This window comes from Equus przewalskii, chromosome 6 (assembly GCF_037783145.1).
Source record: "Equus przewalskii isolate Varuska chromosome 6, EquPr2, whole genome shotgun sequence".
Classification (NCBI taxonomy): domain Eukaryota; kingdom Metazoa; phylum Chordata; class Mammalia; order Perissodactyla; family Equidae; genus Equus; species Equus przewalskii.
This window is the reverse complement of record NC_091836.1, coordinates 17585259-17693949: the sequence shown is the minus strand read 5'-3', so window position 1 is coordinate 17693949 and position 108691 is coordinate 17585259. Positions and strand designations below refer to the sequence as shown.

Genomic DNA, 108691 nt, shown 5'->3' with positions numbered 1-108691 from the left:
ATATTTGGCAAGTTTACTGTTCATATTAAGATTGCAACAACTTTGCTTATGCTTTTCAGGTCTTATGTTGTGGTTTTCTCTTCCTCCTAGGTGACTGATAATTATTACTTTTTAAAACAGAATGTCTTCCTTTCCAGAAACCTGAGGCTATAAATCCCTAATCATGAGACTTCAAAATACCAAAATATTTCTGTGCTACAGATTGAGAGATCAGTTACGTAACTGTATTATATCAGAGAGGAGATTTCTGCCTTGTTTTTAATAAATTTGCATACGGCATAATAAACATTAGGTATATAAATATTAAGTGTGTTAGTAGACACTCAATGTTTGTTTTTGTTTTGACTCTGCGATCGAAACGATCTCCACACATTTTTTTAAACAACTGAAGCAACAATGAATATAAGCTTCATTTTTTCCAAACAAGTTCTCCAGCCATATAAGATAAAACTCCTGTCCGTTTAAAAACAAACTAAAACAGCAGTCTTCTGCTTAAACAAAGCCAGCATTTGTAAGCTGGAAAAATTTAATACCATTTTTAGGTCACCACTAAAATCTGGTTACTGTACTGAAGGAGTGTTTGAACAAATAACTTGATACTATTAAACACATCTTCTCACCTACATCTGCCTCTCTCAATGTTGTGTAGACCACCTCACTCCTTTGATAAAAAGAAACCACGAGTACTATTTCTAGTTTTAATTGCATTTTTAAAACAAAACATAACAGCATTTTTCAGTGCACAAATATCTGAAGATCCTTCCTTGTGCAATTACATTTTTGTGAAAGAGGAAAAAAGAGAAAAAAAGAGAAGAAAAAGCAAAAAGAACCCCGCATTCACCCTTCGCAACTGTATTCCTTCTGGTGGATATAAATCAAATTTACTTTTAAAAGTTCATAATGGGCTCTTCATGAATGCAAGTTTCTCCACAAAACAGCATGCTGTTAAAGAGTGTGCAACATGAAGGGAATGCCATCATGCTAACTAATGTGATTGGCAAAATATAGTTGTTTTGTTAGGTAAGGCAGAGATTTCAATATTTATGTAATCAAAGTCCAAATAAACCTTCCTCCAGCACAAACTGTTACAACTTTCTGCCTAAGCACTCCAATATTTGGGTTCTTAATATTGTCCATGATATTCAAAATTATGCCATATATATGAAAGTGTTGATATCGGATTCATCTCTTCTGATGTATTTGTGCTCTATTAGCCATTCTATTTGCTCTTTTATCATTTTCTTTTGCGGCAAGAACATGTTTTTCAAAATTTCTACTAATTCAGTCTGCAGCTGAGCATTACTGATTTTCTTTCTCATCTTCATTATTTGTATGATAGCTTCCTAAAAGAAAAAATAAAAATGAAAGAGCATTAATGTATTAAATTATTTTAAGTAAAACAAAACACAAAATGACTTTTTATGTATTTCATTCTCTATCCAACATCTATTCAAATGATTAACAATCACTAGGAGGTTAAACTTGAGACCAGCATCTTTCACTTAACAAATAAAAATATCTTTTTTCACTCACTGTTAAAGAAAATCTGCTAAATTACAGAGATTTCGAAGAAAGAGAAAAAGCAAAATTACTGATAACCTCTCTGCTGAAAGAAAATTACACCTAACGTTTTGGTATATTTCCTTTCATTTATTTTTCCCACACTAAGCACATTTAAAAAATTTATCTTACCTGTGAAAAGGTATATAATTTGGTATTGTGTTAAAAATCAATTAAGATCCAAGGAACCCCTTACACATACTCTTTCCCTTGTATTCAGAGTTATTTCTTCTGCAGCAGTAGAGGCCAGTTGGTGACTGTTTTAAAAATCAATAATTACTATGCTCTCCGTAGTAATTAATAAATTGTATTTGTTATAAATACTATCTTCAGTTTATATTAACTCAATTAAATGTTTTAACTTTCTACAGAAGTATGCACTTTTCATCTAAGTCAATTTTATCAATATTTCCTTGATGATTTCCTTAATTACTATTAAGCTTGTATCAGAAATAATTAGAAAATTATTAAATATTGCTTTCTCTTTTGCCTTTTCCAGTACAAGTTCTCTCTTTAGCCAACAAAAGGCATCTATCTGCCGTGGTAGAGATCAGAATTCATTGTAAAAGAAATGTGAAAACAGAAAATGAGGTAACATTTGCTTTTAACATTCAAAATGGAGTTTTGCTGCAAAGCAATAGGCTTGGGAGTCAGGCACTATTCAGCAAGAGACAAGGACCTTCAACCTCCCCTGTACAGACATGAGGATTCCTTCACTATCACTAAGAGGTCAGGTGAATTCCTCCCAATCTCAGTATGTCCAGATGCCCGGCTCGTGATCATAGGGGATTTTGTCAAAGGTCCGGATAAAAAGAAGGAAGAGGGAAAGTCTGTTCCTTCAAGTACTTGAAGATTACAGGAACCAAGAAGAGAAGAGGAATAATTGTAAACGTTCCAATTTCTCCTCTTCTAGCTTTGATAGAGGTGAAGATGGTGGTTGTCTTAGAGAAGTTAAGAGGAAAGCAAACAGCACAGGGGCTCTGGCCCTGGTCCTCATTTAATACGCTTGGAGGTCACTTGCAGAGTGGCATGATATGACGGAAATAATTTGCACTCCTGAATCTCTCAGTTCCCACATGATGCAGATAGAGTTTAGAGCTCATAGACCTGCCACAGAGTCTTTAGCGGCAGGAGAGGATGATCCTGCAGCAGCAGCAGCAGCAGATAATGACAGTGTGCCATGTAGGCCAAGAGTCTACACAGAAGATGTGGCAGACTCAAGAGCTCACTCAGTAAGAGCAGAGGACACACAGTCAGAGCAAGGAAGAGGCCATGTGGTCCTACCAACTGGAAAAAGAATAAACCATAGTTCATCTGCTATGGACATCAGCAGTAGATAGCAACAGAAAGTCAAATTCCCACAGGTGACAGATAAAGCACTCCACAGCTGCCAAGAGCAAGAACCCAGGACACTGTCACAACTGTATAGATATGACGATCCCTTCACTGTTACTACGAGATCAGGTGAATTCCTCACCCTCAATACATCCAGATGCCATCTGTGAAAATAGTAAAGAATGGGACGGGTGGAGCAGGATCAGGGAGAAATAAGAAAGTCTGAGCATTACCTAAAGGAATGGTTCAGATTACTAGATTGGGCATAATTATGGATCAGTTTAAGACAAAACAAAAAAACTTCATTTTCTCTGCACATCTTATAGTACAACTACACCCGCCATCCCATTATACATCTCAACTCTAATCCATCTGAAATTTATCCTGGTGTAGCCATAAATGAGGAATATATCCTGATTCCTACCCTCAAATGTAAAATTTCCCCAAAACCTCTTATTGAATAATCCGTTCCCTTTTCACAGACTATGGAAATTATTTCCTTTATTGCAAAGTTCATTTATACTCATATAATTTAATTCTGAGTTATTTTTTCAATTAACTGCTTGTCACACTTTTTTTTTTTCTTTTTAGAAGGAAGCTTCTAGATCATCAGAGTTTCTCTCCCTTATTTTAGTATTATTATTTTTCCTTCTTCTCCCAAAAGCCCCCAAGTAAAATACATAGTTGTGTATTCTAGTTGTGGGTCCTTCTAGTTGTGGCATGTGGGATGCCACCTCAATGTGGCCTGATGAGCGGTGCCATGTCCGTGCCCAGGATCTGAACTGGTGAAACCCTGGGCCACCGAAGTGGAGCGTGCGAACCCAACCACTCAGCCACAGGGCTGGCCCCTGTTATACTGTTTGATTTTTGTAGATATTTTAATGAGTTTTAATATTTGGCAAGGAAAGTTCCATCAGCACCAATGCCTTACTCTTGATTTTTTTTTTTTTTTTTTAAAGATTTTATTTTTTTCCTTTTTCTCCCCAAAGCCCTCCGGTACATAGCTGTATATTCTTCGTTGTGGGTCCTTCTAGTTGTGGCATGTGGGACGCTGCCTCAGCGTGGTTCGATGAGCAGTGCCATGTCCGCGCCCAGGATTCGAACCAACGAAACACTGGGCCGCCTGCAGCGGAGCGCGCGAACTTAACCACTCGGCCACGGGGCCAGCCCCAACCTTACTCTTGATTTAAAAAAAAATATTTTTCAATCACTGTCATGTATTCTTTCTGATAAAACTGAGAATCAATCTGTAAAATTCCACAAATATTCCTAGTTGAATTTTTATATGAAATATTCAGTAAACATGGTAGTAATATGGGAAAAAATCAACTTAAGTTATTCAGCCTTTTCATTAAAGAATATGGTATTTCATGTGGCGCAAAAGAAGCCAGACACAAAGAGTACAGACACAGTCTGATTCCATTTATGTGAAGATCTAAAACTGGTAAAGACAAGCAATGGTGACAGGAACCAAGTGGGCTGGAGGGGGCCTGGCCGGATGGGAGACAAGGGGAAATTACTGGAGTGATAGAAGTGTTCTGTATCTTAACTGAAGTGATGGTCACACAGGTACATACATTTATCAAAACTCAATGAAAACTATACTTTGAAATGTGCATTCTATCATGTGTAAATTACACCTTAATAAAAAATTTTAGAAAGAAAAAACAGAGCATGAACTTCCTCTTTATCTACTGAAATCTCCTTGTGAATTTCTCAGTAAAGGGCCGCTCTCTTCTCATAGGTCCTATACACTACTTTTTACAAAAATGCATATGATTTCTATGGTTTCTTCTTTTATTTTCCTCAAAAGTGTTTAAATTTATTCATTTATTGCTAAAAAGAAAAGCAATTGATTTTTATTTATTCATCTTTTCTCTACTCCTTCAGCATATTATATGATCTATAAGTAATGAAAAATTTTAATCTTTTACTCTTGTTTTATATTTTATTGCATTGGCCAGTAGTTTCAAACAATATTAAATAAATATAGTAAAAGTGGGACAATTTTGTTTTAATAAAACTATTTCTAAAGTTAAAAGGGTCACACAAGTCATACATTAGTTTGCAATAGGTATTCTTTATCATGCTCAGAAGGTAGTATAATCCTAGCTTTAAAAAATTTTCCCTAATTTCACATTACAATGGAATTAGAAGTCTTAAAATAAATAAAATTTTTAATATTTCAATCCTAGAATTATAACTTGTTGCTGAGATACATTTATTCAAGTGTGGTCAAAGAGAGACATAACCCAAAATAAGGCTTTGCCCAACCAAGAGAATCTACCAGAGGCCACCCAAGCCATACAGACATATTTCTTTCAGCAGCTAAGAGAATGCCACCAACACAATTTTTAAATTCCTGTAAATGGAAATCAGCTCTTCCTTACAAAAAGTCTGAATACCTACATGCTTTAAAAAAAAAAAAAAATTTGAAGATTAAAAAAAAAATCCCAAGAAACCAAGTTTCTCATAATTTAGACATTCTGTCTTAATGGTACAAACCTGGGTTCTGAGTATTCTTAGTTGAACTATTCCTTCATTCTCCTCTTCTCTCATCCTTTCTGTAGTGAGCTGCAAGCGTCCAATCAAGTTGATTTTACCCCTTTTCTGAACTTTTGCATTTTTTCTATAAAAACATTGAATCAAATATTTTACAGTGAAAGGCCTTTTAAACATCATATATAGCAACAGTATCTGAGAGAAAAGATTTAGAAATATTCTAAAGGAATATCCAGAACTGTTGAAAGGAAAAGTAACAAATAACCAACATATAGCTTTATTTAAAATGAACCCTATGAATTCCCTCAAACACAATAGAGGCTGTTTTAATAAAACATGGGTGACTACACTCCCTGTAATAACAAAGTTAATATAATTTATATTGCTATGAAAGTGATAGATAACTGAAGATATACGGGTGATAATTTAGCATTATCTTTTTTTTTTTTAAGATTGGCCCCTGAGCTAACATCTGTTGCCAATCTTTTTTCTTTTTCTTCTTCCCAAAGCCTCCCCATACATAGTTGTATATTCTAGTTGTAGGTCTTTGTAGTTCTGCTATGTGGGATGTGGCCTCAGCGTGGCCTGCTAAGCAGTGCCATGTCCACGCCCAGGATGTGAACCCATGAAACCCTGGGCCTCTGAAGCAGAGAGCTCGAACTTAACCACTCGGCCACGGGGCAGCCCCTCAGCATTATCTTCTAATTGAATCTTAAGAAAAAAATGCTTTGTGTGGATAAAGCTAATTTAGAGTGCAAGAAGATGTTTAAAGATGAAAAGTAACACACTATGTCAGACACCAAAATGTATCCATGAAAAATACGTAAAGAAGTAAACATCTCCAGTTCAGTAATATGTTTAATAAACAACTAAATGGCATAAATCTAGACTGTTGACAGTATACAGACATGTTTTAAATATCATGAAAGGAAAAGAATTATTTTGCTAAAAATGAAGCACTAAAATTCAAAACGTATTTTTATTTTCGATCAATCAACATAAACCTTACATTAAACTGAACTCCTGGTTCACTGAGAAGAGGGTACCTTCTGTAAAGTCTTTGGGTGAGTTGACTTGAGGTTCATACAATAAAACTTGCCGTTTGAGCTTTGGGAAAGCTACTAAAGACTATGAAGTAAAAAGAGAAAACAATTAGCATCTATAAACAGTATGGAATACTAAGATCAATTCTCCAACATGACCAATATAGGCAAAAAAGAATTATAAGCACAAATTCAGAATTCAAACTATTATTTGGTACCTCCATGAATATAACAACGTAAATGCATAATGAGGAAAGAACGAGGAGAAGAGTTGGTTATGTGGAAGCAATAAATGCTCTCTTTTCAATAATACAAGAAACTAGAGGGACTGGTCATATGCGACCACAGCAAACACCACTTACCACTTATCAGCTGTTTCTCTCCAGGAAATAATTTATTTTGGAACTTTTAAGAGGTCTATGGAGTACGGATAAAACTGCGGTTATGAGATGAAGGCTAGTGAGTACATTTTATAAGCCTGAAAAGGATCAAAGTTTTCTAATCCTTAAGGTTTTGGGTCATCATAAAATCTCTGAACACATTCTCAGTATGAAATATTTGGTCACACTCTTCACAGGTAACACTTAAACACCAACTCGATCTTTCTCTCCTTTTTATATTGCCTTTCTCTGTCTTAGTAACTTGCTTATTTTCAATTTCTTTTTTTCCATAAATACCTCATTAGAGTATTTTTCTTGGTTAAAAGTCATTTGAGAATGTTATGAACTCATAAATTTATTATAAGCACATCAACACATATTTCTTGCTATGTGAGAGGATATAATTTTAAAAACAAAAAACACAAAACAAACCCATAAAGTCCTTCTAAGCTCAGCATCAGGGAGTTCAGTTGCAAGTTTTAAATTTTCAAAGCTTATTTTCTCTCTGGGTCTTTGGTTCCATGCAAACAACACAGCCAGCTGAAACGTTGTTACCTCCAGATCATATTGACCTACTTCGTTCTTAAACGTTATCTATAAAAGATAAAATAATTTTTAAGAAATAAGAATCTCTTCATAATGATCACCAACTATCTACTATATATCTCTTACATGAGGTTACATAAGAAAAAGACTGCTAGTTGTCTTCCAATATCCCTTCTTCCTTTCTTACACGGTAATAAAAATTTTAGCAGACCTTAATTAAGACTGCCCAAAATAAAGACTCATCTCCCAATTTTCCCTGGAGCAAAACGTGACCAGGTGATTGAGTTCTGGCCAATGAGATGTGAGTGGAAATGATGCGGGAAACTTCTGGAAATCGCCCTTACAGGAAAGTATACCCTCATCTTTCCCTTTCTGTTTGGCTGGAAGGCAGACATAGTGAGGATCATACTGGATTCTGCAGACAAGAGCAATACCTTAAGACTGGTATAACCAGAAGTCCGTGTCCCTAACAACTTCACAGAACAGATCAACTCTATCTGATCAAACTCTTACATGTGAGAGAAGCAAAGATCTATGTCATTTAAGCAACTCTTATTTGGAGTCCTGCTACTTTTAGCCAAACCAATATCTGAACTAACACACCATCTACTTACAATTCCATTTGACATGAGATGATGCCAATGTAATTTTCTACCACTATGATTTTTTTTGTAGAATTCTTCTACTTCAGGTATCAAATCCTCCAGTTCAGTAGGAAGTGAGACAAAGACTTTCTCAGAGCTCCTTGACCAGGCACCAGCATTCAAAATTTTTATATTAACGGAATCAGCTATAGGCAAGAACATCAGAAAACACAAAGTAAATAATCTTGACAATGGATAAAATTTAAATACACACCTACAGAGTAAGCTTTGGTGAAAAATAAACAAGACTAAAGATTTCGTTAAAAGTATCCTTTTGTTTCAAAATAAGGAAGAGCAAATCTAAATTCTGCTTTGCAGGATTGTCTTCAAGGAATGTGAACTTTGTAATGTCTTTGTATCTATTACTGCTAAGAAATATTTTTAACTTACTGGAAAACAAAGATATCTTTTCAAAAAAGTTTAAAAAAATATATGTAATTATAAAACAATACCTGGTAAAGCCAATTTATTATTTTTGTGCATTTCCTTAAAAGCTTGGTTCAAATCTTCAGATACTTTTATGTCCTGAAACATTCGAGCAAGCTTGTTTACATAATCTGCTGGCATACCAACTTCCTATGAAAACCAAAGACAGAAGAGGTAATAAATAATACATGATCTGATACACTATTAGGAAAATTTTAATGGAAAACTACATCTTAGATGCCTTAATACAAAATTCTTCCTCTTTATTTATTAGAATGTTATAATATAATACCTATTAAATTTGATTTTTAGAAACTAAATAGAATAGTACAGGCAATCCTGGCTTTCTTTGCACGATTCCCATGTGCATGAATTTCAGTTACCATAGTATAGTTAAATAATAGCAGGCCCAACAACACAGTTCAGCTTTCAGTTACCATTATATATTAAATGTGAGCAATGCATAAAGTACAAACTTCACTTCTAGCGCCTCAACCTACAAATCACTATAACAAATAACAGAGCACATCATATCAGTGACAAATCACACTATTTCTTTCAAAATCTATTAGTCATCTGTTTATTCAGTTCACCCACAGACAGTAAAGCATGTAATTTTGTTGCATCCTTGTCTTCCAGTGATAATCTACATTTCACAAAAATGGATAATCAAAAGAGGTAACTGGCCAACAAAGATGATAAAAGTATACCAAAGAAATGAAAATAAAATAATGCTGGAAATGAAAATAAAATAGAACATAAATGGAGTTATAGAAGAAAGAGCTGGCTGTGGTTGTAATGTTGATACTGCCAACGTTGAAGACTCTAAATATGCAGGCAAAGGAACTTGGAGAAGATAAATCATTAATATCAATGAGAAAAGTGGTAGTGACCAAAAAGGATAAGATGCCCCAGAGGAAGCGATGTCAGCAAAGACTTTCACAACATTGAAAGCCCAAAAGACAAAAGGATGGAAAATGACACAAACTTACAGGGAGTATGACAACTCTCCAAGGCATACAAAAAATGCTCACTCTGTATTGTAAGTTATACAAGAAGGGAAACGCTAGTCATACTATTCTTCATTTTAATAACAGTATTATTGAGATATAATTCATCTACCACAAAATTCACCCAAATGTACAACTAAGTGGATTTTAGTATATTTACAATCATCACCACTATCTAATTTTAGAACATTTTCATCACCCCAAAAAGCAACTCCATACTTATTAGCAGTCACTCCCCAATCGCCACCCACCACCCACCTACCCCACTCCTGGAAACTACTAATTTACTTTCTGTCTCTATGGATTTGCCTATTCTGGACATTTCATGTAAATGGAATCATACAATATGTGGTCTTTTGTCTCTGGCTTCTTTCTCTTTAGCATAGTGTTTTCAAAGTTCATCCATGTTGTAGCATGTATCAATACTTCACTTCTTTTTATTACCAAATAATATGCCATTGTATGAATAAACCACATTTTGTTTATCTAGTCATCAGCTGATTGACATTTTGGGTTGTTTCCACTTTTTGGTTATTATGAATAATGCTGCCATGAACAATGATGTACAAGTTTGTGTGTGACCATATGCTTTCATTTCTCTGAAGCAGAAGTACTTAGGAGTAGAACTGCTGGGTTGACTCTATGTTTAACTTTTTGGGGAACTGCCAAACAGTTTTCCAGAGCAGCTGCAGCATTTTATATTCTCACCAGCAAGGCATAAGGGTTCCAATTTCTCCTCTTCCTTGTCAACAATTGTTACTGTTTTTTTTTTTAAGTTAACCTTTTTATTTATTTATTTTATTTATTCATTTCCTTCTTCTCCCCAAAGCCCCGCAGTACATAGTCATATATTTTTTAGTTGTGGGTCCTTCTAGTTGTGGCATGTGGGACGCCGCCTCAGCATGGCTTGATGAGTGGTACTAGGTCCATGCCCAGGATCCAAACCGGCAAAACCCTGGGCCACCAAAGCAGAGCGTGCAAACTTAACCACTCAGCCATGGGGCCGGCCCCTGTCTGTTTTTTTTATTTTAGTTATCCTAGTAGGAGTAAAGTGGTATCTCATTGTGGTTTTGATTTGCATTTCCCTAATGACTAATGATGCTGAGCACCTTCACACACACATATTGGTCATTTGTATATCTTCTGTGAAGAAATGTCTATTCTAATCCTTTGCTTATTTTTAATTGAGTTGTCTTCCTACTGTTGAGTTGTAAGAGTTCTTTATATATTCTAGATACAATATTAGACAAATAAACTGCAAATATTTTCCTAACTATTCCTGAGTTTGTTGCCAAAAAACCCTCTGAAAGTTTCTTATGTTTTAAATTACAGTATATTAAATACATATTAATTTTGCTAATTTTTTCCTGTATATTTATAACAGACACTAAGAGTTTTTAACGTTTTCACCAAAATTTCTAAGTCACAAAACAACAGTTTTTCCCATTGATTGTTAATATGAAGATCCTTTTGCACAGTAATTTCTACTATCCCACACTACCATGCAAAGCAGGGCTATCAGTAAATCTGTAATTTGAAATATATATATAAATGAAATACATAAAGTACATATAAGTATATACATTATATAATTATATTATAATATACTATATATAATTTTATTATATATTAGTATATATTATAAATGATAACACCATATATATATAAATGAAAGACATTCATTTTAATATAACTCAAATTCCATTAAAGGGAACTGAAAGAAATAGACAAAATATTGTGATGTGGCAATTTAGTCATAATTAGCAATGATTATTCTAAAAGCTATCATCTTTTACCTATTGGTTCTTTTTGCTATATAGAAGTGCTTATTTACAAACATCTTTATGGTTAAACATAATAGTACTGAAAACACCTTAAAAATGAAATGATTTGTTCTGCAGCCTATTTAATAAGGTCAGTTCAAATGAGAGTGGAGATACAAAGAGTGAAATAGTAGAAGCAAGGCAAGAGCCAAGCAGTTCACTAAAAGTCTTTACTAAGAAAACATACTTTATTAGGTATTGCTATTTTATATAACTGATGCTATATTCTTATAAAATTTTCCTATTTCTTTGACATTAACAATATCACCAAAATGTATTACTTAAGCACACATATGAACCATGTGCTATATTAAGAAAACCAAACATTAAAAAAAATTTACTTACTCTTAGCCACTCTACCATATTCTCTTCAATTTCACTATCGGCAGAGATGTCTAATATAAGACGTCGTGTCAAATGAGCTTTGTGATATCTCATAAAAACGTCTTTGTTTTGTACATATTTAAGTACCAAGAGCTGTACAGAAAACAAAGTTACTTCAATTCATACATACTCTTAGCCATCTCTCTCATTTAGACATTTCTACATCCCCCAATTGTGAGAATTCAAAAATTTATATAAGCATATACAGACAGAAGCCTAGTAAACTGCCCATCTCTGAAAAATAACAGTCCTGATATATTACTTTAAAAGTTAGCAAATTTGAGACTGTAACCAAATAACCTTTTAGAGTTCCTAGAAACAATTATTTTTCAGGTTTCATATAAAATATGATAAAACTTCACATGAAAATCAATGCTTCTTCCCCAATTTTCTCTTCTACATATGTTCTTCCCTTTTTATGACAGTAATCTCTCTAGGCCTTTTTGTCTATACTTTCTCTATATTTTACTTATTTTTTTTCTCTTTGTATTCATGGGCTTATATTATACTAACAACCAGGAGACAAGTAAAAATGAACACAACTAACTCTTTCTTTATACTCATTTATCACTAGTTATCTATTTTAGGTTCTCACAAAAATAAATAAGTGAAAAACTCCCAGTCTCTCAACTATTGTTCCAAACACCATCAGCTCCATTTTCCCTTTTTCTGTTCTTTAATAGGAGCTAGAATTTAATTGCCTAAAAAGAAGAAAGGGGAAGAATTAAGTGCTGTTTCCCTTTCTGGTAGCTATAGAATAAAAATTATCAGGAAGAAAAATAACTGCCCTATAGAGATCTTACACTGTAAAATTTCATAATATTAGTTGCTTATAGATAAACATTAAAAAAACTGATGCTATCACAGAAAACTTTATAAGCAAAAACACAAAGTAAGGTGATTAAAAATTTTGAAATAAAAAAAAAAATTCTGTACCACTTCTTTAAGCTTTGCTTCAATCTCTTCAGAGGTTAGTTTTTTGCTTAATGGTGTTTTTCTTAGCAACATATCACAGTAATTGGCAAGCAGCTCAGGGCATTTTGATTCAGGCTGAGTTTTTAATCCCACCCTAAAAAACAAATTAAAAGCAGTTGATAAAAAAGGATTGGTATCTGCAAATATTTTTTATAAAGCCAATTTTTCACAAAAAACTTCTTACGTTGTAAAGATCCAGTGATCAGGGCTGGGACTAGAGTGAGCAAGAAGACACTTAGGGTGCATAATTTAAGGAGGCACTCACTCTTAGGTTCCCATAAATGCACTTGCAGGACCCTGAGAGTGAGACCTCCTTAAATTTTGTACCCTAGGTACCTCCCTGCTTCACTCTAGTGGTAGCCATGCCAATGATCTTTAAGAGATTTTATTCAGATATTTGCTAAAATACTTTTGAAAAACTATGTAAATCCTTGCATACTTGTAAGTTAACATTTAAAACTTTTCATTATTAAGTTAGGATAAAACTGTTACTTCACTCTTTGAAATGTATCCAATTTAACCTAAATTCCATAGTAACATATTTATCATTATCCATTTCAAAAAACTTTAAATAAACTTTTCTTAAACAAGGAAGAACTTGTATCTCTATTTCACTTTCCCGACAAAATTTTAAAACCAGTGTATTGTATTTTTATGCTTGAAAAAATCTTGCATTTATACTTTATCCTACTTATCTAAACTATATACGTAAATAAATTTAAATTCAACAACCTAAAATTTCTTGTGTATATGAAATTCAAGTGTTATTTTACTAGAATTGAGTTATCCAAATTATTGTAAGTACACAACTTACCAAAACCACAATTATACTGTGTGTAGATAAAACATATGCATATGCAAAATTTTACTGTATGTGTTAACTCTTAATGAGGTGGATGAAAAATTTTTCCCTTCCCAATTATGAATCCAGAAATCACAATCATTTTTATTTCTACTTTTTATTTTTATAAATGCATGTCTTTGCTGTGAAAAATCTCATTCACATAAGTACGTAGATAGGACTGGAAGAAGTTTTCCCTATGACGTTACTCAATTCATTGAGCACCTCCTCAATTATTTGCTAAAAAAATACTGATCTGACAAAAAAAAGTTATTCTAAATAAAACATCAAATTAGCCATCAATTGTGTTGAAACCAAAGAATTAGAAACCATCTGACTTGCAAAGGATCTAATACCTAGTTATTAGAAATTCATTTTCTGTACATCAATACCAATATTTCAAAACATTTCTTTCTTATGCAGCTTGGAGGCCTTTTATATTCCAAGACAACACATCATAGTAAGATCTAAGAGAGGTATGCTTTTACAAAATAGGGAAGAATAATTGTGGAAAGAAGTGGAAAGGAGAAAGTACGATGATGCTTCCACCAAAGGGCTCAATTTTAGAAAACAGTAGATGCAGATGAGGATTTAGAAACTGATTTTTTTAAAAGTATCCCCTCTGACATACACTAGGAAAGTCTTTCTGAATCTTCCAAGGTAGACATCTGCCAGTCTGAAGACCACTATTCCTTCCTTCTCCCTTCCTTCAATTCAACCTGTTGAGAAGACAGCAGTCGGTCTTTTTATTGCTGTTTGTTTGAAGGTAGTGTGTCATTTTCCCCGCCTCTGGCTGTTTTAGTGTTTTTTTTTCTTTCAGTTTTTGGCTGTTTAACTAGGAGTTACCTAGGAATGGTTTAACTTATATTTATCCTCCTTGGGATTCAAAGAGATGCCTGAATCTAAGAGTTGGTATCATTTATCAACGTTGGAAAATTTTGGTCAATAGGTCTTCAAATATTGCTAATGACTTCTCTTCTGTTTTCTATGATTCCAATTATATACCACTATAGATATTTTACCTTTTCTCAGGTAACAATTTCCACCTATTTGTCCATTAACATGGATTATTTATTCATTATTACTCATTGTCTATTTAAGATTATTACTGAGATACAATTCACACACCATATACCATTTAAAGTGTGCAATTCAGTATCTTTTAAGTATATTTACAAGGTTGTGCAACCATCATCATAATAAAAATTTAAAACATTTTCACTGCCCCAAAAAGAAACCCCCATACTCATCAGCAGTCCAATTCCATTCTCCAGCTATCCCTCCCTCCCAGCCCCAGGATACAACTAATCTACTTTCTATCTCTATGAATTTCCTTATTCTGGACAGCTCATACAAATGGAATCATACAATATGTGGTCTTTTGTGACTTATTTCTTTTACTTAGCATAAGGTTTTAAAGATTCATCTGTATCACAGCATGTATCAGTAGTTCATTCCTCTTCAAAAATATTTGCATCTTTTTATTCCTTTTTAAAAATATTTCTATCTTTGTGGTAAAGAAGATTTAGCATTTTAACCATTTTTAAGTATAGAATTCAGTGGCATTAAGCACATTCACAATATTCTACAAATATCACCACTCTCTATGTCCAGAACTCTTCCATTATCCCAAACAGAAAACCTACACCTACTAAACAATAACTTCCCGTTCTCCTTACCCCCAGGATCTGGTAAGGTCTATTCTACTTTTTCTATCAATGAATTTGCCTATTCTAGATATCTAAGTGGAATCATACAAAATTTGTCCTTTTGTGTCTGGCTTATTTCACTTAGCATAATATTCTTAAGGTTTCACTCATGTTGTAGCATGTATCAGAATTTTATTCCTTTTCATGGCTGAATAATACTCCATTGCATGGATATAGCATATTTTGCTTATTCATTCATCAGATAATGGACATTTGGGTTGTTTCCGTTTTTAGTCTATTAAGAATAATGCTGCTATGAACATTCATGTACAAATTTTTGAGTAGATTTATGTTTTTATTTCTTCTGGGTACATATACTCAGAAGTAGAACTGCTGGGTTATATGTTAACTTTATGTTTAACTTCTTGAGGAGTTATCAAACTGTTTCCAAAGTAGTTGCACACCAACTATATATGATTCTAATTTCTCCACATCCTCTCCAGTACTTGTTAACGTCTTTTTAGTTTTAGCCAACCTAGTGGGTGTGAGTGGTATATCACTGTGGTTAAGATATTAATCTTTTTTTTTTTTAAAGATTGACACCTGAGCTAACAACTGTTGCCAATCTTTTTTTTTCCTGCTTTTTCTCCCCAAATCCCCCCAGTACATAGTTGTATATTCCAGTTGTGGGTCCTTCTAGTTATGGGATGTGGTATGCCACCTCAGCGTGGCCTGATGAGTGATACCACGTCCACACCCAGGATCCGAACCAGCGAAACCCTGGGCCGCCAAAGTGGAGTGCACAAACTTAACCACTTGGTCATGGGGCCAACCCCTAAGCTATTAATCTTAATTATTCTAAAATCCTTATCTGCTAACTCCAATATTGGGATCATCTGAGAGTCCGCTTCTAAAATGATTTGTCTCTTAATTGATCATAAGTTTCTCTGCCTTCACAGGACTAGTAAGGCCAGACTGAATACTGGGCATTGCATATAAAAGAACAACAGAGGCACCAGATGATGTTATCTTCAATTGAGAGTGGGTTTACCCTGTGTTCTGCTATGGAAGAGACCGATCACTTTAAACCAATAGGGACTGAGTTGGTGCAAGGCTGGGTTGCAGTTTTGCTAAGGATCAGTCTACCTCTGATTAGCCATTGAATCTAAGGAACGTCCCTCCTGTGTTTTCAGTTGAGAGCCTAGTGGGTTTTGTCATTCCAGTCCTGTGTGACCACCAAAAGCTCTACTGTCCCCCAGCAGTATTGCTCAGCCTGAGCCAAACCTAGATTCTTAGCTGCTGCTTTTCAGGGAAACACAGCTATAAATCCTCAGCTAACCTCTGAAAGGTTCTCTCTCATTTCTATAAGTTCCAAATCTTTTGTCCTAGTTGCTTCTATAGCTCTTTGATAATATTAAAGTTACTATTTTCTAAATTTACCTGGTATTTCTGGTTGTTCTCAGTGGAAGCACTGGCCCACCACAAGCTACTCCATTCCACCTCAGAAGTGAGTCTCCCAAATAACCTGGATGCAACTAGTAGCTTTATTCTTCTAGAACATCACCTCCAATAGCCACAACACCCATGAATCAGCTAATAATACTCATTTTAGTCCATGGAAATTTTCTACTTTAATATGGAGCTAAAGGTAGGCCATGGTGACCTTAGAATGAGAAAATAAAGAGAAATCTAGCCATCCTCACTTCTGGGAATCTAGACTAGAGAAATACTTTCACAAATATAAAATGACAAATGTATGATATTATTCTCTGGAGCATTATTACTTATAGCAAAATATCAGAAACTACTTAGTGCAGCAATAAAGGATCAATTAAATAAACTATGTTCCATCTACCAGACAGAATGCCATGCTGCTACTAAGAATAAGGAGTTATAAAAACCCACAGCTAACATGCTCAATGGTTAAAGACTGAGAGTGTTCTCCTAAAATCAGGAACAAAACAAAGATGTCCATATCCGCCATGCTGCTCATGGTTGTACTTGTTCTAGTTAGAAAAATTAGACAAGACAAAAAAGGCATCCAAATTGGAGAGGAAAAACTAAAAGTATCTCTATTGGCAGACACCATGATCTCGTATTCACAAGGTATGAAAAAATCCACAGAAAAGCTTCTAGAGCTAATGAATGAATTTAGTAAAGCTGCAAGTACAAGATCAATACACAAGAATCAGTTGTGTTTTTATACACTAGCAATGAACCATTCAAAAGGAAATTAAGAAAACAATTCCATTTACAAGAGCATTTAAAATAAAAAAATATCTAGGAATAAATTAAACCAAGGACATGAAAGCTCAAGACATGAGAGAGTGAAAGAGCCATCCATGCAGGGTTGCAGCCTGGCATGGGCTGTCATAGTCTAGGCTGGGTAAGTTAAACATCCACTAGAGGGGGCCAGCCGCGTGGCCAAGTGGCTAAGTTTGGCAGCCCAGGGTTTCGCTGGTTCAGGTCCTGGGTGTGGACCTAGCACCACTCGTCAAGCCATGCTGAGGTAGTGTCTCACATGCCACAACTGGAAGGACCCACAACTAAAATAAACAACTATGTACTGGGGGGCTTTGGGGAGAAGAAGGAAAAATAAAATCTTTAAAAAAAAAACCCCATGAAAACCAAAAACATCCACTAGAAGGGCCTAGCATCATGTGTCAAAACCCAAACAGGTAAGGGGTGTGTTGACATGGAGGAGTGGTCAGGTATGGAATATGAGAAACTAAATACGTAAGGAGGCTGTCCATGCAAGGGAAAGGCACAAAGGGAGGCATGAAGGTTCCAGCAAGGAGGCATCCACGTAGAGGGTGGCCCAGCCTGGGGAGTCACAGCCTCAGGAGGGTAAGAAAAGCATCCATAAGGAAACAAGGCCAGACACTGTAGTTATAAATGTGCATGTGTATCTTTAAGATTGTCTACTGAGAGGGTCTAGGAGCAGTGACACTCCAACAGCAACGAACACACCAGCACTAGAGCTTGTCCACTAAATATCATCGTCCATTAAAAAGAACTAGGGCTTCATGAAAAAATGGCTGATTCTGAGGCTAGGGAAGGAAAAGTACAAAATGAACGTGGAAATCCTCATGTGGCAAAAAGAAAGGAAGAGTTTACTGTCAAAAGGACTCAGAAACCAGATTTCACTAGTGAAATCTAGGATAACTTGAAAAACAAAATAAAGAATGACAGTAAATTATAACCCACTGATTAAAATAGGAAACCATGAGTCCATACTGATATGATAAATCAATGTATAAATTGAAAATCTGATCAGCAATGGGATCTTACATAGTTTTAAAGTACCTATCACAAAATACTTAATTACAAAGAGAAAAAGAATAACTTTGCAGTGGAGAAGTCTGGCAGGCACCAACTTAATCAAGTGATCAAACTAAACAAGATTAGTAATGAGATAAATCAAAACCATGCACTCTCCGATAAGATGCAATGAGAGGAACAAAGTTTCTCTTCTGCCAAACATGCAAACCTGAATCTAATCATAAGGAAACATCAGATTAACTCAAACTTTGGGACATTCTACAAAATAACTGGCCTGTGATCTTCTAAAGTGTCAAGGTCATGAGAGTCAGAGACTGAGATGCTTCTAGACCAAAGAAAACCAAAGAAATATAACAACTAAATGCAACACATGATTCTGTACTTAATCTTTTGCTATAAAAAACATTATGAGGCCAGCCCAGTGGCACAGTGGTTAATTTTGCACTCTCTGCTTCGGAGGGCAGGGGTTTGCAGATCCAGATCCTGGGTGCGGACCTAATACTGCCCATCAAGCCACACTGTGGCAGCATCCCACATAAAATAGAAGAAGATTGGCACAGATGTTAGCTCAGAGACAATCTTGCTCAAGCAAAAGGACTGGCAACGGATGTTAGCTCAGGGCCAATCTTCTTCACAAAAACAAAAAATCATTATATGGTCAATCAATGAGATTTAAAGGAGTGTGAGGAGTAAATCGTAGAATGCATCAAAGTCAACTTCTTGATTTTGATAGTTATATTGTGATTATATTTGTAGAAAATAGTGTACTTAGAATGACGAACAACTTACTCTCAAATGGTTCTAGAAAAAAAAGTTTTAATGTACTTCCAAAGAGAAAAGCATAATGAGGAATAGTACTTACAACTTTATGTACACAAATCTGACAACTTAGAAGAAATGAACAAATTCCTTGAAAAACACAACTTACTAAAACTAAAACTGGATTAAATAAAAAATCTGAAGAGTCCTGTATCTATTAAAGAAATTGAACTTGTCATCAAAATTTGCCCATAAAGAAAACTCCAGGCCCAAATGGTTTTACTTACGAATTCTATCAAACATTTAAAGAAGAAGTAATATCAACTACCCTAATTCTTTGTGAACATACAAAGGGAGGGAATAACCCCCAATCCTTTTTATGAGGCCAGCATAATCCTGATCCCAGAAAAATGACAAGGACATCACAAAAATGAAAATTATACAAGACACAAAGACCAAAAAGAGGTAAATCATTCAAGAATAAAGACCAAAAAAAAGGTAACAAAACATTAGCAAATTGAATCCAGGAACATATAAAAAGAATAATAAATCATGAGCAAGTAGAGTTTACATCAGGAATTCAACCTTGGTTAAATGTTTAAAAAAAAAAACTCTCACAATGTATTTTTACCACATCAAAAGAATAAGGAAGAAAAACTTATAATCATTTCAACACAGAAAAAGCATTTAATAAAAGCCAACACTCCATTTACTATCAAAAGTTTTAGCAAATTAGGAATAAAAAGCAATCTAATTAAGGGCATCTATGAAAAATCCTCAGCTGTCTTTGTATTTAATGATGAACTATTAAAGGCTTTCCCCTTGAACTTGCCAAAAAAGGTAAGGACGCCCACTCTCACTATTTCTATTCAACACTGTACTTATGATCCTAGTCAGTGCTTCAAGGCAAGAAAAAAACGTAAGATCAGAAAGGAAGAAGTAAAACTGTCTCTGTTCACAGATTCCATGATTGCTTACATAGAAAATCTTAAGAAACCTACAAAACAACTACTAGAACTAATAACTGCAACAAGGTAACAGACCATAAGATCAATATACAAAAATCAACTATATTTCTATACATTAGCAAAACACCAGAATATTAAAAGCATTCGTGGAAAAAAGAACAAAATTATACTACCTGACTTCAAGACTTAACTACAGAACTATATTAATCATGACTAAGCAGTAATGACCTAAGGACACCCAAATAAATCAGTGGAACAGAACAGAGAACCCAGGAAAACATACACATTCTTAAGTCACTTTTTTTTTTGCTGAAGAAGATTTGCCCTGAGCTAACATCTGTGCCAATCCTCTCTTTTGTATGTGGGATGTCGCCACAGCATGGCTTGATGAGCCATGTAGGTCTGCACCTGGGATCCAAATCCCCAAACCCAGGCTGCTGGAGTGGAGCATGCTGAATTTAACCACTATGCCATGGGGCTGGCCCCATAAGTCATTTGATTTTTGACAAAAGGCACCAAAGCAACACAGTGGGGTATAGAAAGTATTTCCAACAGATGATGATGAAATCACTTGCTACACATATGAAAAAAAAAAAAAAATTTAACCCCTAGCTTACACTATACACAAATATTAATTTAAGATGGAACTTAGACCTAAATGTGAAAGCTAAAACTATAAAGCTTTTAGAAGAAAAAACGATTATTTTCATATCCTAGAGGTAGACAGATTTTCCAGATAAAACAGAGAGAGCAAAAACCACAAAAGAAAAGCATATATCTTATAAAGGATCTGAATACAGAATATATAAGAACTTGTATAGCTCACTAATAAGAAGGAATAACCCGATGGAAAAAAATTTAAGAACAGACAAAAAATTTGAACACTTTATAAAGGAAAATATAAGGATTCCAAAAAATGCATTAAAAAGTGCTCAACATCAAGTCATGAGGGAAATGGGAATTAAAACTATAATGAGATATCACTACATATATCCAGAATTACTAAAATTAAAATGACAACACTCAACATTGGTGAGAATGAGGATCAAGTACTCTCATACTTCACTGGTGGGAGCATAAAACACTACAACCACTTAGAAGAACAAACTACTATGATATGCAGAAACATAGATGAATCTCAAAAACTATGTTGAACTGAACGAAGCTTTACGCAAAAAAGCACATAGTGTATGATTCCATTTATATGAAGTCCTAGATCAGGCAAAACTAATCTATGTTGAAATAATCAGAACAATAGTTGCCTCTGGAAGGAAGTAGGGGTGGGACTGACTGAATGGGCATGAGGTAACTCTCAAGGATGATAAAGATATTGTACATCTTAATGGGTGTAAGCATTTGTCAAATCTCAAAAAAGTATATGCTTAAGATTTATTATATGCAGGTAAATTTTATCTCAGAATATGAACAAACATCAAATTCAATTATTGACTGCACGTTGAAGTATTTAGGGAGTAATGGTTACTGATGCCTGCAACTTCTTTCAAATGGATTTAAAAAGTTGACTGATGGATGTACAGGGAGATACATTGATAAAGTATTACAGTAACTTTAAGTTTGAAAATTTTCATTAAAAAATCCTAGGGGCAGAGGAAAATGAGGAAGATCTCTATCTATTATATGAAGAGCTCTCCAAGATGTAGTGGTACATGTTTCATAAATCTCACAATTTATAAAGAGAACACAATAAATACTCTTTTAAACTATGCCAGTTACTATAATACTGTATGACCCAGGTATCTTCCACTGTAATATCACCCAACTAACTTATATAGCTCAAAAAACTAAAATGAAATGATTAAAATAAGATAAAAAAACTTGAACAATTACTTTTCCTTATTAACAAATGCTATTTTCAAATATTTTAGCATTATGTATAAAATATTTTTAAAATAGCAATTCTCTGCTAGAAATTACATCAAAAGATTTTTCCAATTAACCCTTACTGCTACTTAGTATTACTCTGAAGAAACTATAACTAGCTCAGATTTATTAATATTTCATTAAATTTTGATTTTCATATTTTCTATAAAAATACTTAGCAGAAGTAAATTCATCTTACCAATGAGATCAATTTTTAAAAATACTAATGTAAAAATTTACATTAAAACTGATTTTCCTTTTTGTATCATTATGGTGAAGTGAGTCATATTCTATGATTTTATAGGTAATAAAATAACTTTAGTGACTATTGGAGAGGGAAAAACAATAAAGTAGAGATTCTAAAAGATTAAGAACAAAACATTTTTCCGACTTAAAAAACTAAGGTTAATATTTTTTGGCCAAAAAAGGAAATAATTAAAAATTGAGACAGAGTTTTTAATAATCAAAAGCAACAAAAATCATAAAAGTAAAAAACAACAACGAAAAACAAACCTAATTAGGATTAGGGAAATACGGCACCTTGCATACCCAATAACATATAATAAACACACTCTGAAAAAATTTAAGAATTTTAAACATACAATATTTAAAAAACTTACCCTTTCTGCTTCAAAGGTAATTCAAGTTTAAATATGGTAGCATCATTAACAACTGCTTTATACGCCTACAAATAATTTAAAATTAAATATAAACATCATTTTTAACATTTAAAATACAGTTAAATTGCTACAATTCCAAAAATACATAAAAATATAAATTAATTTTTATTTTTAATGTTGTATCTGTCCTGATACAATTTTCAAGTCAATGACTTCAGCATGCTCTTAGTCATGTTATGATTATCATTATTCTCATATAGGATCTTAATGCTTCCTGAGAACCATACCATTCTCTTGTCCACGAGTTCTCCTAGAAAACATTTTCATACCATCTTCTTTCTCTTGAAACCTCAAATATTTCCTCCCCCATGTACACTCTGAGCTGATAATGTGGCTTCCTACTCCATTGAGAAAACGGAAGTAATCAGAATTCCCTTCTATTCCTCCTGCATGATCACTATTTTCCCTCTCTTTGTTTCTGTAGCCTCAGCATACAAACATACTGTTATTGTTTAAATCCTTAAAATTCTGTGTTGGCTTTGTCCATCTTCAGCTACTGCCCCATTTCTCTCTCTCTCTCTTTAAGCTAAACTCCTGGAAGAACTATCTAATTCACTGTCTCCAATTTCTCTACTGCCCTTCTTACCAAAAACCATTCTCCCCAGGCTTTCACATCACTACTCCACCCATTCGTTCTTGTCAAAGCCACTCACAAGCTGATCCTGCCCTCCTCCTGCAAGTGCCTTTTCCACTCGTTTTCCAGCACACGCTCCTGGTCATTCCACTCACTCTCCTCCCTCCTTGTGAAAGATAGTTCCTCATCTTTCTGATAAATAAATTTAGCATGCCCCAGGCCAGCGCTTGGATCTCTTCTCTTTTCTATCCTCACTCATTAATTTGGTGGTCATACGCAGTGTCAGTGCTTTCAATATCATCTATATGCTGAAGCTCCCAAATTTATCTTTTCAGGCTTGTCCCCCACCTTAAACTCCAGACTTAACGTTGCCACATGGATGTTTAATAATCATTTCAAAGTTAACTTGTTCAGAACTGAGTTCCTAATCTCTCTGCAACCACTTCCCCAAAACCTGCTTCTCCCAGTCTTCCACATCTCAGCAAGCATATGCTTCTAACTGATCAGAATAAGAATCTGAGTGTTAGCCTGGACTGGTCTCTTTCTATCACATTCCACATCTGACTCATTAGCAAATCCTGTATAGTATATTTTCATTATATAATCAGAATCCAACCACTTTTGACTACCTCCACCACTATCATTCTGGACCAAGCTTCCATCATTACCTAATTGAAGTACTTAAACAGGTCTTAACTGATATTCTTATTTCTTCTCTTGCCCCCTTCAGTCTACTCTTTTTGCAGAGCCAGGTAATCTTATTAAAATGTAAGTCAGGTCTTGTCATTCTGTTCAATCTTTCAATGACTTTTCATTCTACTCAGAGTAAAAACCAAACTCCTAACCATGGCTCACAGAATCTTACGTGATCTGGCCTCCTGTTAGCTTTTTGACTTCAATTCCTACGATTCTCCCTCTCACTCAATCCCCTCTGGCAATGACCTCTTACTTCTCTGTTCCTGGAACATGATAGGTATATTCCTGCCTTCGAGTCTTTGCATCTGCTGTCCCCTCTGGCTGGAACACTCTTCCCTCAGATAGCCACATCAAGAATAAATCACCTTTAATCTTGATTCAAATGTCACCTCAGCGAAGCCTCTGCAGGCCACTCAATTTAATATTCCAAACCACCTAATTACCTCCATACTCCTTTAACCGTTTCCTACTCTAGCTACCTATCTACTTACTTATTTTAAAGCAGACAAATAGAGTGAGAAAAAAAGCCTACTGGAGAAAGTTGCTTGCCTTTTTAGAGCCACAGAAAAAAATCTAACTTGGGAAGTAATGAAAGGTAGTTGAAGAGGGGAAAAAACTGACGGTAATTTCTAGTTATAGGTTTATGACATTTAAAAAGACACAACTCTAAGGATAAGACTATGTTTCATTATCATTATCCCACACTAGTGAAGATGGGAAAAGAGGGTATGGGAAACAAGGATAAATGTGACATAACTCTCACAGGAGCCCTGTGAAAGGACAGAGGAATCACCTCTGCTTGTGGTAGGATGTGGGAAGAGGTAGGGTATCAAGGAAGTCCCAGGAGAAGTATACTATGAACTGGGTCTTAGAGGATAAACAGGAATGCAATAATCAGTAACATCCAAAAACAGGAAAACATTCTTGGAAAAATGAGGAAGAGAGCAACGTTCTAGCTAAATTCTAGGCCCATATCCAATGCTTACAAAAACATCTAACAAACCAAACACAATAAATACAGTTGTTCTCCACTAATGAAACATCAGAGTTGCTGGGTTTTCAGTTTGTAATTTAATAGCATAATGATGCAAGTTTCTAATTAAAAGCAAATTATGACAGTAGTGTTAATATACAGGAATATATACCTTATCTCTTGCAGTGAGAAATCGTGGATCATCTTGAAAAGCTTCTTTGACGAGTTTACTAAATCTATTAAATAGTGTAAGTAACTGCTCAACATATTTCTCAGAGTCCTAAAAATAAAATTTTTTATATTCAATTGAGTTTTTAAAAAGCAAAGAATGATACAAAAGAGAGAAAATAAAAACAATTTTAATAAAACACTACAGCTTTAAAATTTGGGAAATTTTCTGAAGAATTTTTTCTTAAAATTAAAAGGTGTTCCAATACTGCTGTTTTGTCATTAATTACTATTTTAAACACACAATCCTGAATTGAAAAATAACCTTGGGGCAAGCCCTGTGGTGTAGTGGTTAAGTATGAAGGGCTCTGCTTCAGCAGCCTGGGTTTGTGGGTTCAGATCCCGGGCGCAGACATACACCACTTGTCAAGCCATGCTTTGGTGGTGATCCACATACAAAACAGACAAAGACTGGTACAGATGTTAGCTCAGGGCTAATCTTCCTCAAGCAAAACAAAAAGAGGAAGACTGGCAACAGACATTAGCTCAGAGTGAATCTTCCTCACTAAAAGAAAGAAAATGAAGTAAAAACTAACCTTGATATACATCTATCATTGCCATTAAGGAAAACTTACAGTAGTAATAGTTTCAGCAGCTGCTACCATATCTGCCAGGCCAGCACTAATGATATGCTCCTCCAAGTCTTTCAACATTGGCTCTATCCCATTAGGAACTTTATCCATCAATGAAAACATTAAATGTAATTCTGAAAGGATAGAACACACTCATATAATCATTTCATCCATCAGAATAAATTTTCTCTTTGAATTGCATCATGGGTCTAGAATGCCTATGATTGTAAGAGTTTGGAGAAATATCAGTTGGAAATTGATAACCTTAATAGTATTCTACGGGTACAATCAGTTTAGGAGTTGTTATAGAAAGTAATATAACTTCCTGGTCCACCTTCTCAGTCTGACAAAAATTATTTTTTAAAATAAACTGTAATAAAAAGTGATCACACACTGCAAAACCTAACTCCTCCTAAAAGGTTAGTCATTTGATCTTCAATCCAATGGAATATCTTTTATTCTAAGAAACAAAAGTTCACATAGAAGATCAGTACATTTCATAAAGTAGATGCAATATTAAATACATAGTCACATCATTAAGAGGTAAAAAAACCATGTCATCAGATTGTTCAGAGTAATGATTATAAAATCTTCAGACTTCATAAATCTTAAATTGTATTAGAGATAAAATTAAACTGTATTCACAAAGATTTTTCAGTTTACAAAAGCACTTTCTCATGTTATACTATTTAATTGCCCTCCACAAAAATCTTCCCTCCAGACCTGGTTACTACTAAATAAATCATTTTGAAGGAAGTCCAACATGGATCAGAGATAACTCTACTTAGCTTGGCATACAGAAATTCAAATATTTCATTTGTGCCAATGAGCAGCTTGCTTTTTACTATAAAACTACTTCTAAAGAGTGTATAAAGTGAAGTGAAGTGAAACACATACTTTAAACGCAACTAAAGATTAAATAGGATCTTGCAATTATACACAACGAGATCTGGAGCATAAGACATTAAAATGTTAAAAGTGGTTATCTCTGGGTAGTAAGAATATGGGTAAATTTACTGCATTCTTTTTGGTTGTAATGTAGTTGCTACTTTCCAAAAATATACCATTATTACGCAAACATTTAAGTAACAAAAAAAAACAGACTTCAGAAATCTTAAATCGTAAAATATTTTTGGAGAGAAGGATGAAGATTACTAACATGGAGTGTTTTATTACTTTCTAAAAATATTCATCACAAAATTCCACACAAAAGTCAAATACCTACTTCTAGCCTATACCATGCTTACCATTTAAAATAGTCTTTAGAAGCAGAGTCCTACTTTTGAGAACAAATTGAAATTCACACACACACAATCATTGATACCTAGGGGGGAAAATACTTAAAATATAAATTAATAACCTTCTTTACAGTGCTTCTAACTGTGCTACATATTTTATTATTTTCTTTAAGCACAGTTTACTGTAACAAATATACCTATGCATAAAAAAATGATCTAACAGCAATTTATTAAAAGTGTCCCGCTTCAAAGATACCCTCTTAAAAGATTATGAGAACTTTCTGTGATGTTTTACCTACTTTCAGTTTCATTTCGCTTGATCATGCCTTGGCACTCTGCTAAGATAGTCTCTTTAAAGGATGTCACCAGGGCATTTACACAGCATTCCATGAGCTGAAATACATCAAAATTGGTAAGGATGTTATAAGCATAAAAAAGCACAAATTTATTCCACTCTACTTTGCTCTATAGCTCCATAAAACCATATTGTTCAACAACAGCAAAAAATTAAGTATACTGAGAGGAGATTTTACTTACCTTCACTACAGGATTCTTGAAGATACTATATACTAGTTGACCAAAGTATATTTCCCCCTAAGGAAAAGGCTCTATTATAGAACTTAGGTTCTCCTTAGAAATTTTTAAAACTTTCCCAAGGAGGGGAGGGAAAAAAAATGAAAAATACACAAAACAAAATGAAAAAATAAACTTTAATGAATTCTTCTTATCTGGAGAGAACTTGTGTTGGGATTAGATTCGACAGTTCTAAAACTATGAAGACATTCATTCAACAAACCATCATTGGATGCCTACTGTGTGCGGGCACCAAAGAAAGTGGTTAGGAGACAAAGAAGAATACGATATAACCGCTGCTTTGGAGGAGATCACTGTCTAACTGGGGAGGGACGCAAACATAAACTAATAAATACGACTCAATTAAGTGGCAAAAAACACACATACCCCTCCGCATACACCCAATAAACAAAAACAAGCAAGGGAATTTCTTTCTGGGGTAGTTAAAAAGATCTTATGCACAAGATGAAACCTAAACTGGATCCTGAAAAATAGGTATAAGTCCTAAAATAGACTGAGTATTCTAGGAAGAAGAATAAGCTGAATGTGGTAGGGAAGAGACAGATAGTGGGAAAGAAAGCTAGAAACATAGGCTGGAGCCAGATTATGAGTGAAAATCTGTGGTTTGGGATTTTATTCTATAGGTAGGGAAGGAAGAATTGAAGGTTTTAAACAGAATAAATGTAATGAGCTTCCACTGCCCCCAAGACAATTTTAAAAGATCAGTTTAATGGCAGCAAGGTAGGTGGTATTGAGTGGCAGTAGGGAGACTGGCAAATGAGGCTGTGGAAATAGTCCAAGTAAGATGGCCAGGGACTAGTGTTCTAGGTGGCCCTTAGGAAAATCCGCCCTATCCCACTACTGCTCCCTCATGTCATATAATTTTTTACTCTTCTTGCAGGTATCAATTAAAATGAATAGGTTGTGAGTACTAAAGCAAGGTACACTGATACATCTGATACATCTCTTCTGAAAAAACAGATCATCTATCTGTATTAAGGAAGGGAATTTTATGTGCCTTAAAAGTTCCTTGTTAAAAATTCCTCTTGGAATTAACATAATGTTGATAATTACTAAAGCTGAATTTAGGTAATGGAGATTCATATACTATTCTTTCTACTTTTTAAAATGTTTAAAAATTTCTGTAGTTAAAAGTTTTTTTCAGGTCCCTCTTTCAGAACTATGCTAATGACTTTAAAATCCACGTATGTCAACTTTTGTCCTAAGAAAAACAATACACATACAAAGTCATTGATAAATTTCTGCCCTGTCAAGGTGAGAAGCTCTGCCCCAACTATTGAGTAATCTCATCTACACCAGCTCTGGAATATGCACAACTGAACGCTCCCACCTTGAGCAGTGAAACCAGATTGAGAATAGGAAAATCTAACCATATTATCTATTAGAGAAGAAAGAGAAAGTACAATTGAAATAAGCTCCAAGCCCCAGCGGCTTCATCTCCATTTTCTATTTCATTGAAAATTTATACTTGAACATAATCCAGTTCAGTAGTAGTACAAATTTTGCAGATTCCAAAAATCTAGACCAGTGTGTTTCCAATTGTGTGTTGTGAAATCAGTTTTAATGGCTGTGACCAGCATTTTTTTTTAGTAACACAGAACAAAAAACATCAGTGTATCATAACTAATTATTTCATAAAACTTTTGTTTCACATATGTGCATATAAACAGTGCATACTAAGCTATGATATAAAATGTATTTCTTACTGTGGGTTACAATCAGGATTAAAAGGAGAGGCTAAATTGACAAGATAATTGAAGTAAACTGAGCAGAATTTGGTAACTGCTTAGATAAAAGGAGCTAGGGAAATTAAAGGTTGTTGAAGTAGTTTCTGGCTGGAGAGGTTAAACAAATTACTATAATAACAAGTATCTTTTAATGAGCACTTACTCTGTACCAAGCATTGTACTAAATGCTTTACATGGATTCTCTCATTTAACCCACATGTCAACGTTATGAAGCAAGTATTTAACATGAGGAAACAAGCTTAGCGAAGCTAAGTAATTTGCAAAGGTTGCAGATAGTTCATAAGATCTTGAGCTGTAATATGAAACCAGGTATGTGACTCTACAGCCTACAACTTTCATTACTACATTAACAGAGCAAGTACATACTTAATAATGGCTACATGCTCAGAACTGAGTAAAGTGTTGTAAGGAACAGAGAAGTATAAAACATGGTTTATACTCTCAATGATTTTATAATCTGGTTGGGGACATACAAATACGTATCTAAAAACGTGTGTATACTTCATATATAACAGAGGTATACGAAAAGAAGTTCAACCTCACTAATAAAGCAAAGAAGTGGAAATAAATGCATCATTAGTATACTACAAACTTTACAAGCACAGAAACTGTTCTGTCCATAGCTATCTATTCATGGTCTTGCACACAGTTGGTACTTGCTAAATAACACAACAAAGCAGTCTATAATTTGCTACTAAATCAAGTGGTAAAAACAGCAGGTACAGTGGGGATTCAAATAAGAGGAAATCGATGAAGGCTAGAGAATTTGGGGCAACTTCATTGCAAGACGGGCTACAAGGATTCCGAAGGACTTGAATAGGCAGAAAAAAGAAAAGTGGAATATAAAAGCATTGAGAAAAGAAGAAAAATAAAACATTACTTAAAAATGAGTCCAAGAAAAAAACGAATAGAATGAGGTATATGAATGAGGAAATATTACTTATTGGAATAGAACAACTCCTGCTGGACAGTATTAAGCTGGAAAAATAGCTTAGGGCCAAATTATGAAGGGTCTTGAAAATCAGAGGTGGGAAATAATGACACCATGATTTTTGAATAAAGTGAAATAATGAAAGGGATGTTTATGAAAGAGCAGCCTGAATTCATATGGCCTGTAGTAAGAGTAAAGATGCTCAACCTCATTAATAATTTTTAAATGCACATAAAAAATCTTTAAAAATCTATGGTACTGGGAGATTGGAAAAATTAATAGACTGACAAAACCCAGACCAGCAAACATAGACAGGCACATTATTGTTGAGAGTAAGAATTACTACAACATTTCTGAACATGAGTTTGGTATGATGTAGCGATTTATAAAAGTGCATAGCCTTTGCTTCAGCAATCTCATTTCCAGGAAATTCCATTTCAAAAGAAGGCCATACGTGAGAAGGATGTATGCATGAAGATGTTAAAAAGATAGAGGCATATAAGGATGTTGTTCCAGGAAGTACTCTTTATAGGAAATAAACTATAATAATAATGAATAATAAGGAAACACTCTTCATTAGAGGATTGGTTAGGTATATTATAGTACATATATACGATGAGATACATACAGGCATTAAAATAATGCTATAATTTGAGCTGGGCTGGTGGCCTACTGGTTAAATTTGTGTACTCTGCTTTGGCGGCCGGGGTTCATGGGTTCAGATCCTAGGTGCAGACCTACACCACTCATCAGCCATGCTGTGGCGGCAAACCCCACACAAAATAGAGGAAGACTGGCACAGATGTTAGCTCAGAACAAATCTTCCTCAGTGCAAAGAAAAAAAAAGTTATAATAGAGTGTTTACAGTAGAAATGCATGATGTCATAAATTTCCTTTAAAACTCTAGAGGAAGGAAAGAAAGAAAGGAGGGAAGAAATGGAGGGAGGGAAGGAGGAAGGAAGTGGAGAGGAAGAGAGGTAAGGGAAAAAAGAAAAGAAAAAAGGGATCAACCTAGCAAGTAGGACAAAATGATGACCATTGATGAATCTAGGGGCTACTTATGGCGGTGGGGTTCATTACACCATTTTCTTACTTTTATAATATTTGAAAACTTTTACAAGGAAGCTTTTTTTAAAAAAAAATAAAGAGAATAATTATGTTATACATCCCTGTGAAATAAAAAACCCCTTAGAAAACTATTTTATGTAGGCAAAAAGAAGACAGGGAGATTGCCTGACAGAATTCTCTCCTTATTTCAAATGAGTCTTAACAAGAGGGTCAGTTCCTTGGGGCCAGAGACCATTTTATTCCTCTTCTGTATTTCTTCCCCATCATTTGCTAAAGTACTACAGACAGAGTCAACCCTAAATATATACTTGTTATTTGAAAAATACATCTTGAATGGAAAGGATAGTGATAAACCATCTCTCTCACCTTGTATTCCCTTTCTGTCTCCTTTTGCTAGCTTCCGTGAAGAAAAAAACTTTTGCCATATGCCATCAACTCCTGTATTTTGCCTGAGATGAGCACAACTTCTAAATCCATAGCAATCTCTCCCCAGAGGTCTGCAAGGTGAAACACTTTAACTATCAACGTGCTTGATGTTTTACCTTCCTCTATAGCAAAACTCTTCAAAGATGATGCCTGCCATAAAACACAGCAGGCACTCAGCATTTGTTGAATGAATGAATGCATAGGTCTGTGAAGATGAAAGGTAGGATAGGCAGGCTAAGTGATGCAGTAGAGTCCTTTGTTAGTGGTATTCAATTTGCACAATTAATTATACTTCACAGAAATTTAGTAAAAAAGCAACAAGTTCTAATTTTTGCTACTTATATAATCTTGTATAAGTAATAATTTGCTTTGCGCCTCAGCTATAAAATAGGAATCGAACTAAAAATTACCCTATGTTTCTCCACTTTAAGATTCTACTTTATCATTATCAGGTCTTTAACCATATAAGAATATCTGTAATTCTAGATTACAGACATTAATAAATTATTCTAGAATTAATTTATTACATGTGTGGTAGGTTATTCTCAAAATTAATTTCATTGGCCTTTCTAGCTTGGTTAAGATTTCTTTTTTTTACCATTATAACTAGTGGTACTTGCTTCATTTCTAAACTAGTTACACAAGTAACTCTCTATACAGAGCAATGAAGAGTCAGTTAGACCGACTCACCTTGACTCTGGATACCACTCAATATACTAAAATATTGAAGGTTAACAAGTTCTTTAATGTTACTAATTTACGACTTGTGACCTAGTTGCTAACTCAGTTTTTTATCAATGTTTTGCATAGACAGTAAAACAGTTTGTCTTAGAATCTGTAAGCAACTTTTTCCAAACCAGAGCCCTAACAGTAAAAACTACCATGCCAGGCACAGTGCTTAAATATTTTCTATATAGTATCTCATTAAACTCTGACAACACAAGTAGGTAGTATTTCACTTTACTGTTAAGAAAACAAGGATTACAAAGGTTGAATAACTTGCCAAAGGGCACACAGTCGGTAAAATGACAACAATGGAATTCAGCTCCTCATTTGGTTCCAACATGTATGATATTAGTGCCCGGGTCATTGTAGAGATGAAGATTTGCCACCACCAATTCACTCTCTATTCCATTACTCTGTCGTATGAACAATCCATTTTATTCTACTGTCACTGAAGATAGGGACCAGATCTGTCATTATCCCCAACTAGCACAAGGCTTGACATATTTTAGGTGCGTAATAAATACTAACTGAATGCCCTTAGGAAATATCAACGTATGTAGGACAATCACCTAAAATACTAATAACCATAGAAAAATTTTAAGCTATCTTTGTTTAAATTTTTTTCTCACTCTTTTCTTACTGTTGTGTGTCACTTTTTACTGTCAATGCGTCTGCAGCAGCACAGCTGTGAAGCCCTCCTACCTGGTCTCACTAACATACTGCTGCTCATCTGCTGCAGGCCCATCCAGTGATAATCAAGCTTATTAGAATCATGTGTATAATTGGATCTGAGTGGGGCTAAGTTGCCCTCCTATAAGTAAAAGTAGAAGAGCAGACCTATCATGCATCTGAGGCAACAGTTAACTGCTCAGAACTCTTGGGCTAATTTGGTTTCCAGGTTGTCCACTGAACTGCAAGTAGCTAAAGTTGCTAAAAGGGTTGTCCTCTGGATAAGTATTACTATATTATGCATACCACAAATGCATATACATTGGCACTCAAGCAAGCTTGCACATGTGTGCAAAGACACACATACAAAGCATTTGATCCAAGTTTGGGCCCTCAACCCAAGATGGGCCAGTTGAAGCTAGGCTAATTAAAACCAGTGCGGCAAGACTCTTATCTTCTCTCAGATCATAAACTGGAAGGTGAGCCTGACAGCTCTCACGGTCCTCACTTCAACAAAAAAAAGTATAACAGCTATAGAAGATGATAAAGCAGACCAACAGAAAAATACACACCTAGAAAGTTCTGGCAAAGCTCCACGTTTCTGAATTGAGATTTCCTTCATTTTAGTCTCACCCTAGTGCTTGTCAGAGTGGGATTTTTTTTGCTGAGGAAGATTCGCCCTTAGCTAACATCTGTTGCCAAACAATTTCTTTTTGTATGTGAGCTGCTGCCACAGCATGGCCACTGACAAACGAGTGGTGTAGGTCCATGTCCAGGAACAGAACCCGGGTCGCCAAAGTAAAGCGTGCCAAACTTAACCACTAGGCCACCAGGGCTGGCCCTCCACAGCGGATTTTACAAGAACCAACACATCTGACTTCTTTGTTTGAGATGGGTTCTTGCTTCTTGCAACCAAGAGTGCTAATTACATATATGTATGTGCAATACATATATTGAAAATTATTTATCAAACTTGTCTCTTCTTTATATAGCCCCAAATTGCTTAGCAGTATCCACAGGAACTCAGGACCTACAATTAGACTTAATTAGAAGCCCAGCTTCCCCATTTCCTAGCTGTGTGAGGGCAACACTTGGTACATCCTAAATTTCAGTTTCATTTGTAAAACAGAAACAATAACAGCATCTACCTACTAGTTCCACCTCCAGAATATATCCTGAGTCCCTCCACTTACACATTCCTCTTCACTGCTATCAACATCTCTCACAGGGATTACCAGTCTATAATCCAAATACCACACTGCAAGCCGAATGCTTTCTTTTAACATGAAAACTAGATTACATCAGTTCTTTGCTTAAAACCCTTGAATGGCTTCCACTACACTAAGCTCCTGCTCTTCCCTCTCCCCTCACCTTGCATCACACTCCTCCCCTCACTCACTATGTTCTAGCCACACTATAACCTTTCTCTGTTCCTAAAACATGCTAAGCTCATTCCTGCTTCAAAACCTTTACACTCGCTCTTCCCTCTGCCTGGAATGCTTTTGGCCCAGATCTTCACAAGGCTAGCTCCCTATCATTTAGGTCTTGGCTCCAACATCACTCCCTCAAAGAGACCTTCCATGACTACAGTCCATAAAGTAAAAGCAAGAGCAGGAGCATTACCAGCACTAATCCACTCTTTATAGTATCACTCTATTTTATTTTAGAAAGAATCACTTTTCATTTATTTGTTTACTTGCCCTTATCTGTCTACCTCCAGAAGAATGCTAGCTCTGTAAGAGCAAGGACTTTGCTTTGGTCATGCTATATCCCCACTAACTGTCTCACCATAGGGACTAAATAAATATTTATTGAGTGAATGAGTGCTCAATAAATACAGGTCAAATGGTTAGTGAAAAAACTGGAGGATTATAATCTCTAGCTATAGGATCCCATCCCCTAACAAGCCAAGGGCATATTCACCAAAAAACAAATAAATCTTTAGATTATATAATTTTTACCCACATCCCGTGGACCATCATACAAGAAGGAAAGCAGTCCAGTGGGAAAAACAGTAGCTTGGAGCCAGGCAACTAAAGCATAACTAATCATTACATATATAATACTGAAGACAGTTATTTTTCATTAATTTTTTATTGAGGCAACATTGATTTATAACATTATATAAATTTTGGTGTACATCATATTTTGACTCTGTGTAGACTACATCATGTTTACCATTAAAAGTCTAGTTTCCATCCACCACTGTACATATGTGCTCTTTTACTCCTTTCACCCTCCCCACTCCTCCCTTGCCCTCTGGTAACCATCAATCTATTCTCTGTCTATGTGTTTGTTAGTTGTTGTGTTTTTTATCTTCCACATATGAGTGAAATCCTAACAGAATTGGTCTTTCTCCATCTAACCTATTTCACTTAGTTATAATACCCTCAAGGTCCATCCATCCATCTATATTGTTGCAAATGGTAAGAGTTCATCTTTTTTATGGCAGAGTAGTATTCCATTGTATATACACATATACACCACATCTTTTTCAGGGAGGGGGAGGGAGAAGATTGGCCCTGAGCTAACATCTATTGCCAATCCTCCTCTTTTTGCTTAAGGAAGATTGTCACTGAGCTGACATAAGTACCAACCTTCCTCCATTTTACGTGGGACACGGCCACAGCATGGCTTGAGAAGTGGTGCTAGGTCTGCGTCTGGGATCTGAACCTGTGAACTCCAGGTTGCCAAAGTGGAGCACACGAACTTAACCACTATGCAACCAGGTCGGCCCCTACACCACACCTTCTTTATCCATTCACCCTTAATGGGTACTTAAGTTGTTTCAAAGTCTTGGCTATTGTGAATCAAGCTGTAATGAACAGAGAGGTGCATATATCTTTTCAAATTAGTGTTTTTGTGTTCTCTGGATAAATATCCAGAAGCAGAATAGCTGAATCATATGGTATTTCTATTTCTAATTTTTTGAGGAATATCCACAGTGGCCATACCAGTTTACATTCCCACCAGCAATGTATGAGGGTTCTCTTTTCTCCAGATTCTCTCCAAGTCAGTCTTTTTAATAAGAGCCATTCTGACGGGCATCAGGTGATATCTCATTGTGGTTCTGATTTGTATTTCTCCAATAATCAGTGATGTTGAACATCTCTCCATGTGCCTGCTGGCCATCTAAATATCTTCTTTGGAAAAATGTCTGTTCAGATCCTTTGCCCATTTTTTAACAGGGCTGTTTTTCTGTTGCTGAGTTGTACGAGTTCTTTATATATTTTGCATAGTAATCCCTTATCAGATATGTGATTTTCAAATATCTTCTCCCAATTGTTAGGTTGTCTTTTCATGTTGTTGATGGTTTCCTTTGCTGTGCAGAAGCTTTTTAGTTTGACTAGTCTCATTTGTTTATTTTTTCTTTTGCTTCCCTTGCCTGAGGAGACATGATAGTCAAAAAGATACTGCTAAGACTGATGTCAAAGAATACACTGTCTACATTTTCTTCTAGGAGTTTCATGGTTTCAGGTCTTACATTCAAGTCTTTAATCCACTTTGAGTTAATTTTTGTATATGGTGTAAGATAATGGTCTACTTTTATTTTTTTGCATGTGGCTGTCTAGTTTTCCCAACACCATTTATTGAAGAGACTTTCCTTTCTCCATTGTACGCTCTTGGCTCCTTTGTTGAAAATTAGCTGTCCACAGATATGCTGGTTTATTTCTGGGCTCTCAATTCTGTTCCATGGATTTGTATGTCTGTTTTTCTGCCAGTACCATGCTGTTTTGATTACTATTGCTTTGTACTATATTTTGAAGTCAGGGATTGTGATGCCTCCAGTTTTGTTCTTTTTTCTCAGGAGTGCTTTGGCTATTTGGAATCTTTTGTTGTTTCATATAAATTTTAGGATTCTTTGTTCTATTTCCATGAAAAATGTCATTGGGACTTTGATAGGGATTGTGTTGAATCTGTAGATTGCTTTAGGAAGTATGAGCATTATAACTATGTGAATTCTTCCAATCCACGAGCATGGAATATATATGATATAAATTTCTGATGGTGAACAATTTCTTGAAATTTCTAACAATTAAAAAAAAATTATCTATCCTCAATTTACACAACAATATCATCCGTGGAAAATGAAGTGTATGATTAATATCATGCAAAAATATTTTGGTTTATAAGTAAAATAAAGTTCCAGATTCAGTTAAGTATAAACAAGATTTTCACTTAAATGAGTGGCCAGTGGGACCACTGAACATTACTTGTGGGATGTGGTTTAATTCTGGTTATTGTGGCACAGTCTGACCACTGTGAGACATGTAGCATTCCTGGACCCCATGCACTAAAAATCAATCACTGTGACAACCAAAAAAACACCCCCACAAATTTCTATAACACTCACTGAGGTAGATACCACCTTCATTGAAAACCTTTAGCTTAGAGATCTCAGTTCAAAATATATTAGCTTAATGCAAAAATATTTTCTGTAATTCAAATATCCTCCACATTGAGACTGAAACCTTTCTCCTACTTTCCCAGACCTACTTCCACAACTTTCTGACACACTGTCTAAACTTTAGAGAATACAGTCTATCGGCACCCCACCCTTTCTCTACCTTTTGCTTGTTGGCATTTTTATGTTGTGATATCTAAACCACTCACAGCATAACTAACTTTCCATTGATTTATCTCTGTGAGAATTTGCTGTACTAATGACAAGCAAATTCAAATTCAAATTGAATTAGGATAAATCTATAAAAGGATCCTAAAGATATTATCTTGGTTACATAATAAACAACATGTAAACATCTAAATTTCTAATAAATATATTTTCTTTACATATAAGAAATTATGAGAGGAAAATCTTGGGAGTAACTTCCATTGTCTATATAGGATATGTCAAAATCCCTTTGGGGTATTATAAATTTTTATCCATTAAAAATGGTAGTTTGTGTTCATTCCTAAAATGGAAGAATGGTTTAATGTTAGGGACTCAGTTAATGTGATTTACTGAAGTAGTTCAATGGAGGAAAACACCATGTGATCATCTCCAGTGATGCTTCCAAAGTAAAAAAAGCCATTCTTCATAATATTCTTTATTCTTTTTTACATTTTATTTTGACTTTAGCCTTACAGAAAAGTTGCAAAATAGCAGAGAGTGGATCCAGCCTGGTGGTGTAGTGGCTAAGTTCTCACGCTCTGTTTCAGCAGCCTGGAGTTCGCCGTTCGGATCCCAGGTGCAGACCCTTGCACCACTTATTAAGCCATGCTGTGGCAGCGTCTCACATATAAAATAGAGGAAGATGGACTCAGATGTTAGATCAGGGCCAATTTTCCTCAGCAAAAAGAGGAGGACTGGTGGCGGATGTTAGCTCAGGACTAATCTTAGAGGGGGAAAAAAAAAACCAGCAGAAAGGGTCCATACATCCATCACCTAATTTTCCCTCATGGTAACACTTTACCTAACTATAGGGGAGGTATCAAAAGCAGGAAAGTAGTATTGGTATGATATTATTAACTAACTACAGACTTTATTAGAAATTCACCAGTTTTCCACTAAAGTCTCTTTCCTATTCCAGGATCCTATCTACAAGCCCACATTGCATTTAGTTGTTAGTTCTCCCAGTGTCCTCCAATCTGTAACAGTTCCTTGGTCTGTGTGTGTGTGTGTGTGTGTGTGTGTGTCTGTTATGATCTTGACACTTTTAAAGAATAGTTATTTTTTAGACTGTCTCTCAATTTGAGATTGTCTAATCTTTTCTCAGTAGAAAAAATTGTGCATTCTTGACAAGAATACCACAGAAATGATGATGTATTCTTCTCAGTTAGTGCATCTTATCAAGGGGTACATAATATCAATATGTACTATTACTGGTGATGTTAACCTTGATCACTTGAATAAGATAGTGTCTTTTGGATTTCTCCATCATAAAGTTACTATTTTTCCCTTCCTAAATATCTTAGGGAAGATACTTTGAAACCACAAAAATATTTTATTTCATTTCAAACTTTTGGCCATTAATTTTAGTATCCACTAGTAGAGCTTGTCTACAAGAATTATTACTGTGATATTTGCCTAATAGTGATTATGTATTTCTCTTCATGTTTATAAAGTGGAATTCTTCTGTAAAAATGAATTTCATATGTTTGATAGCCATTATTAAGTATATATTTGTGTGAATTATCTGTATCTTTTTCCAACTTTTTCCTAACAGATTTTTTGTTACTCAATTGTTTTTGGTGAGGAAAATTGGCCCTGAACTAACATTTGTGCCAATCTTCCTCTATTATGTATGTGGGACACTGCCACAGCATGGCTTGATGAGCAGTGTGTAGTCCATGCTCGGGATCCGAACCTCCGAACTCCAGGTCGCTTAAGCAGAGAGTGCAAACTTAACGCCACTGGACTGGCCCTGTTCCTCAATTTTTAAAAGTTCTTTATATAGCAGGGGTAATTAGGCCTTTGTCTGTTACATATGTGGCAAATGTTTTTTCCCAGGTTGTCAGTTGTCTTTTGTCTTTGTTTATGGTGTTTTGAAATTTTAAAAAAATTTTTAATTTTTAGGGGCTGGCCCAGTGGCACAGCAGTTAAGTTAGCACGTTCCGCTTCTCAGCAGCCTGGGGTTTGCTGGTTTGGATCCCAGGTGCGGACATGGCACCACTTGGGAAAAGCCATGCTGTGGTAGGCATCCCACGTATAAAGTAGAGGAAGATGGGCATGGATGTTAGCTCAGGGCCAGTCTTCCTCAGAAAAAGAGGAGGATTGGCAGTAGTTAGCTCAGGGATAATCTTCTTCAAAAAAAATATTTTTTTAAGTTTTAAAGTTTAGGTTTATTTCTTTTATTAAGGTATAATTGGCATATAAGAATATATTAGTTTCAGGTGTACAACATAATGATTCAGTATTTGTATATATTATGAAATGATCACCATAATAAGTCTAGTTAACATCTGTCACCATACATAGTTATTAGTTTTCTTGTGATGAGAACTTTTAAGATTGCAAATTTTTAAATGTAGTCAAATTTATCAATCTTTTCTTTTATTGACTCTGAATTTTGAGTCATATTAAAAAAAGCCTTTCCCTACACCGAGGTTAAAAAGGAATTCTAGTACTTGAATAATTTCATTTTTAACATCTAGATCCCTGATCCATTTGGTGTTTATCCTTCAGAATGGTGTAAAATACAGATCTAACGATCTTCTTCCAAATGGCTACTGAGTTATTCAATCACCACTTTCAAAAAAATGTCCATCTTTACCTCCCAGTGATTGAAGGTCCAACCTTTGTCATATATACTTCTGGACTCTCTATTCCATTTCACTGGTCCACTATCTATTCATGGGTCAATACCATACTATTTTAATTATGGAGGCTTCATATAGTATGTTTTAATGGCTGGTAGGGCTAGTTCTCAGCTTTTCTTTTCCAGTGTTTTCCTAGATGTTTATTTTTAGATTCTTAGATGTTTATTTTTCCACATAAACTTTCATATCCACTTGTCTAACTTTATAAAATAGTTGTTGGTATTTTTATTGGAATTACGGTGGATATACAAATTAATTTAGAAAAGAACCAAGATCTATATACTTTTGAGTCATAGGGATGGACATCTTTCCATTTTTACAAGTCAACTTTTGTGTCTTTTGAGTGCTTAAAATTTTTCCTCCTATAGGTTTCACGTATTTCTTGTTAAATTTATTCCAAAGAATTTAATTTTCTTTGCTGTTACCATAAGTAAAGTTTTCCCTAACACTATATTCTCTGTTTATTATGTGTGTGTATGAAGGTTATTGATTTTTGTATGTTCATTTTATATCCTGCTACATTACTGAATTACTTTATTGTTTGAGTTAGTTTTATTATTGATTACCCTGAGTTATCAAGATATACTGTCATATCTTCTCCAAACTGAGACATCTCCAAACTTACTTCTTCTTACCCATTCCTATGCTTCTAATTGGTTTCACTAGCCTAATTATATAAGCTAATATCTCTAATACAATGTTAAATAGCAGGATAGTGGGCATCCTTGCATCGTTCATGATCTTAATGGAAATGCCTCTAACCTTTCTCATAAAATAAGATACTGGTTTTAGGACCAAGGTATATACATTCCTGGTAATATTCTTAATAAAAGAAGAAGTGATTACTTTCTTAACATAATAAAATGCATACATCATGCCAAAAACCAGCATGATACTTAACGGTGAAAATTTAGAAGCATTCCCATCAAAGACTGGAAGAAGACAAAGATTCCCAACATTATTTAACGTTTTCCTAAAATTAACCAATGATAGATTTAGTTCACTGAAGGAAATAGGAGGTATTAATATTAGAAAGGAAGAAGTAAGCATCATGATTTGCAAATATGTAAGCAAACGCTCGGAATACCCAAGAGAACAAAATAAAATTCTTATAAACAATGAAGTTCTGTAAGCGGCTAAATGTACCTCTGGCCTTTATTAGGCCTGGCCTGGCGAGTGGGTACTACGTAGGTGAGATATGCTCTATTATAAGAATACGGGTCCAAAAACTTGTTTTCCTGTGTATATTAAAAACTAATCAGGTTTAGAAGATTAAGTGTGACTCATACTAACTAAACTCAAGGAAGGTAACTGATGAAACCATAACAATACGTTAATTTTCAGAGAAAAACATAAATGCCAAAAATGTACATTCTTTCATCTTAAATTCTGACATGTATTATTGTGAAGCCTCATATGAACTGATATGTACTTGTCCTCTGTTACTAAGAATAGTCTAACAGGTAAATACAGACTAAAACTAGTATCAATAAACCATTAAGATATAGCATAGAATGTTCTGATAGCTGATAATTCCTCTAAGAGAATTTAGGGCAGTAAGTCAGTTCTGAATAGCTTTCAGTATGGAAAGTGACTTGTTTCTTACTAACTATTCAAATAATACTGTTCATATTTTATTCATATTAAATTAGAACAGAGGACTTGGCCATTTTTTGGTTTACTGTTCCTTGCATTACAACATATTTCATTTTAACATACTTATCTTTGGAAATAAAAATTGTAAATTAACAAATATATAATAAATATTATGTATATAGGATAATGGCCTTAGCTCAGTGAGGTATATAATACAGTAATGCATCTGCATTAAGCTTAAATTCTCAATGTTATAATTAATTCTACAGCTTTGGTGTTTGATGTCTCCTCTACACCAAATTTTGCTGTACAAACTATACAGTAGTCACTGACTAGTATTAATCTATGTTAAAAGTTAGGAGAGTGATAACCTTTGAAGAAAAAGATGGTAATAGTGCTTTGGAGGAGGCATGATGAAAAGTTTCTGAATTGCTGGTAATTCTTGTTCTGGTAATTTCGCAGGTATGTTCACTTTGTGATAATTCACTTACTATCTACTTGAGATTTTTGTGCACTTCTCTGTACATATGTTATACTTCAATTAAAACAGTTGATTTAAAAAAACAGAAAATCAAAACAAAACAAAAACAAATCATACGAACAGTCATCTTACAACTCTAATAAAGTACTATTTCTTTGGAAGCATACTATATATTGCACTTAGGGTCTTTGCTGGGAGAAAAAACAACTTTAAACTCTAGAATCATTCAGCTTGGTGAAATGCTCATGCTAATGGATAACCATGGGAAGAGCAAATTCACATCTTCTATTTCAATTTTTTCCCCAATGTGTGTGTATGTGTTTTAAAGTAGGGAAAGAGACTTTATTGTTCTACACAAGTCGTTATGTATATTTGTTTATTTCTACCTTTCTCATTCTCTTTTCCTTGCTCTTTCTTATTTTCTTAGTTGGACATCTATAGTTGAATTTCCATAAGTTTAATATGGATATGATACAACTAAGCTGTATAAACTACAGTAGAAAAATAGAACAACAATTCTATCTTACAAAACTGCAACATCCCCACCCAGATGACATGGACACATCAGCCAACTCAAAATATTCAAATCCCTCTGACTAAACTCATCTTTCTCCCTCACTACAAGATTTACTCTTACACCCGATCTCTTGGTAGCAGCACAATTCTACCAAGCCAAAACCTCAGAAACATAACTGACTCAATTCTCTCCAATATCTAGCCCCATCCATACGATACAATGTATCATCTCTAGGAAGTCTTTCTCTCCCTTTGTCTTTCCATTCCCATTGCTATAACCCTATTTGGTACTCCTAATACCTTCCTTCAATTATCGTGACAATCTTCTACTTTCCGTTCCCAGCTCTTCCCCAATCCAATTAATCTTTCATACTGTCACTAGATTAATCTTCCTGAGGAATGACTTTGAGCGTGGCATATTTACTTAAAAAAATTTCAATGCCTTTCCCTGCTTTCTGATTGAAGCCCAAGCCTGGGCTCCTGTAAATTTCTGTAGAGAACTTTATAAACAATCACTAAATCAGCCCTCTTTTCTGGCCATTATCAAAGTTATTTTAACTTAAAAAAAAATTATTTTATTGAGGTCATATTGGCTTATATCATTGTGTAAATTTCTGTGTAGACTGCATCCTCTTCACCACCAATAATATTTTAACTTTTGAAAGAGGAACAATTTTGCACATTATGAAAAGTAAAACAAAAAGACAAGGGGAAGAGATCAAACTCAGCCTGATTTCTGAAAAAGAATAAACATGACTATCATTCAAGACGGAAGAAGCCAAAGAAAAGTCAGAAGAAAAAAAAAAATCCCATCCATAGTTGAAAATTTTTTGGTTGTAGGCAAACTAGAACACTACTTCTTTGAATATAACTCTAACTCTAGTTCCTAGGCTCCAAAGACTGAAAGGAACTGGAGGAAACATTGCTATGATTGAGTAATTTCTAAGACTCTATCCAAGCTTGATTCTTACCTTCCTTACAAAAGCACACTAAGGTCATTCTCCAGGTAAAAGAAAACACCCAGGAAAGATACTGTAGCATGGCTATTACCTCTGGTCAGTTTTTTTTTTTTAATGAGGAACTCAATAATACAGAATAAAGCAACAATATAAAAGACTGATGTTTTCTTATCAAATAATCAATATTTTATCTCATGACAAGATGAAGTTTGAAAACATCCTCCCATAACAAGAAGAAATATCCCCTAGTAGCAATGATTCAGTACCCACTAATTCAGTGTTTGCAGCCATTTTATAGAACATAATTACTGTGAATAATGAGAATCAACTGTATCTCTACAGATTATATTTTACTTGCTACATGAAAGTCACTAAAAAGGTTACCTTTAGATATGCATTAAATATAATAAAAGGAGACTGCTTAAAAATTAAGTACATTAAATATAGTAAAATCTAGAAGAGGGATGGCAAATAGGTTTTCATCTTGCACATCAGCTCTGAAAAATAATGAGTTCTGAATAAGGTGCCTTCTGAAGCTGTGCTATGGCTCACTGGGAAGAAGTACTATAATCAACTAGTAATGCTGGTCAGAGACATGAGAAAGTATAAATAATGTTACTTGCATCATGTATTTGCCATCCCTGGGCTACTCTACTTCAAATAATCTCACAGAAAATACAATTACAAAATTACTTACTGCTTCAACAGAGTTACATTCTCGTCTTGTTTCTAAATAACGTAGTGCCCGTTTTTCTTCTTCTTTTAATTTAGCATCTGCCTGTCCAGAAGCAAAATAGCAATCATTTTAAGAATATCAAGAGAATAGCTCAAAGTATCACATATACTAAGTTCTGACTTACATATTTCATATAATTCTGTACACCATTTTGTTGTAAATACGAGGGTGCCTGTGTTCTATAAAATCTCTCTGTTGAATCCAAGTATGCCTTCTCAAAATTGTCCCTATAAATTTGAAGCTTATCCTCAGGATTAGAACAAAGGTTAACTGAAAAACAGAAAATAAAATTTTACTCTAATTATGATTCAAACCAGTATTTTGAGTACAATAAACGAAATAACAACTATTGAGGAGTCATCATGTGCAAGGGACTATGACAATGTTCAAAAGACCATAAAAAACCATTGAAAACAAAATTCTTCTCCATAAGAAACTTATGGAGAAGATAAACATAAAGATAACAGCACAAAGCAGTAAAGTGACAAACAGTGCAGATAACATGGACTATTTTACTTTTGAATAGGAAAGAGACTGACTTCTAACTGGACGATCAAGAAACCATTCACAGAAGAGATAGGATCTGAATTGAGTCTTACCGAATAAACTAGTATTTATATAGATTAGTAAAGTAAGTAAACACTCAGAAGTAGAAAAGCACAAGGTCAAGTCAAGGTATAATGACTACGTTGTCTAAGTGGACTGTAAGGTTAATAGAAGATAAGATAGAATGGTTAGTTAGGAATGGTTGTGGAGAGCCTCAAATTTTGGGTTAAGTAACTTGAATTTCTAACCTCTAAATGGGTAAGAAAAACACCAATAAAATAGTACTTAAAAATTAACCTTGTGAACAGCACGCAGGTTAAATGATAGCAATAAGACCCTTAGAAGACGACTGTCTGAAAAGTCCAGAAGTAGAGTTTAAAGAAGTCTGTAAAACTGGTGGCAGTTGAAAGAAAAAGTGATGAATTTCAGGGACATGACTAACGAAAATCTAGACTTAATAACCTAAAGAAATATGAGGGCAATGAAGAAAGCAAGTGAAAGATAACTAAAGGTTTAGTAATATAAAAAATTCTTATTGACAACTGTTTTATGCCAGGCATTCTATGTTCAGTAAAGATACAGGGTCAATAACACAGTTAATTACACTGAAGTACTATGCCAGGGAGGCACAGGTACCATGAAGCACCGTGAGAGGACTTAATCTAGTCCGGAAATTAGGAAAAGCCTCTATAAGAAAATAGAGGATGACGATGAGTTAGAAGATAAAGAGGGGGGCCAGCCCTGTAACCGAGTGGTTAAGTTTGCGTGCTCCGCTTCAGCAGCCCAGGGTTTCGCTAGTTCGGATCCTGGATGAGGACATGGCACCACCCATCGAGCCATGCTGAGGCAGCATCCCACATGCCACAAGTGGAAGGACCCACAACTAAAAATATACAACTATGTACTGGGGGGCTTTGGGGAGAAAAAGGAAAAATAAATCTTAAAAAAAAATTAATTAAAAAACAAAAGAAGATAAAGAGGAAGGAGGAAGAGTATTCTAGTCAGAGGAATCAACATATCCGACTGAAAGAACAGATGAGAATATTGTTGTCAGAAACTGAAAAGTTCAGAAAGGAATGTACACATGGAATTCATTTACATCCTAAAAATATAAGTACAAAACCAGTAACCTTTTATAAGCTATAGATTCAAATCTACATTTCTCTAAGTTAGGTCACTAAAAACATTCATCAGCCAAGAAATGAGTGAGATGGAGAAAATAAATATTAACTACATGAATATAAATGTATGTTTCTTTAAAGCAGAATTAATACCTGTTGTGTACTCTTAAAAGCATCTGACACTAACAGTAGATGTGACTGTAAGCTAATAAACATAACTTTGATAGTATTACTCTATAATTGTCTTAGAATTTCCATGAAAAGGAAATTATGATCATAAAAGTTCAGAACATACCATATGATTCTCTTACTCCAATGACCAGCTGAGAATCAAAAGCTTCTCCTAATCTTTCAGCATGTACCAGCTTCATTGCACTATCTTGGAGTCTGTTTTTTATATTTGAAAAGATTGACTCATTCCATGTATCAAGCATGAGCTAGGAAAAAAAGAACAAAATATGCAATCATTTCAATTATTAACATACTAAGAACCACATACACACACACAAAATTTTACGTACAAACTCACAGATACACACACACAAATCAAATTCTTTGACCTACATTCACTTGAACACTTCAGGGAAGCAGTATATTTAAATTTGGTAAATAACACATGGTAAATAATGGTAAAGAACACATTGCAGAATTAAACATAATTGTAATTGAATTTCAGCTCTGATACTTATTTATCTGCTTTCCCATCTGTAAAATAGTGAAAATAATAGTACAAATTTCAAGTGGTTGTTGTAAAAATTAAATATGGTAATACATGGAAAATGTTACTTCCTCTACAGTTCCAAGGTTGAACTTTAGAAATACTGATATTTGTTTGGAATGCTCATATGCATGTTTGTACAAACACACAATAAATGCAAAAAGGGCCAACTGAAAATCTGTTTGATACTGGACCTTAAAAAAAGGAATACACAAATCCACCTTACAGACGTTCCATTTAAATGATGGAAATAGTATACACATATTCATGAGTACATATTATCACTCCAAGTAACTTTGTCAGGTATAGAAAATATGTTAATAACAACAGACGCAGCATCAATAATAATAACAAGAATAACAGTTATATAACATTCACTATGTACTAGCACTGCTCTAAGTACTTTCCACATAGAACTCATTTAATCTTCACAACCTAGATATAGGTACTATTATCTCCCTTTTAGATATGTGGAACCTAGGGTACAAAGAGGAAAGCTAACTTTCCCATATTTACACAACTCATAAGTGGCAATACTCAACTCGTATCCAACACCTGTGGTCCCAGAATTGATGCCCTTCATCACTAGTGATGCTAATTCCCATAATTAATAGGGAATGGTAAGACTTAAAAGAGTAACAGAAAAAAATGAGAGGACAAGATTATGGAACTGCAAATTAAAAGGCATCTAGAAGTGTTTTTCTTTTTTGGGGGAGGCGCAATTTCTCATATTGCAGTTATTTCTACCACTGAAGAACCACTGGATATCTAAATTTACAGTACCCCTGTCAGCATTAGTACAAATTTTAAGGCTGAGAAAGAGCAATAAAGCCCAGGCCACTACCTGAATGCCTGAATTTGTTCCTATAACCATTGCAGCAAGAGTTGTTTAAAGGTCAAATGGCATATTTTACTTTTCAAATCTGGGGTTCCATTTGATTCTCACAAGTAGGAATATACATGATAAATGAGGACAAAGGAGTTAGGTCATTATTGACTGAAGAGCTAAAAGGGAAACACAGGACTCTTCAATTTCAGAGCTGAGTTCTTTCCAGTAAATCCTGAGTTGTTACTGGGTACAGAGCTTTTAACTAGAAACTATGTAAAATATGAAGATAAACACAGTACAGATTGAGTTTATAAAGAGAATCAAGTAAAAAGGTTATAAAGATGACAGCAGTGTAGCCACAATTAAACACAAAGATACCAGAAGGTAACCTAATAAAAGGAGAGATTTTTCAAACAGAAAAAAATAATTTAATTATAGGAAGGTAAAAGTACAAAGAAAGAATAAGGAAATAAAATACTGAAGACAAAACTAGGGAAAGGAGAAAGGGAAAAGGGAAAGCAAAGGAGGTAACATTTGAAGACACAGATCTACCACTTACGACCACATAAAAAGGTGAAAGAGAATTGAAGCTAAAAATGAAAGAAAAAAATTATTATGCAATGAAACCCAGCAAGAACCGAAAAGAAATTAATATGTGAAGTAGAAAAACCCACTTAAAGTCTAAATTACTTTCAAAAGTCTTCAAGTCACCCTCTTTCTGAAGAATATTAGGAAAAAAATGAGAAAACTTACTTACCTTTCGAACAATACTGTCTTCTACGTTTGATTTTTTATTGCTGCCCTGTTTACCCATTAAAGTAATCTCTAGTTGACAAAAAGGCTTCGGTAAAATGTCACATTGTGTAAAGAATTTTCGCCACTCAACAATATATGCTTTTAGCAAAGCTGTATCATCTTGATGGCTCAATACTCGCTGAAAGAAAAGAATTGTACCAATGTGAAATAAATACAAATACTTTAAAAAAAACAAAATATATTCATGCTATAAATTTGAAATATTTTATTTACTGTACAAACTATATTATACCCAAAATAAATTAAACCATATATATATGCAAGAGAAATTAAAACATGTTCATATAGACTTATTTTGGTGACCATTTCGCAATATAGACATATATCAAATTGTTATGTTGTACACCTGAAGCTAAAAAAATATTATATTGTTAATTATATCTCAAAAAAAAAATCCTATACCCTTTAGCTATCACCTTCCTATCTTCCCCTCTTCCTCAAGCCCAAGTAATCACTAATTTACTTTCTGTGTCTATACACTTGCCTGTCCTGGACTTTCATATGAATGGAATTATATAACATGTGGACTTCTATGACTGGCTTCTTGCATGTGGCACTGTTTGCAGGGCTTATCCAAGTTGTAGCATGTATCAGTACTTTATTCATTTTATGGCTGACTACTATTCCATTTTACAGATACACCATATTTTGTTTACCTGTTTGTCCACTGATGGACATTTGGGTTGTTTCCACTTTTAGGCCATTGCAAATAATGCTGCTATAAATGTCTGCGTACCAAAAAAAAAAGTTCACAAAGAACTTTGTATACTCACCAAGAAAAAAGAAAGAGGACTCAAATAAAATCAGAAATTAAAGATGAGGTGCTACAACTGATACCATAGATAGACAGAGGATCATAAGAGAGAGACTACTATGACCAATTATCCACTGACAAATCTTATAACCTAGGAGAAATGGATAAATTCCTAGAAATATACAATCTACCAAGACTGAATCATGAAGAAACAGAAAATCTCAACAGATTGATTACTGGTAAGGAGATTCAATCAGTAACCAAAACCTTCCCAACAAACAAAAGTCCAGGACCAGACAGCTTCACTGGTGAATTTTATCAAACATTTAAAGAAGAATTAATACCAATCTTCTTAAACTCTTCCAAAAAACATAAGAAGGAACACTTCCAAACTCATTTTACAAGGCCAACACTACCTTGATACCAAAACCAGACCAGGGTGCCACAAGAAAAGGAAATTACAGCTTAATATCCCTGATGAATGTAGATGCAAAATTTCCCAACAAAATATTAGCAAACCAAATTCTACAGCATATTATAAAGATCATAGACCATAATCAAGTGGGATTTATTCCAGGGATGCAACAATGGTTCAATACCTGCAAATCAACCAATGTGATATACCACATTAATAAAATGAAGGATAAAAATTATATGATCATATCAATAGATACAGAAGGATTTGACAAAATTCAACATCCACTTATGACAAAAACTATCAACAAACAGGGTATATAGGGAATTTACCGCAACATAATAAAGGCCATACAGTAGGCCCCCAGTATCTACAGGTTCTGCATCCACAAATTCAAGCAACCGAGGATCGAAAGGCCTAGGATGGTTGTGTCTGTACTAAATGCAGACTTTTTTCTTGTCATTATTCCCTAAACAATACAACAACTATTTACATAGCATTTACATTGTATTTGATATTATAAGTAATCTAGAGATAATTTAAAGTTTACGTGAGGAGGTACACAGGTTATATGTAAATACTATGACATTTTATATAAGGGACTTGAGCATCTGCGAATTTTGGTGTCCATGGGGAGTCCTAGAACCAATTGTCCATGGATACTGAAGGATGACTGTATATGACAAGCCCACAGCTAACATCATATTCAATGGTGAAAAGCTGAAAGCTTGTTCTCTAAGATCACAAAGAAGACAAGGATGCCAACTCTCACCACTCTAATCCAGCACAAAACTGGAAGTTCTAGCTAGAGCAATTAGGCAAGAAAAAAGAAATAAAAGGCATCCAAATTGGAAAGGAAGAAGCAAAACTGTCATTATGTGTAGATGACACGATTTTATACACAGAAAACCCTGAAGACTCTGCTAAAAATCTGTCAGAATAAATGAATTTAAATAAAGTTGCAGTGTACAAAACCAATATACAAAAATCTGTTGCATTTATATACACTAATAATGAACTATTAAGAAGTAAAATTAAGAAAACAATCCCTTTGGCCAGAGCAATTAGGCAAGAAAAAGAAATAAGGGAATCCAAACAGGCAATGAAGAAGTGAAACTCTTGCTGTTTGCAGATGACATGATTTTATATATGGAAAACACTGAAGAATCCATCAGAAAACTATTAGAAATAATCAACAACTACAGCAAAGTTGCAGGGTACAAAACTAACTTACAAAAATTAGTTGCATTTATATACTCTAATAATGAACTAAGAGAAGGAGAACTCAAGAACACAAACATTTATAATTGCAACAAAAAGAATAAAGTATCTTGGAATAAATTTAACCAAGGTGAAAGACCTATACAATGAAAACTATAAGACATTACTGAAAAAAACTGATGATGATGTAAAGAAATGGAAAGATATTCCATGCTCATGGATTGGAAGAATAAACATAGTTAAAATGTCCATACCACCTAAAGTAATCTACAGATTCAATGCAATCTCAATCAGAATCCCAATGACATGCTTCACAGAAATAGAACAAAGAATCCTAAAATTCATATGGAGCAACTAAAGACCCTGAATAGCTAACGCAATCCTGAGAAAAAAGAACAACGCTGGAGGCACCACAATCCTTGACTTCAAAATATACTACAAAGCTACAGTACTCAAAACAGCATGGTACTGGTACAAAAACAGGCACACAGACCAATGGAACAGAATTGAAAGCCCAGAAATAAAACCACACATCTACAGACAGCTCATCTTCAACAAAGTAGCTAAGAACATACAATGGAGAAAGGAAAGTCTCTTCAATAAATGGTGTTGGGAAAACTAGACAGCCACATGCAAAAGAACGAAAGTAGACCATTATCTTATGCCATACACAAAAATTAACTCAAAATGGATCAAAGACTTGAAGGTAAGACCTGAAACCATACAACTCCTAGAAGAAAATATAAGCAGTATCCTCTCTGACATCTGTCTTAAAACAATCTTTTTGAATGCCATGTCTACTCGGACAAGGGAAACAAAAGAAAAAATAAGCAAGTGGGACTTCATCAGACTAAAGAGCTTCTATAAGGCAAGGGAAACCAAGATCAAAATGAAAAGATAACCCACCAATTGGGAGAAAATATTTGCAAATCAAATATCCGACAAGGGGTTAATCTCCATAATATATAAAGAACTCACACAAATGAACAATAAAAAAACAAACAACCTGATCAACACATGGACAGAGGATATGAACAGAAATTTCTCCAAGAAGATATGCAGATGGCCAATAGACACATGAAATATCACTAATCATCAGGGAAATGCAAATCAAAACTACACTAAGATATCACCTTACATCCGTTAGAATGGCTATAATAACCAAGACAAAAATAACAAATATTGGAGAGGTTGTGGAGAAAAGGGAACCTTCATACACTGCTGGTGGGAATGCCCACTGGTGCAGCCACTATGAAAAACAGTCTGGACTGTTCTCAAAAAACTAAAAAGAGAAATACCATATGACCTGGCTATCCCATTATGGGGATTTATCCAAAGAACATGAAATCAACAATTCAAAGAGACTTATGCACCCCTATGCTCACTGCAGCATTAGTCACAATAGCCGAGACATGGAAGCAACCCAAGTGCCCACCAACTAATGGTTGGATACAGAACATGTGGTATTGATTTACAATGGAATACTACTCAGCCATAAAAAAGGATAAAATTGTCCCATTTGCAATAACATGGAGGGACCTTAAGTGTACTGTGTTAAGTGAAATAAGCCAAAAAGAGAACAACAAACACCATATGATTTCACTCATATGTGGAAGATAAACAAACACATGGACAAAGAGAACTGTTTAGTGGTTACCAGGGGGAAGGAGGTGTGGGGGGTGAGCACAAAGAGTGAAGGGATACACCTATATGGTGACTAACAAATAATAATGTACAACTGAAATTTCACAATGTTGTAAACTATCATAACCTCAGTAAAAATAAAAAAAGAAAACAATCTCATTTACAATTGAATCAAAAAGTATAAAATACCTAGCAATAAATTTAACCAAGGAGGTGAATGACCTACACTGAAAATTATAAGGCACTGATGAAAGAAATAGAAGATGATGCAAACAAATGAAAAGATACTCTGTGCTCATGAATTGAAAGAATTAATATTCTTAAAATATCCATATGGGGCCAGCCCAGTGGTGCAGCGGTTACGTGCGCAAGTTCTGCTTTGGCGGCCCAGGGTTCGCCAGTTCGGATCCCGGGTGCAGACATGGCACTGCGTGGCAAAGCCATGCTGTGGTAGGCATCCCACATATAAAGTGGAGGAAGATGGGCATGGATGTTAGCTCAGGGCCAGTCTTCCTCAGCAAAAAGAGGAGGATTGGCAGCAGATGTTAGCTCAGGGCTAATCTTCCTCAAAAAAAAAAAAAAAATCCATACAACCCAAAGCAATCTATATATTCAACACAATCTCTAACAAAATTCCAATGGCATTTTTCACAGAAACAGAACAAACAAACCTAAAAGTTGTATGGAACCACAAAAGACCTCAAATGGGCAAAGCAATCTTGAGAAAGAAAAACAAAGTTGGAGGCATCATGCTCCCCGATCTCAAACTATATTACAAAGCTATAGTAATCAAAACAGTACGGTACTGCCATAAAAACAAACACATAGATCAATGGAACAGAAGAGAGAGCCTAGAAATAAACCCACACATATATGGTCAATTAATTTATGACAAAGAGCCAAGAATACAAAATGGGGAAAGAACAGTCTCTTCAATGAGTGGTGCTGAGAAAACTGGACAACCACACACAAAAGAATGAAACTGACCCACTATCTTACACCAAATACAAAAATTAACTCAAAATGGATTAAAGACTTGAATGCAAGACCTGAAACCATAAAACTACTAAAAGAAAATATAAGCAGTAAGCTCCTTGACATTGGTCTTGGCGATGACTTTTTGGATTTGACACCAAAAGCAAAGGCAACAAAAGCAAAAATAAACAATGGGTATTACATCAAACTGAAAACCTTCTGCACATCAAAGGAAACCATCAACAAAATAAAAAGGCAACCTACTGCATGGGAGAAAATATTTGCAAATCATGTATCTGATAAGGGATTAATATCCCAAATACAGAAAGAACTCATACAACACAACAGCAAAAAAAACCCCCACAAAAACCCCAATCCAATTAAAAACTAGGCAGAGGATCTGAATAGATATTTTTTCAAAGAAGACACACGGACGGTCAACAGGTACATGACAACATGTTCAACATCATTAATCAGCAGGTAAATGCAAATGAAAACCAGGGTGAGGGGCTGGCGCCATGGCCAAGTGGTTAAGTTCGCACACTCTGCTTTGGAGGCCCAGTGTTTTGCTGGTTTGGATCCTGGGCATAGACATGGCACCACTCATCAGGCCATGTTGAGATGGCATCCCACATGCCACAACTAGAAGGACCCACAACTAAAAAATATACAACTATGTACTGGGGGAATTTAGGAGAGAAAAAGCAGAAAAAAAGAAGATTGGCAACAGTTGTTACCTCAGGTGCCAATCAAAAAAAAAAAAAACCATGGTGAGCTATGACCTCACACCTGTTAGAATTAAGGCTATTATTTATTTATTTATTTAGAGGAAGAGTAGCCCTGAGCTAACATCTGCTACCAATCCTCCTCTTTTTGCTGAGGAAGACTGGCCCTGAGCTAACATCCGTGCCCATCTTCCTCCACTTTATATGTGGGATGCCTACCACAGCATGGCTTGCCAAGTGGTGCCATGCCCACACCCGGGATCCAAACTGACAAACCCCGGGCCACCAAAGTGGAATGTGCGCACTTAACCGCTGTGCCACCAGGCCAGCCCCAAGGCTATTATCAAAAAGACTAGAAATAACAAGTGTTGGTGAGGATGTGGAGAAAAGGGAACCCTGGTCCACTGTTGGTGGGAATGGAAACTGGTGCAGCCACTATGGAAAACAGTATAGAGGTTGCTCAAAAAATTAAGAATAAAACTACCACATGATTCAGCAATTCCACTTCTGGGTAACCATCCAAAGAAAATGAAAACACTAATACTGCATGATTTCACTTATATATGAAATCTACAAACAAAACGAGCTCATAGAGACAGAGAACAGACTGATAGTTGCCAGGTGAGGGGCAAAATGGGTGAAGAGGGTCAAAAGGTACAAACTTCCAGTTATAAAATAAACAAGTCAGGAGGATGTAATGCACAGCATGTGACTATAGTTAATAATACTGCATTGCATATTTGCAAGTTGCTAAGAGAGTAAATCTTAAAAGTTATCAAAGAAAAAAATTTCATAGCTATGTATGGTGACAGGTGTTAACAAAACTTACTGTGATGATCATCTGCAATATATACAAATTTCAAATCATTATGCTGTACACCTTTAATATAAAGTAAAATCTCAATTACACCTCAAGTTAAAAAACAACAAGTGCACAAATGTTCATAGCAGCATTATTCAAAATAGACAAAAAACGGGAACAACTCAAATGTTCATCAATGGCGAACAGATAAACAAAATATGGTATAGCCATACAATGGAATACTATTCAGCCATAAAAAGGAATGAAATACAGATAAATGCTATAACAAAGATGAACCTTGAAAACATTATCGTAAGTGAAGAAGCTAGTGATGAAAAGCCACATATTGAATGATTCCATTTATAGGAAATCTCCAGAATGAACAAATTCATAAGGATAGAAAGTACATTAGTGGTTGCCAGGGTTTGGGGGATGGGAGCATGGGGGAATAACTGCTAATGGGTACAGGCTTTCTATCTGGGGTGATGAAAATGTTCTAGAATTAGGGGGTGATGGATGCACAACTTTATGAATATGCTAAAACCCACTGAACTATACACTTTAAAAAGGTGAATTCTGGAATGTGAATTATATCTCAATTTTTTTAAAAGATGGAGTATATTTCTCCACCACTGGAGTTTGGGCTGGTCCTGCGACTCACTTCAACCCAAAGAATGCAGCAGATGTGACAATGTGAGACTTTTGAGCCAAGACCAAGAAGAGGTATTATAGCTTCCACTATCACTTCAAAGGCTAGTTTCCTTGAGAATGAGAAACCACATGAGGGAAGAGATGCTCAGATGGAAGCCAGCACCAAATACCAGGTATGTGAGAAAAGCTCTCTCCAACCATCCAGTCTTTGCAGAGTCGCCAGCTGACTGCTGCCAGATTAATAAACTTAGGTGAAATCAGGTGAGCCTAACCCAAATTGGTAAACCCCAGAATTATGAGCAAATAAAAGTTATGTTAATCTAAAAAAAAAAAAATTCAATATCCTGATAACTTTCAAAGCATTGTACATTTATTTTTACTTCTCTTTTTTGCCATTTTTAAATAATGCTACGATAAACATTTTAATGTATATTGCCTTTCCTGTTTGGGAGATTTGGTCCTTCTTAACAAGATAAGCTCATTAGTCTAGTAATTGACTAGTAAAATACCTCACAAAGCTAGATTTTCTTTCATTCTTTCTTTTTTTTTGGTGCGGAACAGTGGCCCTGAACTAACATCTGTGTCCATCTTCCTCTATTTTGTATGTCAGTCACCCCCACAGCATGGCCTGATGAGCGGTGTGTAGGTCCATGCCTAGCATCCGAAGCTGAGACCTGGGCTGCTAAAAAGGAGCATGCCAAACTTAACCACTATGCCACCAGGCCAGCCCCAAAGCTAGATTACAAGCTTAAAAATCTTTTAAAGTCACACACCCATGTCTGGCATTGCTACTCCTACAATTGCTCTGAATTAGTGGCACTAAATCCTATCCTCAGGACATTCCAAACTTTACTGGGTCATGTTATAGTGAAACCCTTAACATACATTGTTTTCTAGTGTAAAGTATATTTTTAAACATTTGTTAACAATATGTAAAGTGACTCTTTATGAGCCCATTTCCAGAAACTGAAGAATAAAGCTCTGTCAATTTGAAACAAACATGATTTATCTCCACCAAAAATCATACAGATAAGCTGATATGCTTTCTAAAACAAGTGGAAACTATTTCTAAATCAGTTCTAGAAAAATACAGTTTTGATTAAATTGTGATACTGAAACATTTAATTTTTCCAAGAAAAGCCTGAAAATATGATTTATTTTCATTAAAAAGATAATTTTCTAGAAAAATTTTTTTGAAATCATTTATGAAGACAGCAGAATTAACATTGTTAATAAACATTTCATTTTGTAAGTAACACTGAATTCTTATTTCATCATGGTAGTGGCTGGCTACAAGCAGGATTAAATATATCAATCATATACTCAACTTCAATATCTTCAAGTCATATATAGAAAAAATTCATTTTTAATTCTAGCTGTTAAGCAGCTATTAATATTTAACAAGATTTCTAACAGACAACTTTTACTAATGTTGTACAAGACACTGACGTAAAAATTCAACCAAAGAATAAGAAATTCTGGCTCTCTAGTCGTCAAATGTCATTTCACAGAAAGGAAAATAATCTCATGTCCTTAGGCCCTTCTTCAAAGTGGTAAGGGATGTGTGAGTGATGCCACAGTAGATTCGAAATAATACTTTACCTCTGAATTTTTTCCAAAAGATAAAGGTGTTAGACAAATAAAGACAAAACAAACAAAACTAGCTCTTGCAAAACTGACCTAATGCCTAAATGAGCTCTGTCTTCATTTTAATAATATTAAATACCTATACAGTCAGAGAAGTATCTGGAATTGAAGAAAATTACTGTCAACTTGAGAAAGAGGTATTAGGAGAAAAAAATAGACTTATGTGGACTGATGTATGGCCAAAAAATAATGGTGGTGGGGACTTCTAAAGAACATATAAAAAACAGAATTCTTTATAGCATCTTTTAATTGAGGATAATAATGTACTCTCTTGAAAGAAATGTCACTGAGGGGGGAACAAAATCAACAAACGACAATCATTAAGTCATTAAAAAGTTTCTTTAACAAATGTGTCAAAAGTCAATGTGATATTTTAAAATTACTTCAGGAAGTCTTACACTCAAAATCAAAAAATATGATATTTTCTGAGTAAAGTCTTAATACAAAGATGCAGAACTTACTGCCTGGGCTTGCTTAATAAACTCAAGAATATCTTCTTTTAAAGCCTGATGAATTTTTGCTGGGCCTTTATCATCCCACAGACAGACTGCATGCACATCCCTGTAAAAATAAGGCAGGTAAGCAAACATTAACACTGGAACAAGAACAAAGACAATTTCCATGTTTTAATACAATTTCCATGGATCGTGCTAGACCAAACTAAGCGTGCTTGAATCCATTCACATGAACCAAGCATTCTTTGTAAGTTGTCACACACGTGTTTCTATTTTTACTTTCTTTGTCATTGTTTTCCTTAAATCTCTGCTACCTGCTGTATAAAATATTTTTAATTATAAAAGCATGTTCCCATCTCCCAATCCCACTCTATAAAGTTAACTACTATTAATATTTTCATGTGCAAAGACAAGTATAAATCCTTTTACTTCTTTAACACAATATATGTAAACTATTCCATCTTTTTTAAAAAAATTAGTAATTTAAATTCTATTACAGCGAATCTCCTAGCTCCCCCCATATATTCCTTACACTTATACATCAATTATCACTGTCTCCTTTATTTAAAAAACAAAAAACAAAAGTTCTCATAAATTGGTGTACAAAAATTTGAACTTTCAAAGCTGACATCTTACCCAGGTCATTCATTATGGAAATATATTTAATATTAATTCATGTTCACAAAGTTAATTTCTTAATTACCAAGCTGCAGAGCAGGGAAACATAAGAAAAGGACAGAGTCTTATATTGAGGATTCTTCTATTCAAAAAATGTTCCCTAGTGACTCATTCAGCACCTTATAAGCCCCTGCTAAAAAAAAATGTCAAAGAAATCAAAATAAAACATCTCCAGAATTGTAACTTTATAACAATGGCCACATAGTTTGTTTTATATTCAGATTCTCAGGAACATCATTATAACCCAAAGTTTTGTCTACATATTAATTTGAACTTGCTTTTGTAATTTGTTAAATTCAGCTTAATAGTGGTATCTGGCCCAGTGGTATCTGCCTAGGATGCAGTAAGAATGGAAGTATTTGTTACATAACAACATAGTAGGTAACATCTGACTGCCTACTACATGCAGATAACACTCCAAGCTGTTTTAACTCATTTAACTTTCATAGCAACTCTGAAGTAGTACTATTTTTATCACCATTTTACAGATGGGGAAACTGAGGCAAAGAAAGGTTAAGTAACATTCCCAAGATTATAAAGCTAATATAGAACCAGGCAATTGAGCTCCAGAGCCCACACTAAACCATTTCTCCAAATTTATTCTTGCACCTCTCCAATCCATTCAACAAACAGCAGCCAAAGTGATCTTTATAATCAAATCACATCATATTATTATTATTATTATTTTTTTTAAGATTTTATTTTTTCCTTTTTCTCCCCAAAGCCCCCTGGTACATAGCTGTATATTCTTAGTTGTGGGTCCTTCTAGTTGTGGCATGTGGGATGCTGCCTCAGCATGGCTTGATGAGCAGTGCCATGTCTGCGCCCAGGAGTCCAACCAACGAAAGACTGGGGCGCCTGCAGCCGAGCGTGCGGACTTACCCACTTGGTCACGAGGTCAGCCCCTAAACAAACACATTTTTTAACACACCAAATACAAGTTGTAATATAACTTTTTAAAACATCATATTATTTTTATATTTAAAATCCTCCAATGGTTTCCCATTGTTCTTGGAATAAAGTACAAACTGGTTAACTGACCCCTATAATACCTCTGCAATCTCACCTCACGACTAAAGGAATCTATAGTCTAAAAAGAAGAAACTGATACAAAAATAGATTGATTATAATTCAGTATGTTTACAACTATTATGCATATAAACACAAGATGGTTTAGAAACCCAAGGAGAGGGCGAGGGTGAAAGTGAGAGGTAAAGAAGAAAAGAGAAGCCTCCCTGGAAGAGTTGATTCCTCAGCTTAATCTCAAAGAACAAGCAGGAGTTTGCCAGGCAAAGGTGTAGGAGGGTGGGGAAAGGATATTTTATGAAGTAACAACAATATGAGTAAAGAATTGTGGAAAAGACCTATAAAACAGATCAACTCCTTAAGAGCCAGATTAAAGAAAAATACGTAAGTATAGGGATGAAAAATGAGATACACATAAGTAAAGTATACTACTTATAATTCTATGGCAGCAAATTTCTAAACCTAAAGGAAACTGAAATGAAGTGTGCAAATACATACTTTGTCTAATTCCCAATTTTAAATAGAATGCTTCCAACATTACATTATTGGGATGATGTCTGCTGGTAGTATACTTATAGATGACCTTTACCAGGTTAAGAATAATCCTTTTAGGGGGCCAGCCCCGTAGCTGAGTGGTTAGGTTCTCACGCTCTACTTCGGTGGCCTAGGGTTTCACCAGTTCAAATCGTGGGCGCAGACATGGCACCGCTCATCAGGCCATGCTGAGGCAGCGTCCCACATGCCACAACTAGAAGGACTCACAACTGAAAATACACAACTATGTACCGGGGGGCTTTGGGGAGAAAAAGGAAAAATAAAACCTTAAAAAAAAATAAGAATAATCTTTTTACTTTTCTATTTTATTTTGGAAAGATTATTTATCTCTATGTTTTTCTTCATCTTCTGAGATGAGATTTCTGATATAATTTTGTCTTTCTATTTGTTTTCTGAGTTCAATTTTCATTTCATTTCCTTCTACTTTTGTTGATTTCTTTCCCCAGCTTTTGAATTTTTGATTCATGATTTTTTTAATAACCCCAAATGGTTGTGTGAGGATACTGAACTCAGTTTGCAGTGCTGTGTTTGTGTTCCATAGTTTCATAGGTGGTTTCTGTGGGACAATTTTTATCAACTAAAACGTTTTGATTTGTACTTTTTTGTAGTTTTGGATGGATGATGTCTGCTTTTTTCTATTTATATTCATTTTATGGTCAGGATTCCTAGTTCAAGAGCCCCTCCTTCTGTTTAGTTTAATAAAGCTCAATTTCTTTAATGGCTGATGTTAGTAATGGTGGAGGAAAGAGTACTTGTTTCACTTCTGCAGGATCGGTCAATCCTCTAAATCCCTGCCTATTTGAAAATATGTTCATCTTGCCTTAAACTTGATTAAAAACTCGACTAGGTATAGAACTACCAGATTCAAAATAATTTTCCTTCAGACATTAAGGGGAACCTCCTACATCCAATTTGGCCAATGAAAAAAAGAGTAGGGACTGTTTTGTTTGAAAGGTAACTGTTTTTTTTCTCCGCAAGAATTAGGATTATTTTCTTTATTCTTGGAATTCTCAAATTCCTTAAGGAAGTGCCCAGCCATGTTTTTTAGCACTTCAGTATGAAGACTTGTAGGGATGGGTGGGAAAGGACAACAGTTTTTAGCCCTGGGAAATTTTCTTCTGATACTTTTGGACTATATTGCCTCCTCTACGATTTCTGTTCTCTCCTTCTAGAACTCGTTTTAAGTAAAAGTTAACCCAATTCTAGATCTATCCTCCATACTTCTTAACTTTTATTTAATCTTCCATACTCTGTCTTTGCTCTACATTCAGGGAAAACTCTTTGGTTTTAATTTTCAAATTACTAATTTAGTGTTTTTTTAATTATTTAGCTCTTTTATTTTTTATTTCAAAGATCTCTTCTTTATTTTGACTATTTCATTTTCAAAGTAATCTCTTTCATTTTATTCCCCTTTAATGATATAAACTGGAATTTTTTTTTAGCTGTTTTCTAGACCCAGCATCATCTCTTTCCTCTAACTCTCAGATACAGCCTCTAAGATGGCCCCCAATGACCCCTGCTCCTGGTATTCATATCCTTGTATAGTTCTCTCCTACAATGTATAAGCATTTGTCCGTGTGATCAATTGCATATGACAGGTGAGATGGTTTGTCACTTTGAAAATTATGTCATAAAACACCATGACTTCTGCCTTGGAAGCACTCTCTCACTCTGGGGAAAGCAAGCTGCCACACTGTAAATAGCCTTATGGAGGGTTCCACCTGGTGAGGAACTGATCAGCTAAGAGCCAAGACCTGCATGTGTAAGCCTGGAAGAAGATCCTTCAGCTCTAGTGGAATATAGGTCTAGATCTTTTGCCAAGAGCTTAACTGCAACCTCCTGAGAGACCCTGAGCTAGAACTAACCAATTAAGTTGCTGCCAGATTCCTGACCCTCAGAAACTGTGAGGTAATAAATGTTTGTTACTTTAAGCTGCAAGGTTTTAGAGTAATGTGTTATGCAGCAATAGATAACTAATACACAAAGACACAACAGAAGACTATTATAATCATTCAGATGAAACAGAGGAAAAAGACAGTTGGGATGGAAAGAAGTTCAAAGATATTTAATAAAGAGCTGTGAAACCTAGCAATCAACTGGGTATGAAGGGATGAAAAAAACTGGAGGTTAATGGTAGCTTCCAAATTTTTGGTTTGAGAGCAGGAATAATAGATTTTCATTATTCTAAATTTGGAGTACTTATGGAACTTAAGAGAGAGACATAAGCAGGAAACAATAGGCCACCTGCGTCTGGGAGCTCAACTCAGGAGAATAATCTGGATTGCTTATATAGATATGAGAACTCAGGTAAAAAAAAAAAAAGGAAAAAATCAACATTAAAGGTACACACAAGGGTAAGTCAGCTAAGGTGACTGATATGAGGCAGACAGGAGATAGCAGAAAAACCAGGAAAAAGTGCTGTCAAAAACAGCTTACAAAAAAGAAAAACATATTTTAAAATCACTTATAGTAAAGATGAACTTTCTGAAAAATAAGGTCTCGCAAGTTGAAAATAATTTACTATTTAATTCTGGCTTCAATTTCACAAACCAGAGTCAAACCAAACAACACGTATCTAAAGCAATGGTTCTCCACAGAGGGAGGTATTGCCCCCTCAGGACATGTGGAAATGCATGAGAGCTTTTTTTTGTTTCAATAAGAGGGGTACGGAGAGAAGTACACAGGGAGTGTCCACCACTAGAGTTTACGAGGGTGAAGACCAGGGGTGATAAACATCCCAGAACATGCTGGACAATCTTTTATAAACAGCCAAAATGCCAACAGCACTCCTACTAAGAAACAATGCTAGAGATTATCAGAAAAGGGGAGCAAATAGTCAATGTAGTTTAATACCATACATTATTTTAGTACCTTAGAATTAGAAAGATATAAGTAACCTAAATGTTATTAATTAATATGGTTAAACAGGCTAAAATTTGGAAAGGTTTTAATTAATGTGGGTCTTGCAATTTTGGTGATGTCGTAAGATGTACAGGAATCCTTTAACCTCTTTAACATATTGAAAAGCCTTGGGTAACTCCAAGAAGATCAAGGATTTTTTAAAACCATGTGTTGAGGCCACTAACTGTAGCAAGTGCAAGGTTATTGACTATTTCTACTTAGAAGAATACTTTAAGCAGAGAAAACCATCACACACACTATGCTCCTTTTCCCAGTCAGGAGTCCACAGAGCACAAGCATTATTCTAGATGATAAATCATATAATCAACACAAATTGGCAAAAACAAACAAAAAAATCACACCACATTCAACATATTATTCATAAAAGTTTAATCAAATAATATAAGAAAAATATATGTATACGTGAATGCTATAAAGTTTTACAAGGTCTCACCTGTTTCTTATTGAATTCTAATTTCTCAAAAGGCAGAATCCTGGATATAAGTTAATTAATATCATGCAACAAGTTCCATGTTATTTAGGGAAATTAGACTATTTTCTTAGGTAATAAAGAGAAAAAATGAGCACAACAGCTTTATGTGTATAGATTATTCAGTCACACATCTACAACTCATTGATACAGTATTTCACTAGTGCACAAAGAAATAAGTATAGCAGGTCTGAGACAGCCTCCTATAACTTAGGAAGCCATGGTTGCAAGGTTGGCCCTTGGCTGGCATCTGTAACTTGGATTTTGGGAGAGTTCTCATCATTTCCTGATAAGAATGGCTCACTGTGCCTAAACTGTTTAAAAAATGTCAAAAATCTGATTTATGTTGAACACTTGGCTTTTCATCTAGAGTCTGAAATCTAGGATCATAACAGGCAGAGGCTGCCTATGTGACTAGCCTCCAATAAAAACCCTAGGCACTGAGTCTTTAATGAGCTTCCATGGTAGACAGCATTTCGCATGTGTTGTCACAAATAGTTTCTGGAGGAATTGAGTGTATCCTGTGTGACTCCACTGGGAGAAGATGCTTGGAAACTTATACCTTGTTTCCCCTGGACTTTGCCACATGCCCCTTTGTTGCATTCTGCTTTGTATCCCTCACTGTAATAAGTCATAGCCATCAATACAACTATATGCTGACTCCCATCAGTCTTCCTAGTAATCACTGAACCTAGGGGTGGTCTTGAGACTGCTGAGACGGCTGGTGTCAGAAGTGGAATTCACTAGAACAACTCTGACTCACTGAAACATAGTGGAAGCATTGTATGGGAAAAGAAAGGCTGAAGTGGTAGGATGATGAGCCTTTGCTGCTTGGGTGGCTATGAAATCATCCATGGTATGAAACTGCAGCTGAGGTGCTATCTGTTGTGAGAGGTAAGAGTTACCTATGAAATGTGAAAATGATAGATCTAACCCTAGGAGAATTGGCTCGTTCAATCCCCTGGTTGCTTTTGGCCATGCTGACTGAAGCGAGAAGAGAAACAGCACAGCCTGGGTGACACTTTTGGCTTTTGTTCTCACCTCCAAATAGGAGAAGAATATGCCCAAAAGTTCCTTAAGGGAAGTTTTGGGTGAATCAAAAATGTTAAATGTTTGTGTTGCTCCCTCCTCCAAGCATGAGGAAGTAATTGTTAAACTAGATCCCAGGGCTGGAGAAAGCTTTAGATAAACCAAGGGAGAGGAAACCACTTCAGCTGTTTCTTCAGCTTAACTGCTGTTGCAGCAATCCCTTTGTACCCACTGCATTACAGTCTGGATCTCCCAGCAACTGTAACGTTAATGTTGCAAATGCTGAATTTACTTTTAGGGAATTGAATAAATTTGTAATAAGAAAAAAGGGGCAGGGGAGGTTTAAAAGATGGCTTTGTACTTTATGGATACTGTATCTGGATGTATGATAAATAATTATATAAAATATTATATGCTTGTACTTTCAGAAATACTAGAGGGATCATATCAACCAGGGAAAGTTGCAAAATAAAAAGTTTTTCAGGGGCTGGCCCCGTGGCCGAGTGGTTAAGTTCGCGCGCTCCGCTGCAGGCGGCCCAGTGTTTCGTTGGTTCGAATCCTGGGCGCGGACAAGGCACTGCTCGTCAGACCACGCTGAGGCAGCGTCCCACATGCCACAACTAGATGGACCCACAACGAAGAATATACAACTATGTACTGGGGGGCTTTGGGGAGAAAAAGGAAAAAAATAAAATCTTTAAAAAAAAAAAAAAAAAAAAAAAGTTTTTCAGCAACTTCCTTCCTTCTTACTGCTGATGAGGGGATTGGAATTTAAGTTTGACTACTGGAATTTAAGTTCCAGTACTGTTTGAGTACTGGAAACAGAATAAATCTCCAAAATGGATAATTTTTACTATTATTTTTACCTATTGGTGTCTCTGAGAAAAGGGAGACTTCATGAAAACAATGGAAATCTCCAGATAGAAATACACTCTTGGAGTTTTATAAAGCAGTTTTTAGCTGCAACTCAGCTCTTGTGAAATCAGATGTCTGAGCCTTAGAGGCTGATGACTTTCCAGCCTGATGTGGATACTTTTGAGTGGATCAATTTGGATTCTGACAAAAGAAAAAGGGCTTGGAAAAGTCTTGCTTGTCACTTGGACTTGGGACATGACTGTCTGGTCTGCAGTGTCTTGGCTTTGCTGCCACTGAAGAAAAGACGTCGGCTTTTTTTGTAATCCTGAATTCATAGACCCTAATTGGCTGGATTTGACTCTAAACTGAAATCTGACACTGTCTGATATGGAGCTGTTTAAATCTCAGCACAAGCTGTGCTGAACTAAAGCAGGCATATGCTCAATGAACAGGACTTTGATTTGAGGACTGTTGAAGATTTAAGACACCCTCTCTGGAGCCATAAACTGAAAACATCATGGATTCTGGTTGGTCCCTCTGAATCACTTGCAGATGTCCACAGAAAAGGGCTTATTCTCTGATGGAGTCATCTGAAACCAAGCTGCTGATTGGCTCTATCTATCTGATACAGAGACTAAGTACATTCCTAACCTGTGGTTACTGCCCAAAGCTGCCAGCTGGGAGAGGGCACTCTACTTGCTCCTTACTGACCGGACTCTTGACCACTTCTCAGGGATGTCTCACCCCTACTGACTTGTGTTCAGCTTTCTGGATTAGTTGCAGTTTTCAACAATGGATTAATAACCTGATTCTATTTCCCCCACCTTCACCTCACCCCTCCTCGTACACACACCTTAGTAAGGCAACTTGCTTATTAAACACAGATGTCTCCAGAAAGGAACTGATCTTTTCTAGGCTGCTCACTAGATGAATGATGAGGATAAAAGGGGTGGGAGGTGATATAAACCTATTTTGAAAAATTCTGAAAATTTGGATTTCAGCCAGACCAACTCCTAAAAATGTGATATGTCTTTCTAGTTAAGTTGGATAAAAATGTCTTTCTGTACAATGCTTCTGTTCCTCTTTTCAGGTCTAGATGAATGGGAAAAAAATGAAAAATTTTCATTACTCAATGTGAAACACATTTTCTAAGGGAGAAAAAAACAAAATCCAGCACCTGAGGAGGCACAGGGGAAGAGGACATTAGTAATTTTTGTTTTTCAGAACTATTCTTGAAAGCTTCTCCCTGTTCCTGAAGGAAAACTCCTGGTGTTGGCTTTCCATGCTACTGTGAGTGCTTTGAATTCAAACTGCCTGCCGAGCTTCTAATTACACCTAACTCTGAGGCCGCAAGGAGCAGCTCCAACTCCTACACTTTCCACACAGAACACCTCTAAATGTCATCCACCTTAGTAAGGCAAGTAAACTGGTTTCACGGCTAAACAAAACTGTTTGGAACTAAACAGTTTTGTTTAGCAGTTCATCTGAAAACAAGGCCTGAACTCAACTGGATGGGCTTGGGAACTCAAGAGTGAGGGGCCCCATGGGAGGAGGGCACGCTGGGGGCCTTGTTAACCTATATTACCTGTCTAATGTAAGTCTTGCTTGGGGTACTCTAACAACTGTAAACTCTTAATTTCCAGGGGTAATCACGTGTGCCCCCTGAGATTATACTATTTTGTGTGTGTATGTACCCTGACTATCATGACACTGCTTTAACCCTGGTAAGCTTTCAGGTCTGCTTCAACTTACAGGCCAGAGTTGTGCTTTGCCTAAATTGATGCCTCAAGCCTTGTACAAAAAGGTCCATACAGGAACTAAAAGAGAAAACCACTTGGGGTTTTCTAAGGTAAAATTCATGGTTGATGCAATTTATTTTAACTAGCTAAATCCAGGACTTCTACAAGGCATAAATCAGATCAAGACTACAAATTGGTATTGCCTTCTGCCTGGGGTCCTACTGAAAATAGTTTTGCTATACAGACATTTTGGCCAAAGACCAAGAGTTAACACAGCAGACCTGAGACTGTATTCCTTAGAAAAGCCTGCTTGGCTTTGGCCGGCATGTGAGAACCTGAATGGTCAACAGTTCCCTACACTGATATAAAACTTTCCTGAAATGATAAGAATGGCTCACTGTGCCTATACTGTTTGTACAAACAATGTGATTTACAATGAACACCTGCTCTCTTTCTGAAAGTCTGGAATTTTGGTACATGCCAGGCAGAGGCTGCCTATGTGACCAGCCCCAAATAAAAACCCTGGGTACTCAGTCTCCAATGAGCTTCCCTGGTAGACAACATATCACATTACGTTGTCAATTGTGTTGCTGGGGAACCTAAGTATGTCCTGTGTGACTCAACTGGGAGAGTACTCTTGGAAGCTTGTACCTGTTTTTCCCCAGAGTTCACTCTATATGCCTTTCCCTTTGCTAACTTTGCTTTGTATCCTTTTGCTGTAATAAATCATAGTGGTATGACTATATGTTCAGTCCTCTGTGTGCTCCTAGATCACTGAACCTAGGGGTGGTCTTGGGAACTCCCAACACAAGTAGTAATAATTTTAAACAGCTAAACTGACCAACCTAGAGTCAACATTCCATTTAGACAGAGAAATGCATCACCAAAATTTCCTTTATGTTAGCAAACAGTTAGAATTAATGGATTACTTACGAAAACAGATCAAACCACTGCTGTTTTGTAACACATTCCTGGCGTAAAAGCTTCAAAACGATTGGACGCATGAAATCCCATTTGTCTTCAAACTGAAGAGAACCTTTATTCTTTAATTAAAAAAAAAAGATAAACAGTAGTTCAATTTAAATGCATTTAAATCAAATGTGTGCATTATTTTTATCTTTTAAGAGGCAGCTAGAGAAATTTAAAAGAATTATTTTTCCATCATGGAATCCCTATAAACTTAATCTGGTATCAAGGAATCACAGGAAGACAACCATAACAGAAAATCAATTGTACAAAAATATATAGTGAAGAATTTGGCCTTGCCCAAAGAGAAGGTCTGGCCTTTGCCCTTGGCTTTTTAGCAGGTAACCTTTGGGCCCTCAGAATTTTATGTCTGATAAGAGACTCTTTGTTTGCCTGGGGACCTTGGTTCAAACTGAATAACCAACAACACGATTTAGGGAGGGGACTGGCCACACCCATATAGGCTTAGAGTGGGGAATCAGGAAACACCAACAATCTGACAGAGTGGGGGCTTTTGGTCAACCAACCCGGAGACTGAGATTACCTATGTGAGCAATCAATCACACCTACATGACAAGGTCCCAATAAACATTCTGGACACCAAAGGTTGGGTGAGCTTCCCTGGCTGGCAATACTCCTTATACACTGTCACACATTGAGGCAAGGAAAGAAATGTGACCTGACTACACAGGAGAGGACAAGGGAAGCTGTGTTTGGAACCCTCCTGGACTCTGTCCTATATGTCTCTTCCTCAGGCTGATCTTAATCTGTTATCATTTCCCTGTAATAAACCATAACCATGAGTTGAGTAGCTTTCAGTAAGATCTGTGAGTCTTTCTAATGAATTATTAAACCTCAGAGTGGTTTTGGGAACCAGCCCAACTTGCAGCTGGTGTCAAAAGTGAGGGTGGTCTTGTGTGTGGAGACTGTGTCCTCTAATTTATGGTTGTCCTACAGTCCTCACAACAAGTATATTGAACATCTATGTAAACTCTAAAAAGTGAGACAGAAAACAAAGAAAGACACCCATTCTCACTTTATAGTGCTAACAAAACCCTGATACCAAACTGGTGAGAAGACAACATGAGATGGAAACTCTAGACCAATCTTACTAGAGAACACAGATGCAAAAATCTTAAATAAATATTAGTAAATTTAAAAAGTGGCATATCAAAAGAATGATGCCTCATAATCATGCATGATTTATCCCAGGAATGTGCAAGTGGTTCAATATTAGAAAAAATATCATCAATTCATTACATTACTAAAAAAAGAGAGAGAGAGACCCCATGTGTGTTAGTCATTAGTACTGTTCCTTTTCAAGTTAAGTACGGCCATGTGACTTGCTTTGGCCAATAAATTTCAACAAAAATCATTAATTTTCTAATATACCAGCACCAAACACCCCTATGAAACTCAATACTGTTTTTACTATATGACTGTTGTTGAGAATGTTGCTCACTTGTAGTAGATGAGATTGATGTATTAACTGCATGGAATCTACAAACTCCCTGGAATTATAACCCAGAAGCAGTTTCTGAACATATGGTCTGACAACAACCTACAACAGAATCACCTAGGGTGGCTGTTATACATATAGATTTCTAAAACCTACCTCAGAACTGTTGGCTCAGAATCTTCTGAGGTGAGTTCAGAATCTGCAAGTTTAGCAAATTCATGGTAAAACTACATAAAAATGTTAGAGGGTCTATGACCCAAAAAGGGTTAAGAACCACTGAGAAACACTAAACTCTTGTGAATCCAAGTGATGCTTCTTACATCTACAAACATGGTTGATCCTAAAAGTTATTGTACTGTCTTGACCCAGGTACCTAACTTTTATCACACAGTATTCTTATAATAAGGACCCATAGGAAATATTCATTCAACATTTAGTACTGGGATTAGCTGTGCTTCCCCCTTGAACAACTAATGTGTTTTTACCTTATGAACTTAAGCAAATCTTGTGAGTAACTTTGCTCTCTTTAGTGCTGGCTAATGAGAAATTCAGTCAGATTTGTGATCCCATAGCATATGCTTTGTGTACTAACCTTATAATTAGCATAACTTTTTCTACTGTTATTATTTTCCTATAACCCTCATTTCTTCATTTACTCTTCCCTCTGAGGAAAGGGTGTGCAAATAAACAAATATGAAAAACTATAGAAAGAACACACAAATCTTTTCTTTTTTGAGTATGGCATAATCCTAACACTCTCTTAAAAGGATACTTCATAATGTCAACTAAGTCTACTTCTATAAGCAATTTTGGCAATTTCTGGAATTAAACATAGTATAAATCCTGCAATTAAAAATCAAAAAGGCATAGAGGACTAGAGTAAACAGGTATTTGAGATAAATTAAATACTGGTTAGGCTCAAATCTATCAGCTATGGCAAAATAATAGGAAACACATTTTGGTTCTCCTGTCTGATGAAACATACAAGATTAACTACAGAAACATTTCCCCCCAATACTGAATTAAAGGAGGAATTTAATAATTGAATGTTTTCTATTAAGCTTTTATAATAGATTCCAAAAATGATGCTCAAGCAGTTACATTTTCTGTTAAACTGAAGAGCACTATCATTAAATCATAACTAAACCTACTATCTACAAAAGAGAATGTTTTATTAATAAGTGAAGGACTTTCAAATTATGAACCCTGATTTATGAATGTTTCCAAAGTTTAACCCAAGGCTGCCTCATCTCTATTAATGTGCTAGAAAGTCTCTTTTGCTTTAATTCTTCTATTAAATACTCAGAATAGCAAGTAGGTTGAACTCACCAATTGCTAATAAGTCTAGGATTATCTCACCCACTGGTTCTTTCTCATCAAGAGGATTTCAATGTTTGCCATATCCTTGCTCCTCCATCATTCACTTCCTACAGCACAACTAATTCCCTCACAGGCACTCTTCTTTTCAAACACACAAATGGGCCATGAGGAAGCCAATGGGGAGTTGGCCATGGGAGATATCTAGGGGAAGAGTATTCTAGGCAGAAGAAGCAGCCATTGCAAAGACTCTGTCTGATGTACTCAAGGCAGAGCAAAGTAAGGGCAGAGGAAAGAGCAGATGAGGTCAGGGAAGCAACAGAGGGGTGTGCATCTTGTAGGGCCTTGAAGGTCACTATAAACACTTTGGCTTCTATTATAAGTGAGACTGAGAACTATTAAAAGATTCTGAGCAAGAAGTGGCATGATTTGATTTACATTTTAAAGTCTCCCTGATTGCTATGTTGAGAATACATTATAAGGGGGAAAGAGTTAAAGGCAGGTGCAAGGTTAGGAGGTGAGGTGAGATGACAGTGACTTGGACCAAGGTGGTAGCAATGGAGGTGGTGAGTAGTAGTTAGATTTTGAAGGTGGCGCTAACAGTGTGTCCTGACAGTATCCATGTAAGATGAGAGAATGGAGTAAAGCACGACTCTGAGGCTTTCGTCTGATGAAGTTAATTCATCTAACAGGACCCACAATAAAGGAGGTTACCCCAGTGGCCCAGCCCACATCACAAATCTAAACCTAAGTCAGTCTGCACATTTGGGAAACACCGCACTGTCAAGGCAACCTGACGCCAACCACAATCTTCCAACTCAGCTTCAGTTAGCTAATCTTACCTAAAAAAAGGACCTGTTTACTTTATAAGGAAATCCCTGACCTCCTAGCCAATCACACCCTGTTTCCGCGCTGCCTCTTCTAACACTCTGTAAAACTAGGTCTTGCTCAAAATTCCTCAGGAAGAGTGCTCTACTGCTCGTTAGGCCTGTACTCTCCCAATCCATGGATTATTTTCCCTTGAACAAAAAGTCATCAAAGTCGTTACTAAATTGTTTCAGTTTTGTGATTTGACATTTCCCAGAAGTATGTCATTGCCATCAACCGAAATGGAAAAGACTGCAGATGAAAGAGGCTTAAGAAGGAAAGCTCATGAGTTCAGTTTCAGATATGTTACATTTAAAACTATTAAAAAGTCATTTCAAGATGCTGAATAGGCAGTTTGACAAGCAAATCTAGAATTTAACAGAAAGGTCCGATCAAGAAATAAAAATCTGTAAGTCCTCAGAATATAGATGGGTTTTAGAACTTGTTATTGGACGAGATCACCATGGGAGTGAATATAAACAGAGAAGACCCAGGCCTGAGCCCTTAGGTATCCAACATTAAGAGGTGGGGAGAAGAATGGACCTAGATGATATGCTAAGTGAAATAAGTCAGGCAGAGAAAGATAAATACGTTATGATTTCACTTATATGTGGAATCTAAGAAACAAAATAAATGAACAAACAAAACTAAACAGAAACAGACTCACAGATACAGAAAACAAACTAGTGGATACCAGAGGAGGGAAGGGCTGGGGGGGAGGGGCAGGTAAAACAGGTGAAGGAGATTTAGGGTACAAACTTCCAGTTATGAAATTAATAAGTCATGAGGATATAATATACAGCATAGGGAATATAGTGAATAACATTGTAATAACTTTGTATGGTGACAGATGGTAACTAGACTTATCGTGGTGATCATTTCATAATGTATATAAATACCACATCACTATGATGTACACCTGAAACTAATAGGACATTGTATGTCAATTATACTTCAGTAAAAAAAAAAAAAAAAAAAAGAGGTGGGGAAAAGAGTAGAACTAGGAAAGGAAACAGAAAGAGCAACCAGAGAGGTGGCAAGAAAATCAAGAGCATGGTATTCTGGAAACCAAGTGAATAAAGCGTTATCAAGAAAGAGGGAGTGACCCACTTTAGCAAATGCTCCTGAGAGATAATGTAAGACGACCACTGAAATAGTATTACAGAAGTCACTGAGACTTTGTCAATAGCAGGTTTTGTAGGGTGGTAAGGATAAAAGCCAGATTGGAGTGAAATTAATAGAGAAAGAGACGGAAAAAACTGGAAAGAGTACAGACAACTCTTGACAATTTTTGCTGTAAAAGGGAGCACAGAAAAGGCACGGTAACTGATAGGGTAAGAGGGAGTCAAAAATTTTTTTTAAGATGGAATACAGTATATTTGTATACTGATAGGCATGTTCCAGGATATAATATTGATGATGTAGGAGAAAAAGGGGAAACTGCTGGAAAATTTAAATTGCCCTGGATAGGCAACAGGGAATGGAATCTAGTGCACAGGTGGAAGAACCAACTATAAGCTAAGAGGAGAAGGCAAAGTATGTACATGCAGATGCTGGTAAGAGGGCAGATGTAGTACTACTCTGAGAAGTTTTTTTTTTTTTTCTGGTGAGGAAGATTGGCCCTGAGCCAACATCTATGCCAATCTTTATTTTATATGTGGGTAGCTGCCACAGCATGGTTTGATGAATGGTATATGTCCACACCCAGGATCCAAACCCATGAACCCGTGCTGCCAAAGCAGTGTGCACCCAACTTAACCACTACGCCACCAGGCCGGCCCTGAGAAGTTCATTTTTGATTCCTTCAATTTCTCAGTGATGTGGAAATAAGGAAAATGCTTGGAAGATGGTGGAGAAGGTGCTGGAATTTTGAGAGAAAAGATGTGAAAAAGACATCTAGGAAAGTGGAAGAATAAATGACTATGGAAGTGTAGTATGACTAGGCTCAACTATAGATTGTAGTCATGAATTTAAAGTGAAAATAGCATGGTGTGTCTTTTCCCCCTGCAACATTCAGCTGCACAGGTGCTGGCAGTGAGAGGTGAAGAGATGGACTTAACCAGGGTTGTGGTTTTCCTCAGTGAAACAAGAGAGGAGCAAGGCAGTCAAAAGTATATTCAAGGGAGTGATTACAATGATTGAACACAGAATTTATGCTGGGTATGGGGGAGAGAAAGGACAGCAGGATGATGAGAAACAGAGACTTCTGCTTCCAACCATGATGGAAAAACAGAGCCAGATTTTCCCTCCTGCCTGAACAACCAGAAAGCCAAAGGGCAGTACAGGACAGGGTTTCCTGAGAAAAGGAAAACAAATGAGCTGAGGCCTACAAATGCCCAAGCATACTGCCTAGAGAGAGTTTCTAGGCCTCGGCACAAGCAGGGGGAAGCTAAACAGCCTGGTGATTTCATTAAGTTTAGGACACAGAGTTCAGAGTTTTGGGAGGCCAAGGCAATTAAAATTTGTGGCAGAGTACCAGAAAAAAGGGAGCTGCACAGAAAGGGAGCTCTGGAGATATGCAGAGGGGTCCCCTAGAGCCTTTGACTGGATATTGACCTATACATATGCGTGAGAAAACTATCAGAGACTGGGGAAAGAACCATTAGAAGGCAGCAGACAGAACAATCACCAGAGCCCACAGAGAGCCAGGAACAGTTCATGTTCCCAGCAGTCAGAGTGGAAACGCTCCTATATGCTAGGCATTGGGGAGAGTCCTCAGAAAGGTATTACATCCATAGTGGAGCCAAAGTAGCCCTACCCTGAATGTTGTTTCAGACCCACCCTCTAACAAAACTTAAAAGCAAGCTTCAAAAGAATTAAATTTATTCCAAGTAACTTAACCACGTCACAGCCAAATCCAAAAATATTTAAAGGAAATTTTAAAAATCAAGCCCCCAAAACATAAAACTCACAATGTCTGACATCCAATCAAAAATTACCAAGCAGAGCCAGTCCTAGTGGCCTAGTGGTTAAGTTCAGGGCACTCCTCCTTGGTGGCCCAGGTTCAGTTCCCAGGCGTAGACCTACACCACTCCGTTAGCAGCCATACTGTGCTGGTGGCCCACATACTAAAAAATAGAGGAAGACTGTCACAGATGTTACTTCAGGGTGAATCTCCCTCAGCAAAAAATAAAATAAAATAAAATTACCAAGCTGGCAAAGAAGCAGAAAAATATAACTTGTCATCAAAAGAAAAATCTATCAACACAAACTGACCCAGAAATGACACAGATGATAGTTTTATTAGACAATGACATTAAATCAGCTATTATAAATATACTCCACACGTTCAAGAAGAGAGAGGAAAATATAAACATTGTAGAAATCAATGGTTTTTAAAAATGAGTATTTGGACATCACCAAGATGGCGGAGTGAGTAGTCTTCTTTGTCTCTCCCTCTTCGAATCTACAACTAATTGGACATTCATCGGTTAACAAAGAATATCCATGTAGCATCTCAGGATGCCTGAGAGACCCATGCTGCTGTACATCAGAGGGCGGATGGACTTCCCCCCAGGAGGAGGTGGAGATAGGTGAAAACTCTCTGACCCCCGACCCCCGGACAGCCTAATACCTGCAAGCGGCTTTCTTCCAGTGGAATCCCCCATAGCATCTCCATGCACCAAGGGCAGGAGTGTGTGCGCACCGGCAGAGCAACAGTGGAAATAGGTGACTACAGCCCTACCTAAGCCCCCTGCGATTACACCTAAGTCCAGGGGGAAACTCCAGGGTCCTGCACCAGCGGCAGGGAAAGGCTCTACTCGCCATTAGCGGAGAGGCTCCGCCCAGCATTCAGAACACCGGGAGACTCCCGAAGAGGAGGATCCTGGGCAGGGCAGCAGCCCCTCAGCTGCCACAGGACTCACAGACTCCAGCTGTCTCCCAGAAGAGACAAGGGCCTCCCGGAGATCCCATAGGAGTGCTCTGGGGCTGGGTGGAGTTCCAGTGGCCCAGCTCTGCGGCCCAGGGGGAGACTCCAGGGTCCCGCATCAGTGCACCAGTGGCAGGGAAAGCCTCTACTCACCATTAGCAGAGAGGCCCCACCAAGCATTCAGAATGCCGGAAGGCAGCTAAAGAGGAGGATCCTGGGCAGGGCAGCAGCCCTCCAGCGGCCGCCGGACTCATGGACTCCAGCTGTGTCTCAGAGGGGCCAAGAGGCACCCAGAGATCCCGTGGGCATGGTCAGGGGCTGGGTGGAGCTCCAGCAGCCTGGCTCCGGGACCCAGGGGGAAACTCTACAGTCCCACAGCAGCCTCAGCGAAAGCCTCTGCACAGCACTAGTGGAGAGGCCCCGACTGGCAATCAAAAGGCTGGAAGGACCTGGGGCAAAAGTAGCACAGGTAGGTGAGCTAACCACAGACTGCAGAAGATACCCATAGCTCTGCTGGGACCTATAGTGGACAAGTAAGATTTTGTGGGCTTTGACAGTGACAGAGCTGCGAATATAGGTGATCCTGCTCCCTGCCGCTGGGAAAGCCCACAACACCACTGCAGACACCAAGGAGGGATTACGCCTAGGTGGTCTGCAACAGTAGGCACCAGCAGCCTGAAGCCCCCTTGCAATTGCCCCCACAGCTGACGAGGGACCCCACAGGACCACTGTGACTATGAGGAGGGGCCCAGGTCCAGTCAGCAACAGCTGACAGGGTCCCTGGTCTGGGCAGTCTAAACAGGTGCTCCCCCAACACCAGTAGAAACAAGTGAAAGCAGTAACTAAACTCTAGCTCTATGCAGAGGCACAAATCCACGCCATCAAGCAGTATGAAAAAATATACTAAATCTCAAGAACAGAAGGAAAATGACAAGTACCCAGAAAAAAATCCCAAAGACAATGAAATCTACAACCTAAATGACGATGAATTTAAAACAGCCATTATTAAAAAACTCAACGAGTTAAAAGAGAACACAGATAAACAACTCAACGAGTTCAGGAGCTATGTCACAAAAGAGCTTGATACTATAAAGAAGAACCAATCAGAAATACTGGAGATGAAGAACACAATGGAAGAGATTAAGAAAAATCTGGACTCTCTGAACAGCAGGGTCGATAATATGGAGGACAGAATTAGCAATGTGGAGAACAGGAATATAGAAATGCTGCAGACAGAGGAGGAGAGAGAACTACGACTAAGAAGAAATGAAGAAACTCTCCGAGAATTATCCGACTCAATGAGGAGATGCAACATAAGGATTATAGGTATACCAGAGGGAGAAGAGAAAGAGAAGGGGGCAGAAAGCCTGTTCAAAGAAATAATGGCTGACAATTTTCCAAACCTGGGGAGAGAGATGGAACGTCATGTGACAGAAGCCAACAGATCTCCAAACTTTATCAATATAAGAAGACCAACCCCAAGGCATATAACAGTGAAGCTAGCAAAAGTCAACAACAAAGAGAAAATACTAAGGGCAGCCAGGCAGAAGAAAATAACCTACAAAGGAACCCCAATAAGGCTATCAGCAGATACCTTACAGGCTAGAAGAGAGTGGAATGATATATTCAAAACTCTGAAAGACAAAAACCTGCAGCCAAGAATACTCTACCCAGCAAAAATATTCTTCAAATACGATGGAGAAATCAAAACTTTCCCAGATACACAAAAGTTAAGGGAGTTCATTGTCACAAGACCTCCCTTCAAGAAATGCTCAGGAAGACCCTCATACCTGAAAAATCAAAAACAGGAAAGGGGTTACAAAACCCAGAGCAAAGGAGATAAGTAGAAGGACAATAACAGAAAGCAGCAGCTCTCCATCACAACAGATTAGCAAAAGTTCAATAAAACATTAAAGATAAAAGGAAGGGAAACGCCAAGAATAAATATAATCCTGTCATTTTAACCACAAACACACAACACAAGAAGGAAGAGGGAAAAAAAAAATCTGACAATAACAATCTAGGAGGGGAAGAGAAAAGGGATGGAACGTTTTAATTTAAGGAAATAAGAGGCTATCAGAAAATGGACTATCTCATCTATGAGATGTTTTATACAAATCACCTGGTAACCACTAAACAAATAATAAGAATAAAGACACAAATTACAAATAAGAAGAAAGCCAATACAGAAATTTACCTACCTGAATTAGTAATCCAAAAATCATGGGGCGAGAAACAAAGGAAATGCAAGAACACCAGAAAACAAGTGATAAAATGGCAGCAGTAGGCCCCCACATTTCAATAATCACTCTAAATGTAAATGGATTGAACTCTCCAAACAAAAGACACAGAGTGGCAGGATGGATCAAAGAACAAGACCCAACAATATGCTGCCTCCAGGAAATACACCTCAGCTCCAAAGACAAACACAGATTCAAAGTGAAGGGATGGATGACAATACTCCAAGCTAATAATGAACAAAAGAATGCAGGTGTTGCCATACTTATATCAGACAAAGTAGACTTCAAAGCAAAACAGATAAAGAAAAACAAAGAGGGGCAGTATATAACAATAAAAGGGACACTCCACCAAGATGACATAACACTTATAAATATATACGCACCCAACACAGGAGCACCAAAATGTGTAAAGCAACTCTTAATAAAACTAAAAGCAAACATCAACAACAATACAATAATAGTAGGGGACCTCAACACCCCATTAACACCAACGGATAGATCATCCAGACAAAAAATCAACAAGGAAATTATAGAATTAAATGAAAAATTAGACCAGATGGACTTAATAGATATATATAGAACACTTCATCCAAAAACAGCAGGTTACACATTCATTCTCAAGGATAGACCATATCTTGGGAAACAAAGCACACATCAATAAATTCAAGAGGACTGAAATAGTATCGAGCATCTTTTCTGATCATAATGCTATGAAACTAGAAATCAACTACAAGAATAAAGCTGGGAAAGGGCAAAAATGTGGAGACTAAACAACATGCTACTGAACAAACAATGGATCACTGAAGAAATTAAAGAAGAAATCAGGTATTATCTGGAGAGAAATGAAAATGAAAACACACCATACCAAATGATTTGGGATGCAGCAAAGGCAGTCCTAAGAGGGAAATTCTTTGCAACACAGGCTCACCTCAATAAGCAAGAAAAATCTTACATAAACAACCTCAAACGACACCTAACGGAATTAGAAAAAGGAGAACAAAGCCCAAAGTCAGTAGAAGGAGGGAAATAACAAAAACTAGAGCAGAAATGAATGATATTGAAACAAAAAAGACAGTAGAAAGGATCAATGAAACAAAGAGTTGGTTCTTCGCAAAAATTAACAAAATCGACAAACCCTTAGCCAGACTCACTGAAAAAAAAAATGACAGAAGTCTCAAATAAATAAAATTAGAAACGAGAGAGGAGAAATCACAACAGATACCAAAGAAATACAAAGGATCATAAGAGAATACTATGAAAAACTAAATGCCAACAAATTGAACAACCTAGAAGAAATGGATAAATTTCTAGACTCATACAACCCACCCAAACTAAATCAGGAAGAAATAGAGAATCTGAATAGACCAATCACAAGTAAAGAAATAGAAACAGTAATCAAAAACCCCCCCAAAAATAAGAGTCCAGGACCAGACGTCTTCTCTGGAGAATTCTACCAAACATTCAAAGAATATTTAATACCTATCCTTCTCAAACTGTTCCAGAAAATAGAGGAAGATGGAGCACTCCCTAATACATTCTGTGAAGCCAACATCACCCTGATCCCCAAACCTGACAAGGACAACACAAAGAAAGAAAACTACAGGCCAATATCACTGATGAACATAGATGCAAAAATCCTCAACAAAATTTTGGCCAACCGAATACTGCAATACATCAAAAAGATTATACGCCATGATCAAGTGGGATTTATACCAGGGACACAGGGATGGTACAACATCCGCAAGTCAATCAACGTGATTCACTACATTAACACAAAAGGAGAAACAAAAACCACATGATCATCTCAATAGACGCAGAGAAAGCATTCGACAAGATCCAACATCCATTTATGATAAAAACCCTCAATAAAATAGGTATAGAAGGAAAGTACCTCAACATAATAAAGGCCATATATGACAAACCCACAGCCAACATCATACGCAACGGACAAAAACTGAAACCCATCCCTCTCAGAACAGGAACAAGACAAGGGTGCCCACTTTCACCACTCTTATTCAACATAGTACTGGAGGTTTTGGCCAGAGCAATTCGGCAGGAAAAAGAAATAAAAGGAATCCAAATAGGCAATGAAGAAGTAAAACTCTCACTGTTTGCAGATGACATGATCTTATATATAGAAAACCCCAAAGAATCCACAGAAAAACTATTAGAAACAATCAACAGCTACAGCAAAGTTGCAGGGTATAAAATCAACATACATAAATCAGTAGCATTTCTATATGCTAACAATGAACTAACAGAAAAAGATCTCAAGAACTCAATTCCATTCACGATCGCAACAAAAAGAATACAATACCTTGGGATAAATTTAACCAAGGAAGTGAAAGATCTATACAACGAAAACTACAAGACTTTCTTGAAAGAAATCGAAGACGACATAAAGAGATGGAAAGACATTCCATGTACATGGATTGGAAGAATAAACATAGTTAAAATGTCCATACTACCTAAAGCAATCTACAGATTCAACACTATCCCAATCAGAATTCCAATGCCATTCTTTACAGAAATTGAACAAAGAATCCTAAAATTCATATGGGGCAACAAAAGACCCCGAATTGCTAAAGCAATCCTGAGAAAGAAGAACACAGTTGGAGGCATCACAATCCCTGACTTCAAAACATACTACAAAGCTACAGTAATCAAAACAGCATGGTACTGGTACAAAAACAGGTGCTCAAATCAATGGAACAGAATTCAAAGCCTAGAAATAAAACCACACATCTATGGACAGCTAATCTTTGATGAAGGAGCTGAGGGCCTACAATGGAGGAAAGAAAGTCTCTTCAACAAATGGTGCTGGGAAAACTGGACAGCCACATGTAAAAGAATGAAAATTGACCATTCTTTTTCACCATTTACTAAAATAAACTCAAAATGGATCAAAGACCTAAAGATTAGGCCAAAAACAATAAGTCTTCTGGAAGAGAATATCGGCAGTACACTCTTTGACATCAGCTTCAAAAGAATCTTTTCGGACACCATAACCCCTCACATGAGGGAAACAATAGAAAGAATAAACAAATGGGACTTCATCAGACTAAAGAGCTTCTTCAAGGCAAGGGAAAACAGGATTGAAACAAAAAAACAGCCCACTAATTGGGAAAAAATATTCACAAGTTATTTATCCAACAAAGGCTTAATCTCCATAATATACAAAGAACTCACACAACTCAACAATAAAAAATCAGACAACCCAATTACAAAATGGGCAGGGGACATGAACAGACATTTCTCCAAAGAAGATATACGGATGGCCAATAGACACATGAAAAGATGCTCATCATCACTAATCATCAGGGAAATGCAAATCAAAACTACACTAAGATATCACCTTACGCCTGTTAGAATGGCAAAAATATCCAAAACCAAGAGTGACAAATGTTGGAGAGGCTGTGGAGAAAAGGGAACCCTCATACACCGTTGGTGGGAATGCAAACTGGTGCAGCCACTATGGAAAACAGTATGGAGATTCCTCAAAAAGTTAAGAATAGAAATACCTTATGACTCAGCCATCCCACTACGGGGTGTCTATCCTAAGAACCTGAAATCAGCAATTCCAAAAGTCCTATGCACCCCTATGTTCATCACAGCATTATTCACAATAGCCAAGTGATGGAACCAACCTAAGAGCCCAGCAACTGATGATTGGATAAAGAAGATGTGGTATATATATACAATGGAATACTACTCAGCCATAAAAAAGGACAAAATCGTCCCATTCACAACAACATGGAGAGACCTTGAGGGTATTACGTTGAGTGAAATAAGCCAGACAGAGAAAGACGAACTCTGTATGATTCCACTCATAGGTGGTAGTTAACATATGGACAAAGAGAACTGATCGGTGGTTGCCAGGGGAAAGGGGGGTGGGGGGAGGGCACTAGGGGTGAAGTGGTATACCTACAACATCACTAATAATGATGTACAACTGTAATTTCACAAGGATGTTAACTTTCATAACCTTAATAAAAAAATAATAATGCTCAAATAAACACATGAAAGTAAACAAAAATAGAAGTCAAGTGGCTTGCAAAATGTTTTAAAAGTAATACAAAATCATTTTTAAATTACTCACTTACTTTGCAACAAAATAATACAAATATTGATCTATTAGTCTGCCCTGAAAATGTCCAGAAACTCCTATATAACATGGGACAAAACATACCTCATTAAATTGTAAGAATAATGTTACTACAATATTTTAAATGTCAAATTTTGCATTTAAAAGAAAACATAATGTAGTTACTATTGCTGGACATCTTCTTGCTATATCTTCATGACGACAAAAATTCAAGAAAAGTTACAGTGAAAGGGCAAGTTGAAGGCAAGACAAGAAACAATAACATCCACAGAATTAAAAGCAATTATTTTTTATCACCTGTATTCTTCCACGCCCATAACATTTTGACACACAATACAAGGAGTTCAGTCATTTTAAGATTTGTATTTATTCCCTCTTTGAAGTTCCTAATCTATTAATTATAGATATATCCAATGATGGCATTTTAATAACTTTACAAAAGGAATCCAATTCGTATATTTTAGGTCTTCTGTGTAAATTATGAGGTCAGCTATTTGAATGTGTGGGTTCCCAGACTGTCTATGAGTCACTAGTACTCCCAGTTATGTGGTTTTAAAACCACATTTACAATCCCCATCAACCAAAAGAACCACAAAACCACAGTATATATTTGAATACCGGCAATTCTCACTATATTCCAGCCACACTACCCTTTTCAAGGAGTTCCTCAAACATGCCAAGCTCACCACTGCACAAGACGTTTGCCCAGAATGCTGATCATGCAGAGGCCTTCCCAAACCAAAATGCCCTTTCCCCTGTCTTCTCTACAGACCCAGAGCCAATGTCTTGAGCTGGTAGGACAACTGCTTTGATTGGCTACGAGATTGAAATTTTAATTCAGACTAAATGGCAGTTTTCAAAAAGACCTGAAAGCTACGAATCTGACTGAAATGTCATCAAGTGGCAGGGAAGGAAAATTCAACAGAATATAGTTGAAAGCAATATTTAGGGGGGAAAAATTATTTTCTATTGTAAATAAGTAAAATAGTGCCCCCACCTTCTGAACATTTTTGATTACATTGTTTTCATCACAGCCCTTACCCAACATGTTACTTATTTCTTTGGTGTCAGTATTTACACATTAGAATATAAGCTCCAAAGACCAGGGACCTTGCCTGTCATATTCACTACTGTATTACTGACACTTAGAATAGTATCCAACAGAGTAGATGCTCACATATTTGTGGAATGAACAAGCCCCAGTTATACACATCAAATATTCCTGCTATTACCTGTATGTACTCCACGTATTATGACTAATTTTTTTTTTTTTTTGGAGGAAGATTAGCCCTCAGCTAACTACTGCCAGTCCTCCTCTTTTTGCTGAGGAAGCCTGGCTCTGAGCTAACATCCGTGCCCATCTTCCTCTAGTTTATATGTGGGACGCCTACCACAGCATGGCTGCCAAGCAGTGCCATGTCTGCACCCGAGATCCGAACCAGCAAACCCCGGGCCGGCCCCCTAATATTTTAACCTGAGCTGTAACTTGTTTACAGAGCCGATCAGGCACCAATTTATGCTACATACTATACAGAGGCAAGAGCCAGGTGACTTTCTGTGACACAACTAGGTTCACCAGGACCCTAGCAAAATACCTAATGAGAAATACCTGTCTTTGTCCATCCCCCTTCTCCAGCTTTCATTGTCCACCAGATAGATGTCCTATAAGTAGCTTTAATTAACATATATCACCTCCAGATTATGGTAAGTGCTCACTTATCTATTTTCACAGAACATGAAAACTCTCACATTTACTTTTATCACATAGTTTTATAGTAGGTGATTTAGTCCACCATTTCCACTTCACCCCTACCCATGGCCAACATACATACCTCTGAAATTGTTTTCTCCCTAGGCTGTAAGTGTCAAATATAACCATGTCTCTAGGACAGGACACAGGAATGAGGGAAGGAGGCCCTAAGGATAATGTGCCTCTTAGATGTCCATTCAGAAGGGCAATTTCCATCAACTCGATTAAACTGACAAGTTACATTCTAAGGCTCTCATTTATGTTTAAGTAAGACATTAAAAAGAATTACATACCCAGTTGTGTATCTTAACTACATTCACATCTTAGTATCACATCCATACTCCCTGCCACACATCTTCCTGACTCAATGCCTCTGCTCTGGCTGTTCCTGTTCCCTCTACCTGGAACTCTTTTCCTAAATATGTAGATGGCTTGTTCCCTCACTTCATTCAGGTCTCACCTCAAATGTCATCTCTTTAGGGGTCTTCCCTGATCATCCTATTAAAAATAACACCTATCACCCTCTATCCTTTACCCTGTTTGTTTTTCCTCATAACATTTTTCACAACCTGACCTTAGTATATATGTATTTGCTTATATGTTTATTGCCTCTACCCTCCACAAAAATCTAAGTTACATAAGGGCAGGAATTTGTCTGCCTAGATCACCATGATCTAGTTGGAATTAGAAAATGCTAAATACTTGTTGAATGAATGAATTTATTTTCCACAGACTTAATGACTGCTGTTATGATTTCAGTGAACATGGTGTCATTAGCACAAATGCCCCCCATTCACGGTCACCCCACAAATTAGATTTTGAATACACACAAAATAGAAGTAATGATGAGTGACAGATTTTATGTGTAAGAGCCAAGAATAGATTAAGGGCTTGACAACATCTCTGCTCACATATATTTCAAATATTCTCCATTATCTATGGAAGTTTATTTCAAACTCCCTTGTCTAGCATTGAAGACCTTTGACAATCTGACCCTGACTTTCCTTTGTACTCTTATCTCCTACTGTTTCCTGTACTCCGGGCTACTTCCAGTACTCTGGGCTGCAAGGCTGCAACAATTCCAAGGAGCACCATTCATAGAGAAAGCAAGAAAGCACGCAGTCCTGCTTACAACGCAGCCAAACTAATCTAGTCTCCATTCCTACCAAATTTTCTCCTAACCACCACCTACAAAAAGTCTACTCATTCTTCAAAATCCAGCTCCAATGCTTTCTCCATAACACTTTGATGGTCCCGTGAAATGATCTCCTCAGTCTGTGAGGGACCATACAGCATGTGGTAACATTCCTGAAATTCTTGCCTTAGGGCAAATCATTAGTACTTTTATTCTTCTTTAGTGTATGGTAAGTTCCCAAAGAGCATGGACATTGTTTTACACATCTTTGTATCCTTCATGGTGCCTGCACGTGTGTCTAACTTTAATTTACTTTACTTTTACATTACTTTAATAATGAGTAAATTCTACATACATTTCGAATCACTCTATAGTATTTCCATTTTCTTTCCTCTCAAAGGATAAAAAAGTTTCCACTGAGAAAAGTAGCTTCATATTTCAGTTTAAAGTTTAGATTCTCTTGTGGTTTGGTTTTATACCTCTATCACCTCCTCTCTTTCTCTCTCGCTCTAGATCTAATTGGAAGAGAATAAAACCAGAAATTCCTCCTTTTAACCAATCAACACTCATTTACTGAGCACCTATAATGTACAGATACTGCAGTAGACTTCTCTTTTCAATCAATTATCGTCCATTTATGGAGCACCTACCATGAGGGATCATCGCACTACATGGTTAAGGCATCAGTAGATTAATAAAATCCCTGAACTAACAGGGCGTACAATCCAGAAAGGGAGTTAGATATGTAAACAGATCCTGTAACTAATACATAAGGCATAATGTAAGTGCTAGAAGAGACTGATGCAGTGCTATGGTTGAGCAGAGTAGGCAAAAATTAATTCCAAATGAGAGCACTAAGAAGAAAGGAGGTATCTGGGCTGGGTCTTGATGAATAACAGGATTTTAACAGGCAAATATTGAGGGGAAGGGTGCATTTCTGACAGAAGAAACAGCAAACATAAAGAGTCTTGAAGACTCTGGCATGCCAGTGATCCAACGAGTAACCAGCCAAGTAGAGGGATGTGTGTGTTTGTGTAAGAGAGAGTGAGAGTGTGTGTGTGTATGTTATTAGGGAAAAGACCCAGCTGGAAAGATCTCAGAGAATTTGAATCATCAAAGGTATCTGAGTAGGAAAGTGATATGGTCAGCACTGTGTTTTGGTCTAGAGCTCAGATTAGAGTTAAGAGATAAAAATAGTGAAATCATGGGAGTTAAGATTGTCCCAGAAAAAAAGTACAAAGATAGAAAAAAGGGCTGAAGATTAAATCCTGAGAAATAATTATACTGGGGAGGAGAGGAGGGAGGTCAATGAAAAACACAAATGATCTGAGAGACAGGAGACCAAGGAGACAGTGTCATAAAAACCAAAAGGCAAGCAGAGTTAGTGATCAACAATATCAGAAGAGAGGATGAATGTATCAGAGAAGAATCTCATTTGGCAATCAGGAGGTTGCTAGTGCTCTTGAGACTCACAGCTTCAATAAAATTGAGCGGGGGTAGGGGGAGAGTCAGATGACAGCAAGCCAAGCAAAAAGGTAAAGAATTACAAAGGCAGCAAGTGAGGGCTGTTTTTCTAAGAACTGTGACAGTGAACGGGAAGGGAAAAGAGCAAAAGTTTGAGGCCAAAGCAGAGTACAGGTTAAGTTTACACGAGGAGATACATGAACTCTCTTATCCTAGAAGTGAAAATAAAGGAGATTGAAACAAAATAAGAGGGGACACGCTGCCAAGTCCTGGGGGGAAAATGAAGGCTGAACAAGAACAAGTGGAAGGAGGCAATGTTGCAGTACCTTGGAAAAGAGCAGAATACAGAGGAAACAGAAAAATGTATGGTATTGACCAAGGAAGCTAAGGGCACTCCAGATAGATGGATAAAGTAACATGCTAGGAATTAAATGGGGTGAGGCTTAGCAAAATAAGATTTAAACAATTGCTATTTGGAAAAGGATACTCAATTGGAAATGAAGAAAATGAGCACTGAGGGCCTAGATGAAAACTGCAAAAGTAAAGGAACAAGCAGAATTATATGTTAAAACAACAAAGTTAAAACAGTAATATTGGAAAGTTTTTGGAGATATAAAACCCCCAAGCAACTAATAACTGTCTATGTCAAAACATAAAACACAAATCTTTGTACATATATCCAAAAGATTTCCAAAATCCAGCCAAGTCTACCTGCTTTAAATAGAGAATACAATCATTATAATCAAATTCCAATATAAAAAAAGTAGGTGGTTTTTGCTCCAGTGGGTTCTGACTTGTTTCATATCAAAGTTTTGCGTGTTCACAACTTATTAGCCATCCCTCTGAACACTGTCACCCACAAAATCAATAAATTTAACTTCATCCAAGTTATTGATAAAGAGGAAGAGGGCATATTCTTTCAGAAGGATACTAAAGCCCTCCCTTCAGAGTTGATGATGATTTATTACTCATCATTCTTCAGATACAGTTGTTTGACTGACAATGAATCAAATTCTAACTGTATTATCATCTAGCCCACATTTGTCCATTTTGACCAGAGGACATGATAATTCTGTCAAATATGCTCTTGTGAAATCTAATTGTACAATGTCTAAGGCATTTTTCTACAGAACCAGTCTATTAATCCTGCCAAAAAAGGACGTGAGGCTAACTGGCCATTCCCCATCGCCCTGTCTCTATTCAAGGTACCACTAGCCTTGAATTTAAATGATCCTACGAAGAATGTCATGGATCTACTCTGGCGGGGTCTCACTACATTTCTCCAAGAAGACAACCTTCCACTTTTTAATTAGCTATTTCTAAATATATGAATATAAGGCAATCCCCTCCACCTCCCAGTAAGGAGAGAAAAAAGAAAAGAAGGTTTTCTGGCCTACCTGAATATGTAAACTTTTGGTGATATAGATAAAAGAATCAAATGTCTACTCATAATGTCCATTATGTTACATTAGTTATACATATTTAAAATCACATAGTGCATAAAATAATATTTAGAAATTATTTCCCCCCCCCCTGCATTTTATAAAACAATTTTATTGAAATTTTTCCAGTGTATCTCTGGCACCTGTCTTCATGTTCACCAGAGTGACTGAGTCATTTACCAGTTTTTTCAAAGAGTTACCACCTTCATTTTTTTTTTATAAAAGTTGTTTGATCAAGTTACAGAACTTTTTGAATCCTTGTGATCTTTTTAACCTAAGTACCATTGTCTACACATTCAGGCAGTTTTTTCATTCTATAGGTGCGTGCTGTAGATGCAGACTCATAACCTCCACAAGGTAACCACTCACTAGTACTGAAGGAGCTTCAGACTTCTATCTCCTCCAACAAGCCTCTGTAAGGCTTTGAATGGAGTAAAGTGACTTGCTCTTTTCTGAGAGAGAATTACTGGTGGTGTGTGTCGGGGGGAACATGACAACTTGCTTTATATCTAGGTAACCAACAAGTCAAAAATTCACAGACAATCAGGAACTCAATTATTTCTAATTACATTTCAATTAATGTATTAGTTGAATTAATCGATTAAAGTATTTCAATTAATAACAAGCTATTGCTTATGTTAACACACAGATGCATTAACAGGAGTCTTTAATTTTAATTAAAGTCTTTAACAGAAGTTAAGTTTTCTTTCTAAACTAACACATTAGAACTCTGCTATACTGTTATAAAAGTCAAGTCAAGCAGGATGGGTTACTCAATTTCTGTGAATTTGTCTTCTTAGGGAAACAGCAAGAATAGTAATTCCAGTAATTTATCTATATCCTGTACTAATTAAGCGCCAGTCACTATTTTAAACGTTTTACATCGTTAACTCAATCTTCACAATGCTCCTATGAAATAGGTGCTACTGATAATTCCATTTTATTGATGAGGAAACCCAGGAACGGAGAGGTTAAGAAATTTGCCCAAAGTCACACAGCTTCTAAGTGGTAGAAATTCAGTCTGATTCTAGGCCTCTCCCCCTTTTAAAAGAAGATATATTGCCTCTTAAATCAGTAAAATTGGGTCTACATTTTATAAGACAGTCCCATCTATCAAGCAGTTAATGTCAGTAGTCTGAAGAAGACATGAATGAGATTCCAGTATATTTTAATATATTTGCGATTCTATTATTTTCTGTTCTCATCCCCACTGCCTGAAGGCACAATAAGGGGTTTGGGGGAGTAGTTCATCCCTTGTATTTACGTTCCCTGAGCTAATCGCTACCCCCATTTCAGTCAGTACTTTTAAGGCAAAATCTTCCCACTATAAACACAAACACAGAACAGACTAAGCGCCCTGTCTCCCTCATTCGCCTCCAAACTTTTTAACAGACGGTAGAGAATCTGCCCCTCTGGGGCCAGCACTCCCTCGCTATCCCAAATCTCTGAAACTAACTTTAAGCGTTTTCTTTGTTCAGGTAACTTTCCTAAGCCCTAAAACGATGGCAGCACTTCCTCAGTAGTCATCTGGTTGTGTCCTATAACGGGGTTCAGGAGCAGTTTCCCAAGGAAAAAAAGGTAAAACGTGAACTCAAGAACGGGAGGCCGGGAGGGAAGGTGTGGCGCGCAGGCCAGCGAGGGCACCGCTGCCCGCCTCGGAATTTCTGCAGACAGGACGAGAACGGGAACTGAAGGTGGGGGTCGAGCCACTGGAACCTGTTAGGCTGCGTTTTCTCCGATTTTCCTCTCACGCGTCTTAGACTCTCGCTTCAGAAGAAACTGAGACCCTAAGAGTACGAACTGCCCCACTGGTCAGGACACAGCGCCACCATTCATCCCCAGCCCGAGGCCAGAGCTGGGCCCGGGAAGCAGTGCTCCCCGCCAGCCCTCCCTGGGCCTTTCTCACACGGGTCAACCGGCGGGAGGGGCAACAGGAGCCTCTCGACCCCAAGGCCAGAGACCCGCGTTCCTGTCCTCGGCGGCAGCCTCCCCGGCTTCCCTTCCGGGAGACAACCCCTGAACTCTCCCACATTTCACCCCCGAACCCGAACCAACCCTCTCCCGAAGAGCTGAACCGAGCGGTCACGGAGTAAAACCCAAGAGGGACTGAGGGTCTTACCTTTAACAGATTAGACGTCGCCATGTTCCTTCAACTTAGATTCTCGCGAGACGACGCGAGATTTCGTGGCGCTCCGGGCCCGACCACAAGCGGAGGCCGGAGTTGCCACCAGGGCCGACGGACCCAGCGGCCCGCACCGGGGGTGTCCTGGTCGCCGGGGCGGCGTGCTGACAGCGCTGACCTTGTCCCAGGCACCTGGAGCTTCCTTTCTCTTTTCCCCTACATGGTCACCGGAGCTTCCCCACACGAAAGAGCTCATACAAACGCTCAGGGAGACGGCAACGGCGAATGGTGAGAAGATAACAGGAGCCGACCTGAATGGGAAGAGGAAGCATCGACTCCACCAGCCTCCCCACTCCGTCGGATTAGCCTTTGTGGTTGCACCCGCGGCGGCCACCGGCAACGAATTTAGCTCGACTTAGGCCGGGCAGCTCGGGTTCCCCGGGCGCATCACGTGACGCGGCGGGCGGGGGCGCGCTCGGGAGCGAGCGTGGGAGCCTGGAAGCCTCGGTGGGCCGGGAGGCTGCGGAGAGGGCGAGAGCACGCCCTCTGCTGGCGGGACCGCACGTTTTCTCTCTTCCCTCGCCCCAAATCTGGCGAGCCGGGGCTGAGGAAGACACCTTATCCCGAGTGAAATGCTTATGACAGCTCGTCTTAGGCCCGGCAGCTCATGCAGTAAGAACTGGCACATAGACGGCGCCCAATGAATATGTGTTGAATGAATGCACAGAAGTATTTATTAATACTTCTATTCAAGAGTGCCTGGCACTGAAATCATCTAGAAAAGGTTGTTCAGGCAATGAATATTCATCTTGGATTTCCTGAAGGCACATTATCTTAGAAGATCCTAAACCATAAGTCCCCAGGCTTTATCGCTTCAGACCAGAAACACGCCAAGGGAAGAGAATATATATGTAGAATCTACAATATACTTGGTATTGTCACGCATGTTTGCAAACAATCTCATTCATACGTTCATAATATGTTGGAAACAAGTAAGAGCTATGGAGTAAAAGCAGGAAAGGGGAATGAAGTTTGCAGTTTTCAGTAGAGTGATCCAAGTAGTCCTCACTGAGAAGATGGCATTTGAGCAAAGTCTTGAAGGAAGTGTGGGAGAAGAGCATTCCAGACGGGGGAAGCACAGCACCATACCTGAGGTGGCAGGTTGCCCAGAGTGTCCGAGGAACAGCGAGAAGGTTGGTGTGTTCAGAGCAGAAAGAGTCAGGAGGGCGTTAGATGGTATAGGGCCTTGTAGACCACTGGAAAGACTAGCTTTCATTCTGAGTGAGACTGGGATCATGCAGGCTTTTGAACAGAGAACTGATGATCAAACTCCCATTTTAACGTGATCTCTCTGCTGTGTAGTGAATAGAAGCAGAAGGGTAATTTAGAAAGTTTTTGTAATATCTCATTAAATTGACACAACAATCAAGCCACCTAGGTGTCCCCATTTTACAGATGATTTAGTAGAGAGTAATCTAGGCACGATTAAACAATGAGAAAATGGTAGAACAAGGATTCGGAGCCGCTCTGCCTGTAATGTCCTGGCAGAATGTTAACATAAGGATGACTCTTAGAGGTCTTTGTTCTACAGATGAGAAGACTGAGGCTTGATCTGGCCAAGGTCACTCAACTGGGTTAGAGAAAAGTCCTAGTCCAGAATAAACTTTATATAATTATGGTTCACTTTTCCAGCGAGACTAGGTTATCTGCAACCCTAGGCCAACTCTACTGCTTAAAGTGTAAAACTATAGATTAAATTATAATCAACTTTACCCTAAAAAAGAAAGGTGACAAGCTGTGATACAACAATTGAATTGAATTAATTAATTAATGGCCCTACTTAAAAAATCCAATTAAGTATTTAGTTCTTGTTTGAGTACCTATTAAGAGTTAGGCACTAGAAATACAGGGTTAAATGAGACAGAGGAGACCATTGCCCTCTAGGAGCTTATGGTCTAATAAGGGAGCCAGATATTAAGCATAGTTCACAAATGAAACATTACTTAACTGGAATTATGATAAATACTGCAAAGGAAAAATTCAGTGTGCACTCGAGAACATATGATAGGCAGGGGGCTTAATATCCTAATTGCCATCATTCCTCTGGTCACACTCTGAACCTTATGGCTAATTTTGAAAACTCAATTTCAGGGGCCGGCCCAGTGGTGCTGCAGTTAAGTGTGCAGGTTCCGCTTTGGTGGCCCGGGGTTCGCTGGTTCGGATCCTGGGTGCGGACATGGCAACATTTGGCACGCCATGCTGTGGTAGGCGTCCCACATATGAGGTAGAGGAGGATAGGCATGGATGTTGGCTCAGGGCCGGTCTTCCTCATCAAAAAGAGGAGGATTGGCAGCAGTTAGCTCAGGGCTAATCTTCCTTAAAAATAAAATAAATAAAAAATAAATAGTTTAAAAATTAAACAAAAAATCAGCGTATGGTTAAATAGGCATTATCATGCATTACTAATGCAAGTATAATTTGATAACTTTGGGATAAAAATTTGGTAAAATAAATCCAGAGCTTTAAAAATGAAAAAAAAATATGATTAATTTAAAAATAGAGAACACAAGCACGTTGTACAAAATTCACAAGGTGCTGAAAGGAATACGGTTAAAAGAAGGCCTCCTCGCCCTTTCTGGGGTAATGTCATGTTCTATATTGTGGTAGGGATCTGGGTTATTCGGGTGTATGCATTTCTCAAAACTCAGCCCTTCTACCCTTAAGATTTTTGCATCTCATTCAAAAGAAAAAGTAGTAAACAAAATTTGAAATGTAGTTAGTGATATTTATGCTAAAGAATTTAGGGGTAAGTGAAGTTATGTTTACGATTTACTTTGAAATGTATCAAAAAATAAGATGGATTGATGGTTGCATTGAAAGGTTGACAAAGCAAGTATAGTAAAATGTTAATGACAGAATCTAGACGGAGGATATACTAGTGTTCTCTGTGTAAAATCTTTTAGCCTGTCTATATGATTGAAATTTTTCATAATCAAATGTTGGGGGAATTTTTTTTTTAAAACAGGCCTCCTATCCTCCACAGTCCCCCAGGTACCCATTCTTCCTTCTGAGGCTCAACTGTGGTTAGAAGTTTTTTGTGACTCCCTAGGACATTTCTATGTGTATATAAGTATTCATGTATGTATTCTTGTCTTCTCCTCCTCCCCAAATGATGGTATACTACTTATACTCCTTAACGTCTTTTTTTTTCACTCAGCTGTATGATAGAAATTACTGAAAAATATGTTTTTGCTTATTTTTTTTCACACGTTCTCAAAGAAATTCAAACAATTACTGGCAGGCCCTAATGCATCCGTTGCCTCCAGGATGTTTGGGATTATTACTTCCAAAATAGGCTCTTGATGTCCATGAGAAAGATGCAGGAGCAGTGACTTCAGGGGAGAAGTAAGATTCACTTAGAATAAGAAAGAAACCATTAAGAGGAGAGTTTGAGGATACAGAGGATTTTACTGCCTGTCCAGAGGCTCAGAGTTTGGGGAAAGAGGAGATGGAATTAGAAGTGCTAAGTGCTGAGGTGTACCTGAATGAGGGGTAACCTAGGTGTTGGGGCTTCTTGTGGAGACTGATAGAACAAGGCTAAAGGCGTAATAAGATTGGTCTTAATGGTGGAAGGGTAGATAATGGGGGTGTGTCAGATGGTATGGAGCAGTGGGGATCTCGCCAGAAAGAGAGCTCTAGAATCCCATCTTCTCTGCTGCAGTTGAAAGTGTGGAGGCTGGGGAGGGGCACTCCTACTCCATTCAAATCCACAGGGTTCTTGAGAATTCTCTTGACCCTTACCAGAGGAGGCAGGGAACCCAGGGAGACACATGAGCTTATCTAGAGTACTGAGAATTCTGTGGAACAATATATATATATATTTTTTTAGTGATGAAGATTCACCCTGAGCTAACATCTGCTGCCAATCTTCCTCTTTTTTTTGCTTGAGGAAGATTACCCCTGAGGTAACACATGTGCCAATCTTCCTCTATTTTGTATGTGGGATGCTGCCACAGCATGGCTGATGAATGGAGTAGTTCCATGCCCGGGATCCGAACCCACAGACCCAAGCCACTGAAGCAGAGCATGCAGAACTTCAACCACTCAGCCACAGGGCCGGCCACTGGGGAACAAATTTTAATAACCAGTTTGGGGCTGGTCTTCTCAAAGCAAATGGCAGTCACCTATCCTTTCAAGGTTCTTCATTAAGAATTGTTAACCAATGCCTTAAGCTTATGCCTCAATGATATTTTCTAGACAAGGATGAATTGAATAATGTAGGGCTTATGATTTATTTACTGGAAAATAAACCTCTGAATGCTGAAAAATGCAAAAGCATCTAAAGATTTAAAATATTGCAAAACAATACTGTGAGGCACCAGAATGATCAATTCTTGAAAAACCAGTGATTAGATATATGATTTCTGGAACAAATAGATATTTTAACCAACTTGTTGGGTTGGCCAACTTGCATCCTATGAACTTGCTTGGGGTCAAATTATCTTCTGCTGTATCAGCTAGTGTTGTTATTGACAGAACTGGGACTAGATCCAAGTCCTCTGATTTGTGATTTAATACTCTTCTTGTCTGAAGGATTGTTTCAGAGAAAAACATCAAAGAAAACAAAGACAGAAAGCTCAAGATATGTTTCGCTTGTCCTGCGAGGCAGAACTCTCATTTCTGGACCTGATTCTTCTTATCTCTTCTGAGGCCACCTCACCGAAGACTCAGACTCTAGTTCCTCGTTGCCCCCTGTCCACAGCTGTGGCTCTCCCTTGCCTGACTCTCAGACGTACCCTCTCTTCAGTTAGGAGAAAAGCAGCTCAACCTGAGATGGTTCCAAGTTTTCCAATGTTTTTGCTGGATCTGTTTGCACATCTTCTGTACCTGTTTGCTCCAGTGCCCAAGGCAGGCTCATCCTTTCTCCTTTACTCACCTACTAAATAGATTCGCCAGCAGCTAGGAACTCTCCTTCCTGGAAAGAGAAGACAAGTCAGAGGTTTTAACTCCGGGCTCCTTAACCTCGCATTCTGGTACTCCCCAGCGGCTACTGGTTGGACATGCAGGCGCTGGAATGGGAGTGTTCAAAAACTCTGTCTCACTAGCTCCTCCCAGTGGCACATCCGTTCACTACAGTGGCAGGAGCTGCTATCAGAGATCATGTTGACTTTTTAAGGGGGATTTCAAAGACCCAGAAATTCTCCCTCCCTCTCTCTCTCTCTCATACACACACACCCCCCAACACTTCTAGTACTTGTTTCATTATCTATAATTACACAAATAATTATTCCCTTTCCAGAAAAGCAAACAACTTTTTCTTGCTTAATTAGTGCTAAGCAGAGGAAACAAAACTTTGCAGCTGTTGGCCAATTATAACCTTTTGATTCATGCTATCACTTGGAGACTTCATCTAATTATAATTTTATTTTAAAATTCTATAATAATACTTTTTACTCAAGTTACTATCATTCAAAAGCCTTATCTACTTTTAATTTCTTTCAGTTTAGACAATTTGAAATATGACTATGAAAATAATATTTTAGTAATAGAATTTGGAGACTTACTTTCTGTGTGAAACTCAGTTTCTTAATTGAATTAAATCTGAAGTAAAGTGTCAGAGCATTTTTGCTGTGCCAAAGCAATCCAGTAGTTGTAGTACAAAGGGTGTATCCTGCTGTATGTTTCTTATTAAATTACGTACTACTTATAAAATTAAAATACCCTCAGGCTTCACAAGTCCAGGCAGTGAGGTCACATGAGTATTAAGGTCTAAATGTTGCCACTTCTTCCACCAGCCTCCACTCCTTCCCCTTCACTTATTTTGTTTCGTTTTGTTTTGTTAGTCTCCAGGGCAGGCTTCGGAATGCCTGGGATCAATTCTGCTTGTGTTCTTCAGCTCCATTCAGCTCCATCCAGCTCCATCATTTAGTCAGCTATCTACAATGTATTGGTGATTTCAGAGAATACAATTAGACATGCTAATTATGAGCCAGCTGAGAACAAACACAAGGGGATAAACAGGCCTTAAAGTATTTACATTATGGTAGTAAGGCTATAGCAGAGAATGTGTCTTGAAAGGGAGGCCAAGGGCCAGCCCGGTGGCGCAATGATTAAGTTCGCATGTTCTGCTTCGGCGGCCCGGGTTCGTGGGATCCTGGATGTGGACATGGCACTGCTTGGCAAGCCATGCTGCGGCAGGCATCCCACATATAAAGTAGAGGAAGATGGGCACAGATGTTAGCTTAGGGCCGGTTTTCCTCAGCAAAAAGAGGAGGATTGGCAGCAGATGTTAGCTCAGGGCTAATCTTCCTAAAAAAAAAAAAAAAAAGAAAAGGAGGCCAAGTGTTTTTTTCCTCTCTTCTCTCTGAATAGGACTTGCCCACTCAGTCATAGATAGTGTGGCTGGAGAACCACCGACTGCCTTCAACTCCTGCAACTTAGAAGTGACTAAGGCCTGGAATCTACCCACTAGACATACATAAGAATCAGCTCAGACTATCAGGGACATTCTCTTACATTTGTCTTTGATATGATTTCCCCAAAATTAATTTGTATACTGTATTCAATAAAATTCTGATAAAATACTTACATGATCTTTTTTTTTACAGAAATTTGGCAAGCCAATTAAAAATGTATTCAGGAGGTAAAATGTGGAAGAACAGCAAAAAATAATTTAAAAAACAATAAAGGAGGACTTGCTCCACTGTATATCAACCCATATTACATTTACTTTTTCAATGCTGGTTTTCTTTTATTTTTCAAAAAACTTTTTATTAAAGAAAATTTCACAAAAGTAGAAAAAAAGCCAAATAAATTCCATACGCCCACTGTATTAGATTCCCATTGCTGCTGTAACAAATTACAATAAACTTAGTGGCTTAAAACAGCACAAATTCACTCTCTTACAGTGCTGGAGGTCAGAAGTCTAAAATCAAGGTGTCAGTAGTGCTGCATTTCTTCTGAAGGTTTCAGGAAAGAATCTATTCCTTGCCTTTTCCATCTTCTAGTGGCTGCCCTCAGTCTTTGGCTGGTGGCTCCTTCCACCATCTTCCAAGCCACAGCATAGCATCTTCTCTCTCTGACTCTGCTTCCCTCTGCTTCCATTGTCATATGGTCTCCTTTTTTTGACTTTGACCCTCTTGTCTCTCTCTTATCAGGACGCTTGTGATTATATGGGGCCCACCTGGATAACCCAGGCTCTTTCCATCTCAAGATCCTTAACTTAATCACACCTGCAAAACCCTTTCTGCGATGTAAGGTAATATATCCCCAGCTTCTGGAGATTAGGACACGGACGGACATCTTTGGGGGGGCTATTATTTTGTCTTCCGTCCATACCAACAACTCATCCATGTATACTCCAATTCACTTCTAGTCTATTGTTTTGAAGCAAATTCCAGATAGTCTATCATTTCATTGATAAAATGTTAGTACGTATGTGTAGAAGGTTAGAGCCCATTTTAAAAACATGACTATATACCATTATCACACCTAAAAAATCAACATAATGTCTTAGTATTCAATTTCCCCTGACTGTTATATAATTCTTTTTTACAGTTGAATCAGGATCATATGATCAACACAACGCATGTGGCTGATGTTTCCCGTAAGTCTCTTTTAACTCATGAGCTTGTCTGGTGGACACTGAGATATTCTACCCTGATCTCCTTCACTGAAGGACTTGTTTCCCCAGCTCTGCTGTCTGTAGGCAAACTTCATCTGCCTCAGGTGCAGAGAGCCACCTCACCCAAGGCCACACCTCTTCTGGAGGCCCATCTCCTACAATTTATCAACAAAAGGGAATCAAGCCCTGGCCATCTCAACCTAAATCTGTCTCAGAGGCAGCTTGCTGGGAAACCTATTCTGTGAGAGTTGTTACCAGAAGGATTTCAATAAAGGAGTAGCTAAAATGAAGTTATGGAACTGAATCACTTCTTACAAGTACGATAAAGACACCATCACAGGTTGTTAAAACTTTCTCCACTGGTGAACTGTTTGATATATGGTGGAAAGGAATGCATTAGCTGGTGCCGTATATAAGGTATTTGAGGAATAAAGGTTAACTATATGGGGGTAACTATAGTAACTATTAGGACAACGGTATTAGGTGGCTATCACTAAGCACAAGAAAAGGTAATGAAAATCGAAGAACATTAATTGCCAATTGGAAACTAAGTGTGAAATCCAGGTCTCCTCAATAGCTTGCAAACAGGCTTTCATGTCCTCCAGTGGGAGGATGGAGAAAGCCAAGGACCAGGCCCAGGACTTAATCGTCAGAGTAGCTGAGCTCCAAGGAGAGTTAAACTCCCTACAAGGCAGGTTTTCTACTCCAAGGTCAAGGCCTGACTGAGAAAGCATGAGAACCTGACAAATGGAGTGAAGACATCTAGTTTGATGACCTAGAAAATCTTGATTCACCAGATTCCCCTGAACCCTCTGATCCTGAGGAGCCCATCCTTTTCTATTAAGAACTAGCACTTCTCCCTTGGCTTGTTGATGATTCAGAGATTTTTTTTTTTTCCCCTACAAGGCAACATGTGCTTCCTCTCCTGGCCTTAGCTAGGGTTAAGTCACGATATAACGCAGTCAAGAATGTGCTGGGCCTGATAAGTGAGGAAAGAGACTATATCCCAAAAAGAATGGCAAGACTGCCAGTCTGCACTGCAGGGGCTGGGGGATTACTCCTGCTATTGGTGTCTGAAGGTGCTTGATCTGCAGGCCAGAATATAAGGTTGATAAGGGAAATTTTATTGATTTGGGAGCATTTTCACAGAGCATTGGATTTGATACTCTGGCAAGAACCCCAGGGTTGTCACCTCAATAAAAATCATCGTCCTTTGCCCAATTTTCAGACCCAGAACCTATTGACTTTAGAAGAGGTTGGGTACCCAGGAGGAAGGACCCTACAACATCTCAGCAAGTGTACATAGTAATGGTTTCTCTTGTCCTTTCCCAAAGAGACCCACAGCCATTTACAATGGTAACTATGCACTGGGGAAAAGGTATATCCAAATATATCAAAGACCATTGGACACAGGGTCAAAGTTGACACTGATATTCAGAGTCCTGAAGTGTCATCATGGTTCCATTCTAACATGTCATCTGTGTTGGAATAGAGGCATATAGGGATCAGGTAATAAGTGATACACTTGATTAGGTCCGCCTCACAGTGAGGCTACTGCATCTGCAGACTCATTCAGTGGTCATTTCCTCAATCCTCAAATGTACAGTTGAAACAGACATAACTGGTAGTTGGCCCATCATATTGAATCAATAGCCTCTGGGGGTACAGCTAGCAATGTGGGGAAATCCAAGCAGCAGACTCGGAAAGTGCACATCTGCCCTGGCCAAGAGCATAAATACCATATCCTGAGGGAGGTGGTGGAAATTAGGGCCTCTAAAATCTTGAAGATTTTAGAATTCAGGAGTGATAATCCTTATTACATCTCCATTTAATTCACCCATCTTGACCCTGAAAACACTAGACAGATTTTGGAGAAGGACAGTAGACTATCAGATTCAACCAACTGCAGCACTAATGGTACCAATTGTAGCATTGTCCCAGGTGTGCTGTCTTTGCTAGAGTAGATTAACATGGTCCTAGGTACTTCTGATTTTGTGAATACATTCGTTCCTATCTCTATCAGAAGAGAGGATCAGAAATAGTTTGCATTCACTTGAAATAGACAACAGTAAAAATGTACAGTTTTTCCCTAGGGCCATGTTAATTCTTCTGTCCTTTGTCATACTATAGTCCAAAGAGATCTGGACTATCTTAACATCCTGCATAACATCATATTGATACATGACACCATTTATGATAGATGACTGGCCATAATGCTAGAAGCCTTTATAAGACACATATACTTCTGAGGTGGGAAATAAACCCTATGAAGATTCAGGAACCTGCCACAAGAGTAAAACGTTTAAGGGTCAAGTGATCAGATGCATGTTGAGACATTCCATCTAGACTCAAGAACAAATAGTTATATCTTACACCTCTTACCATGAAGAAGGAAGAACAAATCCTAGCAGGCTTCTTTGGGTTCTGAAGACCACTTAGTCTACACCAGATAATACTGCTCTGCCCCATATACCAGGTTTCCAGGAAATGAAAGGGCTCTACGGCAGATGCAGATTGTGGTGCAAGTGGCCTTGCTGCTTTGACCAAAAATCAGCAGACTCTATGCCATTAGATGTATCAGTGGTGGGAAAGACACCTTGTGGAGTTTATGGCAAGACCCAATGGGAGAATCACAAGCATCCCCTAGGTTCCAGATCAAAGTCATTCCATCTATAGAGGAGAATTATATGCCTTTTGATTTTTTTTTTAAATTGGCACCTGAGCTAACAACTGTTGCCAATCTTCTTCTTCCTTTTTTCTTTTCCTTTTTCTCCCCAAATCCCCCCAGTACATAGTTGTATATTTTAGTTGTGGGTCCTTCTAGTTCTGGCATATGGGACACCGCCTCAACATGGCCTGATGAGTGGTGCCATGTCTGTGCCCAGGATCCGAACTGGTGAAACCCTGGGTCACCGAAGCGGAGCGCATGAACTTAACCACTGGGGCCGGCCCCTATATGCCTTTTTAAAAACAGCTTCTGGGGGCTGGCCCCGTGGCCGAGTGGTTAAGTTTGCGTGCTCCGCTGCAGGCGGCCCGGTGTTTCGTCAGTTCGAATCCTGGGCGCGGACATGGCACTGCTCATCAAACCACGCTGAGGCAGCGTCCCACATGCCACAACTAGAAGGACCCATAACTAAGAATATGCAACTATGTACCTGGGGGCTTTGGGGAGAAAAAGGAAAAAAATAAAATCTTTAAAAAAAAAAGAAAAAAACAGCTTCTGGTATGATGCTGGGCACTGGTAGAGGTGACGAGCATGACCATGAAGCACCAAGTGACCCTGTGGCCACAACTGCCTTTCATCAGTTGGTTTCCATCAGAGCCGCCAAGCACAGCAACACTTATAAGACAGAAGTGGTACATCCAGGATTGAGCACAAGCCAGATCAGAAGCAGAAGCAAACTGTATAGACAGGAAGCTTGGAACCCTATGTCATCCAACGCTATTGCACCAGTGTCTCTTCCTTAGCTCACACCTATGGCCTTATGACCAGCTGACGAAGGAGAAAAAAGGCCAGACTTGATTCATGATGGATTGGCTCAGTGTGTCTGTGTGCAGGCTGAAAATGGACAGCAGCTGTACCAAAGCCTTGAAAGGCAGTAGTTTGGGGAAACCCTCCCTGTGGGCAGAGCCTTGGGTGGTGCCCTTTGACAAAGATTCTCTCCTTGACCAAACTTTAGCCAGGTTCCTCTGAGCCTGAGTAGGCCCTGGCTTTGGGGATGTCCTAGAGCCCAGTTTTAGCAAGAACCCTGTGAAGTCATTTCAGCTAAAACCTTCCACCCTTGATATGTGATCAAACTCCTCATCCCTCAAATTCCTCATCGTGCATCATCCCCCAGGTGGTATGTGGTCACCCTGGCCTGCCTTCAGCAAGAATCCTGTTAGTTCTGTTCAGCCAGAATCTACCCTGATGTTTCCTCTTAGTCATTTTCTCCTACCCTGCTCCTTGGCTATAAATTCCCACTTTTGCTTGTTGAATTTAGAATTAAACCCAGTTCTATACTGAAGTTTCTTTTCCCTCATTGCAATTGTTCTTGAATAAAATACATTTTTACTACTTTAACTACTGTCCAGTTCTGGTTTTTCTATGCCAACTTAGTCATTCACTTTACGTGGAAAGAGAAATGGCATGAAGTTAGAATATACAGACTCTTGGGAAGTGGTGAATGGCTTGGCTATTTGACTAGGGGTGTGAAAGTAGCATGATTTGGGATGAAGTCTGGGATTGAGGCAGAGGATGGACATATGGGAGAGGGTACAAGGTACGAAGGCCTTTTTATCATGTTAATGCTGCCGAAAGCATCTATCTCAGAAGAGGCTCTAAACAACCAAATAGACAAAATTACTCTGCCAGTTGGCATCAACCAGCCTCTGTCATTGGCCCCCCAGTTCTGCTATGAAGGGCACATGAGCAAAGTGGTCATGGTGGCAGGGATGGAGGCTGTGCTTAGACACAACAGCATGGGCTCCCAGTTACCAAACCTGAATGTCCACCATTGAATGTCCAATCTGTCAGCAGAAGAGACCAACACCGAGTCACTGATAGAGTATCATTTCTTGGAGAGACTAATTGGTCACTTGGTGGCAAGTTGCCTATAGTGGAAAGGTCAACTGTTAATTCTGGCAGGAAAGACACATATCCTGGATATGGGTTTGCCTTTCTTGCTTACAGTGATTCAGCACAGTATGCCATATATTATCACATCAGATCAGGGACCCACTTTATAGCAATAGATGTGCAGGAGTAAGCCCATGACCATGAGCTCCCTGATTGTATCACATATCGCATCACCGAGAAGCTGCTGACCTGACAGGGTATTAGAGGCAGAGCTGAAATGCCTGCTAAATGAAGATACTTTTTGACGACAGGCCATCATCCTTCAGGATGCAAAGTTTACTTTGAATCGAAGCCTTATATATAGTGCTGCGTCCTCAATAGAACACACGGGTCCAGGAACCAAGGAGTGGAAGCAGGAGTGGCTTCACTTACCATCACTCCCAGTGACCTACTCCATCTCCACAATTCTGAACTCTTCAGGATGAGAGGTCTTGATCTCCAAAGGGGAATACTTCTGCCAGAGGACACAGCAAGAATACTGTTAATTATAAACTATGGCTGCACTGGGAACGTTGGCATCTTATGGCAAGGGACCAGCAGACAACAAGAGGGATCTTCATCCTGCTAAGAGTAGTTGAGTTTTGTTAGGAAAGGATTTGGATGCTGTTAATGTAATGGAGCAGGGAAAAATATTTGGATCACTTGGGTGTCTTGTGGGACTCCCTTTTCCAATTTGATGGTAAATGAAGAAGTGCAGTGACCTCGGCCTGAAAAAGGCATATTGGATTAATTTCCTATTGCTGCTGTAACAATTTATCACAAACTTAGTGGCTAAAACAATATAAATTTATCATCTTACAGTTCTGGAACTCAAAGGTCCAAAAATGAGTCTTATGGGCTAAAATTAAGAAGTCAACCGAGTTGTGTTCGTTCTGGAAGCTCTAGGGGAGAATCTGTTCCTTGACTTTTCCAGCTTCTAGAGGCCACCTGCATTCCTTGGCTCATGGCCCTCTTCCAACAATGGCATCACTCCTCTGCTTCCATCATCACAGCTCCTTCTCTGACTCTCAATCTCCTGTTTCCCTCTTTCCCTTGTGATTATATTGGGCCCAGCTGGATAATTCAGGATACTCTTCCCACCTCACAATCTTTGTTTCAATTACATATTTGCAGGGGGACTCTGCGAAGTTTCTTTTGCCATGTAAGGTAACAAAGTCACAGGTTATCTGGGGATTAGGATGTAAGCACCACCAGAGATGAGAGTCTGCATCGTATCACCAGACAAGCCAATGAAACCAGTAGAGATGCTAGGCGAGGGTGAGGGGAATCCAGAATGGATGGTAGAGAAAGAAAACAACAAGTATTCGTTGTGATCTTGAGACCAGTTGCAGAAGCAGCTTCTTGTATTTTGTTCCGCTTCCTCTTCTAAGTTTTCCCCAGAAGGAGAGGATCATTGGAATCCTAGAGGAGCTGCTCTCAAACACATATGAAGAAGTGGATCGGAGCAGCTTTGCTAGGGGTCAATTTATGGCTTCTGGCACCAAATCCAGCTTCCTTTGCCTTGCTGTGTGCTTGGACGCAACAACACAGGCTTCTACTTAGTAAGGCTGATCCAGCTACTGTTACCACTGAATGTCCAACAAAAGAGACCAACACAGAGCCCCTGACATGTCACTACTTCCCAGGGGGACTGTGCAGAAAAGAGTTAACACAGCCAGCCTGACTGCTATTCTTTGGAAGTTCTGCTTACAAGGTTGGCCCTTGGCTGGCATCTGGGAACCTGTATTTCAGGAGGGTTCCCACTATCCCCAGAACTGAGAAGAATGACTTGTTATGCCTAAACTGTTTACACAAACAATATAGTTTATGCCGAACACCTGCTCTCCTTCAGGGAGTCTGGAATATGTGCCATGGAGAGATTGCCTACATGATCAGCCCCATGAAAACCCTGGATGCTGAGTCTCTAATGAGCTTCCCTTGTAGACATTTCACACATGTTGTCACAATCTTTTGCTGGGGGAATTAAGCACATCCTGTGTGACCCCACCTGGAGAGGACTCATGAAAGCTCATGCCTGTTTTTTCCCAGACTTTGTCTCATGCACCTTTTCCCTCGGCTGATTTTCCTTTGTATCCTTTGCTATAATAAATCACAGCCATGAGCAGACTATCTGCTGAGTCCTGTGAATCTTCTTAGTGAATCACTGAACGTGGGTGTGGTCTTGGGGATCCCTGAGACAGGGACCAACCAGCTGCCCATGGAAGGTTAATTACAGTGGACCTTTTCCACCATGGAAGGGGCAGTAGATACTTACCAGAATACATACATATTCTGGATATGGTTTTTATCTTCTCTGTCAGCAACGCTTTCAGCTGCACTTCCTTGAACTCACAGGATGCCTTATCTATGTGATGGTGTCCCCCTATAGCACTGTGTCTGATCAAGAAACTCATTTCACAGCAAAAGAGGTGCAGTAGTGAGCTCATGCGTAGGGAATTATTTGGTCTTACCACACACCTTAGCACTCAGAAGCCGCTGGCCTAACTGAAAGGTAAAATGGCTTACTGAAGACTCAGTTACAGAGCCACTTAGAAGACAAAACCTAAAAGGATGGGGCTCTGTCTTACAGGATTCAGTATATGCTTTCAATCAGAGACCATTACATGCTATAGTTTCCTCTATGAGCCTGAAAACATGAGTCTGGGAATCATGGAATGGAAGTATGAGTGGTTCCTTTCAGTATACAGTGAATTTTTCTTACTATCATTTTGAACTCAGATTTAAAAATATTTAATTCTATTTTACTCCACTCTTATTCATTTTGATGCTTATATTGCCCCACCTTTGGCCTCTTCAGGTTTGCTTCTAAGTCCTTTTGCTATGTCTGTAGTATTTTTTGATAGCTTCCTCACTTCCGGTATGACAAGATGTCCAGGCTCATTTTGTTCATTTCTTGCCAGACCAAGAATCAGCCATTGCACCAAAGATCCCCTGGTTCCTTTTAGTAGGAAATAGTATTTAGAGATCACAGTCTGGGTGCTGGTGGGCGTGGGAGGGAATTATAGGTTAGTCATTATGACACCACACTTTAAAACTTCAGTAGATGGAAGTGTGGTATTAGCTCAACAGACTAATAGTCAGTGGAACTGAGGTCTGGAAACAGACTCTGTTCAGATACAGATAGAGCTAAAATATGGATATGTAAATCTTATGTGATAAAGATGGCAATTCAAATGTGTGGAGAAGGGGATAAATGACATTTGAACAATGGACTATTTATTCAGAAAAAAACCCCTAGGTCATATCGTGTATAAGTAAGTTCTGTTATATAAAAGTGTAACTATAAAAAGCAAAATGGAGGAGAGTTTTATAAGTTTTGGCTAGGGAAGAAGTTCCTAATCAAGACAAATTCTAGAAGACACAAAGGAAAATGAAAACTTTACAACAGAAGATAACATAAACAAATTATAACAGGCTGGAAGAAAATAATTTCAAGCTACAAAACAAAGCGTTTCTGTTCATATTATAGAAAGCGTTCCTAAAAAAAAATCAATAAGAAAAATTCTAACAAGTCAATTGAAAATTGGAAAAGGATATAAATAGGTAATTCACCAAAATACAAATGATCGATAAATTTATGAAAGCTGCTCAGCCTCAGAAGAACAGAAAAATGTGAATTAAAACGAGAATATTTTGCCCATCATTTGTCAATATGTCACAATTTTGCCATATTTAGTATCAATGAGGGTTAGAAGGAAACAAAGGTTCTTATAATCTCCTTTTGAGAATATCCTTGGTCTACTAATTTTAAAGGAAGTTTGGCAATAGCTACTAAAAAATGAGCAATGTCCTTTGACCCAGTAAGCACACTTCTGGGAATCCACCATACAAAATTACTCACACATTTGCCCAAAAATATGTTCACTAATATGTTCATTTAACACTGTTTATAGTAGTAAAAAACTGGAAAAAATCTAAATGTCTATTATTGAAAGTGGTTAAATAAATGATATTTCCCTGATATTATGGAACTCTATGAAACTATCAAAAAGAAAATCAAAATATGTCAAAATGGAATAGATTTCCAAGACCCTATTATGTGCAAAAAGCAAGTTACAGAGTAATATTATAAATTGATCTCATTTACGTAGTCTCTCCTCCATTATATACATGTATTGTATGTGTATTTACATAGGAAAAAGACATGAACGATGTATGTAAAATTGTGAACGGTGATTTTCTCCTGGAGGGGAATGGAACTGGGGTAGAGTATCTGTATCATTAGATTTTTTCTTTTTACAACATGGCTGTGTTATTACTAGGAGGAAATACATTAAATATTGAAATAGTTGTTTTCAGGTAATGGGTCTAATGGTGATTTTCCCCTCCTCTTTCTATTTTTCTATATTTTCCAAATGTTGTACAATGTGCTAGAATTTATTACATAATGGGAACACTTTTATTAAAATGATAGTACCACCTTAAAAATAATTTGCTAATTCAAAGAAGCCAGTCACAAAAGACCACATATTACCTGATTCCATTTATATGAAATGTCCAGTAGAGGTAAATGTAGAGACACAGAAAGTAGATTAGTGGCTGTTTAGGACTCAGGTGGCGTGAGGTGGGAAGGGGTGTTGGGAGTGATAGCTAAAGGGTGTGGGGATTTCTTTTTGAGGTGACAAAAATGTTCTAAAACTGATTGTGGTGGTTATATAACTGATTATACTAAAAGCCATTTAACTGTACATCTTAAATGGGTGAATTATATGGTATGCGAATTACATGTCAATAAAGCTGTTACCAAAAAAATCTTTTAAAAAACAATGCTACTGATAATCATTTTATATATAACCGACTAAGCAGCCCCATCCTTTGACCCACACACTGTGCACGTGCACTAACTCTTCCTGGTGACGACTGTTCCAGCGCTGCTGCCGAGATGTGACGGCCTACCTCATTTGAGGACCTGTCCCTCTGGTCAGATGCTGTTGGTGATTGTCAGCAGTTCCCAAGAGCTGAATCATCTTCTGTTTGTCCTTCTAAAGCATTCTTCTCTGACTCTAAGAATCAGACCATTTCAGAGTCATGACCACTTACAATGAACTAGTAAGACAGCAACTATCAACAATTAGTTTCTAGCACAAATGGGGATTAAAGCTGCCTTCTTGGCAATTCAGCGTTATAAGAATACTACAAATAAAACAAAAATAAAAAATGACGTTTATCAAGTGATTACTATGTGCCAAGCACTGTTGTAAATATTTTACACGTGTAACTGGTTATATGTGCAGAAGTCATGAAATTTTTTGCATGTGATTTAACAGCTCATTTCAAAATTTAATAAGCTCCTACTATGTGCAAGCCTGAAGCACAACAAAGATCAACCAATTAGAAAAAAGTCACAAATTCTGAAATATCTGTTAAGGCTTGGTAAATGGCCATGATCCCTTTTCTACAATTCTAAAATCCAAAAAACTGTCAAAATCTGAAATTCTTTTGATAACTCCTTTGGCTGTAAAAATCTGACCCGAACTGATGACAAGTTATTTATAGACTGTGCCTTTTTTAGTGTGAATATTCATACATTTTACTGCATATATATTAATGTTTGACTATGGGGTTCTGCCCCACACTCCATTATGTATTATGTAATTCATAAGGGATTTCAGATCTCTGATTCTTATTTGCACTTCATGTGTGAATACACACACACATGCATTTAATTGCAGTTAAATAGTTGCTTCTGTTTTAAAAGCACCACTAGAGATAGTTTGCTAAAGATGGATAACGTAACAATCCTGTGACAATCATAGTTCTCGTTCTCATTCTTTTTATTCATTATTTAAAATCAAATAACACTAATACTTCAAAAAGGTTTATACCATATCTTTCTTTCATTGGTTGTCATTCTAAAAAAAAAATGACAAGTGATGATTGTAGCAAAACATGTTTGTCCTCCACGGAATGTGTAAATTAAAACCAAGAGTATGGAACCCACTTTTAATAGGATTAATTCAACATAAGAACCATCAATTAGTAGCCACTGAATGTCATGTAGATAATAAAATGTTTTAGGCACTATTTTAAAAAAGACAAAAAAATTACCCAGAGAGACAACAAAGAACACTAATGTTTTTATATCTTAAAAAAATTTCTTTTCTTCTCATTTATTTTATACCACGATTATGTGTAGTAAGCGAACTAGACTGTGTAATGATTGCTATAGATTGTCAGAGCTCATCACTCATGTGTCTACTTGCATCAGTTATTAAGATTTCAGAAATACCAAGTCATGCAGTTCATTCAGGTCAGAACTGTTTGTCAGTTATTGTAAGTGAAGATCGGTTACTCAGGAAACTTCAGTGAAAACTTTGGGATTGAGAAAGATTCTGAAGCAGAAATGGCTATTTACTGGCTGTGGAATTTCCAAGAGTTAGCTTCTGGTCAGGAATGTATTCTACCATTTTAAAATACAAAGGATCTAACTTTACAGCCTT

The 108691-nt window shown here is 37.3% G+C and overlaps 1 protein-coding gene across 1 annotated transcript; it reads right to left on the bottom strand.

The window, feature by feature from the left end:
* Positions 1 to 684: 684 nt before the first annotated feature.
* CUL5 (cullin 5) lies at positions 685 to 90492 on the bottom strand. The gene is made up of 19 exons (XM_070624828.1): positions 90007 to 90492; positions 68205 to 68314; positions 58005 to 58104; positions 48651 to 48827; positions 46642 to 46783; positions 44804 to 44949; positions 44641 to 44721; positions 27269 to 27362; positions 25735 to 25865; positions 25104 to 25211; positions 22629 to 22693; positions 12590 to 12722; positions 11615 to 11746; positions 8463 to 8586; positions 7981 to 8156; positions 7253 to 7414; positions 6407 to 6525; positions 5401 to 5524; positions 685 to 1343 (listed from the first exon to the last, which is right to left on the bottom strand). The coding sequence occupies exons 1-19, from the start codon at positions 90028 to 90030 to the stop codon at positions 1149 to 1151; spliced, it is 2343 nt and encodes a 780-aa protein (XP_070480929.1). The 5' UTR covers positions 90031 to 90492; the 3' UTR covers positions 685 to 1148.
* Positions 90493 to 108691: the final 18199 nt, after the last annotated feature.

Excerpts from the sequence above, each read along its gene's own strand:
- CUL5 (XM_070624828.1), bottom strand. The coding sequence starts at position 90,030 with ATGGCGACGTCTAATCTGTTAAAG. Across the intron at positions 8,587-11,614 it reads ATATGGTAGAGTGGCTAAGA|GAAGTTGGTATGCCAGCAGA; the intron begins GTAAGTAAATTT and ends TGGTTTTCATAG. Across the intron at positions 1,344-5,400 it reads TAAGAATACTCAGAACCCAG|GAAGCTATCATACAAATAAT; the intron begins GTTTGTACCATT and ends TTTTTCTTTTAG.